Raw genomic sequence first — 144179 nt, 5'->3', positions numbered from 1 at the left:
AATTACTGTCACGTGTTAAATAATGCTATCCATATAAGGTAGTGTACCCGACCTGTGTAAGTAGCTGCAAAACTGTAGCTCTCCGGGAAAAAAATATTGACAGACCGGAGAGTGATTAAACTCTTCATGCAATTTACTACTGATATCGCCTCTTTATGGGATGGTGTAAAAGTAGTCCCGGACATATGTCCCGCGATGTCCCAATTTTCTATTTCGCGTCTAACTTATTTTCCAGTTACTTTTTTCAAAAACCGTTAATCAGATAACAAATGGCATCTTAATTTAAGACGATGGTATTCTTTCTGCTTCTTAAAAAACACAAATAAGTTAAAAATCGCCAATTTTCCTTCGTCCAAAGTGTAAATGTAGTCCCGAGAAATCAACAATGTTTTTTGATTTCCGGTTTTTGTTTTGCCTTTGTATATACATTAAATATACATATTTCTGTATGTTTATATACTGTATTTGAATATCAAATATTGTTTTATAATATAAGCATAATAATTAAGTCATTCTCAATCCCTAAGATAATTGTTTACACAATTCTTCGCGGGACATCGCAGTTCACAAGGGTCATACTAAAACACGCCTGCCGACGCCTGTCGGGGAAAACACGCCTGCCGAGAGAAAACCACACGCCTGCCGTTTACCTGATGGATTATTTTAATATTTTCTTTGATATTTTATTTAACTTAACTAAATTAAGTATCATAATAACAAAAAGTTGACTTTATATTGATTATTTAGCAGAAAATTAGCAAATATGTTCAATGTTGTTAAAGCTAGATAACTCTTGCGTAGAATTCATACGCCTGTCGAAGAAATCTAGACGCCTGCTGTTTCTTTCACGGATTATTTTACTTTTTTCTTTGATATTTTATTTCATTTACCTAAATAGATGATAATAGAAATCAGAAGTTGATTTTATATTAATTAATTAACACAAAATAGGTAAAAATCGGGTAAGCTGATAGCTCTTGCGAAGAAATCATACGCCTGCCAAGAAAATGTATACGCCTGCCGTTTATTTGATGGATTATTTTGATTATTTCTTTGATATTTTAGTTTACTTAGCTTAATAAACGATAATAGAAATTAAAACTTGACTTTAAATTCGTTAATTAACACAAAATTAGTAAAAATCGGTAAAATAGATAACTCTTACGCAGAATGCATACGCCTGCTGAGAAAATCTATACGCCTGCCGTTTATCTGATAGATAATTTTTATTTCTTGGATATTTTATGTTTCCTAAATAAATACATGATCAAAGAAATAAAAGGTTATTTTGTATTCGCTGTTTAATGAAAAATATTACTAAAAATGGTCTAAGTCTGTAAAGAAGACAAAGAGTTCTTACCCTGCTTACGCCTGCCGAGACACTGAGTTGTACGCCTGCTGATTTAATCATTTATCCATGTCTTTTATTTTTATTTCTTGAAAAACTTCAGCTTTTTACATAGTTATCGTTATACTGTATTAGCGTTTTCATACCCTTATTCTTTTGTTGCAATTAATTAAAGATATATTACAAACTCGAATCAGGGACATATGTACTCAGTGTTATATACATGTACATGACTTTTGTATGTCTCTGCTCGAATTTTATGATTAAAGATTGTCTCTAGTTTTTCGAAGAACCCTTAAAATATGCATGTATTTTACGTATAATCAAAATATTTTATGTTTTACATTCATTCGATCTAAAAGTGGTGTCTGAAATGAGAAGAAAAGTATACTGATGTGAATATATATAATTAATGCACTGTTATACTAAGTTCAGAAATACGTATGGAGTCAATCGGTAAATACTGTGTTGGGTGAACATGTAAATACAAAATTCAAGACATGCAGCGTAATGGAAATTAATATTTACACCAACTCAGATGCAATTCGACAATTTCATTTCTTTAGAGAAGTGGACTGGCATAATCTTTATCCGTGTATGAGGGCTATATAATGTATTTCTTAAACAAACAGGCTAGCGTACTTAAATTGTGTAAGCATTCCAGATTTTATAAATATTTATGCTCCTAAATTATTAATTCTAGTAAATGCATATGGGGAAAGGTTAGACTTTTTAAGCAAAGTGCATTTACATTTTCGTACACAATTAGTTCTGTACAATGTTTGTAACTGTTTGCATCTTGAAAAACTTTTTCATCTCAAGACTTTCACTGCCTAGTTCACCAAACTATATCTTAATCTCTAGATTCTGAAACTGTATCGCTGCGTTTTTAGAATCAAATATTACACAGGACATTCATAAGCCTGTAGCAAAATTTTACATTGCATGATATCAGTGTAGCAGATAATTATTCCATTCAAGGGAAAGAGGGGCGGGGGGGGGGGGTGTATCAGTTTGAATATTTAAAAAAAACCCGGCTTTTTCTGTTCGTAGAAGAAAAAAAGCAGACTTATAGAGCATGCAATCACCAAATCAAAGCGAACTTTGTAGGTTGATTCAATATTCAATACAAGCAATATACCGGTATAATTATTGCAGCTACATGTTCAGTATATGCTTTATTTTGAGCTTATCATTCAGTATTAAGTTCGTTTAATTTTTCCAAGCTGATGAAAATGTGACCGGCTTAAAATTTTACGATTTATGGTCTCAGTTTTTTTTGGAGAAAAAAGGAACCCTGGTTTAATGATTAACGTTGTAAAGTGATTCAAATCATGTCAATATTCTTGGTTATAAGCCTGGACTGTCTCGTAAATAATAATAAATGATATTTTCCCCTACAAAATAAGTTTTGTTTTTCTGTACATATTTTATAAGCTTCTCGAAGATATATAGTAACACCGATGTTTCAATGTTTACGGTTATAAATGGACTATACACGTTTTATGAAGAGACGTAAGTCTGGCCAATTAAAAACTGATGGCTTATTAATCAGAAATAGTTTTTTTTTTATTAAGTGCTTGTACATGATATATACATATATAAGGATAAAATGGTATTATTTTTTAATTTCATATAGATACATAAAAAATACAAATAAAAGAGACAGAAACCATGATATGGCGACCTAGCTTGCTCTATCAATTGGAATAATTAAAGTGGACTCAAGGTTTTAATAATACTTTTGGGTTAATAATTAGTTGTAAGTTCAAAGGCTATACATAGTATCTTCAGACATACTTAGGTAGATCGACTCCTTCATAACTATTTTTCTCAGTCACCTAAAAAACAAATGAAAGAGAGAGAGAGAGAGAGAGAGAGAGAGAGAGAGAGAGAGAGAGAGAGAGAGAGAGAGTGTGTGGGGGGGGGGGGGGGCTTGTGTACAAGGTGTGTGCTTCACGGTCGTCTTCCAATATACAGATAGGTAAGGTCTATTGTTTCTTAAGAGACAAAAAACCGTTCAATTCACACAGAATACACAAGAAACTAACACGTGTATGTATACACGTGTATCGGTGGAGCAACGATCACTAGATATCTTTGGACATGTAGCCCCAACCCCGATTCGCCCAAAATATTATAGCAAAGAACATAATGAGTAAATTATTTTGTTATTAGCACATGATTTGTAATAAAATGAGATAAAAATACATTAATCTGTATGTGCATGTTCTGATTGTGGTCCCTTTTTTTATTTACAAAACTGTGAGTGTAACCGTTTGAGGGATAGTGAATGGTATTGTAAGCCGTATGGTATGATTATATACATTGAAGAATCAATAATTACGAATGCATGCATTATTCTTTTTTTTTTATCAAAACCTCCACGACCTACGATTAACTATAGTCAGTATGGTTGATTAATATAAAAATTGTCGGGAAGATATTTTACGTTCATTAAGTTCAAAGACAGCCGTTCTGCATAGAATATTGCGTTCATTTTTTGACTCAGAAAATTTTTACTCATGAAATAAATTAAAACCGAAAAAAACCCACCACGTTCAGATGTCGAACATTTGGATTGTGAAAGTCTTACGCTTACCGATTCAATGCAGTTTTCTCCATATTTTTATTGAAATTTTTTCTATTGAAAAATACATGTACTAGAAAAGTTGAACGCAGGTGCAACTACATTTATTAGTATTTATTTTTTCTGGATATTTGAATTGTTTCCGTTAATGAAGAGAGAAAGAAAGAGAGGGCAGTGGATGGAAAAGACGGAGAGAGGAGAAAGAGAGAGGAAGTGAAAGAAGGAGAGGAGACAAAGATAGAGGGAGAGAGATAGAGATGCAAGAAAACAGCTTAATTTCTTGCTTTAACACGCAAACAACTATATACACGTATGTACACGCCACGTTCCTAAAGCCCTCTCCTTTCTCATAAGGGTTTCCATATATAGCAGTGGCGTCGGAAGCAAATTGAAAAGTGGGGGGGGGGGGGCTTAACTAATCCTCTGAAATCTTGACAATGAAGGAAAAAAAACCCCCCAAAAACCGAATTCCCTAAATCATGAAAATCCTAAACCGTGGGTGGGGGGTGCTATAGTTCCCCCCCAAAAATTCTTACCTACCAAATTTTTACAAATCTTGAAATTCCTAATCCGTGCAAGGGGGGGGGGGGGGGGGCTATTAGGCCTGTGACTCCAACATCTCAATATTTCAATATTTCCCTCTTTTCATTGTAAATTTCGCAAAAATTATCTTTCTTGCGAGAAAAAGGGGGGGGGCTGAACCCTCTATGATGCTATGTGCCCATTGGTTAGGTCTAACTTTGCAAAAAAAAGTGGGGGGGGGGGGAGGGGGGGCTCAGCCCCCCTAGCCCCCCCCCCCCCCCCCCGGTTCCGATGCCTATGTATAGGAAACCACTGGTATCATGATTTCTGTTGGTTTACATTTTTAAAACACGATTTTTTATCCAGTATTTAGAAAAACTTTAAAACAGGATTGGTCTATAGACCATAAGATCGTGGAACAGTATTATAGATCGACCCTTGTGATCAGTAAGCTGTCGTAGATTAGGATATTGCAATATCAATGATCTTGCTAACAATAACAACGTTAGTATAACTCATTAACGTCCATCAGTCACCATTCATTAATTTTTTTGGGGAAGATCTAAGAATTTTTCTTTGGCTTTGTAAATGATTTACACTCATTCTTTTCATGAGTTGATCTATACGGGGGGAGGTGGGTAGAGTTAACCCCCCCCCCCCCCCCCCCGGTAAAACTCAAATTTCTTACGAAAGTGGGGGTGATGGAGTCCCCACCTCCCTTGGAAAATATTTTTTTTTTACATACTAGTAAAATCACCAAAAATTTGCCTCGACACCCCCCCCCCCCCGGACAAACCTAAATACTACCCCCTGAAAAAAATATACTGGATGCACACGTTTCGTGTTATGTTTTAATATCATTGAAGTCTAATTGTTATGTCTTTCTTTGTTTACTTGGTAAAGTTAAATGAATATGAAATATTGTTTGAAAATACAAGATTATCAATTTTTGCGTTAGGCGAAAAGTTATGATATTGATTAATAGTATCCCTGTTTACAACACAGAAAGTCTTATTTAATTCTTATTCTATGATCATGTACACAGTTGACTGAAGAAAAAATTAATGAAAAAATCATATCATGCAATAATATAGGTATTCGACAAGCGTAAAAGCGTACACATGTATATTCCTTAGGCGTTTCGTATCTATAGACGTGTTGATAAATCTTACCCTGTATTTCTATCATAAAAAGCTTCAGTGACAGGCGTAATAATCAAAATATTAAATTCTGATAGAAAACAAAACTTTGTCAAACTTAAAAGGGATGACATACATATTATATCATACTCGTATCACCCGACTTCATATAATATGATGAATCAATAGCAGCAATAAGTAAAGTTCTGAACATGATTATAAGGCAAAATGTTAAGTCTATATATAGCAATCTTAAGTAATTCATAAATTAGTTTATACAAATAAAAATGACATAAATAAAATGGCAACCGTGCATATTAAATCGACAGTCGTAAGATTTCTACATAAGAGTTTTCCCTTTATTTTTAAGCCGTTCGCAATTTTTTTCCTTTCATCTATGCTTGCTTTTAAGTACAGTAAAATAAAATACTAACGTTAGAAAAATATTAAATCATCTTCAGGTAAACGGCAGGCGTATGGATTCCGAGTATATTACCCATGGTTTTTTCTCATGTTGTGTTAATTAAAAATGTGGTAATTTTTTAATTAATCTGATCATTTATCAAGTTAGAAAACATAAAATATAAATAAAAAAATTTAATATCATCCACCAAGGTAAGCGGCAGGCGTGTACTCTTCTCGGCGGGCGTATGCATTCTGCGTAAGAGTTATCTACTTTCCCGATTTTCACTAATTTTGTGTTAATTAACGACTTTAAAGTCAAGTTTTTATTTCTATTCTCGTTTATTAAGCTAAGTTAACTAAAAAATCATAGAAATAATTACAATAATCCATCAAATAAACGGCAGGCGTATACATTTTCTTGGCAGGCGTATGATTTCTTCGTAAGAGCTATCAGCTTACCCGATTTTTACTTATTTTGTGTTAATTAATTAATATAAAATCAACTTTTGATTTCTATTATCATCTATTTAGTTAAAAAAAATAAAATATCAAAGAAAAAAGTAGAACAATCCATCAAATAAACGGCAGGCGTCTAGATTTCCTCGACAGGCGTATGAATTCTACGTAAGAGTTATCTATCTTTACCAACATTGTACATTTTTGCTAATTTTGTGCTAAATAGTCAATATAAAGTCAACTTTTTGTTATGATGATACTTAATTTAGTTAAGTTAAATAAAATATCAAAGAAAATATTAAAATAATCCATCAGGTAAACGGCAGGCGTGTGGTTTTCTCTCGGCAGGCGTGTTTTCCCCGGCAGGCGTCGGCAGGCGTGTTTTAGTATGACTCCATAATAATTGATATTGCTCTGTAAATAAAAAAAACATTGACAAGTGCCCTGTTTTTGCATCAATATTTTTAGCAACTGAAATGAATACAATTTACATTTTTGATGATAAAAATGAAAGAATTCTTGATAAAGACCAATTTTTACTCAGAACCAAACATTTTTTGTTACTGAGACAAATTAACATGCCTTTATACAGACCTATACTCCTAAAGAGAAGTGATAAAGGAATTGAGTGAATTCATACCCAAACTCACTCGTACCCAAACAGACTGATCGTACCCAAAACTCTGTGGTCCTCTAAACATTTGATTATACTAGCTGTTATTTTACAATTTACTTCACTAGTCACCGAACTCTTACCCACGATAAACATATATTGTCATTATTTTGCACCTAATCCTTTGTGTTTTTAGATCCTCCACCTGTGTACTTTTTAATTTTCTGCTTATATTTTTATAAAGATTCCGGTGTGCCTCAGCAGCCTCTTAATAATAAAAGAGATGAGGAAATTATCAACAGCATTAGCAGCCTTATATTGTTCATAACAGGTACATGTAGTTGAAGTTTTCATTAGAAGTTACAATTTCTACTGATATGTATTAACAAGCTATGATATGGTTTGACATATATATCACAATTGTCAATTGATGAGAAATTCAGAATCTATTTTTGAAAAATATTTTGCTATGTTATATATTCTTATAAATACATTTATTCTTATTTACATGCATGTATATATATTTACGAACAAAAAGTTCAATAATTTCAATGTTGACCGGTCTACTAGTATAACATGGAAATTATTTGACTGCTACATCACAGCTAATTATTCTTGTCCAAACTTGGCAGACGGAAAATAGCCGAAGTTGTAGGTGCAAAAAGAGCTGTCAGTTGATATACAAAAGATGGCGTCACAGGCTTGTAATGCATACAGCTTAAGTGAAGGGTATAACAAAACTAGACTGGGACTTGGACAACATATGAATTGTTGGACCTGAAGGTGACAATGTTGGCCTATGGCTTCAGGCCACGGGCGACAATTTCACCCTCAGGTCCAACAATTCATATGTTGCCCTCATACTTTCATTAATATACAAAACTTGACTGGATATGAGTCATACCCAGTCAATAACTGTATATTAATGAAAGTATATACAGTACTTTGTTGCACAAACATTATAACCTTTTAATATAACAATATGGTTAAGTGTATTATAGATGAATGATATTTAATTTCAGGGAGTCCCCCAGTGAATGCAAACCATGTATATTGTTTTATGCAGTATGTGTATAATTTTCTCCATCCCTTCCCTACATTGAGGAATAACACAGGGGGAACACTCCCCACTCCATTTTTAGGTCAACCCATTGCAGAAAGTCTCCAAGGTTTGTTTCAATTATTTTTAAAAAATGTTTTTCAAGATTTAACCGGCTTGTGTAAAGGCTTGTAACTTAGAAAATAATTGAATTATGATTCTGATATCAATAAATGTTAATGATATTTTTATGTAGTATACAGTGTCTAAAAGTTTAGTGTATTCATATATTTACAAAGACCATTACCAGTGATTTAGCAAGAATAAAATTTGCAACACAATGTGAGTGTCTATAAACATGTTTTTGGGTACATACAGTCAAATATTTAAAGATACATGTCATTTGTAATGGAAGAAATTAAAATACCTATGTATAGTGAACAAATTTTAATCGGACAATTGATTTACAAAATAATTACCGGTTAATTAGTTCATTCAATCAGCAACTTGTCATTTTCTTTACATATATGATTTGAAAACCCTAAAATGTAATCCTGGTACCTATGTAAAATACAACTTTTTACCATGTTTATCTTAAAATTAAAGCCCTATAATGTCTAAGAGAAATAGCTGTGAATTGTTAATTTTAAGAACCATCATTGGAAGTTAAATTTCAGATATGTGTATGCTCCTTTCATTTACTTAATCTTGATCTTAAACATTTATTTGATAGTTGATGTTTTTTAGCATAAACTATTGTAATGTAATTTGTATTAAAAATCATGTAAACTTAAAGTTGTGCTTAAAAAATTTTAAGGAAAAAAAAATTGGATATCCTGCTATTTACCTTTTACAATGCTTTACCATGCTTTTTAGTAAGTGCAAGTTTGCTTTTTCAGGTTGGGAAGATGTTCCTCATCAGGATTTGAATTTTGTCCAAAATGTATTCCAATTCATTCCAGCAGATGACCAAAAACTTGCTTATGATCATTTCTTCCAAAAACTTGGTAAGTACACATAGTTTAATGTAAGATGTTTTTGGCAAGCAAAGAATGAAATTGTTTTAAAAAAGGGAGTACAACGGAAGTTACTCCATACTTTTAAGCCCTTTAATTCTAAATCAGGTCAGGGGAAGCAATGAAAAAAGAATGAAATCTGTTCATTCCTAAATGCTGAAATCCTAAATTGGGTTGGATGGGGGAGGGGAGGAGTTTCCACTTCTACCGGTAGTTCTCTTCCTTGTGGAACATATGGCTGATACAGTCGTTCTCCATATTACTTTGTTTTCGGTCATTCTTTTTGCTCCATTTCAGGTCTTTCCAATACTTTCCAGATCTTTCATTTATTCTTGTTATCTCCAGCTGTGCAGTGGTCACCCTTGTTTTCTGTGACCTTGTGGTTTTCTGTCTAATGCCTCTCTGGTGATACTGTTTTGGGGTTTTCTCCATGTTTGGCCATGCAGTCATTTGCCATACTAAATAAAGTATATTCAAGTTTGTTCAAATCATAATCCCTGGGTTAGGGTGGGGCCACAATTGGGAGGCAGATTTTTTACAGTGGGATATGAAGGGGAAAGTTTAAAAAAATCTTCATTCTTTATTAGGGGCTAAATGTTAAAAAATATGCTAAAAAATATGCTAAATTGTTCAGATATTTTCATATTTGATTTATTAAAGCTGTTTGAATCAGTGTGATGTAAATTTAATATTATTGCTCAGGTGAGCAAAGAGACCCATGAGCCTCTTGTTCTGTTCAAATTTCATTTACTATGTTGGGCTTCCTGATGTCTTTTATCTGGTAGAACATTATGGCAATGTCATCAGCAAAGTCTGTCTCCGGTCAGTCTTCTAATCTTCTGACTATTTTCTACTGTAAAGTCTCGGTATTTCCCTTGGCTTGTCTAATACCTGCTTTAATTGTGATCCAGTCTATCACTATTAGTAAGAGGGTGGGCAAGGGTTACATAAAGCAGCCTTGTTTCACTCCAGTCTTTAATTACCTGAAAGGGGTCGGTGAGGTATGTTTCGATCATGTCACTATCATTTGTACCTAGAATTCTTCATATAATGTATTGATTATATAATTAACTTACTATCTTAGATGGTACGACTGTAAAAGAAGTTTTTTTATGCTGTTGGCAAAGTACGCGTGGGTATTAAATACATGGATGCATGGTTTATTACTCGCAAATTTAGATTTTTGTAACCACATGCACAGCTAGGGTTATAAAGCTTAATTATCGCATTTTAAACTTACCACGTAACTTGTCCGCAAATTTCTGGGGGAGCAGTGTCAGATCTTGAATACCCCCTTTAACGTTTCCAGATCTGTGCAAGTGTACATGTAATTTCAATCTTGCATCATGCAAATTCTGGAACATATACTCATTAATGTCTTTTATACAGGTCGAGACCACTATATTTTGTGACGTCGGCATAAATTTGCATACTAAATTAGGCATCTGTTTACTTTTATCGACAAACCAATCAGGTGAATGAGTTGCAAGGCATTGTGGGTTACTACAAGTTTCAGTGTATACAAAGCGTATTGAAAATATATACCATTTTGAATTGTTCTTTGGAAACTCATTTTGAATGATTTTTCAGAATTTATGAAATTAATATGGACAATTATGTCTGAACTTCAATTTCTTTGCTCACATTTAAAAAATATTGCATATGAGGACTTATATCAACCTATTTAAATACCCCATTGTCAATGTTCAAAAGAGAGGTACGTCCTATAGAATTAGAAGCAGCGAGTACCGTTTTTTCACGTGATATATCCCATATTTAAGACAACATTATTAGAATGCGCGTTGATATTTTCTTTAGGGACATTCATCAGAATGCTTAACGGACAAAATACTATATGCTGCACAGCTTGCGCCTCTGCGTTTGTATATTTGTGCATTTCTACTACCGTGGCTATTCACGTATGTTAAAAATGTACAGTTACCTGTATCTATTTCTAGTGCACAATGATAAAGTCACCAATACACAACTGTGCAGTTTTTTCTTATCAAAACCTGCTTGTACTTGTATGCGTATGTTTGTCAGTCGTTTGATACTGATCATTTTTGAAGCAACAATTGATCAACTAAAACAACAGTATTTTTCAATGTAAGCATGGAACAAAGTTACTGGTACGTAATCTTTCCTTTTTTACCTCTAAAGTAAAAATCAAGATGTACAAACATTCCGGCAAGCAATTAAATATTGTGAATAAAACAGACAAAAACTACGTGCGTCTGTTGAATCGTAAACAAGTTGTAGACCGTCATGCATTGCAACTCATTCACTGGATTGGAGAATCTGTTTGACGAAAATACTGTCACGTGTTAAATAATGCTATCCATATAAGGTAGTGTACCCGACCTGTTATATGTAAATTTAAACATACTGGTACATGTAATGCCAAGTTCATACATTTTTGAGAGAAGAAAGTACTTACTTCAATATTATGTTGTTTACTGTTAACATTATGGTGTTTATCAATTTTAAATTAGGTTTGCGAGTTGATTTGAATTAGAAATTGCACCAAAGTTACAGATATTATTTTGTTTACTATTTGATGTTGAAACATTTATAAATGTGTTTGCCCATCCTGTTTTTTTACTATTAAAAATGCATATGATATCAATCTGCCATTTGAATGACAATATTAAACATTGTGAGTTACACTCAATATGTTTGAAAATATTTTAAACTTTGTTTTCAAGGAATTGTCCTTAAATACAATCTAATGTGGCACTATCATTTATCTTTGACAATGCCTTTAATGACAAAAACAAGAAATATAAACCTTTACTATCAGAATTGAACTTATCATTTATTTAATTTTATCTGTCTCCAAAGCTATATATTTTATTGTGTATTTAAAATGTCATATGGACTTAATTGTCTCAGCTGAAATAAATTAAATACTTGAATCCTCTTTTTTAATGGTAACTACCAAATTACCAGTATGTGAAATAAATTATTGAGGGGAAGTCAGTTGTAACATGATATATTTACTTTAATGAAAATCTGACTTATCTTCCTGGGGCTACAAACCATACCTAAATTAGGATGCATATTTTTACTGTATAAATAATTATACACATATACTAGATTAACTTAAAGTAACTATACACCAAATTTATGCAAGCTTATATAAATAATGATAGCATTGCTACAACAATGTGTGAAATCTTTTGCTTTTTTTTCAGGTCGTGCCCCCAGAGTGCTGGAATTCTCCCGGTTTCTTTTGATCTTTCAAGGTAATCACCTGACAGACTCTTCACGCAAGACATTAGGTACTTTACAGCCTTCTAGTCAAATTTATAGCACTGTAATCCAACTGCATCTTCATTTTATATCTCTAATGGCACAAAATTAACTGGGTAGATAGGATAGGAGATTACATAGAAATACATGTTTTAATTGTTACTATACTCAAAGAAAAAAAGAGAGGGCTAATTGAGCAATCTAGACACAATACAACATGTAATGAAGACAAATTTGTTAGACATTTGAAGCCAATTCATGCACTCCAACTTGTATCAGTTTTGGTAACTCACCAGAAACAAAAGTCCAGAAAACTTTGATTAATTGTTGGGTTTTATTTACATAAATTTGCAGGGCAGCTATTCCTAGAAAATGAAGAATTCAGAGACACACTTGATCGTCATCTGAAAACTTTGGAACTGTTCGAACAAATGCTGAGTTCGAAGGAGACCATGATTCAGGTGCTAGGTCAATGCAACAATGAAAACATGAAAGAAGTGGATAATTTGCAGAGTCAGAAGAGAAACCTGGAGAGTATCATAACCAACGTCCAACATCAGAAAGCAGATCTACAGCTTAAATTCAATTCTCTGAAGAGAAAACATGATCAACATCTTGCTGAGCTGGAGGATGAAAGAACGGATAAGCAACAGTTACAGGCAGACAAACAGGCCCTCATACATACTATCACTGCACATGAGCATAACATAGACAGACTGACAGATACAGTCAAAGACCTTGGACAGAGGCTCCACAGAGAGAGCAAGGATAAGTCTGCCATTTTGAAAGAGTTGTTGGAAAAATCAAAATTGGTTTCTGAGTTAGAGGAAGATAGGGAAATATTTATGATGGAAAATGAAGCTCAGGCCAAGTATTTTTTAGAGTTGAAAGAAGAAAAGATCAAACTTCAGAAAGAAAATGTGGAGCTAAAAGAAGCGATTGAGATTAGCAAAATCATATTGGCAGAACAATATGACAAGCTAATGAAAAAAGTTGCGGATTTAGAAAGTGAAAACTCTGATTTGGAAAATAAGACAGAGCAGCAATCTGTTAAAATCTTAGATCTGGAAAGTAAGAACACAGATCTGGAGAGTAAGAACACAGATCTGGAGAGAAAGACAGAAGAGCAGTCGGTCACAATCTCAGATCTGGAGAGTAAGAACTCAGATCTGGAGAGTAAGACAGAACAACAGTCTACTACTATCACTGCTATTCAGCAACAAAACCAAAGGCAGCAATATTTTATTCTCTTCTTGGCAGCTCTTATCTTTGCAATGGTCTGTTTACAATTCCTCTTTCAAGGAAACAATCTCCATTCCACATCATAGCATGCTATGTCAAAAACAAAGACTTTATTCATTTGTAAATAGACAAAGTTATACTCTATGCAAATTATTGAACATGTACATTTTCATTGTCTTACATTCACTCTTTGAATCCTCTACCTTCTAGACCTTTGACTTCCATTCATTCATTCAGAAATATTTGCAAACCGTCACAAACTTTTGTATATTTTTTTCTACTAAAGAATTTATAATTTTGTAAAAACATGTATCCTACATATGAACCAACACTATGTATATTTTGACAATCAGTCTATTGTGTATCATCAGTGCTATGTTGTGTGTGCTACTGGGTTGTAAACAGATCTAATGTTAATTGTAAATATTGAATATTTGTACATAGGATATTATGTATATGTATACTGTATACTCACAGCTATAGAACTACTTATGATTCTTTGCTGGTCACATAAGTTACCAAAATTTAGAGTTGGTAGATACATGTGTATTTCGATGTTCTTTATAGTACTATGAAGATTATTGGAAAATGTTGGAAGTTGAAAAAATTAAGAGACAGTATCAGAAAATGAAATATTTGTGAGAAATGGCATATTTGTGTTATTTATTGGTCAGTATATTTAAGTATGTTACATGCAAGTTTTATCTATAATATTTAGTTACTACAAATCTTAAAACCAAGTACAGTAAATGTACTTTAGTGCTATTTGTATAGGTAAATAATGAGTTTAGATTGATAATTTTTAAAGAGTGCTTTTTTTTGTACTTTAATGAAATCTGTGCTTTTACAACTTTTAGTCAAATTTTAACATATAACCTTACTATAACAGTATTTAATTATTTTTTATGCGATTTTATATCTGAGGATATGTAGGATGATATCATATTTAGTTGATTGATTTTTCTTTTGCTGCATGATACATGTAATTGTAATTAAAAGTGCTAATTTTTAATTTAAATGTATGAAGGGAAATAAATGCACTCATGACATTTCAAACTCAAAGCTAACCTTTCCTCAATGGTCATTAAACTCTGACGAGCTCACTTTTGATCTCAGTCTCACTTTTCCATTGGCCCCCTTAACTATACTAGTTCTCAAATTTTATTTTGACGCACAGTCTTTAAATACTTTCTAGTATGTTTTTTAAAAATTGTTAATGATAGCTACATGAATGCAGATCATATTGTTAATGAATTTCATTATCTCATTTATGTTGTTTAAGGATGGCAAACCATAGCAATAATTGAATAATAATCATGTAAATAGACCCATGCTTGTATACTTTTTAACCTTTATTGTGTAGTATTTGAATATGTAGTATATGTACATGAATATATAGCTTTTAAAATATTAACTATTTTTTTTATTTATCAAATAGGTTTACACAGATATGAATTGAAAATATCCATATATTCTATGACTGTCCATTTTGATGTGTTCTTTTCATATTTTTGTCTCATTTTGAAGTTTTCTGAATAATGTGGGTACATAAAATGTGTTCAGTAAATTAATCCATATGTGTACATGTACTTACATCAGTATCATACACGTAACATTGCATCATTATAACAAATTACATCTGTCAAAGAAAAAACCAAAGCAGCAGGGGTATTTTGCAAGTTATTTGACTTCATTGCTTTTGCATGTATTGCTCCTGTAACAAGAATTGATCATGAACATCCTATAGAAAATTGTGTCACACATGTTTGTACCCACCTGTTACCATAGGGAATTGTGTCAACATTCATATCTTATTTTTCTTGAATATATTGAAATTTATGAAGACAATTTCTGGTAAATAAATTTTAAAGCATCTAAAATGAGGCTTTTCTTCATTTCTCAAAGTCTGCTTCATAAGACTGAGTTGAGATATGCGTGTTTATTGAAATTTCTCTGTGTAAGGCTCAAATCACAATATTTTCAAAAAGCAGTTAGTTGCAATTTAATGATGTAATGCATTGATGCATTAATCTTTTTTTAATAACATAGAACTTTGAAATGTAAGCTGTATTATTCATTTAATCTTTATTTTTCCCTTACGGAGATTTCATGCAATAAGTCACAGTACATAAAGAAAATCAGTCAGTCGTATAATAATAGGATATAATGATGAAGACAACGTATGTACATAGATAATGAGGAATACATGTATATTGTTACATGTGCTCCAAGAATGACAGAGCTCTATTATAGCACGCTGATGCACTGCATACAAAATTTGCTTATGGGAAAACGCTGTTTATGTGGCAAAATACACCTATATTCTTAGAATTTGCATTTAATTAATAAAGTATATAAATATGTATAATAATGAACGAAACATTCTATTTTTTAATTGAGAAATAATTCATTTTAAAAAAAAAAACGGGGTTTTTATTCATTGATTAATTTGTCAACAAATGAAACATATTTAAAAACCGGTACGATTAAGTATAAATAATAATCATCAGAAATTATCTTTAAGTTAATGATAAAAAGAAACCATTGTTACATACAAGTAGTATTAATACGTTGATAAAATTGTCAACATGTTAACAGCTTTAATGAATAAGGAATCATTTTTTGAGTATTATAAACTGATCAAATACGGTCGGGGATGATCAAACCCAATAACGCCCGAAGGGCCTTATAAAATGATTCCATCACGCCTGGTGTAAATTAGAATAATGACCAGAGGTCATTTTTCGGCGTAGAATAATGAGCATTACCCACCCACCCCCCCCCCCTCCCCCGGTCATTATTCTACGTAGAAAAAAGACCCTTTTACCTGAAGAATAAGTGCCATTTTCATAAAAATGAGCACACTCTCCATGAAGCGACTAAATATCAATAAAATAATAATTTTGTTATCAATAAAGAGAGTAAAGGTCATTTTTGTGTTAAGATTTTACAAGGTTGATCGAGAGCTTCAACAGAATTCAGCCACTGTAGGGAGACCAGGGGCCACCTTAAGTGGAATAACCATTAGGAGACCAGAGGTAATCTTTGGTCCTAAAATTCTATTAGAAATTAAACAAATAGTTTCATAGATCAAAATATTCTTGCTCTGGTTCAAATGTGGAATGAGTTACTTAGCTGAATGCACAGCGCCGTTGACAATTAAGTTTGTGTACGAGCTCATTAATCAATAGAAGAGTTTGATGGTGGACTCGAAATTAAAGTTCCCAAACGCAATGTGCCATTTTTTAAAAGTTGTGAATTTTATTTTAACAATCTTTCACCTTAATACTACCAAACTTCATGCGCACGCCGAGTTTAAAATCGGGACGGGTTATACACAGATGTTTTACAAATTAAATAGGTGTTTCATTGGCTTCCATTCTACTTGTGGCATGACTGCTGTTCGTCTCTAAAGGAATTTTGTACAAAGAAAATAAAAACAAGTCTGAATTTGCCTTCTCGTTCGTTGGCTCTTTAGTTGATTAAACTGAATTTAAATTTCAAACAATGCATTATTAGCACAATCTATAATAGATTATACAATTTGGAAGACTTATACATCATATAATATGTACAATCTTATCGATTGAAGATCCAAGTTAATGTTCATGTTTTCCGGCTTAGTTGGAATCAGGCTTGGGGTGAATTACATTGTAAAATAATGCATTACATTACATTACTTTATTAATTATGGCATTAAATTACCATTACCATTACTAAATTTTCTTGAAGTAATGCATCACATTACCATTACATGAGTAAAGTAATGCATTACCATTACTTTGTGAAAAGTCAATAAGTTTAAAAAAAGTAATTTAAAAACTTAATAAAGAGTTTTTGTAAATATTTCATAAATAAAACATGCATAAAATATGTACAGGTTCATGTTCACTATCAGGTTCAAATTAGTGACTTATACAAGATTGATGTTGCACTTGTAGTTCTCAAATAAGGTTGGTCCCGTGACATTTACACGCTAATGGCGGAGTTGTCAATCTCTGTTACATGTATTTATGTCTCTGATTTTCGGAATATAATTTTTAATGAAAGGAACGGTTGTATCGTAATTCGTGTAGGTGATGCACGAGTTTACACAAAAAAGTAGTAAGTGGCGAACGGATTTATTTTTACCTATAAAGTTTGCATGAATCGCAAATGAAGAAAATCGTGTCAGATAAGTCGGTCTTAAAAATTAAAATGGCGACCGTGACAAATCTTTTAATTGTCAAAGTTCTTGGAATCTTATTGTAAACAGAAATATTTCTAACGTCAGGTGCTTGTGTTTGTTATCGGTATACAAATGTTCCCTTTGTTTGTTAATTCAGCAGTTTTAGAGTTTTCGGGGTTTTCATAAAACTTTTATTACGGATACCGTCCGACTTGTGGATTTTCCCATGGATCACAAAATTGAATAAATCTAATGATTAAAATTATATCCTTTGATATAGTTGTTTGATATTCCCGGTTAGTAGTAATTTCTAAAAAAATTTCTTTGGGGTCTTATTTTACATAGAATACCGTTGTGTCAATTTTCTACAATTATGAAGGCCGTGATTGAGTAAAATTTAGACAAAGTGTTAGACAATTGCAAAAAAGCCGAATTAACATAGATTGTAACAACTAATTCAAACTCATAAATTTTGGAAGCATATTCGAGGAAATCCAGGACAATTACAAATTCAAACTTTCAAGACCCCGTCTTTCAGTACTCTCAGTACTTTGGTTGAAGATGGAGATTAACTAGAAGTTAGCCAATGTAGTGAGACCAGGGTTAACCTTAAATGGAATATCAATTAGAAGACCAGAGGTCACCTTACGTCCTAAATCAATGTCGATACAATTTGGTTTATTTATAATACGGAAATAATGTGTCACTTTATTTCATTATTCAATATGGAAATAAGCCAGAAGCCATCCACTGTAGGGAGACGATGGGTCACCTGAAGTGGAGTCAATATTGAAGTCAATAAGGAGACCAGAGGTCAACTCAGGTCCTAAATCAATGGAGTAATAAAGAATCTGGGCGCACAAGATAGTGATTTTGCAGGAACCATCGACACGAACTAATTGGGATTTATATATATATATATATATATATATATATATATATATATATATATATATATATATATATATATATATATATATATATATATATATATATATATATATATCCTCGAAATGCTACGTACAAGTTTGAACAAAAATTGATTACTGAAACTATATTATGTTGAGAGTTTTTAAAAATATACATACATTTGCAAGAAATGCAATTGAAATCGATGAAAGGGAAAATTTTCAACATAACTTCATTCACACATTATCATTTGTCCCTCGTAAAAAAAACCAGATTTCCAACGGAGATTCACAATGGGGAACGTTGTCATCATTTCTCCGTTCAGAAGTCACTAAGAATACCTCGCACAATTTTTCAACGTTATCATCCGGGTTTAATAATGGCTGATGCAACGCAAAATCCTTCTGGATATTGCAAAGGCTGATGTTATAGCAGAATTTCAATAGGAATTCAAAATATTTGACATTGAAATGAAATACACTTTGTGGAAAAAAGGAAAATGATTTCAGGTATACTTTTGTATCTTGCTTAAAGCCTGTGAGTATTGCAAAGTTTTGATGAAGAATTTAGAAATTCCGTGCTCATTATGGTACAATACTTAATTTGACAATTCAGGATAGACATATATGGCAAAATCCTATCAAAAAAACATAATATGAATTGCAGACACAACCTATTGTATGCTTTGGTATTGTTTTATTGCGTATCTTATCAATGTAGTTAATGTACAGTTCAGAGGCGGATCAAGCAATTTGGAGGGGGGGGGTTTAAATTGATGATAATCAATACGTGCAAAATTCATTATTTGTCAATAAACAAGGCCTTTTGAACGTATTTGATTAACAGTTATCTCGTCAATATCTACATGTATTTCATACCTATTTTAATATCAGAGTGCACTGCATTTATTAAGCGTTTTGGGTTAGGTAAAGAAGATTTGCACAATTTCTAGCCTTAGAAAAAAAAAACCAAGTCTTCAGCAATGAGAACGTGCGTCTGTGCTTAATAGAAAGAAACACTAAAAAGCAAAAAACAAAATGATCCAGACTCATTACGACAGGCTATTATAAATATGAATTTTTTTGGTATTTTTTTTATGTCTTTGATGTTTAAATTCTGAACTATTTATCGATTTTGATTTCTATCGATTGCCTTCTTAGATAAAGGTCTAAATGATAGGATATGACAAAAAATGGGGATACTTTATCTGCTGAATAGATTGTACATGTGTAATACAATGGTACAAGCAATAGTCGTCCCAGGGAACTTGATGTGTCCTCTGTAATGGGTGCGCAACATCACCTGGCACTAGTACAGATGCGATCATATTCAAGAAAGTTTTAAAAAGTTGTTCATTTACATAATGGTTTACATATAAACCCTTTACACTGTATTTTTGTAATGTAATTTCCGATTCTTGGAAACAAAACCAAAAAAAAGGCTTCGTTTGTTCAGGTATTTAGGTAGCTAGCATTCCGGGAAAATAGCATAACCCGCATAAGAAATTCATTTATTTGAGATAATTATAGTTAATATAATTAATTTATAGTATAAATGGGAAACATTGCCTTTAAATAGGCATTACAAGTTTTCCAAAAAAATCATATGTCCCAGAGAAATGGATGGGGGGGGGGGGGTTCTGACCCCCGGAACCCCCCCTCTGGATCCGCCAATGCAGTTTGAATACTGGAACATGGTGCATGTTAAAAAAGTACTTATTTTACATGCATGTTTGATATATTGTTTAAAACCTGAAAATGTTGAACACGACCCTGGCATGTATTTTCGTATTAGCCAGCTACATGTAGGACAAAAATAGTGTCTAGTTATGCTTAAAACTGGATTCTAAATATTACATGTAAAACATATTGTGCTATTGTGTACATGTATACATGTATTATAAGTTACTGTGCTTTGAAATCTTTGATGTAGATCTACCAGAATTCTTAATGTGATTACGTACAGGCATTAGTGTACGGTTAGTATACCAACTGTACCAGTTTTGACAGCTGTCACTTAAACAAGTTTATAAAATACAAAACGGGCAATGCTTAGTGTGATCGAGAGACCATTTGGTTAAAACCAGTTTTATATGGAGTGGGTGTAGCAAAAAAAGTCACCAACATTCACATGAGAATGTTAAGAGTTCTGATAATCGACAAACAAGTATATTTTTATACACTTTAGGTACCAATTTCCATTTATGTGTAAAACGACTAAAACTTATGATCTTCTAGGGCTAATTTGTGTTGCTATCAAGCAACAGTTTTTTGTTGCTTAGCAAGATACAATAAATTTAAAAAGCCCATGAAAATAAAAGTTGCTTAAGTTTATATATTGCATACACTGTATTTTAATCTGAAGTATTACAATTGTTTTGGCAACAGAAAAAAGAAAATGGTGTAAAACTTAAGAAAGATGATTCAGCATTTTACATGTATAAGAACTATGTACATGTATATTTTGTGGTCCTGTTGTATTAAATCACTTCATACATTCTTTTTTGGGGGGAAATATTTTTAGTGTGTTATATCATTGGTCACAATATAGAATTGCAACATTGATTACTGATATTATTGGGAGTTGATTTTAATCAACTCTCCTATGCACTTACTCGGGCAAAGCGAAAGTGAAACTGTTTGGACCTAAGCACAAATCAATACCGCTGACAACACTTAGTTCTTGAAAATAATCGATAAATTCGATGCTATGTATTTTGAAGCATTGTTTTTCAAGAAAACTTATTTATTAATACCATGGAAATAATAAGATTTTAAATTGTTCAAACAGTTTAGATATTTTTTTAAAGTCGTATGTATTCCTACGCTAAAGTTCAATGTAGTATCGTTCAACCAGACACATGGCTGTCTCCGTCAAGGTAGTCCATCCATAACTAAGGCAAATCTAACAATTTTGATTGATCTATACTACATCAAATACGTATTTTAAAGCTATTATGAAGCTACCGTTGTGAAGATTTAAAAAAAGGTTCTAGTGAGCTAAATGGACACATTTAGATAATATAATGATAGAAGCCCTCAGACCCTTGTAATTAATATTAAGAAAATTCCTCTACTCAACGCGTGTGTTTTTAAGTTCGTGTGATCAAAATCAAGGGGGATATAAACATTCAAAATGAGCCCTTAAACCCTTAACAACGTTTTTGAAATAATCATTTATTATATTCAGTTAGTGTTTATTATCTATTTAAGTTTTACTATAGTCAGGTACTCTTCCCACATTTGCTCTAAAAAAAAGTATATTTATGATCACAAATACAACATTACAACAAATGTTTAGAATATCGATGTATATTTATTACACGTACATGTTCGTAGAAGAAAACAAAACTAACGTGAAATGTTTTTTAAGGTGTAATATACCTCCGCTATTAATTTTTTTTAAAATTCGTTTTGATTTTTATTAAAGTCAATACCCCAAGATTCTTATGAAATGAAGTTAAAGAGATTAAGCGCTGCTAGATTTCTCCAAAATTGACAATATGTGTAACCATGATATGAAGAAAATTAGACAATTTTTTAGCTTTAATACCGATAAATCGGAAGAGTACTGTCCTTTGTTTTATATATTCTAAACATCATTGGTACTTGAAGATTACCAATTTGTTTTTATTTTTTCTCAATCAAGCATCGCTAATTAATAATCAACGAAAATTCCTAAAAAAAATCCGGATATCATCTGAATTTTTTTGATTTTACAATCTTGCGCATGCGCATTACATTTACGCTTAATCACAGGAGTCTCTTTATTTATGTTTCCACAATATCACATTTGCATAAACTCGGAGACGATAAAACAAATGCGTGTAAATTTTCATTGGAATTTTTTTTTCTGTTCATCAAAGAAAATACGGGAGATGACTCTAACTCTAAGTTTCGAATGTCAACATGGTGTGTAAAAAACGATGTTGAAGAAATGTTGAATTCTGCAATTATACAATTAAACTTTTCGAAGAAAGGTATTTACAGCTTCAGAATGGTTTGTTATGAACAATTTGACTGTTATTTCTCCAAAATCGTTTGGAGCGATTCTGCAATGGTCTGCTACATTACGGGTATATGGGGAAGGGGGGGGGGCATTTTAACTGTGGTGAGGGCTTTCCCCCAGACACAGTTACATTATTCCAACTTAGCAGAGTGTAGTGAAATTAATAGTATTATTGTAGGCTTAAAGCTTGGTTATGCAAATGTCAACAATATACGGCGTGTCGATGTATTCATTTCGTAAATGTCCGATATCATATGCTATGTCAACCCGTGCAAGCACGGGTCAAAATCTAGTAATATTTATTTATATACAGTCAAATCACCTAACAAAACAAAGTGAAGCGCTGCTTTTTTAGTTCAGAAGTATGGAATCCGGATAGGGCCATGTAGTTCACTATCGCACCATCGCCGTATGAGTAGATAGTGCGATGGTGCGATAGTGCGATGACGATGATGCGATAGTGCAATATTTTGCCAAAAAATGACTATGTTCAAAAGCTGGTATTTTTTTCATAAATTATCAAAAATCAAAATACTAGCAATATGCACACCTCTAATATAAGTACAATTGATTTGCAAAAGAACAACTTCTTATCTTGAGAACTGTAGGAGGAGTTATCCGTACAATGTGGGTACCCTACATGTATATGCAATATTTTGCCAAAAAATTACTATGTTCAAAAGCTGGTATTTTTCATAAATTATCAGAAATCAAAATCCTAGCAATATTCACACCTTTGATATATGTACAATTGATCTGCAAAAGAACAACTTCCTATGTTGAAAACTGTAAGAGGAGTTATCCGTACAATGAGGGTACCCTATATGCAATATTTTTCCAAAAAATCAACAAGTTCAAAAGCCTCGTATTTTTTTCATAAATTATCGGAAATCAAAATCCTAGCAATATGCACACCTCTGATATATGAACAATTGATCTGCAAAAGAACAACTTCCTACGCAGCACAGTTAAGGCTGTCAATAAACTCCGTTCAGACAAAAAGTACGGGAAATGTGCATTATGACATCACAGTATATTACAAACCTCGAAAGTACTTATTAATCTATTTATTAGTAAAATTAACTTATACTAATCTTTTAATTAAAAACAACAAATGCTATTACTTACAATTTTGATGTCCGTAATATCGTAAACACTGAAAAATAAGCGAGATGTCGTTCTCGCTGTACTACAAAATATGACGTCATATGCTTCAAAATGACGCATTAAGTTAAATCATTGAAGGCTATCGTGCAGTTTTATAGCGAAGAAAAATAAATGTCATACATTAACGGAAAAGTATAAATGAATATTTTGTTTAAAATTATTATTAGTAGAATGCTACTTATATAGTCTTATTTTCATTTTGTTAAAAGTATGCATCGTATAAAGAAGCCACCTCGGTTTTGTATAAAATATCGTATATCTAAAATCTGAGTACCTAAATAAATCACTTAATTGCAAGGGCATACACTTACCTGATCCCGACAAACTTTTACATGTAAATTTGAAATATGCTATGTAACTTAAAAACTTCTACGATCCTTGTAAAATCTTACAAATTAATTATTTTTTAATGAAATTAACCCTGTGACCTTCAAAATTATTCAACATATGCATTATAAATTACGGTTTCTACAAATAAATACTCTTATCTTAAAAAGTTCGCACCGTTTTTCAAAATCTACGATATAACATTAAGTTATTTCATAATTCAGTTGTGAAATTTGACATGATTATGCCCTTGCAATATTGAATTTTTTAAATGACCTCAAAACCACAAATACATCTGCTTGTACCATGCGACTGCCATATCACGTGACCAATATGAACATAAAATATTGTACTGTTATATATATATTTTAGAAATATATTGCATTTGAGTGACTGTTATTGATTTTAAAAAGGACATGCCAGTTTAACTTAAGTATACGTGTTTTCATCACAAAAATTTGCCCATATTTTTATTGACCGCCTTAACTGTACTGCGTATCTTGAAAACTCCGTGAAATAGTATTTTGTTAGGGACTGGGTTATGTTTCTCCTTGACTGGGTTATGTTTCTCCGTGACTGGGTTATGTTTCTCTGTGACTTGGTTGAATTAATTTATCAGGGACTGGATTATGTTATATAGTGACTGGGTTTTGTTATAGAGGGACTGGGTTATGTTTCTCAGAGACCGGGCCTCAGGATCATGAAGCCTTTTAAGACTTAAGTCAGAATTTCAATAATTCATAAAAATACAATTTATCGTAGAAAAACGCTTAAATTTGTAAATATCACCGTAATATTGAGACACATTATAATAGTAGTATTCCATTTTTACAAAATTTTCAATTAAATCACAATAAGATAATGTTCAAATTTTAACTTCAGTCTAAAAATGCTTCATGATCCTGAAGCCGGGTATGTTTTTCAGGGACCAGTTTGTTTCTCAGAAACCGGTATATGTTATACAAGGATCGGGTTATGTTTCTCAGTGACCAGATTATGTTTCTCCAAGACCAAGTTATGTTACATAGTGACCGTGTTATGTTTCTCAGAAACCTGTATATGTTATACAAGGACCAGGTTATGTTTCTCCGTGACTGGGTTATGTTATACAGGGACTGGGTTATGTTATATAATGACTGAGTTTTGTTTCACAGTGACCAGGTTTTGTTTCTCAGGGACTGGGTTATGTTTCTCCATGCCTCGGTTATGTTGTACATAGACTGGTTTATGTTCAGTGACATTGTTATTTTTTCTCTGTAATGAAATTACATTGTGAGTGACCTGGCTCCGTCATCACCAACTTTCCACAAGTCAATACTCAGCCTCAAATCGGAGGTTTAACCTCAAGTTTATGCACTTTTCTTTAAAGGATTTGAGTTGAGGAATGAATTGAGGGATTTGAAAATGTTGGTGACTGTTTTGTCACGTAAGAACGCCCTGGTCCGGTCTTGCACAGGATGTCTAACCTCTTACATTAACAACTCCCAGGAAGATTGTCAATGTGTATGTGTATTTGGTAAATATATAGTTATCAATAATAACACTATATATTAAGCTTATGACACTTATCGGCTTCCATAGAAATAAAAGTTTGCAGCATAACACTTGGAGATAAAGTTAACCACAAATATTAGCTCAAATCCATCAGAAAACATTCAAAATAACTTGTAAAATTATCAATATAAAGTTTATAGCAAATAATTCACAGAAAGTTGTTAAAATCAAAACAAGCATATGTTTACATTTGTTGCAGACGACAACACTCCAATATGAAAACTTCAATAATTACACATACACATAAAGCTGATTATGTCTACTGTAAAAGCTATAAGTATGTGGAAATCATCTTTTTACAGAATAATAAACAAGTTTTAAATCATTACTTACTCTGTGTTAGGATAAACTTTACAAAAATTACAGAGCGCGGTGTTCAACCGCATAAACAAATGGCGTGCTTCGTATGACAATTTTTACCGAAAAAACACAATTAAAAGAGTTCCAAAATGAAAAAACAATAATTAAAGAAAGATAACTCTAACAATGGACAGAACAGTGACAGTCGAGCCAGGTTGTGAAATTAGTGTCTTAGGAACAGTGATGTAGGTGATAATATTTATAGAATGCATTTTAAAAGTATTGCACACTTTCATCTTCCCTGGCTTTAATTTGACGCTTTTTTCTGTTGTTTTTATTGTCTCTGTCACACCCCTGGTGACATTCTAATACTTTTTTCCCCATTATGATGAAAGGGATGGCATCATAATTAATGTGGGGTTCAGCGTTTGGTTGAGAATCTAAAATTCTGATGTGGGATTTCTTAATCTTTACCACATCTATTGTCAAGTTATGAAAACAGAAAAAGATGAAATTTTGGAAAAAGTTCTTCTTATTTTGTGAGGGTGGTAACGAAGCCAGAGAATAATGTTGATCTCACTTCAAAGAGGTCTTTCCAAGTGTCACTACCAACACAACAAAACAATTATATGACTCATATCAAAAATTTGACTAATATGGTCAAAATCATTAAGTCTAAGGTACTAATTCTTCACTACGTTTATCATATTATGGTGCTAAAGATATTTTTGAAAATGATCTTATAGAGAAAAATGTAAAAATTTTATCAAGATTTTGACAATTTTTCCATGTCAGTTCATGCATGTCCAATCATTATCTTTAGCAAGGTAATCTGATGAAAATAGTGCATCTGCTTAAAAATAGCATACATGTAAATCAGACTGCTTAACCGGATCTATAATAAGTTAGATTGTTTTTAGAAGGTTAATGATTAAAATTCATTCACGATACGATCTTGTTATGTAGCACATTCATGTATTCAATAATTATAACAATACCTTGTGTCTTATTAACTATACTCTTTCCCGAGTTTTTGCTTCCACCCCTTTTCGATTGGTATTTCGATAATGATACATATCTTTGTGCTCAAACTACGTTCATCCACTAGTATGAAAAATGTCCAGATTATCTGTTTTGAAACGCCTCCTCTACCGCTTAAGGCTTCAATACACATCCCAAAATAAAAAGTCTACGGGGATTTTGCATTGCATCGGCCATTATAAAGCCCGGATGATAACGTTGAAAAATTGTGCGAGGTTTCCCGAGTAAGCATTTCCCATTATAAATCTCCGTAAGAAATTTGTTTTCGTTTCTGTAAACTTTAATGGATGAAAAAGGATAATTTGTCAATGAAGATACATGTATCTTGGATATTTCCCATTTCGTCAGTTTCCACTGTACTTCTTTCACAAATCATCAAAAAGTGATGGAAGCAATAACTTGGACATACTATAGTTAGATTGTTCTATGTTTAATAACCCCAACTTTTACCAATACATGGAATAAATATAGTCTGGTTCCCGCCCCCGCCACTGCGTTTTCACTTCGTTTTGGGGTCGGGTAAAGGCCGACGCCATTTTAAAATGGCGACCTCCAGAACTGGAAAGAGGTAGGAATTTACACTGAAGAAATAAATCGAGAATATCTTCTTATAAATATAAAAAATAATTCGAACAACGCATACCTATGGCACGCCAAATTCACAAAAATGAGCTAAACATAGTTTTACAGTCGATAAACTAGGTTTATCAGCTGTTAACTATAGTTTACGGATCCTAAACTATAGTTAACGATTCGTTAACTATAGTTTACATCTGTGAAACTATATTTCACGAATGTAAACTATAGTTTACGAATGATAATCCATAGTTTATCTATTTGTAAAAAAACGTTAACAATAGATTTTGCTGATAAATATAGATTCACATTTGTTAATTATAATTTACATTCGTAAACTATAGTTAAGAGTTGTTAATTATAATTTCACAATTCGTGAAACTACATTTATCAGACAAATTCACAAAAATGAGCTAAACATAGTTTCACAGTCGATAAACTAGGTTTATCGACTGTTAACTATAGTTTACAAAAACTATATGGTTAACGACGTTCATCTATATTTCACGTCTGTAAATTATAGTTAACGCGATAATCTATGTTTCATATCTGTAAACTATAGTTAACACTGAAAACAATCATTTGCGATTGTTAAACATTGGAGTCTATCATGTTTTGACGCAGATTATGCATATTAGAATACAACAAAAGTAGGCATGCTATAATTATATGGTTGTTTAGATAATTTATTGTAGAAGAAAATGGTACTAAACACTTTTGCATTGCATTTCGTATAAAAGCGAAAACGACTGCAACACACGGGAGGGAGTGGTTTACCTCATTCGGAGTTAGATACCTTGTGTTATTATTATACTATAGGGTAAATTTTTTTCTCAGAAACAAGTGCCTGTGGCATAAGATGGTGCATGCAGTTGCCTTGGGTGTTGAGACTCGATTCATTCACTTATATTCGTCCTCTGTTTAGCCGCGGATATTCCAAAAGTAAACACTCCATTGACAATCATTCTTTTACCTTGTGCACAGCCTTATTCCCTTATTTCATTCATTTTACCATCTTGGCAGCATCGAATGTGAAAATTGGCGGCTACCTATTGATCGACCAATCAGCGCGCGCGTAGCTTAACATTCTTCAATCTTCACGATTCAACATCAAGCGGTTTTGACACTCCAATCTAAGTTAACTGATATTTGAACGTAGGAAAAAGGAATATAGCATTACAAAAGAACACGTAATACGAGGGGTCTGGAGGTGGGGGGGGGGCATTTTGCCTTTTATGTAATGAAACATCATGCGATTAAAGTTGATCTTATTTTCGTAATAATAGAAATATTTATTGAGACTATCTTAAAATTAAACTTAAATCCGAAAATATTAATTAGATTTATTTTTTCTCTATACAAATATACAAAATCATAACAGCAATTCATTATAAAGTTGTGCTGAATGTGTATAAAATTGTATAAGTCTTATTTCTGGTAAAGCTTTGGCAAGCTCAGGAAGTAAACAAAACATAGAAAAAAGTAGAACTTTTTGTGGTAAACATCTGGCAAATTTTTTGGAGTTTGCCTAAAGTTTGCCACTACTGGCGAAGAAGCTGCAAACATAATTGTGTGTCTGGTAAACTTCTGGCAAAATAAAAGAGGTTTACCAGAAGTTTGCTACTACTGGCAAAGACCGGCAAACAAGTTCTAAAGTTTTCTGGTAAACTAATCAGTTTGCCAAAAATTTGCCGCTAACAATTCATTTTGGTAAGGGTATAGAACACTCGCCGTGTTTTGGTCACTTTCAGTGTACACATTGATGTCATATAAATGTGTTTGTGATTACACATATTGAAACAATATCAGATCAGTTTTGTTTTTTCTCCTTTATTTAATAATGTGTTCATAGAGAGGAAATTTTTTTTACTTTCCATACAGATGTTATGGCTTTTCTGTCTTTGTTATTTTGACCATTTTTTTCCTAAATAAATGAGAGTGCTTGTGTTTTCAATGTTTTTCAATAAATAATTTTTAAGTCCAGAGCTCCGTATTTTTTCCGGAGGAAAAATTTTCTAAGTTTAGATCTCCGTATTATTTCCGGAGGAAAATTTTTCTAAGTTCAGAGCTCCGTATTTTTTCCAGATGAAAAATATACTAAGTCCAATTCTCCATATTATTTCCGTATATTTTCCAGATCATTTACGGATTTTTTTCTGCATTTCCGTATTATTTAATTTTCTCCGTATTTTCTCTGCATTTTTTCCGTATTTAAAATGAGGAAAAAATGCGGAATCATGCGGAAATCTGCAGATCTGAGGTGCGGGTATGCAGTTCCACAGTGTACCTGGAAGGTTTAATTCCAAAGCATTCGTTTATTTACAGTAGCCTAATGGCAGTAAGGTTCCACGAGTTGTCTATACTACAGTAAACTTTATCCATTGTTTTAATGGATGAGCATGTTCATGAAAAGGTGTGTATTAAATTTTAAAAAAGGAAGATTATGATGTTATAATTTCTTTATTAGGTTAGGTTCACTGTCAAACAAAATCTAGAGTAGTAATTGGTTTACAGCAGCCTACATTCTGTTTAATAGGTATCTTTAAATGTAAAAGGCATTGTTTGTAGTATAAATGGAAGAACATGAAAAAGTATGGCTTTGCGCAATTAGTGCCATGTCTCTTGGGATGTATGTTGTATTTACTGCTGCATTTCAGTGATATGGTAATGTTGTCACCTGTTTACTTCAAAGTAATTTGGTACAATGAAGGAGTCAAAATCAATTTGATTACCAGTATTTGAAACAAACTCTACGGAAGAGTTGGTAAGGAAATACATAGTTGAATAGTAAATTTACAATATCTATCTGACATGTTGTAATATGGTAGTAAAAATCAATTTTTTTAATGTAAATGAGTTTATCGATGACCATTCAAATATAGTTTCAAGATATACTGCTGGGTACTAGTATATCAATTAAATATCACTAAACAAATTTAGAACACTATAATCACTCTTTGCAGACATGCTCCATAGTGTAAAATTCATGCAGTATTTAGTCATTACATCATCTTTAATTCTTTCAAGGATTTATAAAAATGAATCGCATGGTTTTTTTTTTTAAATTTACTCTTATATTTCATATTAGGTATTTGACCATCTTCAGGTTCTTGGAGTTACAACTTCATATGCAGGAGCTCTTTCTGTCATGGAAGATATAGGGAACCACCACATGAATGAAGTTGTCAAAGGGATCCAAAGCTACAATACTTTCAAAATTATTGGTGATAACTGTACACGTAATATTATAGTAGGAGTAAAACACGAGCGAAGTAAACGACATGGCACAATGTTTAATTGGTTTGCATCGGCCATTATCATGCAGACATAGTCATTTGATGATCTGCCAGATACCCCACAAGGGGATCCTCAATATCTGACAATGACAGCTTTTCTTCCAACAGCTGAAGATGAGAGAAGAATTAAGAATGATTATAGATTTCTCATTTCTCAGGTTGCAAGAGACTTTTAACCAACTTGAAATTTCTATTTGAAAATCTTCCATCCCACACTCTCGGAGAATACAACCAAGAACTAAGTAAACAAAATCTTGTTGTCCCACTCCAAGTGTTGCCACTTAATGAGCAGAAGAATGCAGATATGGTGCAAATACTGGACCATTATAAAGATAAAGTCAGTGAGATTTATGAAGCTGCTGTAGAACCCATAGCTCAAATACCAATAGGAGGTGACCAGTTGACTAAGAGAAAGATTTTCAGGGGCCAAAAGTTTGAGGGCTGGATGTCTGACAGATAAAGGTCGCTACAGCCACTTATACTCCATCACTTTTGAACTTTGGCACACTGCAATGCATTTTCTTTTGTTGATCTTTAATACACTTCATAATGAGAAGTCTTTTGACAAAGGCACAATGAATGCAGCCAGAATCAAGCTCTCCAGGAAAACTGTTAAGAAGGACCATGACAAGGACTTTTTCATCAGTTTCTCCGAGCGTACATAGTAGAGGCTTTGTGTAATTTCTTTGGCCTAGACACTTTGGATGGAGAGCCAACAAAAAATATACCAAATGGTGTTCCTGCTGAAGAAATAGAAAAATGGGTTCAAGATAAAATGGACAAATTTATTGATGAGTATGTGTGGGCCAGGGATTCTGATGCCAGCACTGTTACTACTCAGGAGCATGAAGAGATTGTTTCCACACCATTACAACTGAAATTGCCCAATGGATCAACAGTTGTTATATTTGTCCAGCAAAAATAGAAGAAGGTGCAGAAAATTGTATTTGACAGAGTGAAGCACTATGGACATACAGTTCTCCAATTAGGCTTACTTTGACTGGAATTTCTTGATATTATCAAGGTACCGGACAGAGATAGATTGATGAGTTAGACAACTTTCAAGTACATGATGCAGGTATTTAAAGCACACAACAGCCGCAGCAAATATGCATTGGAGATGTTGAGATTTTTATGCCACCAGCAATCATCCTACAGCTTACAAACTGCACACAAGGCAGTGTATGGGTTATTTGTAAATACTGCTGGGAAAGTAGATTCCCATATACCAACAGACTAAGAGATGGAGCATCTCATCAGGAGAATTAAGAAGCTTTTTAAGGCAACGGGGCCAAATAACCTGGAAGAATCAGTTGTGAAAAAATCACGAGCATTGGCAGGTCAAGCTCAGATTGATTGCGGCTCAGTATGATAATTAAATGCAGTGGTGTTCTTGTCAGAGCAAACAAGCACAAAAAGAAGTCTGCCCATGAGGATGAACTGAAACTTCTTGGTGAAATGAAAGAAGCTGCTCCATTTACCAGCCAGATTGGCAGAAGTTATGATCAGTTTTCCACCATAATGGCACCGACACACCGTACATTAAATGAAGAGGGCTACATAGCCTGGATAAATTGTCACAAGACAAAAATGCAGTTTGAATCTGGAAAATGAATTCAAGTTGTAATTTTAGCAGTTCAATTTACGCTTTAACATGTATGTGTTTGATTACATACAAGAGTTGACATTTATATGTACATGTACCTTCATGTTACAAATTTAAATTTAAATAGCAAGCAAACAATGTAATATTTTGCTTTTTCCCTCAATAAAGTCATAGGAAAATGTACCTTCTTTGTGATTAAGGGAACATAGACTTGTTAAGAAATCAATAACATTTTTTACTTTCAGTTCTGTTTATGGGTGAGCTCTAATCTTTGAAGATTTTTTGTTATATTCCTTGCTTTCTTAAGTACATATATTGAGTAGAATTTGTTGAAATTTGGTAGAATAGCAGATTTCACTTGTTATGATTATTTTCTTTAATCAATCTAAACCGTAAATATGGTACGTACATTTATATGTTGTTTCAGTTTGGACCAAACTTAGAGACGATAAAATCATTTAACCTTTTTATTAGAAGCGAATCATACATTTAGATGATAAGTTTTATAATATAGACAATACGTGACTTTTAATAGCATGAATTGATTGAGCAATGTTTTCTGGTTGCTTGAAATACTTTGAAAGTTGTTCAACTGTTTCAACATATTCAAATGTATCAGTGATGATATGAAAAACATATGCTAATTCAAATGATTTTGACAATCCCCTGACATGTCACTTATTAACCTATAGGCATTTAAAATGTCGAACAGTTGCTGTCGTTTGGTTAGTGTTGGTATTTTCAAATCATCTCTAGACTTTAAGACTTGTGAACAGGAATTCGAAGTATCACAAACGTTGCAGCAATCCTGGTCTGGAACTGACACCGTAGAATCAAAGTAGGATGAGATAAATGCTCTCCTGCAGGATTTTCTTTCTTTGCAGTATTCTTCCACAGATCTGTCAACATGTCGTTGAGCAAGATCTGTTCCATTATAACAGAGAATTGCTTCTGCTTTTGAGCCATCCCTCCCAGCACGGCCGACTTTTTGTGTGTCAACTGTTAAACCATATAGATAAAGTTTCTGTGTCATGTGTGTTGATTTATAATTTTTTTATGATGTAATAATCACATTTTTATTGCATAAGATTAATCTGAATTTCAATACTGTCTTTGTTATCATTCAGAAGATGATTTATATTACAATATCAAGATCCTTATATTTAATGTATACCTTCAAGTGAACTGGGCGGGCCTGAATGTATGATTCTTTTGATGTGTCTAAGATCACAACCCATTCCTAGTGCAACTGTTGCAAATACTAGTCTAATGGGTGAAACACTTTTGGATAGTGTATTAACTATTGATATGTTAAGCTGAAAATGTTGACTGTTGAGGATATTAATCAATCTAATTTAAAAATTAGATTATATTCTGTAGTATTTTAAAATCTATAACTGTAAACAGGTGTTAATGATGATATACTTGAATGTACATGTATATACATGCATGGAATGAATGATGTGAATATACTTACATCATGTGGCTGCTGGGCATGATAGACTGCACTACTCTTGCATTTGCACAGCTTGATCTGTAGACTGGACCTAAGAGTCTTTTCGCAAGTTTTATTGCATATCCACACCACTGAAGTTTGCAGTAAACCACTGTTAAGAAAAAATCCTCTTCTTCAGAATACAGTTGAAGCAACAGTGGTTTGAACACAAAATTGTAAGCCTCCTGCACTGTATTGCACCCACCTGTAGATGGAATCCTTTCCTTGACAGCGAGTTTTACATTGTCATTTAGTACAGGGGTTGTATTTAATTCCTTGTAGTCCTTCATTCCTAGCAGACTTGCAATTTCTTTTTGTGAATGTTTACTTGCTGTTGCTGTTATTGCAAGCATCTTCATTCCCTTAGGAAGATGAGGCCTTAGCTCACATATAAGTCTAAAGTCAAATCTCTCCCCAGTCCAAAATACAATGGGACTCGTCGACAACCACAAAAACTTTACCAACTGTTTTTCCAATTCTTATTGTATTGGATTTTTTTGGATTGTATTTAATCCGTTATAGTCCTTCATTCCTAGAAGACTTGCAATTTCTTTTTGTGAATGCTTACTTGCTGTTGCTGTTATTGCAAGCATCTTCATTCCCTTATGAAGATGAGGCCTTAGCTCACATATAAGTCTAAAGTCAGATCTCTCCCCAGTCCAAAATACAATGGGACTCGTCGACAACCACAAAAACTTTACCAACTGTTTTTCCAATTCTGCCCAAACTTTCAGCATGAAACAGGATATCCTCTGGGTGTCCAATGAATTGAGTAATACCAGTAAACTTCACAGCTTCAGTTTTTAAAACCTGACAGACATAATGATATATGAACCAAATTTGCTCAATTATTGTTCAATTATAGCATTTAGAGGTGCAATGATAATGACACTATATTTGATATCACAAACAGTCACTTCGAAAAATGTGGAAGTAGCTCAAATAATAGGGATTTGCCATATCCTGTTGGAAGGATTGCAACTGTGTCTTTTTCTTGAATTGCCTTTAAACAGTCAATTTTCTTTGGTTTCAGAAAAAAATATTCCTCATCAAATTGTTTATTAAACATTAGCAAAGCTAGCTTCTGTTTTAAATCATCCTCCATTTCATAAATGAATAAAACCTAAAAAATAATGTAAATATACATATTTAAAGGAAGACATTATGACCTATAGAGTATAGACCAATGTAGACATTGATGAAATATTTCATTTTCATTAGAACATGTATACATACATATAATAAATGGCAATAGTTATACTATGAGTAAAAACACAACTGCACAAAAAAGGCATGGCCCATTGATGAAAGTATCAAACCATCTAATGAAGGTCATAAAGCTAATCAACATTTATTTTAAATGAATCGGACAATACAACCCCTTTTTATCACATTAGATGTGAATTACAATACTGTCAGAACTATGAGTAAAAGCACAACTGCATGAAAAAGGCATGGTTCATTGATGAAAGTATCAAACCATCTAATGAAGGCCATAAAGCTGATCCACATGTATTTTTAATGAATCAGTCATTACAACCCTTTTTTATCACATTAGATATTATGTCTCAAATCCAGTACAGTTTCCCAGTGCGGCAATTCTGTAACCCGGTTACACAAAGAACGAATTAAAAGTTATGATCCTTATGTAGAGTTAAAATAGGACCAGGTATATCTTAGTTAAGATGAATTGTTTAAGAAACACTTGTACAAATTTGTCTAAAACACCAGGGAAGACCATTGTTTAAAAATAATCTCTGAAACAGGGTTACAAGGGTTACGAGGGTAACAGACCCTTGTTTCTATACTAAGCTATGTTCTGAAACAGGTTTACAAGGGTTACGAGGGTAACAGACTCTTGTTTCTATACTAAGCTATGTTCTGAAACAGGTTTACAAGGGTTACGAGGGTTACAGACTCTTGTTTCTATATAAATCTCTGTTCTGAAACAAGGTTACAAGGGTTACGAGGGTAACAGACCCTTGTTTCTACATTGTATATAAATCTCTGTTCTGAAACAGGGTTACAAGGGTTACGAGGGTAACAGACCCTTGTTTCTATACTAAGCTATGTTCTGAAACAGGGTTACGAGGGTAACAGACCCTTGTTTCTTTATAAATCTCTGTTCTGCTACAGGGTTACGAGGGTAACAGACCCTTGTTACCCTCGTAACAAATAAGGCAAAAGTATCGGCATGAGCGATTTGACGTAATCATCAATAGTAGTGCATAAAGGCTATTGCGGGCTGAAAAAAATGTATTACTTACCTTAATCAAAAATGTATTACATGTGAAATGTTTCTGCAGAAGACCTCTGATGTGAATGAAATTTTGTTTTGTAAGAGTGGAGCATGGAGTACTTCCTTTGGAAATCTCGAAGGAAGCTAACATTACTCCTCCTTATCTGCCTCAGGTAAGCTTTTACTCTATCTCTGATTTGATTTGAACATATTTATATTGTACAAAATCACAACTGGGATTGGGCACCCTCTCCTGTAGCTCTATTCTGTGTGGAATTAAGTATTGAATGTTAAGGTTATAATCTGTGTGGTTTAATTTAATGACGTCAAGTTTTTCGTCTTTGTGATTTTATCATATATACATAGGATCTCTTATAATTAGAAATGTTGTATGAGTTTTATCCAACAAGTTGTGTGTTTATTATCCTTAAGCCTTGGCGAGTAGATAGAATATACACAATGAATTGTATAAAATATATATATATACAATCGCAAATCATGAGAGATTCTTTTTATCACGTCATACCACATCTTTTGTTAAACTCCAATCTCTTAGAAACGTCAACTATACTTTATGCAGGTTGAAAAAGTTCTGAACTTAACAAACATCAAAACTTTCATTTTTCAAACATATAATCTTATGAATTATGAATATATAAAAAATATATTATATAAAACAGCATTTTAAAAATGCTTCAGATTTATAACTCAGATTTACTCTTCACTTTTCAACTGTTATATTTTGATACTTAATTCTTCATTCTTTGTCAATCATTCAACTTAAACCTACAGTATGTTTAATTATGACGTCATGTTGGGTAAGAATACAAATAAAAAATTTGTTACATGCATGAGTGTTATCCAGAACATATTGAGCTGAACATGTGATAAACATTATTAGTGTTGTTAGTGTATGTTAATAAAAAAGAGAAAAAAATGGGCTTGGGTGCATTTTAAGTTTATGTGAATGATATTCAATTTCAAGTTTTTGATGTGAATTTTTAGGACCTTCTCCAGAGAAGATGAAAATGAAAAAAATTAACAGTTAGTTCTGACGAGGAATAAAACACTGAAACATTATCTCCAGTAGGTTCCTCCATATCAGGAGATATGTGCTGCATTACCTATCCAAAAATCCATTAAGCTATTACTAACATCATATTTAGAATAGAAGTGGACATAGGAATGAGGCAGCAATGGAGTTGTGCACTTGCTAAAGTCGCTACCATCCTCTACAAGTCATGCATGTTCATCTATGGTTGATTTCTACCACCCTTCCATATATAAGACTGGAATTCACAGTTACCTTTCACTGTGTTAAACATAATATTATCTTTCTACGCAATGCAGTATACCTCAAGTCATCGCTAATTATCGATCTTCATCCCTCATGGTCAACTCGGCATACATATGGCTATTTCAGTTGAAAGTCTTTTACATTTGTATTCTAATGCATGTTCAAATTTGTAAATTAAATATTAATTAATGACAGACATGTTTGTGTTTTGATATTTTAAACATAGGTAATCAAAGATTACAAAACTCTCTGAGACAAGGTATTATCAACATGACCAATATGATAACATTATATGCAAATTATAGTTAATGATCAATATCATGATATAGTACAAGTAAAGCTAATGTCTTAATATCTTATACATTGTGATATAATTTATACATGTATCACTATCTTCGTTCAAATCATGTAAATATCACATACAATCACAAGATATGGTAAAAAAATTATACAATATGATGTTTTATCACATGTTTATCCCAATATACGGTGGATATCACTCATGGGATAAATTTTTGATATTCCACTGTGTGTTCTTACGCCATGTGACGTCATAGTTAATCATTACGTAGGTTTAGACGGCTGATTGACGTAGAATGAAAAAGTAAATAATTAATTCAGTTGAGGGGTGTTGAGATGTAAATTTGAAACATATAATGTTGTTTCAGTTATTTTTCATGAATTCATAAAAAAATGTTCGAAAATGAAATGTCTGTTTGTTAAAATTCAAGGAACTTTTTTTTCCATGCGTAACGTTGTTGACGTGTTGTAAATAATGTGTTGTGTGGCTCACAATTACAATTTTTACAGAAAAAGTTAACAAAATACTTGGTAAAACATGTGATAAAAAGAATCTCTCATGATTTACGATGGTATATGATTTTTATCCAACTCGTTGTGTGTTTTCTATCCCCTCGCCAAGGCTCGGGGATAGAAAACACACAACTCGTTGGATAAAAATCATATACCATCGCAAATCATGAGAGATCCTATATGTATCATATGATATGAGAGAATATTGTATAAAATGATATGATTCAATGTTTTATAATTTGATTCAACTGTGTATCATATGATGCAATACTATAGTATTGTATGATATTATACAGTACTGTAACCATATTACTTTTGGCTGTATATTCTATTTAGCGTTTTTGGCATAATGCGCTTTCACTAAATCAAGTACAATGCCATGCATGCACATATGTATAGGAATAGTCATATTCTGACAGGAATACACTATTTCAAATCCACGCCAACTTTTTCAAAACCTATTTTCCACCAAATATCGTATGATACATTATGTATTGTATGATTTTTATCATATCATGATGCAAGATTGGCTCAATTTAAAGTGGATCTCTTGTTAAAATATAAGGTAATTGAGTATTTATTTATTCTTTAAAAATCTTCCTCTTTAATTCTTTTTAACGAGGCCGGGTCTAATTAGTTCTGCCCTAGATTTTTTAATGAAATTTTTTACCTGAATTTCTATTTATATAATTATTATTTTAAGATCAAAAAATAAAACATTTACCACACCGTTTGTTTAGGGGGTCATCTCAAAGTTTGTTAATCTTTAACATAGGACCCTATGGGATTTCGCTTGAAATGTATCAATTTTGCACATTTTTTAAACTTCTGCCCTAGGGATTTCTTTTTCTGTTCTACATATTAAAGTTATTGCTAAAAGGCATCAAATGGCCAAATAAAAAAAACCTTTTACCTCCTGGTTTGTTCCAGGGGTCTTATCAAAGTTGATTTTTGTATGCCGAATTTCCCAGATTTGTCAGATAATGGCTATTTTTTATTTGAGAAAGGTGGAAAAGGTGATCTTTATAGTATTATTAAAGCATTCAGACATATTTAAGTAATAAAAAAATATATAACATTACATATTAAGGGTCATTAATATAAAATACATGGTTACTGTCTTGAAATATATGAATTAAGCTATATTTAGGCGGGTTAAGAAAACGTGACAGAGGGTTAGGTCTGCTGAACCCTCTTCAGGTTTTCGACCCGAGCCCAAATATAGCTTATAGTTCGAGACAGTTATGATTATTCCACAATATAACATTAATTTTACGCATTAAACGAGCCATTTTCAACAAATTTCGCTGAATATCTGCAGTTGAAACTATCACGCCATGGCGTCAACCAAGCAAAAAGATGACGTCACAATACAAATCAAACGCTGCGCGAAAGCGTGCGTACTCGTTCTGTACTCGGCCTCGTTAAAACTTTGTGCATTGGATTGGATGGGCAGGGAGGTCTATACCAAAATTGTATTTATGACCCCTGATAAGGGCTAGAGGCTCTTATTTAGGGTGGGCCATTTTGGTCATATAGTTTAACTCTTTAAAAATCTTTCTTCCATTACCGAGTACATGTATAAAAACTAGCAGGCATACGTGTACATTACTGCGATGAACAGATATAATTCATCTGGAATTTTGAAATTCATGACCACCGAGTCAAGGGTACTGGTGTTGTTTGAGGGGGGAGCCTTATCATATATTGTCATATATTGAACATTAACATCTAATAGTGCACTTTTAAGTACAGGTTAGGATGTAAATGGAGGCCTATAACACAATTTATAAAACTCATTATCCCAAGTGTAATACGTCACCGCGAAAGTGATGACGTCATCTTTCTCAGAGCTGCACCAAGGAGGAAGACGTATTGAGAAGCGGCAAGGTAATATATTTTCTTATATTAGACAGTAGAGCTGTCTGTTGCCGATGAGGGCATTGCCGATGAGGGTTTATATATGGCCAGTGGGTCTATAGTTAAATATCAATCGCTGAGGATTGATTTTTGAGTGAAATTTTAAAATGATGCGGCGTCGATGAGGACGACCGCATGGCATGGCTGGTACTGGAGGTACCATGAGGGCCAGATATACATAATCAGCGAGGTGGTAATAGATTGTTTACCGCCAATGAAGGTCTTGTTAGATTAATTTTGGTGATGTGATTAAATGGTATAATTTTATTGAGACTGTCGATGGATGATTGCACTGATTTAACATGGATTTTATGAAGGTCGTAAATCGCAGATAAAACGTATGCGACGAGAGATTGGATAATTTGAGAAAAAAAAATGTATTGTTAAGAGTAAATAATAACATGCATACATGTGATGTTAATTAAATGAATCTTTTTGATTTTTAATTTTGTATAAAATGACGCAAATTAATTAATATCATGTGGACCCTAGAAATTATGTCAGCAAAAAATTCAATGACCCTGCCCCTGGGGGGTGGGGTAGAGAAAACGTCATTATTTCATACAATTTATGAAAATGGTGAGAACCTTTGTCCAAAATAGCACGGTCTTGTTCTAATCTAACTAACATGAGTGATACATCTCAGCTGTTTTCCGCTTTCGTACCAATATTTCTCAATTTTGGACATAAATTGAGCATTTCTTACTGTAACACAAGGGCCTAAACAACCGATTTTATTTGAAATTCACACCCCGTAGAAGATTTTGTTGTTTACGACGATGAATACTACATCGTATTTGATCTGCTGAAAATTTTCCGGGCAGTTTAGACGGTCCGATCTATTATAAATGGGTCATTGTTTTGAGGCAGTAGAACATTTCAGAGGAAATGTGGGCTAATTTTGTATGCATCATTTAAAACAAAATAAGCGTGCTGCTGGCTACAAAACCCCATTGTTTGTCATTTTCCGTCTAAACACGCTGATTTAATACCTAAAACACAGGTAAAACAATTTTTAACATAGCAAACCCGTTTTCCTGCAGGTTGCACTACAGTATTAAATTTTACTATATATTCTTACCAAAATTGCACAACTTTAGATACAGATTAAAAATTCAAAACGAACTTCTGGAAAAAATCCTCTTGACATCTTTTTAAACAACGCTTCATTTACAATTTCCTAGCAAAATACACACGTGCATCCAGCAAGGCGTGAGACTTTGTTTACCTCGAAGTTACACATGTGCTTGAAAATCAAGCCCGGGCCTTTTCACCCCCCTCCGGAAACAACACGCATCAAAAATTCAAATGACCTCGCATTATTACAAAAATGGGATAGTTAGACCTCTTACACATTGTTTTTCAGCTCATAAAAAAAATCAGCTCCTGTCGCGTGCGGAAACGCCCCGAATTCAAGGGAAAATTCGGGAATTATTTTGGCTCAGTCATGTTTTGACGTGAACCTTCAGTGAAATACTGTTATGACACCTGCATAGATGGTGTTACCTACTGTTTTAAAAAGAAAACATTCCCTGAAAGGAAAACAATTATTACCAGTTATCAGAAAGTTGAGGGATATTCAAGATGCGCATGGCATTAAACAGTTAGCTAGGACTTCTTCTGCAAGGCGTACCGAAAATATGTCTAATGAGGATGTATTGAAGGCTGTTGAGGATTTAACTGGAGAAAACGGGATTGAGTTACTGGAACTGGCAGGTATTATTATAATTCACAATATAACAAAGTTCTGTCATGAATGAAGGAATGATATGTATGATATTACAGTGTAAATCTTTAATTTATAAGTATAGAAGTTTAAGAACAAGTGATGCCATTTTATTGAATTAAATTAATTTAAAATAATAGGGAAGGACCCAAATGATGAGGATTTTGCAAAGTTACTACTCCATGTCTGCATATTACATGCTAATGAAAAAGGACAACCAGAAGGACAGGATTTGCAGGATCCAGAATTAGGTCACTCGTCAGCAACGACTGCAGATCAAGAGCAACCTGGCCTACATGTACCTCTAATTCAAGGAAGGCAACAGACAAAGACCAGGTACTCTTAGTTAACGGATGAGTTTTTTCATCAAAGAGTGATTAATTATGAGTGATATGTAATTATGAGTAATTAATTATGTATTGTTAAATTATGCTAATATATTGATTTCTAACCTATTATTTGCATTGATAGGGATTAATTATTTTGAATAAATGGTTAAACAATATTCACTTCAACCAGGTACAGTATTACTACTTATTATGATGTTAATCATTATCAAATGATTTATAATGCATTTTAGGATTCAAATGGGGGAAAACGTAGGAAGCTACAAGATTCAACAACTGAAGTCAAAGACAAGGATGGTACACAGATTCAGCAGGTGAAGGACAAGATTAAAGTTCTCTGTACCCAGTCCCAGCCCAGTGAAGCACTGATTTTATTAAGTTTAGATGAATTATCTAGGTTAGCTAGAAAAGTGAACCATGAGGACATGGATGTGTATGAAGAACTGTATAGACAATGTAGTAGGATGCAGGGCAAGATTAACATGGGAAATTTATGTTTAACGGTTCTTGGGGGAAAAGGTGCAGGTACAGTGACTAAGGCCATAAATAAATGTTTAAAGGAGAGTGGGACCTCTGAAGTTAAGAGGGATACTACTTCCTGTAAAGAGGATATTCAGCCACCAAAACAGGAATCAGTTTTAGCAAATTTGTACCCACCAATGCCCATGTATTCAATGGGATTTCCTCAGCCTTATTCATATGCACATCAATATGGAGGGGGATACATGTATAGGTCAGTCAGACCTCAGGGTCAAGGGAGGCCTTATAGGAAACAGAGTATGGGCAGGGGTACATGCTTATTTTGTGAATCATCAAGCCACTATGTAAGAGATTGTGAACTTATGAAACAAGCGAAGAGAAAGTAGAGAATTTCCAGTGGAAAGTATGGGTTATTAGTCAGGTAGACTATAGGGGTCTCTAAAGTTTAGTGCCTTCAACATTACAATGTTAGGAATTATTTGGTTGTGAATTTCCCACATTTCTTTTAAATCATTGTGAAGATTTTATTCTCAACATTTTGTATGATTTTGAGATTTATAAACACAGTTTTTCATCATTTTGTGTTTATTTGTCCTTTTACATGGACGAAAAAAAAAAAAATGGAATGCCTGACCTTGTAACCTGAAGACAACTAAGTCTTAGTCGATTTATTCACGTAGGTTACAAGTGAGGGAGTTCCATCACCCATATGTCTCCCATGTTGGACTCTTGATAGTTTAACCATAACTTTATATTTACAGGAAAATAAATATTATAGAATACCAGAATGGGAGAGAGGACTTGATTTTGATCCAACTCCTGTAGAACTAAGACAGAATTCATCATGGGTGACATTGGGAGGTGGGACTCCCTCATTTGTAACCAAACATCCTTCAGCTGAGTCTGTCCTTCAAGGGGTTGATTTTGACATTAAAAATTTACCTTTGCGTGACCCAAAATTATATAAGTCAGGTCAGATACATCATAATATGGATCATTGGAATGAAGTTTTGAATAAGGGAGTAGTAGATGAAGATATTCAGTTTAGAATAAGTAGGTGGCTTACACAAGGTGTAGATGTTAAGGAATTCTTTTCACATTTCAAAGGAAACTTTAAAGGTCGTTCTTATGACAGTGATGAACCTTCAAGCATTTTCTTAGAAAATAGTATTAGTTGTAGGGATCACAAGGAGTTTGTAGGCCAGATTTTATATGAGAAAATAAGGTCAGGAGCCATAAGAGTTCTGGGGAAGATTGGTGAATGTGACATGCCTAGGGTTGTGATGCCTTTGTTAGTAGAGCCATCTAAACCACGGTTATGTTTGGATGGAAGGTACTTAAATTTGTGGATAAAAGATTCTCTGTTTCGTCTTGAAACTTTAAATGATGTTCATAGGTTGATAGATTCAGAGGCATGGATGGCAACATGTGATGAAAAGTCAGGCTATGAACACATTGCTTTGTCCGAGAATTCACAGACTTACTTTGGGATTGAATTTGGTGGATTTATCATGGTTTACACAGTTTTGCCTTTTGGATGGAAGGCCTCACCATATGTTTATCAAACTGTTGGAATGACAATTACATCTTATCTTAAAAAATTGAATGTAATAACAATTCAGTATATTGATGACCGTTTGATGATAGCTAACCCATCAGAGGACACTACTGACTTGGAAGCAAAAGAACATTGTTTTAGGGTGATATATGCTCTACTTCAAATTTTAACCCGTTTAGGTTACACAATATCACTTGAAAAATCATGCCTGGAACCCCAACAATGTGTACGGTTCCTTGGATTTTTGGTGGATTCAGTAAAGTTAGCTTATATCTTGCCAGAGGATAAAAAGTTAAAGTTTAGAGAGTTAAGAGAGTCACTTTTGGCAGGCAGGGAGGTTTCTATTCGAACTTTGCAGCGTTTTGCAGGCAAGTGTGTTTCGATGGGTCTTGCAATTCCAGGAGCTAAATCGTACTGCAGGGAAGTTAATAATGCAATTTCATGTGGAGTTAAAAATTCAAAACATATTGTCATAGGTGATGAATTGCGGGAAGAGTTGAAATACTGGCGTTTCTTGGACTCGTGGAAGGGTTACGCAAAGTGGAGGTCAGAGAGGCATAAGCAAGTTAATATTTCAACGGATGCTTCCGGCTACAAGTATGGGGCAGTAGTTTGTTTTCAAGGGGAAAAGGTTGAACTTGGAGATTTTTGGGAGACAAACGACAGTAGACCTATTCATTTGAAGGAAGCTGAGGCAGTCCTTCAGGTCTTGAAGTCAATAGAGGAAGTAATTAGAGACTCAAGGGTTGACTTACTGGTAGATAATGTTGCTGTTCTGAGTGTTTGGAACAATCAAGGAGGACAGGATAGATCTTTGAACAACATAACAAAACAGATATTTCAGTTGGTGACTTCTTGTAATTGTGATCTGCACATGCAATATGTATCCTCAGATTTGAATGAGGCAGATTCACCTTCACGTAGTCTTAGTTACAGTGATGCATGTTTGAATATTGGTTCATGGCAGTGTGTTGAAAGGCAATTTGGACCTCATTCAATGGACCTCATGGCTATTGATTCTAATGTGATGAAATCTTCAGGAGGTACAGCACTACCACATTTTACCCCATATCCTACCCCATATTCATCTGGTGTAAATTTGTTTGCTCAGGATTTGTCAGTGGTGGTTAATGCATATGTTTATCCCCCTTTTGCCCTTATACATCCGGTACTCTTATTTTTAAAGGAACAGAAAGTTGGTCTGTGCACCTGTGTCCTGCCATTGATCAAGCCTGTACGGTGTACCTGTTTGGTGGCCTCTTGTTCAAAAGCATGTAATCCAAAGTTTAGAGTTGGGGGCCCGGGGAGATAAGGCAGTAATAAGGGTTCCTTCTAGAAAAGGTTTCATTACTGATAATAAGGGTCTGAGATGGCTACTAGTTGCATTCAGGCTATTGTTTACCTAAGCTGTTTGTTTTTCATTTTTGTAGGGAGAAAGCTTGGATCTGGTTAAGATTGACAAGAGGATTAAGGAATTGAATGACAAATCTTCATCATCTTTATCCAAGAGAAAAGATACTTTGAAAAATTCTCTGAATTTCTTTCTTCCACTATTGAGGAAAGATTGCACAATATCTAATTGTACCCCTGATGATCTAAAGCATTTTCTGGTATGGAAGGATGATTTTGGTAAAACACCAGTTCATAAAATAAATTGTACATTTTTGGGTACTAAAGAATTAGGAAGTTGTGAATGCCCAAGACGATTAGCAGCTGGGACAGTATCGGTCATGGTACAAAATTTGTCGGAGATCTTTTACGAAAGTGGTCGTGGTAAATTCTGGGATGAGAGAAGTGATGCAGGTAACCCTGCAGCGGCACATTGCATCAGACAGTATGTGAAACTCATTCAAGAGGAACAAGCGGCAGCACATGTAGTTCCTAAGCAGGCAAAGCCAATTTTTCTGGGTAAAATAAAAAGAATTGCCTCGTATATAGATAATGAATTGGGTAGGGTTGATATTTCATTGAAGGAAAGATATGTGCTCCTTAGAGATCAGGCTTGGATGAAATTACAGTTCTTTGGGGGAAATAGGGCAAATGACTTGGCAATGCTTGTAGGACAGGAGGTAAAGAGATTGGATGACAATTCTGGTTTAGTAATAAAACAGACATTTGGGAAAACTTTAAGAGGAAATAAACATAAATGTCATGTTTTTGTTATTACGAAATGCAGAGACAAGACTGTTTGTCCAGTAATTGGTTTGCACATGTGCACATATGTTCAAGGTTGTAAAAGAATGGGTGTGGATCTTGCAAATGGTTTTCTTTTTCGAGTTGTTTTAGAGAATGGTAGAGTCATAGGTGATAGAGTGACATATTCAGTAATGTATGAAAGACTAATTCGGTATCTTACCTTGTTAGGAATATATGAGGGTGAGACTCCTCATAGTTTTCGAGCCGGGTGTGCAGTGACTCTGGCCTTATCTGGTTCAGTTACAAATGTAAGACAAATGATGAACCATGTGGGATGGTATGGAGAGGGAACAGCAGAATATTATAGTAGATTGCAAGCTTTAGTAGAATCTGATTATATCGCAGGTAGATTAGCAGACAGTGCAGGTCAATGTGATTTTGTGGAAGATCAGTTCCAACAATATGGGGATTTTAATATTTTACAGAAAGCTTTTCATTAACGATAAGGCCTTTAGAATGTCGATAAAATTTAGGGAATAAGAAAGATCCTTTAATTATCATCTACATCATATTAGGATTTTGTAGGACTGTTTGTTTTGTAAATAGCAGTGACGGTTAATTTGTTGTTAACTAACATTTTGTAGATATGTAACAGCTGTATAACTTATGACAGTGATAAGTTTAAAGAATGTCAAATCTAAAATTTGAAAATAATAAATATAATGTTTTTTAAACAATAAAATTTATCCCATTTGAATAACTTGTGTTTTTTATCTTTAAGTTCAGGTGTATGTTAGAACAGACTGTTTGTAACTCAACATATTTTGTTTAGATTAATTTTATGATGATGAGTATTGGGAGGAGTGAAGGCACTTATGTTACAATGGTGATGGTCTAGGGAATGATAATGACTACATTTCCCAATACTTGAGAAGAACTAGAGCAGGAACGTATACACTTGGGATAGGTATATATACCAAGTGTAATACGTCACCGCGAAAGTGATGACGTCATCTTTCTCAGAGCTGTACCAATGGTACTGAATATTGAGGATGAGCACGGTAGATGGCATTGGTGGTTCAGCTTATCCATGATTTTACCCCACCCACTCCACCCTTGTATATGTTCTTGTTCTCGGTTCATGATAAATGACTACATTTCCCAATACTTGAGAAGAACTAGAGCAGGAACGTATACACTTGGGATAGGTATAGATTCTTTGGTCACAATTCTTGTAGATATCTTTTTTTTCTGGGGGAGGAGGAGTGCCTTTCCTATTTTAACAAGTTTGAATTTTCCTGACCCACCTCTAGATACATGTATACTACATGTAATTCACAGTATCACAACTATATCAATTCTCTATCAAATGCCTTTTGATTAATCCTCAACAGGGTTGCATTTATGCACAGGTAACAATTAAATAAGGCCAAAATTGGGCTCTTGTTTGAAATATATACAGGTACATGTATTCTAAAATCTAAGTATTTGGGACTTGAGACATATATACTTGACAGATAAAATAATTTGCATGCATAATAGATAATAAAATTGTTTAAACACACACTATCATTGCAATAAGCAAAGAAATTAACAAATACACATACCTAAGCAAGGACACACTGTGAATGTTAAATTTCTTGACTTCTCTCTTTGCCTTCCTCTTGGACAATGAAAATGAGCTAGGCAAGAATTACCCAGAATGCTATTCTTTCTATGACATCACAAAATACTAACCAAAAACTTAAATGTACTTTTGATAATAAAGATATGTTATAAATATAAATCTGACTTAGCCTAGTGGTATAAGTCACAAGCCAACATACCAAAGGCACCTGGTTCAATCCCCCAAAACCACAGACAAATTTCTTTTTATATAAACGTTCAATAAATATCAAAACAAAATAATTATTCAAATTCCACCCTCTTACATATGTAAATAACAATACATAAACACTTTCTTCACTTTGTTACAATGCAGTTAAACATTTTGATAAAATTTTATTCTTACACGTCCTTGTGTAGCATATGGTGTAGAAACACTCATTAGACCTATGCGATTTACTATTTGGGCCAAAAAAAAAATTATTCCTGTCTCCTGTCGCCCGACCGACCCTATCTTTTACCCTCCGACCCTAAACGTTTTTTTGTGATCATGATGGTGATCGCTTACTTCGCCAGAATTTCCTCAGAAAGAGAAGTGAAAGTGTCCGGTCTTCTAAATTCACAATCGTGTAAACTGACCTCACTGGCAAAATAATGATAGTAAACTAATATACAGACATTTTTACTGCATAAATTAAAAAACTTTGTAGTTATAGTATAACTTGCACCTATCTTATTTTCAGGGGTTATAAATACGGGTGATGCAACAACATACTGTGCATTGGAAATTACAAAAACAATGTTTATTACTTTGAATCCTGATATAACAGTTAGTTAATAACCTGTTATAAGTTAATAACTGCTGCAATAAATGTTAAAATTATCATAAAACTGCTGTCTATATTATCTTGAAAATTAAACAGATCCTCTACATAATAACGTATGGTAGTAAGTGGGTCAAAGGGTTAGACTAATACCCCAAATACATGGATTTGATATTGATATTAAGTATAAATACATTCATACACATGCAAATTAAATATTGCAAATAATATTAGTTTTTATTTTTAATTTTTGTTTAAAAATCGATTTTTTTTCGTTGCAGGTTGTTTTCTATACATTACATGCATCAATAATACAAAGACCTTTGGAAATTTTGAATCATCATTAACATACTGTGCACTGTGAACATACTTTTTTCTCGTTATAACACACATCCTTGAAGTTTTTGAAAATAAAATTTTTTTTAAAAATAAAATTTTTTTCCTACCTACCTACCCTAATTTTTTTGGTCAGGTGACAGGAAACAGGAATATTTTTTTTTTTGGCCTTGTTGACAGACATTACTTTCACTTTGAGAGTATGTGACGTCACAGTAAAGGTCACATGATGTGCATGGCTCTAAAAATCGATTTTTTTTCGTTGCAGGTTGTTTTCTATACATTACATGCATCAATAATACAAAGACCTTTGGAAATTTTGAATCATCATTAACATACTGTGCACTGTGAACATACTTTTTTCTCGTTATAACACACATCCTTGAAGTTTTTGAAAATAAATTTTTTTTTAAAAATAAAATTTTTTTCCTACCTACCTACCCTAATTTTTTTGGTCAGGTGACAGGAAACAGGAATATTTTTTTTTTTTTTTGGCCTTGTTGACAGACATTACTTTCACTTTGAGAGTATGTGACGTCACAGTAAAGGTCACATGATGTGCATGGCTCTAAATATCATTCTATATTTGGATTTCCCGCCTCATGTCACAGAAAATACAATATTGGACACGGTTGTTCAAACACATTACGCAAGTTCCGAGATACCTGCTCTCTAGTAAGGGAGGTACATTTAATACCGTTGAGTGCGCGTCGGTGGGTACAAATATCCAAGGACGCTTCGAATGAAAATGGCGGAATCGAGTGTTGTCAGTGATGTTAAAAACATGCTCAAACCAGGGTTGGCAAAAAAACGGGAAATACTCATATTTCCCAGGACGGTGGGAAATACTGGTAATTCCCGGGAATTACTGGTATTTCCTGGGAAATACTGGGAAATAAAGTACAACTACATATTATATAGTACTTCATACTTAGACATTAGTCTTAATCAAATCTGTAGGGATGTAGACAATAGTACACCTTGTCAGCTTTTTGACATTTTATAGATGTTCTTTGATTTTAACAAGTTTTGACTGCCCAGTAATGCATTGGTTATCTTCTTATGAATACTCCAAACATGGTTCATTCATTGACAACATTGTTATTTTGTTTTTAAGAATAGTCAGGTATAGGTGAATCTATACAGTTATCATAAACATGATATCAAAAGTTCCATTTTCTGGTTATTTGGTGAATGTGAAAATGGTGCAAGAAAATTGTGAAAAATAAAGTGTGACTGTGTCACTACCTCAGTACCCAGATAGCATGCATATGTTGGGACAACGTTGGCCCAATGTAACACACTTTGTTGGCCCAACGTTGGCAAGATAACATTGGCGCAATGTATAAGTGCACTGTGGCCCTTTGTTGGCCCATCATGTTGGGCCTACGTTGGTCCAACATGTTAGACCAACGAAGGGCCGATGAGCAAATTTACATTGGCCCAACGTAGCCCGCCAACATTGGTCCAACTTAGTTAACAACTGAGGGTCAACGTTGGCCCAACGTAAATATTACGAGGAAAATTACATTGGCCCAACGTCCTCTGTCAACGTTGGTCCATCCTAGTAAACAGGTGAGGGCTAACGTAGTGACAACGATCAAACTTCCAATGGCTAAACGTAGCATGTCGGCACTTATTCAATGTAATCCCAATTTAAATTCAACACTCATGTCCCAATTAATTCCTGTTGCTTTTTGGCTATTAAGATGCAGGAGTTCAAATATTCTATGCAACGAAAACATTGTATACAGATTTTATTCTTTCTTAGTAAAAATTTACAATACATTTAAACACTTTTTAGAATTAAAAAGAATCGCTAGCATATTTCTTTGTCTATGTAAATTCCTTAGTAACAATCGAACTGTAGGGTCTGATCACTGTCCGGGTCACTGGCTTCAGTGGCTTGGGTTACCTCCTTGCTTTTTTTCTTTCTTCCCTTTTTTCCCTTCACCTTCACGGTCTTTGAAAAACGGAACCTGTCCTAATTCCCTATCTCTACATCTGTTGCAGAGGCACACAGTCTGTTTTTTTCTTACTGCGGCTGAAAATGTATTTTAGTTGTTATTTTTATTGTGCAATATGAATCAACGTAATCTGTTATACTGTAAAGGAATGTATAATATGATTATGAATACTTCTATATTGTTTTAATTTAACTCACTGACAATTCAAACATTATATAATTAATATAAAGAAACATTGCACAAGCATTCGATTTCTTGAAAGAAAATCATTACTTACATAAGTTAATATAATAATTTATCATGTACTTACTTTTTGTAGCATATATATCCCAAATCTTCTAATGTATAATTTGTACAGTAGAAAAAGCACTATTTACTATAGGTGTACACGCACAACAACGGTTGCAATATATTTGAAATAAAAAGTGGCAGTTTTGACCATCCTGGTTATATCAGATGACCGATCTCCAAGGAAACTGGCCAGACCCATGCTGTGAGAAGCACTGACCCAGATACTTGGGCAGTAAAGGAGCTCCGTCTGCCTCTTAATTTCGACACTTTAAGATTCGTTATGCAATAGGCGCTCCAGCTACACATGTACATACAGCTCATCAGATTTATATAAACAATAAACATCCCTCAACAGAGCAACAATGGCCAATATCTATGACCCAACAGTTTTAAATAACTAAGCCCAATACAATTTACAATCCTCCACTAAATTTCTCTAAAAATAAAAAAATTCATTGTCGGGTTTAAAATCTAACAACGAACCAACGTTGGGCCAATGTTTGACAGTTTAAAACTTTTTATATCAATAACATATATTAACTATTTTTCATCCCAAATTACTGAGATCTATATGCATACAATGTATCATATGTTTTGTATTCCAAAGTAAGAGAAATAGATTAAACTCAACTAGTTATACATACAAACTTTTTAATCAACATTTTCATGTGTTCAAACATAATTAAGACACTATAAATTCCTTATAATTGCAATCAAAATTAACAGAGCAAATCACTTATTTACCAACCTATACCTTAAATTTTTGTGGTTGTGTTTATGTTATCTGTTTGTTTGTTTTAACTCTGTCATAATTCGTAGCATGTAAAAATAATGACCCAATGTTGGCCCAACTGCGCATTACCAACAATTAAATGAGATCACATGTTTTACCTACGTTGGCCCACCCATGGCCCAACAATGTTACGCCAACAAACACTTAGTTGGAATTCATAGCATATTTAGATGTTGGCCCAACGTTGGGCCAACTGCGCATCACCAACAAATATAGATCATATGTTTTACTTTTGTTGGCCCAATGTTGGCTCAACATTGTTACACCAGCAAACACTTAGTCGAAATTCATGGCATGGTAAGATGTTGGCCCAACGTTGGGCCAACTGTGCATTACCAACAAATAGAGATCACATGTTTTACTTATGTTGGCCCAACGTTGGCCCGACGTTTTCATGCCAACAAAGCAATCAATGTGCTATGAAAGATGTGTTATAATGTTGGCCCAACGTTGGGCCAACATTGTGTGCCCAACGCCAACCATCGACCATCGGTACAACCAATTACCAACGTTGGCCCAACGTAGTCATGCTATCTGGGTATGCAACACACCTAAGAAGAAGCCACTCATAGTATATATCTCCCCTAAACTTCACAAAGTGAAAAGCCATACTTCGTATGGTGTATGACTGACAGCAATGGCACCATCAAATCAGATGGATGTGAATGTACAGCGTAAGTTTCTATTATCATAGTTTTCTAATTTTTATGATCAATCAGCTTTTATAAAAATTAGGTTTTATTCTTTCAAACTTGCATTGTTTATCAGTATATATTCCTGGTACATTATGTATGTTTATTTATTCAGTAATCACTTTGGGAAGGGCCCTCAAGGGGTATTTACACATTTCAAATGTAGGGCTTACAATGTTTACATATAATGGGCTATTACATCGTCGGAACCCACGGGTTTTCTATCCGTTTCATATATATTCAAGCTGTGATTTATCAATGATTCAATTTTTAATCTGAAAAATTGTATTACTCTATGAATTAAAATTACATTTATATGATATATAAATATTTAATTACTATTAGTAAGATATGTTATGCACTGGGAATCATTTAATGAGACTGAACTGACCATGGGTAATCACTTAGGTAAAAACCATGCAGCCCTGTATATCAATCTGGTCTCATATATATTAATTCTTAAATTTTAAGGTTACCCCGCTCTCTGTTTTAGGGATGACGGTGGTTGTAAACACGTGGTAGCTCTCCTGTTTAGCTTAGTTGAGTGGAGTGAGAGGCATACCGACAGGAACACAGCAACATGTACAGATGTCCAGTGTTTGTGGGACAAGCCGAGAAGAGAGTCAAAGCCCAAAAAACTTGATGATATTAGTAAATCTGACATTAATAGGGTCTATCCTTACACACATATCTATCATCCTATTCATGAGGAAAATGTTACAGATGATGATTTTGAAATGGACATTTTTGAGCTTGTTAAGAATTATGATACACAAATCATAGAAGTTTTAGACAAAGATTGTACAAATAATAATAATGTTAATGAACCTCAACCTGTACCATTACTTGCTTTATCATATAGACAAAGTAAATGTAGTATGCCATTTGTCAAATTTATGCAAGAAAGTATAGATAAGTCAGCTTGTATGGAGATTGACACTTTAACTGAGGGTCAGAGTGAAAATGTGAACTGGTTTAAGTATAGAGTAGGCAGAGTTACTGCATCAATTGTGCATGATGTTGTTAAATATAAAGGAGACAATGTCTACAACTCTATTGTTAAAAAGATTTTAACTGAAAAGTTAGATGTCTCAAGTCCTGCAATTTTATATGGGAGAGAAAGAGAGTCATTAGCACGAGAATTGTATGATACTCAATGTAAAACTGATCACTGTAAACACAATGTAAAAATTCCAGGTCTTTTGGTAAATCCAAAATATCCATAATATATTGCTGCAAGTCCCGATGGTGTTGTTACTTGTGATTGTTGTCGGAAAACTTTATTAGAAATCAAATGTCCATATAAATACAGATATTGCACTGTAGATCAAATTTGTAGAGAAAATTATCACATTTTTCTAGATTCAAATAATGAAATGAGGCTTAAGCACACCTCTCCATGGTATTATCAGATTCAGTGTCAGTTAGCTGTTGCAGATTTATTGTATTGTGATTTTGTGATGTACTTAGAGGGTGTAGCAGCTTGTAAACACAAAATTCATGTTGAAAGGATTGAGTTCAATGCACAGTTCTGGGCAGAATGTTTGAAAAGTATTAATTCATTTTATGAAAAATTTGTTGTCCCAAGACTGTTGTCTGAATAAATATTTACACAAAATGATACTGCACATTTTCTTGATTCAGCTACAATGTTCTGTGAATCAATATTAGAGCATGTACGTAAACTGTTATGTAAATCATTTTATGCATGTACTGTACATGCATAAAATGTACAGTACATGCAAGTATCGTAATAAGCATGTATTTTTCAGTTTTTCCTAATGCTTCCTTTTTATGATTTCATCATCTCCATGATTCAAAATTGTTAAAAAGAATACTAAATTCTCTTGTTTGAATCTTTATTAATGTACCGTATTTTCCCGACGACTCGTCGATGCGGACGACTCGTCGAATTGCCCATTTTTAGCCAAAATTTTAACAAAATCCTACAATACGTCGTTCTCAGACCATACGTCGATCTTATCACTTCAAAATGGCCTATAAAACTGCAGTAACATTATCAGTGTATGATGCCACGATGTCACCGATATTGCTACCAATTATTATTAATGATTAACATTTAAACAATTACGCTTTATACTTATGCATCAAATTTTCAAATACCGGCAACTTCTACAAAGTCGCTTGCATTTTAAACAATTCCCGATATCGTGTGTTATGCAAAACTAAACTTACTTTGTCAGAAATATTTTATTCCCAAGCATTAAAATAAGTATCCACTCTGACTATCGCCAGTGTATTCGCCATTACGTAACCAGCCACCTGTTGACTCGGCGCGTGGTCAATGTTTGTTTAACAATTTCCGGTGTCATAGGCATGCACCTGTCTCGTGTCGGACTTCAAAGGGGGATCTCAAGTGCAGAAAGCTTAGCAATTACTATGATTTGATGAAATTTGTTTACTTTGTATCCAGTAATACAGTTATACACGCTATTGTTTTACATAGACACTGTTAGAAATAGATCGATCATTTGTACGACTTGATAATGACGATATACGACATACATACGTTTCCTAAAAAAATTATCTAACAATAATCAAAGAATTGGACAATAATTAATCAATGAACTATGATCACTCTTATAACGGTACTCTTTATATACACAGGGAATGAAATTGCCGTAAAGATCTCAGCCTTAGGGCAAGATTATTAACACAACCGGTGTCAGCCTATTGTATAAACAGTAGTATTGATAATTGCCGATTACGTATTTTAAGATTGAATTTGACCATTAAATATTTCTGATTTATACTTTCCACGAACAACTCTTTACAAATAAAATAATTAAATTTAAAAAAACATCCCCCGGACCTACTGCAATATTTTCTTCCATTCAAACTTGGTTTCAATTTTACTGCGCAATGTTATCTTCCTACTAGTGATACATAGAACCATGTGACGATGTGTTTATAAAAACGGAAGGGTAAAACTTTAAATTGATTAAGGACAATGTAACATTTTTTAGTAACTGTTGTTATTATTATGTATTTAAGTGTTGACAGATGAGTGAAAATGATAATTATTAAAGATGAACAGTGAATTCAACAACGTAATTTTCAATCACACAGCCAACTCAAGATGATTAAAACCAAGATTTTTAATGCTATTTTTAAAAAATTTCTGACATCGAGCCTACGACAAGTCGAACAAGACGATAAGTCGGGTGCTCTGCTTCAGAGGAAAAAAATACCGACTAATCGTCGGAAAAATACGGTATACAATTTTTAAATCTCCTTGGAACATGTATACATATAATTACAATAATGTGACTTGATTGTGTCAATCAGCAAGTCTAACTAATGGGAAAAATACTTAATATATTGCACTAATATCATTTATAAAATTTTGAAAATGAACAACATTTTAGTATGTATAAATATATATAACACAATCATGCGCGGATCCAGAAAATTTTTCCAGGGGGGGTCCGAAGGATAATTGTGTTTGCCAGGGGGGTCCGAGGCATATTTTCGCGATAATTTTACTATGTAAATTTAATAAATTTTCATTTTCCGGGGGGGTCGGGACCCCCCCGACCCCCCATCTAGATCCGCGCATGACAATTGTTTCAATATACATATGTGTGTGCAAAAATTATTGCTAGATATTTCATGCATATTATGGATGGTTTGTAGACTTAGGGGACATGACTTAATTATTTGTAAATGGCGCATATGAATTAATGAAATCAGTGTGTAGCATGTGCAAAAACAATTTTAATACAGTCACAAGGTAGTAAGACTTCTAATTGTCTTCATCCTTTTTTTTACATTGATGAAGATTAATTGTATTTTCAAAATTATGCATATGATGACATATCATAAATTTTTTCCAAAAAAATATATATACTGTAATATTAAACTGAAAAATGCTTTTCATTACACAAATAAATGCATGAAATCATAAACAATGATGTTGTTGAATTCATTTTTCTTACTAGTTTTGGCATCAGATTACACAGAAAGACACCAACTTTTACCATTTGATTAACAACTGGTTTCAGATGCCATGGTATATTATTACCCAAAAGCTTGAACAGTTTCAAACGTTGAATTGCTCGCTCAACATGTATGCGCACCTTTACAATGTTTCTAGTTTGCTTTATTTCATTAACATTTAATCTTTTTTTCTTGTCCCATGTACATTTTCTTGTAAATGGCGGAATATTCAGAGTGGCTTTCCTTTTTGTTAACAAATCTCTAATAGTAAACCCCCTATCAGCCATGACATCATCTCCCTCCTCAATGAACTCAAGAAAATTTGAATGTTCAGTAAGAAACCTGTCGGAAACATTTCCACCATAAACAATGGAGACAAAAATAAATGTACCTGATGGAGAAATTCCAAGTAAACATTTTCCAGTGTTTTTTGACTTGTATGTTCTGTACGTTTCAGACTGAGCAGATGGGGATCTTGGTCTTTGAAAAAAAAATTCAGTGCAATCAATTATTACTCTAGTTTTAGGATAGGTATTTCTAAAAGATTTTGGCATGTACTTTTTAACCTGTAGTTTACTTGGCCATTTTATTAACTTTCCAAAGCAAGTAGCAAGAAATGTTATCCAGGTAACAAAAATTTGTGAAACACGTGAATTTGAAATTCCAAATATATCAGACAAAAGAAATCCAACTAAGCCTAATCTAAATCGAACTAGTGTAAGTATAAATTCATGAAATAAGGTTAATTTACGTGAAGGTCCTGGTTTGTTTTTTAAACCTTGCTGATAATTTTTTTCATTTGCACTATTGGGACCATTCCAATATATCAAATTTGAACATTTTGAATAAATAATATTGAATAAGCCAAACAATAATGCTATAGATGGAATTCCCGTATATTGTCGGACAGATGCATCAGAACTTGTAACCTTCTCTACAAAGACCTCTCTAAAAAATGAGTCTTTGTCGTTCACACATCTTTCCATATATTCCATTTGAACGAATGAAATGTCTGTCTGGCATTCAGAGGAAATGGTGATAGGCTCATTATTTCCAGTATCACAATAGGGGTGATCTCTTGGAGGCATCCACCGTTCTGTATCACTCAGCATCTGAATACCGGTACTCTCGACTGAATCTGTACAAGTACATGTAATATTTAGTGTGTATATATTCTTTAAATGAAATACAGAGGTGCAAAGTATTGATCGATCACTGTATGTACAGCAAAACTCGTTTATAACGAATTTTAAGGGATCATAGAAAAAACTTCGTTATAGCCGTAATTCGCTATACGTTTAATACGAATTCGTAAAACATATTATAGCGAATTCGTTATAAAATAATTAAGGGTTATTCCGGCTAACTGTTTTCTAAACTATCGTAAGTTATAAAATTAGTATTACCGTCATTTACAAAAAATGTTAATATAACCATTTCATTTCAATTTTCTAAAAAATTCCGTATACTTTTTGAATTTGAGTATTTTATATATGCATCTTAAAATTGCATGTTTCTTCAATGAAATCTGAAATGGAAAAAATTCGTTATAGAAATGATAAAATACGTTAAAATTTTGCCAGTGGGGGTCTTAAAATTACTTCGTTGTAGCCGTAAATTCGTTATAGCCGTGTTCGTTATATACATCAATTTTCTATAGGTTTATATAGGAAATCTGCCGGGACATGAATAATAATTCGTTATAGCCGTAAATTCGCTATATCCGTGTTCGTTATATTCGAGTTTTGCTGTATATGCATTTGTGTATATGTTTTGTATGTAAATACATGTACTGGTTTATTGTACATAATACATGAATATATCTACTAACCTGTTGGACTAGGTTCTGTTAACGGAGCTTCCACCTCACCAACCAAATATGGAACATTGTCATCTTCATACAGATTGGTAAAAGCAGCACATTCTCCATTATTTTGATTGGAGGGAATATCAACATTACTGTTGACGCTTGTTGAGTTTGTTGTGGATCTGTTAAAGGAGCAAGATAATTGTTAATCCCTTACAAAATAATACATAGTATTTAGTCATACACAACTAATGTAGTGGTCAGTTAATGTATTGTTTTTAAAAAGTATCTAATATTTGAGAGTGTAAGGATTCATTATTATAAATCATTAAGGTCTTCCGTTTCCAACGGAAGACCTTGTACTGATTCTGTTGGAAATTCTTCATTATTATTTTTCTTCTTCTTTTTCTTCTAGACGTTTCTTTAAACTGTAATATCTCGCTTGTTTGTCATTAGATTTTATTCAAATTTTCAGGGTTTATTGGAAATGACAATAGCTTACTATATCACAAAATATTTTGCAATCGCTACTTCCGGTTTTGAGTTATTCCCCTTTGAATATTTTTTTAGTGGGTCTCGTGTACCTGCAAAGGCTCCGAGTTGATCCGTAGCAAGTAGTTTTAATTTACAATCTTTAAAGTAGACATCTTGAACGTTGTCCTCCTAGTTTTACATGTTTGATTAACCCACGTTTACTTCTTAAAAAATTACATCGAAATTTATGTTTCAAAAAATGTTAAATTTTGCTTATATCTTTGCTCAATAACTTTTTAGTTGTAAATTTTTTCAAAACACATAAAGAACAAAAGTTTTGCAGAATATTAAGAGCTTTTATTTGATACCATAAAAAAGGGGCTAGCCCCTAAAATGAGGGGTCTAGATTCCTTAAAAGTCTTTGCTTCATAACTCTAAAACGGTAAATTTTTCGATATCGGCGTCGCTGCAAAAAATGTTGTTTGTGACCTAATTGATCTGATAAAACTGTTTTTGTGTTCGGGTATTGCATAATATGAGGGTAAAAAGTAATACGTGTTGACCAGTACTCGCCGCAATTTGGCCAAGTTAACGAAACTCTCCCTCGCCCGCGGCCGAGAAAATCGGTCACCATGGTCGCGGCTGGGCTACCTAGCGGCCAGCGGTTATCTAATACACGAGAGTGCGTCTCTCATGTATGAGTTTATTTAGCCGCAAACTCAAGAATTGTTTTAGTTTTGATTACACATAAAAGTTTATGGACTAAACGATTAGGTGTCAATTAAGAAATCGTTCAGTTAATTAATAAAAGCAATGTCATTCTCAATCTAAAGCAATATGTGACATATATCAATTGTGGGTTTCAAGTTTAAAATAAAGAAATTCTATTTGATAGAATATGGTCATTATACTGCAAACTTCTCAAATCTTCCTGGGCTCTGAGCTGTGCGTGTCTGTGCGTTGTACCTTTACGTAATCTATCCTTCGTCCACGGCCGAGGTGATCAGCCACGGCTGCACTAGCTAGCGATAAGCGGTTATCTAATACATAAGATTCGCACACCGCGGCGCACACTTGATGAATATGAACGTGTTTGAGTTTATATAGCCGTAAATACAAGAACTGTTTTATTTATGTTATAAAAGTTTGTCCATCTTGTATTCATTTTATTAAAAATTTGAGTGTAAGTGAATATCAATGAACGATATTATTCCAAATCGGAAACATCGTCAGACATAAATTAATGGTTGGTTTGTATATACAAAAATTTTTAACCCCCCCCCCCACACACACACACAAATATTAAATGATGATCATCCCTCGCACTTGGCCGAGGAGATCCAGAGCGAGTGGACAATGATCCGCGGTCGGCTCGTGTTATTCTACATGTACCTTATCACGCGTTCATGTTTCATATTTTGCACGGACAGAACTATATTTTATTATGTTTTCAACTATTATAGGTTTAAGGGGAAAAGATAAATTTATTTTACTTGTACAGTTGATTAAGCATTGATTTAATTATACGATAGCGTACAAGGTAGTTTAAAAATCAAATCAAATCAAATTATAATCAAAGTCCCATGTTACATGTTTGCGGTAGGTGCTAGCACGATAAAAGAATGTCCTGAATTGTCCTGAATTGAGGCATTTGATGATTATTTTAAAGAATATTCACATGAGTTTTAAACAAATTAAGATTAGATTCTATCGGCCACATATTAATCACTCTGTAGTTTTTTCTACATGGTTGTACGTTTGCTGCGCCCCCCCCCCTCCTCCCGCCCCGCTGACAAGTGCTCGCGCTGGATTTTTTTTAAGTTGGCGAAAAGATATCCAGATCTGTCGAAAATCATTTTTGGTGACTTCTCCTTATGTGTAACATTTTCTCCTCAACGTGTATCGTTTTCCCACTCGTTTGTTTATTCGGTCAGTCTGTGTTAATTCAATCGCCACGTGCGACCGAAAATCTTGTGTCGCTTCTCAGAACATATGTAATTGAGTAACAGTTGGAAGGATAAACAATAAGACTATTGTTCGAAGTCAATCATCTTCACATTGAAGATGTGAAATCGTAACCTGAGAATGTGGCTAATAAATTAACCTGTTAAACACGCTAAACTTCTATAGTTATGAACAGAATAATTCATAATGTATTATAATTAAAAGTTTGAAGTCAAAGGAAATTTTGTTCTTGGGAAATACGACTACATTATGCAATGCAGTCGATCGCCATAGAATTCATCAAAGTACTGCAAGTGTCGACAGATTTCCTATTTCTTTGAAAGACCATGATAATTCACTTGACTTGCAGACTATAATATAGCGACATATCTGCCTCCCAAAAATATATGCGCTTCTCAAAGTTACACTTAAGTAAGGTAGATGTGCGTTATTGGGGATTTTATTTATTGCTAATTGTATGAAAATTGATAAAAAAAACTTTAAATTGAAGTTGTGTATCATGAGGTTGTAATGCAACTTAATTTACTTACAAGGTTAGCTACAGCCAGTGGAATACTAATTTTAGCTGAACAATGAATATCTGATGTACATACAATGTATGACTGCACATACGGATTACGGACCGTGGGCAGACGATACCCATGAAAGTCCTTTAATACATCAATGCGCAGTTTGATCTAAAAACCAACCAGTTTCATAACTTCTTCGAATTTCTCTAACACGGACTGTCTAATTCCTTCCCAGAATTCCAATTTACGCAAGCGCAATTGAAGTTTTTTTTCAATCTAATTAGTCAACCCACTGACATAAAAATAAGGATCTTTCATATGATTACATTGTCGAGAAAAGTAATATTCATTTCTGTAAATAAGGTTATTTAATTCACGTTACATAGCGGTGTCTCTATGAAACAGCACCATCTGGTGTAAAATTTTGATGCTCGCTTTTGCATAAATTCTCCCGCTTATCTTTTTTTTTTTAGCTGATTATATAATATTTTGAATGTCCAAGTCTACTCGTATCATTAAATAATATCAGATGACACACATTTCCCTGTAGAAAAGTTCAGAAAAGCCATCAATTTTGACTTAATACTAAATTTTGTCAGCACGTAATAATTCTAAACTTGCACATAGTCTTCAGAAATTTAGAAAGATTTAAATAAAGAAGTTATCCCATAGAAAAGGTTACGTGTTTTGTAGGCGGGTTCGGTTTTTAAAAAAAATACAATTCCTGACATGAATCATGAGTACATACTGTTTATAACAATGCTTGCTACCCTTTGAAAATTTAACTCGCCATTAGACATCTCATTATTTGAAGAATTTTTGAAACGATTACACAAACTGTGTTCGACAAATAGTTTTTCTTAAACATTTTCTTCCTTTCTTTTTATATAGAGGCTTTCAATCACAACACGTTTTTATAACAAAAGCAGAACTGAAAGTTTAGTCCTTATAATCGTTTGACACCATATCACATATATTTTCAACCCGCAGCAACAACGGAAGACCTACTCGTGGCTTTGCCACGAGCTCTGCTCTAGTTATCATTATGTTTTATCATAATATGAATTATGCAACATGGACTTAAAGCCAACGAATGGTGCCTTAACTGTTTGATGTTGGGGGGGGGGTCATGATTGATAAAACGACATATATAACATGGGCATAATAATAATTACCTTAGTGCACATGTTTTATAATTGTTGTAGGGGAAAAGTGTTGGTACAGTTTCACCTTGGGCAAAATGACGGGAACATATTCTCGTATACTTAGTTGTTTTCCAACTAACTTCTCGGCGAATCAGCCGCAAACATCGTAAATATTCTCGTCTGTTTTTACGCCTATCAGGTAAAGAACTGAACGTAACATCTCTCATCCAAGGATATTTATCTAACTGCTGTAATTTTCGTTTCGAAGCCGTACATTCTGGCACACAACAGCTAAAATACGGCATGTTGTTATGTGCAGACGATGTCGAGGGTATTTGTACCCACCGTAGCTAATATTAGCCATCAGTCAGTCTGGTACCCGCCCATACGCAAGTTCCAAGTTAGTCTGGTACCCGCCCAGACTAACTTGGAACTTGCGTATTAGCCAATGAGGGCTCACCCCGGGGGCGGGTACCAGACTAACTTGGAATTGCGTATTAGCCAATGAGGGCTCACTTAACAATGGAGGGTAGTTAACAGCCAATCAAATCGAGGTTCATATCAAGAATACGTCGGTAAACAAAATGTAGACACAGGACGTTTCGTGATTTTGTCTCGATGTTGTCGCCAAAAAAAAAAAAAAGAATAGGAGCCTAAATGAAATAATGGCAGCAACAGTTCGTAAGTTATTATTATTTCGTTTGGTGAATGCACTGAATTATTCATTTAGAGATCGATGTATTTTATCGTTTTACCGTGTACTAAGAATCACCAAAAATCTAACGTTACCCACTGTCAATTTTATGATTTCTATTGCAAGAACGTAGCATCGTTTTTGAAAGGGGGTACAGACTCATCCAAAAACTCTTGACAAGCAAACAAAAAATCAATCTAAAACCGGGGGGGGGGGTATACTTTATACTTAACGAGGCCGGGTCTAATTTTTTCTGCCCTAGATTTTTTAATGAAATTTTTTACATGAATTTCTACTGATATTATTATTTTAAGATAAAAAAATAAAACATTTACCACACCGTTTGTTTAGGGGGTCATCTCAAAGTTTGTTAATTTTTAACATAGGACCCTATGGGATTTTGCTTGAAATGTATCAATTTTGCACATTTTTTACATTTTTTTAAAACTTCTGCCCTAGGGATTTCTTTTTCTGTTCTACATATTAAAGTTATTGCTAAAAGGCATCAAATGGTCAAATAAAAAACCCCTTTTACCTCCTGGTTTGTTCCAGGGATCTTATCAAAGTTGTTTTTTTGTATACCCAATTTCCCAGTTTGTCAGATAATGGCTATTTTTTATTTGACAAAAGCGGAAATGGTTATCTTTATAGTATTATTAAAACATTCAGACATATTTAAGTAATATATAAATATATAACATCACATATTAAGGGTCATTAATATAAAATACATGGTTTCTGTCTTGAAATATATGAATTAAGCTATATTTAGGCGGGTTAAGAAAACGTGAAAGGGCTAGGCTTTCTGAACCCTCTTCACGTTTTCGACCCGAGCCCAAATATAGCTTATACTTCGAGACATTTATGTTTATTCCACAATATAAAATCAATTTTACGCATCAAACGAGCTATTTTCAACAAATTTTGCTGAATATCTGCAGTTGAAACTATCACGCCATGGCGTCAACAACGCAAAAAGATGAGGTCACAATAACAATGAAACGCTGCGCGAAAGCGTGCGTACTCGTTCTGTACTCGGCCTCGTTAATTCATTTTTTTGTATGTAAATTTAAGAAAATCTTTGCTGCGAACCCCCCCCCCCCCCCCCCCCCCCCGATGCTACGTGCCTGTGTTGTGAGCTGTCACAAGTGTCAATTGTCTGAAATTTGACTTTGAGGAATTTCAATTTTTCATAAGCACATGTAAGTCAAAAAATCTATTAAACAGCCAGTGATTGACTGGAAATACTATAAGAGGCAAAGTTGCAGTGTGAGTTGACCAAACAGGTCCTGTTGACATCTTGGCAAGGAGCACTAACCTTATAATTATCAAGGTTATTTCTAACTCAAGGCCATCAAATATCAGTATATCTGAATTAATACACAGAACCAGGTAAAAATTACCAACACAAAAAATGATATTCTCTTTTGAGAAGTGGACAGGCATAGCCTACATCCACTTCTCTTCGCAAGCCCTCATATTTTGATTCTGGAAAACGTGTAAATGTCAGAACCAAAGACGGTTTACGCTTCGACCCATGTTTCGACTCCAGTTTCCCTGAAGTTTCGTAACAGACCTACTATGTTTACATTTTAAACATTATTGCATCCATATATCACAAAAAAATCATCACTAACCCGCTGTCAAATCATTTTCGAAACTTCTACATCCCGGGTTTAAATTTTGTGTATCACATTGTTTATCTAGGTCAGCGCAGATTAAATGTTTGTGTTTTGGATAAAATTGGAATCCTATCAAAGACAATAACGTCGAAAACGTTACTTGATCAACTAATCTTACAATGTTCAAACCAATACTGAGTCACAAAATTACAAAGTTGTATTTCTTCCCTTTTTAAGCATCTCTAATTGTGACAAATTTTGCTCTACAACTGTTTTTAAACATTAAAACGTATTTTTGTTTAATATAGCATACAAGAAAGATGAAAATAAAGGGTTTTATTGTTTTATGTGACATGATTATTTATTTGATCGTATGAATTTTGTCAATTTGTCTTAGATTGTAAAACCATTCTTTACACCTCTTTAAATTAAAATAAAAACACCTTTAATCTAAAGTCAACAATCAGAACAATATTTTCCGTTTTTTCCGACTCTAAATTTTCTATATTTTAAACCTCCTATAGCGAGCGATCACATAATTTAAACCCGGAATGCAGAAGTTGAGAAAATGATTTTACAGCGGGTTCTGACATTTACACGTTTTTCAGAATCATAATATGAGGGCTTGCGAAGAGAAGTGGATGTAGGCTATGCCTGTCCACTTTTCAAAAGAGAATAAAAAAATGACACTCACTAATTTGTAAAATCAATTTATAAGGAGGCTGAATACTCAACAAATTACCCATCTGTAGAAACATCTACCTTAAAATTTTAATTAACCCCTCACAGCTAGTAATTGCGGTACTGCTTTTTTGCAGGGCATAATGACTTAATTGTGTGAAATATGATGTAAACATCAATTATTTCATTTACGTCATTTAATTAATCTACCTTCTAAAATTTTGGCAAAGTAATATATCAATTTGCCCTGCAAGAGAGCAGTACCCAGTTATTGTGAAGGGGTCTATTATGACTTTTAACTATCAACTTAATACTATATTATTGAAATATTCATTGAAGAAAATGTCCAAATGTTTTAGGTTAAAAAAAATTCCAATGACTTTTTACAGATCTTCGTCTCAAGGAGATTAATTTTTATGTAAAAATGGCCACAACCATCCAGCCCTCTTTTAACACCATATTGCCACCTTATCCATAGACCCCTTCACAGTAACTGTGGAACTGCTCTTTTGCAGGGCAAAATGACATCATTTGGTGAATTATCTACATTACTAAAATCCGACAAAGTCTATCAATTTGCCCTGCAAGAGAGCAGTACCACAGTTATCGTGAAGGGATCTATTTAAGGAATAAGAAATCATTCTTTGAGTATTAAGCCGAAGGGGTTTATGATAGATTTGATCATGCCCTGACCAAAATTATCACCTCATAGCATTCAAAGGATGATTCCGAATTACTTATATAATTTTCAGCAGTTTTATGATTAAAGGATTAGAATATTATTATTAAGAATGCAAACCCCACTTGTGCCCCAACAATACATCATTTAAATTTATTGGACTGTATAGTACAAAATCAAGTGTAATCCAAAAGACTCTGGAAAATGTAAACATATTGTTTCTTAAATTTAGATCTTACTTTTTTATTCCCTTCTTATATTTCTATTTAGATTCCAGTGTGCCTCAGCAGCCTCTTGATAATAAAAGAGATGAGGAATTTATCAACAGCATTATCAGCCTTATTTTAATCATAACAGGTATTTATAGCTACCTGTGCAGGTTTCATCATATTTTACAATTTTTATCGATATTGAACAAGTTATATTATTAGTTAATTAAGATGGTTTGAAATATCCTAATTTCTGAGAAATTTTATTTTATTAGAATTAGTAACCCTTATATAAAAATATAATGCTTTACAATTCAGTATGGTACTTTATTGCAAAATTATTAAATTACTTTTTTAACTTACAGTATGGTTAAGTACATGATTGATGAATGATATTTAATTTCAGGGAACCCCCCAGTAGATGCAAGCCATGTATATCGCTTTAAGATGTATGTGTATGATTTTCTTCACCCCTTTCCGAAATTGAGAAATAACACAGGAGGAACAGTCCCTACCCCAAATTCATGTGAACCCATTGCAGAAAGTCTCCATGGTTTGTTCCATTTAAAGGGCCAATTAACTTTCAGCTCATCTGAACTGACAGTTTAAGCAAGCTTTTTTGATCACATGTTGTCTGTTGTGCCTCTGTCCATTCGCATGAAATATTTTACTTTTTGTCAGTCGTTGTTGTTGTCGGTGTCATAAACTTTTCACAATTTAATCATCTTCCTCTCCAGAACCACTGGATTAATTTCAACCAAACTTCTTGCAAAGCATTGTTAGTTGAAAGGGATTCAAGTTTGTAAAAATGAAGAGCCACAGCTTCTTTCATAGGGGAGATAATTAATAAATACTGAATATTTAATTACAGCAAAACTCGAATATTACGAACACGGATATAGCGAATTTACGGCTATAACGAATTATTAATCATGTCCCGACAATTTTCTTATATAAACCTATAGAAAATTGATGTATATAACGAACATGGCTATAACGAATTTACGGCTATAACGAAGTAATTTTAAGACCCCCGCTGGCAAAATTTTAACGTATTTTATCATTTTTATAACGAATTTTTTCCATTTCAAATTTCATTGAAGAAACATGCAATTTTAAGATGCATATATGAAATACTCAAATTCAAATAGTATACGGAATTTTTTTTTAAATTAAAATGAAATGGTTATATTGACATTTTTTGTAAATGACGGTAATACTAATTTTATAACTTGTGATAGTTTAGAAAACTCTTAGCCGGAAAAACCCTTAATTATTTTATAACGAATTCGCTATAATATTTTTTACGAATTCGTTATAAACGTATAGCGAATTACGGCTATAACGAAGTTTTTTCTATGGTCCCTTGAAATTCGTTATAAACGAGTTTTACTGTATATATTTTTTTAAAATCTTCTCTAAACCCATTTGCCAGTAAAGCTTAGACTGATGTGTCAGCACCCCCGGTTTAGAATGGGTTTGAATTTTTACATAGGAAAATATAGAGAAAAAATCTCAAAAAATCTTCTAAAAAACAAATTGGGCAGAAAAAGCTGTAACTTGTGTGGAAGCATCCTCAGGTAGTATACACTGTAGATTCCAGTCTGTTCAAATCGTGATCCCCGGGGTAGAGTGGGGCCACAATAAGGAGTCAAATTTTTACATAGGAATATAAAGAGAAAAATCTTTAAATATCTTCTTCTCAAATAATGATTGGCCAAAAAAGCTACAACTTGTTTGAAAGCATCCTCATGTATAAGTACAGATTTAAGTTCGTTCAAACCATGATCCCTGGGGTAAGATAGGGTTACAAAGGACTATATATGTTTTGAGCCTTAAATGGCCCCCTTAAATGAACATCGTCATTTTTACTGTAATTTTTTGTTTTGTTTGTACAGATATACATTTGTAGTTTTTTCATAATTTTAAATTTTGATTTAAATGTCCACAATTAAAATATATAACATCATAAAGTTTACCTTTTCCCGCCATTTTCGCAATTTTAGCACAAAACGGCTTGTTTTGAAGCAGTTTTTCTTTTAAAGGAAACATTGAGCGACTGCTTGAACAAACAAAATATTTTCACCAAAGATGTATCTCTCCAGTACTTATAAGAGACAAAAAGTTCGTTCTTGTTCAAAGAGTCGCTCTATATTTCCCCATTCGAAAGAAGATGAGAAAAATGTTAACTTTTTACTGATTTTGATTGAACTATGAAAATAGCGTCACTTCTGACATCATATACTTCCAGTGAGTGCATATAAATCAAATAAATATGTGAAAAACATATTTTATGTTGACTCTTTTATAAAATAACACAACAAATTAATGTATATGATTCACTTTAAAAATAGCGAATTATGAGGGCCAAATTTGACTAATATCGTATATATAGCTCTTTAGGTTTGAATTTTTACTTTAAAAAAATTGGGAAAAAATCACTTAAAAAATCTTCTCTAACATGTTAAATCCAATGAGGTAACCAGAAAAAGCTTTAACTTGTACGGAAGCATCCTATGGTTGTGTAGATTAACATACATGTAGTTGTCAATTAACATATATTTTGTTCCCTATTAGTACATGTACATGCAGTTGTTTATGAGTACATTTTATCTTCATGATATTGGTACATGTATCAATGGAAGAATTCCAAAAAGAGTAGCAAACATGCATGTGAATATGCCAAATTATGTACAAAACAGTTAAGTTACTTCCTTCAATCAACAATTGTTTTTAGCTCACCTGAGCCAAAGGCTCAAGTGAGCTTTTCTGATCACAATTTGTCCGTTGTCTGTCGTTGTCGTTGTCGTCGTCGTCGTTGTTGTAAACTTTTCACATATTCATCTTCTTCTCAAAAACCACTGGGCAGATTTCAACCAAATTTGGCACAAAGCACCACTAGGTAAAGGGAATTCAAAGTTGTTGAAATGAAGGGCCACGCCCTCTTTTAAGGGGAGATAATTGAGAATTATTGAAAATTTGTTGGTATTTTTCAAAAATCTTCTTCTCAAAAACTATTTGGCCTGAAAAGCTTAAACTTGTATGGAGGCATCCTCAGGTAGTGTAGATTCAAGTTTGTTCAAATCATGGTCCCCGGGGGTAGGGTGGGGCCACAATTTGGGGATCAAGTTTTACATAGGAATATATAGAGAAAATCTTTAAAAATCTTCTTCTCAAAAACTATTAGGCCAGAAATGCTCAAATAAAAGTGGAAGCAACCTCAGGTAGTTTAGATTCAAGTTAGTACAAATCATAGTCCCCGGTGGTATGGTGGGGCCACAATGGGGGAATGGATTTTTACATAGGAATATATAGAGAAAATCTTTAAAAATCTTCCTCTCAAAAACTATTAGGCCAGAAAAGCTCAAATTTAAATTGAAGCATCCTCAGGTAGTGTATATTCAAGTTTGTTCAAATCATGGTCCCCGGGGGTAGGGTAGGGCAACAATAAGGGGATCAAGTTTTACATAGGAATATATAGAGAAAATCTTTAAAAATCTTCTTCTCTTAAACTTTTAGGCCAAAAAAGCTCAAATTAAAGTGGGAGCATCCTCAGGTAGTTTAGATTCAATTTTGTTCAAATCATGGTCCCCGGGGGTAGGGTTGGGGCCACAATTGGGGGATCAAGTTTTACATAGGAGTATATAGAGAAAATCTTTAAAAATCTTCTTCTCAAAAACTATTCGGCCAGAAAAGCTCAAATTTAAATGGAAGCATCCTCAGGTAGTGTAGATTCAAGTTAGTTCAAATCATAATCCCTTGGGGTAGGGTGGGGCCACAATGGGGGGATCAAGTTTTACATAGGAATATATAGAGAAAATCTTTAAAAATCTTCTTCTCAAAAACTATTAATAGGCCAGAAAAGCTCAAATTAAAATGGGAGCATCCTCATATAGTGTAGATTCAAGTTTGTTCAAATCACGGTCCCCGGGGGTAGGGTGGGGCCACAATAGGGGGATCAAGTTTTATATAGGAATATATAGAGAAAATCTTTAAAAATCTTCTTCTCAAAAACTATTAGGCCAGAAATGCTCAAATAAAAGTGGAAGCAACCTCAGGTAGTTTAGATTCAAGTTAGTACAAATCATAGTCCCCGGTGGTATGGTGGGGCCACAATGGGGGAATGGATTTTTACATAGGAATATATAGAGAAAATCTTTAAAAATCTTCCTCTCAAAAACTATTAGGCCAGAAAAGCTCAAATTTAAATTGAAGCATCCTCAGGTAGTGTATATTCAAGTTTGTTCAAATCATGGTCCCCGGGGGTAGGGTAGGGCAACAATAAGGGGATCAAGTTTTACATAGGAATATATAGAGAAAATCTTTAAAAATCTTCTTCTCTTAAACTTTTAGGCCAAAAAAGCTCAAATTAAAGTGGGAGCATCCTCAGGTAGTTTAGATTCAATTTTGTTCAAATCATGGTCCCCGGGGGTAGGGTTGGGGCCACAATTGGGGGATCAAGTTTTACATAGGAGTATATAGAGAAAATCTTTAAAAATCTTCTTCTCAAAAACTATTCGGCCAGAAAAGCTCAAATTTAAATGGAAGCATCCTCAGGTAGTGTAGATTCAAGTTAGTTCAAATCATAATCCCTTGGGGTAGGGTGGGGCCACAATGGGGGGATCAAGTTTTACATAGGAATATATAGAGAAAATCTTTAAAAATCTTCTTCTCAAAAACTATTAATAGGCCAGAAAAGCTCAAATTAAAATGGGAGCATCCTCATATAGTGTAGATTCAAGTTTGTTCAAATCACGGTCCCCGGGGGTAGGGTGGGGCCACAATAGGGGGATCAAGTTTTATATAGGAATATATATAGAGAGAAAATCTTTAAAAATCTTCTTCTCAAAAACTTTAAGGCCAGAAAAGCTCAAATTAAAATGGAAGCATCCTCAGGTAGTGTAGATTCAAGTTAGTTCAAATCATAACCCCTGGGGGTAGGGTGTGGCCACAATTGGGGGATCAAGTTTTATACAGGAATATATAGAGAAAATCTTAAAAAAAATTTTTTTAAAACCCATTTGGCCAAGAAAGCTCAAGATTCAAGTTTGTTCAAATCATGGTTCCTGGGGGTAGGGTGGGGCCACAATGGGGGGGGGGGATCAAGTTTTACATAGGAATATATAGAGAAAATCTTTAAAAATCTTCTTCTCAAAAACTATTGATAGGCCAGAAAAGCTCAAATTAAAATGGGAGCATCCTCATATAGTGTAGATTCAAGTTTGTTCAAATCACGGTCCCCGGGGGTAGGGTGGGGCCACAATAGGGGGATCAAGTTTTATATAGGAATATATATAGAGAGAAAATCTTTAAAAATCTTTTTCTCAAAAACTTTTAGGCCAGAAAAGCTCAAATTAAAATGGAAGCATCCTCAGGTAGTGTAGATTCAAGTTAGTTCAAATCATAACCCCTGGGGGTAGGGTGTGGCCACAATTGGGGGATCAAGTTTTATACAGGAATATATAGAGAAAATCTTTAAAAAAAATTCTTTTAAAACCCATTTGGCAAGAAAGCTCAAGATTCAAGTTTGTTCAAATCATGGTTCCTGGGGGTAGGGTGGGGCCACAATGGGGGGGGGGGGGATCAAGTTTTACATAGGAATATATAGAGAAAATCTTTAAAAATCTTCTTCTCAAAAACTATTCGGCCAGAAAAGCTCAAATTTAAATGGAAGCATCCTCAGGTAGTGTAGATTCAAGTTAGTTCAAATCATAATCCCTTGGGGTAGGGTGGGGCCACAATGGGGGGATCAAGTTTTACATAGGAATATATAGAGAAAATCTTTAAAAATCTTCTTCTCAAAAACTATTAATAGGCCAGAAAAGCTCAAATTAAAATGGGAGCATCCTCATATAGTGTAGATTCAAGTTTGTTCAAATCACGGTCCCCGGGGGTAGGGTGGGGCCACAATAGGGGGATCAAGTTTTATAAAGGAATATATATAGAGAGAAAATCTTTAAAAATCTTCTTCTCAAAAACTTTTAGGCCAGAAAAGCTCAAATTAAAATGGAAGCATCCTCAGGTAGTGTAGATTCAAGTTAGTTCAAATCATAACCCCTGGGGGTAGGGTGTGGCCACAATTGGGGGATCAAGTTTTATACAGGAATATATAGAGAAAATCTTAAAAAAAATTCTTTTAAAACCCATTTGGCCAAGAAAGCTCAAGATTCAAGTTTGTTCAAATCATGGTTCCTGGGGGTAGGGTGGGGCCACAATGGGGGGGGGGGGGGGATCAAGTTTTACATAGGAATATATAGAGAAAATCTTTAAAAATCTTCTTCTCAAAAACTATTAATAGGCCAGAAAAGCTCAAATTAAAATGGGAGCATCCTCATATAGTGTAGATTCAAGTTTGTTCAAATCACGGTCCCCGGGGGTAGGGTGGGGCCACAATAGGGGGATCAAGTTTTATATAGGAATATATATAGAGAGAAAATCTTTAAAAATCTTTTTCTCAAAAACTTTTAGGCCAGAAAAGCTCAAATTAAAATGGAAGCATCCTCAGGTAGTGTAGATTCAAGTTAGTTCAAATCATAACCCCTGGGGGTAGGGTGTGGCCACAATTGGGGGATCAAGTTTTATACAGGAATATATAGAGAAAATCTTTAAAAAAAATTCTTTTAAAACCCATTTGGCAAGAAAGCTCAAGATTCAAGTTTGTTCAAATCATGGTTCCTGGGGGTAGGGTGGGGCCACAAGGGGGGGGGGGGATCAAGTTTTACATAGGAATATATAGAGAAAATCTTTAAAAATCTTCTTCTCAAAAACTATTGATAGGCCAGAAAAGCTCAAATTAAAATTGGAGCACCCTCATATAGTGTAGATTCAAGTTTGTTCAAATCACGGTCCCCGGGGGTAGGGTGGGGCCACAATAGGGGGATCAAGTTTTATATAGGAATATATATAGAGAGAAAATCTTTAAAAATCTTCTTCTCAAAAACTTTTAGGCCAGAAAAGCTCAAATTAAAATGGAAGCATCCTAAGGTAGTGTAGATTCAAGTTAGTTCAAATCATAATCCCTGGGGGTAGGGTGTGGCCACAATTGGGGGATCAAGTTTTATACAGGAATATATAGAGAAAATCTTTAAAAAAAATTCTTTTAAAACCCATTTGGCCAAGAAAGCTCAAGATTCAAGTTTGTTCAAATCATGGTTCCTGGGGGTAGGGTGGGGCCACAATGGGGGGGATCAAGTTTTACATAGGAATATATAGAGAAAATCTTTAAAAATCTTCTTCTCAAAAACTTTTAAGCCAGGAAAGCTCAAATTTGAGTGGAAGCATCCACAGATAGTGTAGATTCAAGTTTGTTCAAATCATGGTCCCCGGGGGTAAGCTTGGGCCACAATTGGGGGATAAATTTTTATACAGGAATGTATAGAGAAAATCTTTTTAAAAAATTCTTTTAAAACCCATTTGGCCAAGAAAGCTCAAATTGGAGTGTAACTATCCTTAGATAATGTAGATTCAAGTTTGTTCAAATCATGGTCCCTGGGGGTAGGGCGGGGCCCCAATAGGGGGATACATTTTTATATATAAAGAAAATCTTTAAAAATCTTCTTCTCAAAACTATTTGGCCAGGAAAGCCTAAATTTGAGTGGAAGCACCCCCAGATCGTATAGATTCAAGTTTGTTTAAATACCGGTAATAGTCCAGGGGTAGGGTGAGGCCTCAATAGGGGATGAATTTTTACAGTTTACATAGGAATATATAGAGAAAATCTTTAAAAATCTTCTTTTTAAAGACTATTTGGCCAGAAAAGCTTAAACTTGTGTAGAGGCATCATCGGGTAGTGGAAATTCAAGTTTGCAAAATCACAGTCCCTAGTGGTAGGGTGGGGCCGTGATGGCGGTTTGAATTTTTACATAGGAATATATAGAGAAAATCTTTAAAAATATTCTGGGAAAGTTTTCGGTCTAAAACTCAGTTCTTAGTGTGAAAGCACAGGTTATGCAGATTTAAGTTTGATGAAACCATGATTCCCTAGAGAAATCAAAGTACTGAGAGTAATGGAAGACGGGGTCTTGAAAGTTTGAATTTGTAATTGTCCTGGATTTCCTTGAATATGCTTCCAAAATTTATGAGTTTGAATTAGTTGTTACAATCTATGTTAATTCGGCTTTTTTGCAATTGTCTGATACTTTGTCTAAATTTTTCTCAATCCCGGCCTTCATAATTGTAGAAAATTGACACAATGGTATATTATGTAAAATAAGACCCCAAGGAAAAATTTTAAAAATTACTACTAACCGGGAAAATCAAACAACTATATCAAAGTAGATAAATTTAATTATTAGATTTATTTAATTTTGTGATCCTAGGGAAAATCCACAAGTCGGACAGTATCCTTAATAAAAGTTTTATGAAAACCCCGAAAACTCTAAAACTGCTGAATTAACAAACTTTAAGTGAACATTTGTATACCGATAACAAACACAGGCACCTGACGTTAGAAATATTTTTTTACAATAAGATTCCAAGAACTTTGAAAATATAAAGATTTGTCACGGTCGCCATTTTGATTTTTAAGACTGGCTTATCTGACACGATTTTCTTCATTTGCGATTCATGCAAAATTAATAGGTAAAAATAAATCCGTTCGCCACTTACTACTTTTTGTGTAAACTCGTGCATCACTCACACGAATTACGATGCAACCGTTCCTTTCATTAAAAATCATACTCCGAAAATCAGAGACATAAATAACAGAGATTGTCAACTCCGCCATTAGCGTGTAAATGTTACGGGACCAACCTTACTTTGAGAGTTACAAGTGCAACAGCAATCTTGTATAAGTCATTAAATTTGAACCTGATAGTGAACATGAACATAACCAGTAAATATTTTAAGCATGTTTTATTTATGAAATATTTACAAAACCTCTTTATTTAGTTTTCAAATTACTTTTTTAAAACTTATTGACTTTTCATAAAGTAATGGTAATGCATTACTTTACTCATGTAATGATAATGTAATGCATTACTTCAAGAAAGTTAAGTAATGGTAATGGTAACTTAATGTCCTAATTCATGAAGTAATGGTAATGTAATGCATTATTTTACAATGTAATTCACCCCAAGCCTGATTCCAACTAAGCCGAAAAACATGAACATTAACATTAAACTTGGTTCTTCAATCGATGAGATTGTATATATTATATGATGTATAAGTCTTCCAAAATGTATAATCTATTATAGATTTTGCTTACAATTCATTGTTTAAAATTCAAATTCAGTTTAATCAACTAAAGAGCCAACGAACGAGAAGGCAAATTCAGACTTGTTTTTATTTTCTTTGTACAAAATTCCTTTCGAGACAAACAGCAGTAGACTGGAAGCCAATGAAACACCTATTTAATTTGTAAAACATCTGTGTATAACCTGTCCCGATTTTAACTTCGGCATGCGCATGAAGTTTGGTAGTATAAAGGTGAAAGATTGTCAAAATAAAATTCACAACTTTTCAAAAATGGCACATTGCGTTTGGGAACTTTAATCTCGATTCCACCAGCAACCTTTTCTATTGATTAATGAGCTCATACACCAACTGAATCGTCAACGGCGCTGTGTATTCAGTTACGTAACTCATTCCACATTTGAACCCGAGCAAGAATATTTTGATCAATAAAACTATTTGTTTATTTTCTAAATAGAATTTTGTTTATACACAGAGGACTTAAAAAGATTTAATGCATGTTTTTATGATACATATTTACTTGAATGCATGAAAACTTTCTGCACTATTTTCTTACGGGTAGACTCAATTCATGTGTTCTACACGTGCCCTCCAGGTTTGAGACTTCGGCTGACAGTAAACCAATAGACGGGGTCACGTCTAAAAAGGGGCCACGAAATGGGGGGGGGGGAGGTATATAGGAATAGAGAAAAATCTTATTACAGGTACAACAAAAGGGGCTTGGTATTTACCAAAAAAAAAAGAAGTGGATAATTTTTTTTTTAGCAAGATCTACTGTACTTAGTTGTCAAGATATTTTAATACTGTAATGCTAATTTGGTCAGAATTAAGGCAAGGGTTGCTCAGGTGAGTGATGTGGCCCCTTGGCCTCTTGTTTGTTTATTCAATCAACAATTTGTTTTATGTTCATTCAATCAACAAATTATTGTGTAATTTGTTGAAAATCAAAGTAATATGTGTTATCAGATTCATTTAATTATCCCTGGAAAAAAAATATATATAGGTATCCTGCCATTTAACTTAATGGGGATATCATGCTAAGTAATAAGTGCAAAGTTATTATTTTTTAGGTTGGGAAGATGTTCTTCCTGAAGATGATGTTCAAGCTGTATTCCAGTATTTCCCAGAAGATGACCAAAAGCTTGCTTGTGATCATTTCTTCAGAAAACTTTGTAAGTAGTTTTAAATATCCAAAGGTTTTGACAAGCAAAAAAATCAAATGATTTTTAAAAAGTGGGTACAAATTACAATGTACTGTCAACTCCTAATCTGTATACATGTATAATCTTAATCCTAGCTATGTTTAAGAAGCTATAAAACTTGCCTATTCCCAAAATCTGAAATCCCAAGTGTTGGGGCAAGGATTATGACAGGTGAGGTGGAGGGGGGGGGGGGGGTTGGTTATAATACATGTAGTTTATTTTCAGCAAATTCCTCAAAACATGCACCCCTTACCTCTTTACCAGTACATGTATATGCATGCAATTGCAATCTTGCACAGGTTCTGAAACACATCCATTTTTTTTCTCTTTCATGGATGTGAAATGTACTGGTATTACCTTATACAATTTGAGAGAAGAAAGTACTAATAAAAATAATATATTATTTGTTGTTAATTATAAAGGTATTGTTAAGTGTCAATTTAATGTGATGTTTGCTGGTTGCGCATTGATTAGGAAACTGCACTACACACACATGTAACATGCATTAATTACTGAAAATGTATTACATTTAGTGTGTATGATATTTGGCGGAAATAAAATTTTCAACAAGTTGGCGTAGATTTGAATTGCAGATTTTTCCCAATGAAAGATTTGATTTAGCATATTTTTAAAAATTTTGCTTATGTTAAATTAAAGATCCGCTCCTCTTAATATGTACACAAAAACAAGAGCCAAGAGTTCATACTCAGATGAGTACTAATTGTAAAACAATATAAACATTGGCTCATGTAGGTTTTTAAACCAGAAGTCACACAAATCATTTCAAAACAATCATGCTGCAAAGTTGGCTTAAAAAGTAAACGAAGCGCCGCAGCCTCTCACGGTCTACCAGATCCACGGATAGCCAAATCTCAGATGATTCACAAATAATAGTTGTAGCCAGTTCGGAAATTTTCACTCCAAGTTCTTTTGCTAAATGAAAAGGGAAATGTACAACTCGTACGACAGCGCCCATCGTTTTGATGAAATTTTTTATATACCGGTACATTGTCATCCAAATGGCAGATTGATATCATAAAGATCATGATATCAATCTGCCATTTGGATGACAATGTACCGGTATATAAAAAATTTCATCAAAATGTGTACATTATAAATGTGGCAAAGAACTATATGGTATTGGTCATACTTGGCCCCCATAATTTGCCATTTTTTAAGTGTTTCAGGTACATGAAATTGTTTTATTCAAGAAAAGTTGATATAACATTATTTTTTTTTATTTTTAGCTCACCTGAGCTGAAAGCTCAAGTGAGCTATTCTGATCACATTTTGTCTGTCGTCCGTCTGTCTGTTCTTCCACAGTATTCCAAGTGGGGTCATTTGTGAGTATTTTTGGTGTTTGTGGGGTTATAATTGCTTGCGGGGTTAACCTCACAAGATATTTGTTTTTACGTGTACAGAATACCTTCAGGGGTTCAAAAAATCAAGTATGACATTTAACCCCATAAGCAGTTTGTCTTAGTGTAAATCGTCTTTGACACCACGTTGTCCGCGGACAAGATCATTAGAAATCTCTCGGACAATGTGGCGGGGTTTATACGTCATACGCATGCGCAGTTAGCCCTATACAGATGCGCAGTAACCTCAGAAGAGACCCGTCATTGCAGAAGGACGGATGTGGAGTTGAGCCAGGTAAGTTATCTTTTACTAATTTTTATGATGTAACACATCCTTAGTACATAAAATTCTTGAATAGCTTGTACATTTAACGACTTTGAATTACGGGGAGCACACGCTTGTTCACCGACATTTGTTGTGGTTTGCAAAAACATCTCGAAAGTCATGTCTTCTGTTCGAGTACGCGGGGAATCAATTTTGTGATTAGCATCATTTATATTTTATCGCTATCAGTTGTAACGGCTCTCCTGACAAATATTTTGGCGTGGGGAATCGCTCCCATCCCCAATTTTTTGACCCAAGAGCAATAGTTCTATGCCTGTTCAACAGAGCGGGTGCTCGCGAGCGCTCTCCAAAATTCCCTATACCCGCAACACAAATTTTGGCGAGCGCTCGCGGGCGCTCTCTCTGCTGAACACGCCTGAACATTTCAGGGACTTCTTCTTTTTTCTATATTAGCAAATATGTAATTTTCTTACAAAAGTTTAAAAATAAACTACACATCTGAAATATTCGCTAATTTCGCCAGTGGCGAATCTTCTTCAAAATTGGAGTAAAGAAATCTAAATGTGGCGAAAATTAATTTTTGGTGACTTCTAAAGTTTAATGTGTTTCTCATTCCCACCCGTTTGTTTTACTTTATTCGGTTAGTCTGTGTTAATTCAATCACCACGTGCAACTGGAAATCTCGCATCGCTTCAGTGCACACAGCTCTGACCATAGATTAGCCCCAGGCTATTTATGGCTTCAGACCATCAATTGTTATGTAACACTGGGAAGGGTGCTCTCACTGAACTTGCTAAACTTCTTTAGTTATGAACAGAATAAAATATGCATCATAAAATTTTAAGTAAAAAATCTTAAATAATATTTGTTCCCATGTTTAGAAGTTGCAATGCAGCTGGTTGCCATAGAAATCATCAGGGTACTGCAAGTGATGACAGTTTTCTTATTTAGAACTTGGAACATACTTCACTTACAGACATCAACATATTTGGTTTCCAAAAATATATTTTTATTCTCAAAGTCACACCAAAATGGGATAAACATGGGCAGTTCTTCAAAGGATTTTATTTATTGTAAAAAACACATTTGATAATTTTTTTTTATTGAAGCTGTGTAGTATGAGGTTGTATGCAACTTATTGACATAAAACCCAGCAGAATATTTCATTTTTACGTCTGGCTTGTCAAAATGAGGACTTGTAAATGTGCAGCGTGTTTATTCTAAATTAGTCTAGAACAGAAGAATTATTGTCTTTGTGGATTTCACTCCATCTTCTTATCTAGTATGTGTATGAATCCATAATGGCATTTTTGTTTTTGTTTCTTGATATGAAAAGTGTTTTGGTTTTTATTTTATCTCAAACTTAGAACTGTAGAAATTTAGTATCTTAACTTTTCAAAAGCTAATTCATACCATACTTCTTGGAAATCATTTAGTGATACAAATGAGGAGAGTGCATATACAGTACATACCAAAAAATTGGTCAATACATGCATATTTAAAAAGTTCAAAATATTAATATCTTAAACATATAGGTCTGCATAAACATATACATGCACATGTATATGTGATATGATAGAAATAATTATAAAACATGGGTCGTTCTAAAGTGACGAAAAGGATTTTTGGTACAGTGGGAGCCCTGTCACGGCAGGACGCAAAAATTCATGGGAAAAGAATATTTGTCCCATATTTTGAATTATATGCTATAAACCACTATTTTCATTTGAAACAGGTTGGTAAAAAAATAGAATCACTGCATTTATATTTACCCCCTCCCCCAATAAATATTTCCCTTTTTCAAAATTCACCAATATTAATCCTAATTTCTACAATAATTATCTCACTACATTGTTTGTTACAATGTTACAAATTAAGTCGGCAGTCAAAAGTATACGGGGGAAAACATTGCATAGTACAGATTGACCAAGGAAGTAAGTCAATTTTATATCAAATTCACAGGTGTCATGTGCAATGGAGCGTAATTACCTAATCATATGTCGTCTACTGTGGGTCAAATTCACAAGATAATCAAGCCACATTGTGTATACAAGCAGTAATTAGAATTTCTTAGTGAATTAATCCAAGTGGTGAAAAACTCCAAACTGTGCGTTTATAGCTATATGGTAAATTTTGGTAGTTTATTTTGTCATTGTCGATGTTATTTAACATTGAGCAATGAAAACGCACGATTGCACTTGAAAGTCTTTTCCTGAACAGTTAGGAAGATGTAAGAGGTACACTTTGTCAAAACCTCCTGTTAGGCTGACTAGAAACCAGCTGGGGTTTGCTGAAGTAACACAAGATTACGACAAATATAATCCATGACTTGGGGCTTGAGTTGAAGACACATGTAAAGCTTTATTACCTTCATGAAACATTTACTGGAATTTTGTAGGCACTGCTGTTTATTCTCTGAGAATCAGTCTCAAAGCAAGGACCCCCTGTTTGTTTACATGATTTTGTTTTTTACCATTTGTATTTTTATAATACCCGTAAATGGCCAATCAGAACGTTAAGAAAAGTACAAACGTTTAGAAAAGTACAAACTGGTAGCACAGAACGACATACAGACATGATTGACAGGAAAATCACAATTTTTTTTAGAAATTATAGGCTCGGTAGAATATTTTGGTAAATCGGGGGGAGGGGGGGGGGGTATGTTTTCAACACTTCAGGTGCCTGTGTATATGGCACGGAACCTTACTTTATGTAAAAGCAATGGGGTTACCCGACAAGTCTCTTTTTCACTATGTATATTGTATAAGGGCAAACTTCTGGGGTTACAGAACACCCCACAATTCCTATAGGGACATGCTAATAGGGTTTTACAAGTTTAACATTCCATGATGTCTTATTGGACAAATTTATGGGGTTAGGAAAACCCAACAGATCATCATGATCATATAAGGACAACAGGAAGTACATATTTAAATTGTTTTGCAACTTCCAATTCAAATGAAAATGGAGGTTTGGTTCTTTGTGCTGCTGTTCTCACTACTTTTCTTGATTTTTATTTCACTTTTATTGGGCATTGTCTTGATGTTTGTGATGTTTAGAAGATGGTCAGCACTTTTCCGTCTTTGGACTCATGATCTCCAGTGAACAACATGATTGATGATTTGATGTATGAAGTATACATTAAAGATCAGGAGAACTTGAGGTTCATTTTCATTGTTTTTCTAGAATTGAATATAAAATGTAAACTTTTAACAAAAATACACAGTGACTCGATTGTATTTGGATTTGGAACTTTTTCACTGGAAGTTGCAGAGACAATCACACATCTTTTAATAAAACTAAAAGTTCCATTTGAATGTGAATAGGTAAGTATATGCATATATTTGGATTATGTAATGGTTACTATACTCCTAGTTTAATAATGTTCCTTACATTATATATCAATTTGTGAACTTCTACAGTGGGATCTTAAGATAAAAGACTATAGCACATAGTGCACTAAAACTTGAACCCAAAGCTCACATTGTATAGACAGAGAAGTAACCTCACAAAGCTTGTCCTAATTTTTTGCTCATGTAGAGGATGTTTGTCAGCCATAGTTCTACATGATACAGAAAAAAAGAACATGGAATTTCCTACTGCTTTTATTGGATTTGATTCGAATGAGGCATTTGTAAATGTGTGCTTATATTGCTCCGACTTTGATCTTGATGTCTTGGAAATCTTTATCAATGGCGCCAATTTTTTGTGCTTCTTTAATATTGAAGATTTTGATGCATGCTGTTTTTACTGTCAGTTGAATTCATTCAGTGTTGAAAAATATGTTCTCATTTGAACTAATACCTACAAAAGGTAAGCTTGTTTCATGAGTGTTTGTATTACATCTATTTGGAAATGCAAAAAAAAAAATTTAAGTTTTTGGTGGTCAAGTGTAAATGATATATATGTATTAGAGAAATACACATGTACCTAGAAGTATTTTGGTTTGAATCTCTACACAAATTATAATAATTGGGCAGTGAGTTGGTGCTTTCATGAGACCCTTATCATGAACAGAGGACTAACTTCAAACTTATGCTATATGATGTATATATGTATACGGTCAAGTAACCTCACAGTGTTAAACCCCATAATGTGTAGACAGACAAGCGTAACCTTGCAATGATAAACCTATAATGTGTGAACAGACAAGTAGCTTCACAGTGTTAAACCCCATAATCTGTAGACAGACAAGTAACCTCAAAGTGTTAAATCCATAATGTGTCTATGGACAAGAAACCTCAAAGTGTTAAACCCCACAATGTTAAACCACAATGGCCATAATGCATAAACAGACAAGTAACCTCACAGTGTTAAATCCATAATGTGTATATGGACAAGAAACCTTGCAGTGTTAAACCCCACAATGTGTATATAAACAAGTAACCCCACAATGTTAATTAAACCCCATAATGCATAAACAGACAAGAAACCTCACAGTGTAAAATCCATAATGTGTATATGGACAAGAAACCTTGCAGTATTAAACCCCACAATGTGTATATAAACAAGTAACCTCACAATGTTAATTAAACCCCATAATGCATAAACAGACAAGTAACCTCGCAGTGTTAAATCCATAATGTATGTACAGACAAGTAACCTTAGTTATATTTTTAACTGGTTGGGCTATCTCCCTAAGTAGAAAAATAAGAAGTCTGGGACTTAATATGAAAATTACTATTTATAAGTTACCCTTGTTTAGGTTTTTATGTCAAATTGATTCAAATATTCTAGGTAAATTACTCAAGTTACAGTTTAATTTATTGAATATTTTTTCTTCCAGAAATGACAAAAAGAAAAAGACCAGTTAAAAGTAATGGACATGAAGAAGAAAAAATAGGAAGGATTGTGTGGGCCCAGGTAAAAGGTGTCCCCAGAACAATGATGTGGCCTGTAAGGCTTGAAGGGGTGGAGAATGGAGGCAAATATACAGTGTTTTGCAATGCTGACCAAGCTATGTAAGTTTACTGCCATATCTATCCAGTTTTATGTTGATTAGCTCACCAGAGCCAAAGAATAGCAAAATAGCATGAAGGGATTTAAAGTTGATTCATACCATCTCCCCCTGGTGTCAGAGAGGGTCCACAATTAGAGGCAGTGGTCCAATTTTACATAGAAATAATATATAGGAAAAAATCCTCTGAAGAGTATGTGGCTATAATTTTTAAAATAATATGGAAGCAGTTAGTATGAGAGGTTTCAGGTTTGTTTAGACCATGACCATTACCCCCCTCCCCCCCAGGAGGTTTTGATGGGACCAAAATGTGGGGAAGGGTCAAAATTTGATAAAGTCTTACCAGCATATTAGAAACATCTGGAGAACAAGGGTACAATTGTCAAACTAATATTTAAGACACAAGCTAATATATTGACGATTCAAGTTTCTTTACACAATTACCCTCGAGTCAGAAAGGGGCCACAATTGGGGTTCAAATTTAAATGCATAGAAATTATAGGAAAAAAATTGAGTAATTTTAAATCAGTTATTTGTTAAACATGTTAAATAACTATGCAAGTAAGATTGTATCTAGAAAAGTTCTTTATAATCTTCCATGACCCTTAAAGATGAACATTGCTCGTAAATAGGCACTGGCACACAGGGACCTGGTATATAAACCCTTCAATTTCGTTACACCCGATTGCACACCTGAGACTTGTGGCCGACGTGTGGTATTACTTCCGTGGTCTTTGGATTTTATGCATTTATTTCTTATTCATGTGCATATTCTGTTTGTAAATAATGCATTGACCAATTTATTTGGTGTTAGTATTCTCATGGATTGGAAAAAAAGTGTGTAAAATTTGATAATTTAATCGCGACTGAGTAACACGGCGTGGTAGGATGTACGTCCACACAGGTGAGACCTCTACAGCAAAGTACTTTGAACTGTTTAGAGGTCTGTATCTTGTATAGCGGTTGTACGGACAACAGTGATGAAAGGGAAATATGGCGGACAGTGCCTATTTACGAGCGGTGTTCAGCTTTAATGATCAGACAGGGAATCCATAGATTTTAACCTAGATAAATATAGCGTGTGTAGGGCATGATGATATGGAAATGAGCTAGTTTTCAAAATTTTAAAGTTGTTTCCCCAGCGTGAGGGGTATGAAAAATGGACACGATGAGGACTCAAAGTTTTTCATCAAATTATATAGACAAATGTTACGCTTTAGAATAGGAAGGCTATAATTTTTAAGATTGTTTCTCAGGTAAGCAATGAGGCCCATGGCTTTTTTTTTTTTTTTTTTTTTTATTATACAGAGCATCAAACACCAAAAAGTATCTGTTTTGCATAGTGTATAGTTAATTTTTTTTTCAATCAGAGGTTGAACTTCCATGTTTCATTTTACAGTTTGACTGCAACAAAAGTGGAATCATTTTCAGAAATAAAAAAATGGCAGGAGAAAGGCATACGTAATAAATGTGTTTTGAATTTCAGTTCATTTGAATGATGACGAAGGTTGGACACAAAACTCAAGTTTTTTAGTTAAAAAATTATTGGTTCTCTAAATTGCCTGTTGGAAATTTTCTTCCATTAGGTGCCCTCAAACTTTAATTTTTCTTCAAAAGTTCGACAGTTTTGGTACAAAATCATGCTACAGCTAAGTAAAAAAAAAAAAGCAAAACCATGTCTGCTGCATAAATGTTGAATTTTTTGGCCTGAGAAACTAAAGATTAAATTTTTTTTTAAGCCTACATCATTATGGAGAAAAATGCCTCTACAAATGTTTGAAATTTTTGGTTCTATGGTCTAGAGGTTGTTAATTTGGTCAAAATGAATATTGTTGTGTCATTAATTTTCATTGGCAACAATGCTATATCTCTCTTTTAGGCCAACCTAAGAAAGTTGCAGTGGTAACTAATTCTGCATTATTTTATCTATGATAGCTCTGACTAAAGGACTAAAGTTTTGTGTCGATCCTTTATAGATGTTTATACAATGTGTGTGCATTTAAATCAATGTGATTTCAGCATATTGCGTATAGAATATTCACTATATGGAGAGGGGAATCGGAAATATTCTTAGACCGTTTACTTTTGACTTGTCATTTGTTGAATGCACTTTTGTAAACACTGCTGCTTTAGATAAACACTTATTTAGTATTAAGTTGTAAGCTTACAAAGCACAGTTTAATTGTGAATGTAAATTCAACGAACATGAAGCACCAGGATTTGGTTGCAAGGATCAACAGTAATTAATCTAAATTTCTGATTCACACTCTTCATATAGTGATAGAGGTACCTTTGACTTCATATCGAGTATAATTGATTGATAGGCCCACATTTCTAAACGCTGCAGTCCACATTCACTTTTTTTAAATATGAGAGTTCCAAGAAATATTTTCAGGAAGGTTCTACAATAGAACTATAAAAATGTGAAAAATTGTACTTGCTGTTGTGAATGGTTAAAATTTTAAAAGTGGTGAGAAATTGACATAGGGTCTTCTGTAACATGTATTGGATACAAATGCAGTTATTGTGGTACATTGAATTGGGCCCTGAGAGTCATCCCCATCCTATTTTTGGAAGGGGGGGGGGGGGTACTTTGTATCGGGCATTTCAGTAATATTAATCACTTCTGCTATAATTTATCTCAAAACGAAGAATTTTCTCCTCTGTCATGGAACTTTTCCCAATGTGTAAAGCTCAAAAAACAAGTAAATAAATAAGATATAAATTAACGCTAATTCTTGTTATTCTCAGACTATTATAAAACTTATGATTGATTGATCCCTATAGTGGATTATTGCTGATGTACAATTGCTTAAATGCACTTGCAATGTAAAGGTGCACATTTCTTTATATATATATAATTTATAAGATGGTTTGGGATTTATTGTTTATTCTTTTACTTTGTTCTTATAGGTACATGTACTAGATTCCAGAGTTGTTGGATAAGCTCAATCATGATCTGAGTCTCATTTTTCTCCAATATGTTCCTTTTATGTACTTGGATCGAAATTTAATTCATCTAACTCTGGATTTACAAATCATCAGTTGGACTGACAAGGTCCTTAAATTCTGTTAATAAAAACGAGGACAGTCCTTGAGAAATTTGACTACTCTGGAATAAAAAAAAAACCTTGAGCCAAGCCATGTCTCTTGCTTTTTGAATGTTCAGGATCTTGAATTGTTATTTTTAAAGCCAAAATATGGCTAAAATATTGTTGATGCTGTGTAAAACAGCACAATCTGCAAATTGCATGTCAGAAATAGTTGGATAAGCATGAATTTTCATTTCACTGTAAAGATTAGTAAATTGATATGGTTGTAATAACTCTATCAATATATTATCTTTCTCAATATATTATATATTATACATATATTTTTCAGAGGTGCTCAAGAAGAGAAAACACACTTTGGAAAGTTTTCTTGATGATGTAACTTGGGCTACATCAACAGATTGCTTCAGCTCATCAGCAGTTGGTTCTCCAACCACCTGCGATACATCTGCAGGTGATTTACAGTTTTTTGGTGTTTTTTTTAGCTACCTCTAAATTTAATCGTCAGATATGACAAGTATGTTTTGTAATACTTATGAGGTTTTTACATGTATATTTTAATTTCCGTTGTAGTGGTCATTGAAAGTGTTTTTGATGACATGAGTTGGGCGACACCATCTGGCCGTTCAGAAACAGTAGTTACTCCAGGATCTATTGCATGCACTATGGTTGCCCACTCTCCCAAGTCGGATGTAGGTCAGATGACAAAGACCCCGTGTGATACATCTGCAGGTGATTTACTGTTATTTTTAATTCTGAATTTAATTGACAGATATGACAAGTATGTCTTGTAATCCTGATGAAGTGTTTATGTTACATAAATATTTTCATTTCCATTATAGAGGTCATTGAAAGTTCTCTTGATGACATGAGAAGGACAACATCTGGTTCAGAAACGGTAGTTACTCCAGGAACTATGACATGCATTGCAGTTACCCACCCTCCCAGGTCAGATGTAGATCAATTGGCAGCAACCACGTGTGATACATCTGCAGGTAATTTTTTTTTTTTTGGTTACCTTTGAATATAATTGTCAGATATGACAAGTATGTATTAAAAAACTGATGTTGTTCTTACATGTATACTTTCATTTTTGTTGTAGTGGTCATTGAAAGTGTTTTTGATGACATGAGTTGGGCGACACCATCTGGCCGTTCAGAAACAGTAGTTACTCCAGGATCTATTGCATGCACTATGGTTGCCCACTCTCCCAAGTCGGATGTAGGTCAGATGACAAAGACCCCGTGTGATACATCGACAGGTGATTTACTGTTATTTTAATTCTGAATTTCAATTGACAGATATGACAAGTATGTCTTGTAATCCTGATGAAGTGTTTACATAAATATTTTCATTTCCATTATAGAGGTCATTGAAAGTTCTCTTGATGACATGAGAAGGACAACATCTGGTTCAGAAACGGTAGTTACTCCAGGAACTATGACATGCATTGCAGTTACCCACCCTCCCAGGTCAGATGTAGATCAATTGGCAGCAACCACGTGTGATACATCTGCAGGTAATTTATTTTTTTTGGTTACCTTTGAATATAATTGTCAGATATGACAAGTATGTATTAAAAAACTGATGTTGTTCTTACATGTATACTTTCATTTCTGTTGTAGTGGTCATTGAAAGTGTTTTTGATGACATGAGTTGGGCGACACCATCTGGCCGTTCAGAAACAGTAGTTACTCCAGGATCTATTGCATGCACTATGGTTGCCCACTCTCCCAAGTCGGATGTAGGTCAGATGACAAAGACCCCGTGTGATACATCGACAGGTGATTTACTGTTATTTTTAATTCTGAATTTAATTGACAGATATGACAAGTATGTCTTGTAATCCTGATGAAGTGTTTACATAAATATTTTCATTTCCATTATAGAGGTCATTGAAAGTTCTCTTGATGACATGAGAAGGACAACATCTGGTTCAGAAACAGTAGTTACTCCAGGAACTATGACATGCATTGCAGTTACCCACCCTCCCAGGTCAGATGTAGATCAATTGGCAGCAACCACGTGTGATACATCTGCAGGTAATTTTTTTTTTTTTGGTTACCTTTGAATATAATTGTCAGATATGACAAGTATGTATTAAAAAACTGATGTTGTTCTTACATGTATACTTTCATTTCTGTTGTAGTGGTCATTGAAAGTGTTTTTGATGACATGAGTTGGGCGACACCATCTGGCCGTTCAGAAACGGTAGTTACTCCAGGATCTATTGAATGCACTATGGTTGCCCACTCTCCCAAGACAGATGTAGGTCAGATAACAAAGACCCCGTGTGATACATCTTCAGGTGATTTACTGTTATTTTAATTCTGAATTTCAATTGACAGATATGACAAGTATATCTTGTAATCCTGATGAAGTGTTTACATAAATATTTTCATTTCCATTATAGAGGTCATTGAAAGTTCTCTTGATGACATAAGAAGGACAACATCATCTGGTTCAGAAACGGTAGTTACTCCAGGAACTATGACATGCATTGCAGTTACCCACCCTCCCAGGTCAGATGTAGATCGATTGGCAGCAACCACGTGTGATAAATCTGCAGGTAATTTTTTTTTTTTTTGGTTACCTTTGAATATAATTGTCAGATATGACAAGTATGTATTAAAAAACTGATGTTGTTCTTACATGTATACTTTCATTTCTGTTGTAGTGGTCATTGAAAGTGTTTTTGATGACATGAGTTGGGCGACACCATCTGGCCGTTCAGAAACAGTAGTTACTCCAGGATCTATTGCATGCACTATGGTTGCCCACTCTCCAAAGTCAGATGTAGGTCCGATGAAAACGACCATGTGTGATACATCTGATGCTGAATTTTTAAATGACCTGTTGGATTTTTCTTCTGGTAGTGAATATATTCCTGAAGATGATGAATTGGATGAAAGTGACCCAGAAGCCAGTGAATTTTCACCAATAGAGAAAAAAAGAAAACCCCTGCAATACTCTGAAGGAAAAACTGGGGGAAAAAACCAATGCCAGAAAGAAAGAATCTTAAAAGAACTAGCTGAAAATGATGAAGTAATTAGTGATAGCAATAGTGATATATCAGTGGAGTATCCAGATTTCAGTGCGCTAAATAAGCCATCTTTGCTTCCAGTGCCATTGTTAAATGATGAATTTTCAAGTGCTGATGATTCAGATGTCCCTTTAGAGGATCAAAATATAGATCCTGAGACTGTTGCTTATGATGAAAAGTTTCCAAAGATATATGTTAAACTGGTACGGAAAAGCCAAACAACCAAATTAGGCAAAAAGAAGAAGACTGAAAGAGTGTATGATTCACACTATCCTTGTATTTTCTGTGGCAAGATGCAAACCAATTTTTCGCATCATTTAATGAGTTCTCTTCACATGAATGAAGCAGAAGTACAGGCTATCCCAAAGGTCAACTCCACAATGACGAAAGAAGAAAAGCAAAAAACTGTAAAAGAAAGAAAGACCAAATTTGAACTGCTGCGCCTTCGTGGTATTCACAAACACAACACTAATGTGATAAGTGAAGGGAAAGGTGAAATAATCCTTGCCAGGAGAAGTACAGAGAGGGAGTTTGATCTTAATGCTGTAGGTCCTTGTCCAAGGTGTTTTGCTTGGCATCAATTGAAAAACCTTAAGAGACATCAAAAGTTATGCCCAAAGTATGATGCTGATGAATCATATTCAAGCCAAACCAGTCTCAATATACAGAGTAAAACGTTAGTGGGACGAATTTCGGACCAGGCTTCAAAATTTGTTGTGACAGAAGTTTTCACTATCATGCAGCCTGACCATGTATCTCAATAGGCCCAAACGGACCCACTTATCATAAGCCTTGGTAATCAGTTGATGGACCGTAACAGAGGAAACCGTGTAATGAGGAAATATTATACCAGCCAGGGTATGAGACTGTCTGCAAAACTCCTAATTGCTCTGAAGGAAACAACAGGACATGATGAGGATCTTAATTATTTCCTCCAACCTTCTCAATTTGTAAATGTGGCAGAAGCTGCTCTAAAATGTTCAAACCAAGACAGCATCGATGAAGAAGATCTTTCGTCACCAAGCAATGCTATTAAATTAGGGTATGATATAAAATCATTAGCAAGTTCAAAACTAGCCAGTGCTATCATACATGCTGATGTAAAGAGGCAAAAAGAGGCAGAAAATTTTCTGCAATTAATGAAAATGCAGTGGACTGTGAAAGTAACGAAGCTAGCAAGAATGGTTTTACAAGAAAGACAGTATAATAAGCCCAAGTCATTGCCGACACCCGAAGACATTAAGAAAATAACAGAATTTATGAAAACGGAGATCTGCAACCTTGATCTTACTGACATTTCATATGCTAACTACAAAAAAGTTGCTGTGTTGACTTTGGCCAGGATCACACTGTACAATAGAAGAAGGTGCCATGAGGTTCAGGCAATAAGGTATGTATATCAAAACAGTACATAGTACATAAATTTTGGGGTCCAAATATGATAATGTTTTGTTGACTGACCTTTACACAAAATCTAAACAGTAAAATATGTTAAAGTGTATTTTGTTCTGTGCAAATTGTGCAGGGAGGTTGGTTTTAGAAATAAGAGGAGAATCCATTCATAAAAGTATGAATTTAAAGGCATAGCTGCTTGCTGCATTTTAGATGTTGATATGCAATGTTTCTTTAATCAGATTGAAGGCTTACAATCAGAGAAAAACTGGTCAAGACGATGTTCAGGCACAATTGATGAAAGAGCTGACTTCATTCGAAGCACACCTTTTAATGACTCAGGAAGTTGTTGAGATACGAGGAAAGGTTTGTAAATGATAATTATCTCCATTAGGAAATGCACTTAAAGATGATATTTTCGTATTTTGTCTATCCCGATAAAAATAGAATATAAATACCAAAAAGATGCCTATGTACAGCGATGACATCAACCATGTTTGTTGCAATTCTTTTGGCCACCCAGTGTAGAACAATAAGTCAATGATTTAAGTCCATGAGTTTCTATTTTAGGTTGGAAGATGTGTTCCAGTTATTTTACCTCTGGAAACGCGCCAGGCTTTAAGTTTTATTGCAAGCAAGATAGTCCGAAAGGCATGTTCCATTCCAGTTGAATCTCCATACCTTTTTGGTAGCAAAAGTAAGTGCAGAGTGTGTATGTTTATAAATCAGTTATACATAAAATGGGGGATTCAGATAATTCATAGCTTGACTGCCTGTGGACAGTAAATTATGCTATCCCCCTCCACTGAATTCAATAATTCGTGAAATAATCCTTTACCTTATTAGAATAAATTAATTGCAGCAAATTTTCTGCAATTTAATTCAAAACTGCATGTTTTGCAGATATTTAATAGGAGTAGCAAACTATAAGCTGCCAAAAGATTTCCAGAAACTCTTTATTTTTGCAGTTTTCTGTCGGGACTGGTAAATATCTAGCTAACAAATTTTAAGTTGCCATAAGACGACCAAAAACAGTTCTTATCCTTTTCATACAATAGCAGAAACAAACATAGCCAAAGGTTTGCCAGATATTGTTCTTGACAATTTCATGCTGGCTGGACAGCATTAAATTGAAAGATTTAAATATTATAAATAGGTTACCAGTTATGCAATTTTTGGCAATAAGCTAAAAAATAATCTTAAATGGCTAGATGTATTTTATTTCTCCATTGATTTTTATTGCAGCTGGAGGTGTATTTAGGGCGTATGATGCCATATCAACTGTTGCTCAAGAGGCTGGGCTGTCAAGTCCAAGCCTTATTCGTACAAGTAATATGAGGAAATATATGGCCACCATGGTTCAGGTAAAAATCAATATCCTTTCTATACTCTTTGACCTGTGGTTGGTTGGACAAATTGTTATTTTATAAACAGTATTACCATGTTATGTTTTACACTACAAGTACATACTTTTATGAACAGGCTCTTGATACCAGTGAAGCTGAGAGGAGTTGGATCATACAACACCTAGGGCATAATATGGATGTGCATTTACACCATTACAGACAAACATCTGATGTACTAGAAAGAACAGAAGTAGCAAAGATTTTGTTGATTCAAGATTTTGGAATAGTGCCCCATTATGTGGGAAGAAAACTTTCCGATATTCAGTTGGATGGTAAGTTATTTTGATTTTGATTTTGATGTCATAGCATGCACCAGACAGAACGCGTCAGATGTAATTATAGCTACAAATTGGAAAGTCATTTTTAGACTTCATTAGACAATACACAAATTTTTTAGGGTGTTTTGATTAGTTCTTTTGCAAAGCAAGTCCAATCCTACCTTCACACACTTTGACTTGGTGTTAATTCCTAAACGAAATAGATTTCATTTGGCTGCATACTTTTCTGCACCCCATTTTAGCTAGCATTATTAATTTGCATTTTCAAAGATTTTGAAATTAAGAGAAATACAAAATTTAGTTAATTTCAGCTGTTACTACCTTTTTACAAACAATATTTTTATGATGATCCAAATGAATATAAGACACTATTGGATCAAACTGGTATGTACTGTATCATTCTTGTGTAATGGAATGTTACGTAGATTTACGTACACGATTTACACTTGCACAAATCTTGAATTTTCAAAACATTTTCAGATATCATTTCAACTGGTGAAAGTACATCTGATGTGGGTTCTCAAGTAAAGCCAGCATTTGAACAGCAGCAAGATGATGACAGCGTTATTCCAGAGTACAATGGGAATCCCATGAATAGTGATGATGAAGATGGATGTAAGTTTAGATACACTATATACATGTATATGATTCATTATACTCAGCATGGATATCATTATATGGATCATGGTATACAAGTAATAATAAATGTGGTTAAAAAGGAATCAGTAAATGACCATCTTAAAAAATTTTTAATGATAAACAGTATGTGCAAGGGTTTATACACTTTTCATCAATGTAAAACAACTTATTTTTTACTTTTATTTTATGACAGTTTCAAAACCAAAGAAGACAGAAAGAAAGCGGTGGAGCAAGGAAGAGGAGGACGAACTGAAAAAACTATTCAAAGCTAATTTTGAAAAAGACTATTGTCCCAAACAATTGGAGATAGAAAAAATAATGAAAAAGAGCAGGGAAAAGGGGGGGCTTATCCACTTACGTCCAAGGGACAATATCAAAAAGAAAGTTAGTGGGATGTTGGTCAAAATGAGGAAGAAAAAAGATGGTTGAGGTGTTGCAGTTGTGTTTTCAACTTCTTAGGGTTTCGAAATAGGTCACTGATGTTTTTAAGCGTTACGATTCTGGCTGATATTGTAAATGGCTATAACTTTCTTAGTAGATGAGATTTAGAATTTACGGTAGATATATTTAATGTATCCCTACAATATGATTGTATCAGTAATGAATGAAAGGACATCCATGCACGTGTGCTGCATTCTGATTGGCTAATACTTAAATGGTTGTAACTCTTTTACTTTTCAATGAAATACTTCGAAATTTAAGACATGGGTATATTTTGTGAGGCACTGTAAGAAGATATATGTGAGAAATCTAGGAAACGTGCTGAAATCTGATTGGCTGTTGATGTATATGGCTATAACTTTCTTAGTTTTCAATGAAATAAAACAAAATTCCGTGTGTAGGTAGATATTATGAGTCCCTATATTATGGCATCATCACAAATGAATATGATGACATGCATGCTCATGTGCAGAGTTCTGATTGGTCAATATTTCGATTGCTGTAACTGAGGTCTATTCAACAGAAGATGAATGGGGCACTGAAGGGAGTATGGGGAGCGTTTGGGAAACAACTGTAACGGGGACTGTTACAATTATTGGTAGTACTTGTTTATCTTGGGGTTTTTTTTTTTATTTAAGATGAGTTATCTTACAATTTTTTTTAGTGCCTATTTTTATTTTTAATTTTGGGTTGAAAAGGGGAAACCCATCCAGGTATGTTTAAATGGAACAGCTCTGACTATTGAGTGACTTAACTAATATCCCTGATCTGTTTGTTTTTCAAAGACTTTAAAGATTAATGATTGTGTATTTCAAATTATTGAGGTACAAATATTGTGTCGATAAGTTTCGATATAAATTGATTAAGACACTCATGGTGTGGTTTTCTGGTAAAAATATGAAATTTGTTATGATTGGATGCTTATGAATTGATGCAAAGGTTTACATTCTTAAAATTTACTTCCTGCCATGTGAAGACATCAGGAATCTAAATGTCCACATTTTAAAAAAAAAAATGTTTTCTGCATATCAATTCCTTTTAAGTGGACATATAGTATCATACATTAATTTTTGTCACAAATGTGTAACTTGCATGGAAAGGCAGAATTAAAAGCGATTTATATTAACACAAAAAAACTAAGCTTGTGTTGTCCCTAATTGTTACAAATGCATAACACAATATGTCCCTCAGTTACTTGGCCATGGTTTTTTTTATATAGCTCATTATTTTTTTTCCATTTATCTGTATGACGTTTACATTGAATATGAGGTTAATAATTTAATAGATTTTTTTTAACATTTCCAAAAATTGAGCTTTTTCAGGTTTGTTAAAATTGAATGCAAAAAGTTGTGGTATGCTTAATAACATCTGATGGATGAATATCAGGAAAAATGTTTTAATTGATTATCTGCAATAGATATCATACATTTTGAAAATGTAGTTGACTTTAATTTCTTTTTTAAGAAACGCTTGTCAAGGTATTATAATCTAATATGTGTATTGATTAAATGCAAGGAGCATTGAAATGGTAGAAAACTTGTGTATATTATTTTTTCAAAATTGAAAGTGTGAAACTGAAATTTCAAGTTAAAATATATTTTTCTTTTTAATTTAGGATAATTGTTATTGTGTTTTTTAATTACATGTATTAAATTTTGTAAATCAAATAGGAACAGCCACTGACATACATTATTGATCAAATTCTTTGAATATATAAAGGTTGGGGAGGTTGCATTGTTTTACCATGACTAAATAGCTGACAAAGCATATACACCTTATTTTTTCCCAATATTGTGTTTTGTGGTCTTTTACAGCATATACTGATACTTTTGATTTTTTAACGGAGATACTTATTATGGTACACTGCTTCCATTTATTGTAATGAACTCCAAGAATTCTTCTTTTTTCTTTCAAATTAGAAAAACTTGTCATTCAGAATAAAAGTGTCAGGTAATTATTAGCGGTGTTGTTGTTTTTTTTTTCATGTATGTTTGTTGCAGGGCAACAGTCCTTAATGAACATGTGCATCATTAAAAAAAGGGAAATTTTAAGTTTACTTTCATTGGATTTTCTTTTTCTTGCACAGATGCATTGGAACATACATAATTCAGTCATAAATAGACTACCTGTGGTAAAATCGCAGTATTGCAATATAAGAAACTCATGCTCTCATTGTTAATTTCTGATATTATAGTACTGATAGAATTTTCTGGATTGAAAATAATATCTTATTGAAGTCATTTTTCTGTATATGATATATTAATTTTTTGCACGGTAAGATGCCTGAAACGTGGTAGAGGGTGTTTTTTGGGGGGTGGGGATAATGCTACAGGAGAAGAAATGGTTTTAACTGGGTTAGAACAGCTGATGCTGTTTCATCAATAAGAGGAATATGCAAAACGGTAATCAAGATATTTGTAACTTAGTTAATGATATGATTGAAACATGGTTAGAGACAAATTATCCTAGTGCATTTATTCATTTGTATGCACACTTGGCAGCAATTATATCCCCCCTCCCCGAGATTGGCAAGAACATTAATGATATTATACACTGTAAGCTATTAATGGTGAGGCTGATTCAGGGATTCCAACAGTTTTCGTTCCATTCTTGTCTATTACTTTGAATTGTGAAGGTTAACCTCATTATGTGTTTGAACATAACCCCACAAGAAAAAATTGCACAAGGTAGCACCTGTGTGTAACTTTTCCAAGAACCCCATCTTACTCCTCCTGTATGAATTCTGAAGGTGAACCTCGTAATGTAGATTTGTACTTACACATGACCCCACATGAAAAAATTTGCACAAGGTATCGCCTGTGTGTACGTCTGTCTATCTGTCTGTCCGTCCGTCTGTCTGTCTGTCTGTAAACTTTTCACATTTTCAACATCTTCTCAAGAACCACTGGGCCAATTTCAACTAAACTTGGCACAAAGCATCCTTAGCCTAAGGGGATTCAAAGTTGTGAAAATCAAGGACCACGCCCTTTTGCAAAGGGAGAAAATTAGCAATTTATGAAAATTTTCGAGAAATTTTCAAAAATCTTCTTCTCATGAACCATAAGACCAGGAAAGCTGAAACTTGTGTGGAAGCATCCTCAGGTAGTGTAAATTCAAAATTGTGAAAATCATGACCCCCGGGGGTAGGGTGGCGCCACAATGGGGGGTCGAATTTTAACATATGAATATATAGAGTATATCTTTAAAAATCTTCTTCTCAGAAACTAATCGGCCAGGAAAGCTGACACTTGTATGAAAGCATCATCAGGTAGTGTAAATTCAAAATTGTGAAAATCATGATCCACGGGGGTAGGGTGGGGCCACAATGGGGGGTCGAATTTTAACATATGAATATATAGAGTATATCTTTAAAAATCTTCTTCTCAGAAACTAATCAGCCAGGAAAGCTGAAACTTGTGTGGAAGCATCCTCAGGTAGTGTAGATACTAAATTGTGAAAATCATGACCCCAGGGGGTAGGGTGGCGCCACAATGGGGGGTCGAATTTTAACATATGAATATATAGAGTATATCTTTAAAAATCTTCTTCTCAGAAACTAATCGGCCAGGAAAGCTGACACTTGTATGAAAGCATCATCAGGTAGTGTAAATTCAAAATTGTGAAAATCATGATCCACGGGGGTAGGGTGGCGCCACAATGGGGGGTCGAATTTTAACATATGAATATATAGAGTATATCTTTAAAAATCTTCTTCTCAGAAACTAATCAGCCAGGAAAGCTGAAACTTGTGTGGAAGCATCCTCAGGTAGTGTAGATACTAAATTGTGAAAATCATGACCCCCGGGGGTAGGGTGGCGCCACAATGGGGGGTCGAATTTTAACATATGAATATATAGAGTATATCTTTAAAAATCTTCTTCTCAAAAACTGATCGGCCAGGAAAGCTGACACTTGTATGAAAGCATCATCAGGTAGTGTAAATTCAAAATTGTGAAAATCATGATCCCTGGGGGTAGGGTGGCGCCACAATGGGGGGTCGAATTTTAACATATGAATATATAGAGTATATCTTTAAAAATCTTCTTCTCAGAAAATAATCGGCCAGGAAAGCTGACACTTGTGTGAAAGCATCCTCAGGTAGTGTAGATTCAAAGTCGTGAAAATCATGACCCCAGGGGGTAGGGTGGGGCCACAATGGGGGGTCGAAGTTTTACATATGAATATATAGAGTAAATCTTTAAAAATCTTCTTCTCAGACACTAATCAGCCAGGAAAGCTGAAACTTGTGTGGAAGCATCCTCAGGTAGTGTAGATTCAAAGTTGTGAAAATCATGATCCCTGGGGGTAGGGTGGGGCCACAATGGGGGGTCGAAGTTTTACATAGGAATATATAGAGTAAATCTTTAAAAATCTTCTTCTCAGAAACTAATCAGCCAGGAAAGCTGAAACTTGTGTGGAAGCATCATCAGAGTTTGATGTAGCTAAATATCCCATATATAAACAATTGTAAAGGATCTTTTGAGAACTGCTATACTCAACATGTGATATGACTATAAAATTGAAGCAGGCAGCTATTTTTTCATTAGAATCTTTTTGTATTACTGTATTGAGTTATTGCCCTTGATTTATTGATTCTTGATTATTTTAATTAATGCATCCACTGTTATCCAATTATTGTGATAATTATTTTTATACAATAATTAATATTCAATGTATATAAGTTGTTCTGCATAAGTATTTTTGGGTTAGGACGGATTAGTTTGTTTATTTTTGATTTCCAATTTTTAGATACTATGAATTATTTTAGGCCGGCACATATATAGCGACAGTGTCTACTGAGTTACATTGAGTGACTGTTTGGGGTTAAACTTGAACAGGTTGGGATAGATTGGGTGTGTGGACATCCATGCTCTGTCTAATTATTTACACAGTCTGCTATTGCAGAGCGTATGTCATAGACTTTATTTTTGTTGAAATTGATCCCAAACTTGATTCCTGTTACTTGTTTAATAGTTTATTACAATTAGAACAACACAAAATAAATTACTGAAGTCAATTGTAACATGATATAAATCCTGACGTATATCTGATAAAGGTTAGGTAGTGTTGTGTTACAGTGAAAATCTAAGTTATCACCCTGTAGCTATAAACCATACCGTAAGATTCATAACTGTAAAAATGATCATTATAGATTCACATGATACAGCATGGAAAAATATCCAAGCTTACTATGATAAAATTGCTACAACAAGTTAATTAACTTCTGTTTTTGTTACAGGCCGTCATCCCAGAGTGCTGGAATTCTCTCGGTTTCTTTTAAACTTTCAAGGTAATCAGCTGACCGAATCTTCACGCAAGACATTAGGTACTTTACTGTCATGTAGACAAATTTACAGCACTAGCTGTTAACCAATTTGTTCTTCTGATAGCAGTATTAAAAAATGGCCTGTGATTGATTGAAAAATTGCAAATGAATTCAATTATAGAATTAATAGATGCTTGTATTAAATTAAAGCTAAACTTATTTGAAAATATCCATAATTAAATGAAAGTACTAATATTTACATGTACATTAAATAGTTTTGAAATCTTCAGTAAATTAAGAGAGCTTAACTGATAAATTGAGTATTGGGGATTTCATGTATATTGATATACATATATTAATAACGAAAGCTCATTTTCGTAGGTAAAAAAAAGTATTTTTTCGCATTTAAAGGCATAACTTTTGCAAATAAATGTGACACTAGTGCGAATAACTGAGGAAAATTTGCAAATAAACATGAAAAATTTGCAAATAAATTCGTAACTCTCGCAAATAACCGCGAATCAACGCGTAAGTTTTGCAAATAAACTTGGATATATTTTTTGCAAATTAAACGGGGAAACTATCGTATAGTTTCGCAAATAAAAGCGTAAGTTCCATGAATAAACGCAAAAAATGCATCATACTTGGAATGCAATTAATCTAAATATTGTCATTTCATGCAAGAACTCTTATGAAGAACAATGATTGAAAACAAACACATTTTATTTTATGATAAATTCTTATTATTCATTATTATTATATTATCTGTGTTCCATTGATTTATGAAGACAAAATTATCTCTTTTACATATTGATATTAACAAATCTGATAAAACTTCATAACACTTTTAGATGTTAGAGGTTCCAAGTAGATAATGAGTTAGAGCATCATTTTTTTTGTTCGCCGACCCTATGTTCAAACAGGCTTTAATTGATTTCTTTCCTTTAAAGGGGCATGGTCACGATTTTGGTCAAATTTTATTTTTCTGTTTTTAACCGGGTTTTCCAAAGGAAAAATCTGGTTATTAAAATGGTGAAAATGGCGGGCGGGTGGGCGGGCGGCTGCCAAAAGGGTACCCTCATTGTACGGATAACTCCTCTTACAGTTTTCAAGATAGGAAGTTGTTCTTTTGCAGATCAATTTTAAATATATCAGAGGTGTGCATATATGCTAGGATTTTGATTTCCGATAATTTATGAAAAAAATGCCAGCTTTTGAACTTAGTCTTTTTAAAGCTGGTTTGTCTATCTTATTCAGTTCCTAACGATAACACATTTATTTTAGGTCTTAAACTGGAATTTTTACTTCGACATTCGAAATGTAAACAAACACTATGTTTACATTTCGAAAAATTGTAAGCACTGTAACTCGCTTATAACTCATCAAAATCGAAAAAATAATTTTTGACCAAAATCGTGACCATGCCCCTTTAAAATTAATATAAATCAACCGTCGGAAATCCTTAAAATCTTAGGACTGATTTTCAAATGACATATGTGATAATTTAAAGGAGGAATTTACGTCTCCTAGATTTAAACAATAGCTTTAAAAAATGTATTGATTGAACTTATTTCAATTCACAGCTTGACTCATGTTTCTGATATTTAACTAAACGTTAATCTATGTCGCTGCAATATAACATATATCATAACATTTTGAACAATGATATCCTTTCAATTCTATAATGATATTGGATAACAATTTTAATTCGAATTAAAATTGTTATCATACCAATATGATGATGCCTAATTTTCTGTATTACAGCACCCTTGAGAATGTGAGAAGCGCAATGCATTATGTCCTTTGAAAATAAGTAGGAAGATATCAAAGATTTCCTACGTCTGAATTTATATCAATTTGTGTGAAGTTTAATCTGATTCATTCACATCTTTATATAATAAGATTATTTTGTTTTATTTAAGATTAAGGTGTTGTGATGTATTTTTTATATAAATAAACAATAAAACCAAGTGTAATTATAAAGATAGTTTCTTTTCAACAATCCACCTAACAGCATAGTGCAGTGGGTTAGAGGGTTTACACGAATCTATACAGTAATTCATGAGTTCGAATCCCGCTTGAGGTTTTACAATTTTTACCTCTCCAAATATTTTTAAAAGCTATTTTTTTGGTTAAATATTTTGAAATTTGAAAATTCTAAACCAGTGAAAGTATTTCTGAATCAATTATAATGTACTTTCATCCACATTAATATCGACAGATGTCCCATACCACCTAAATATGTTTGTTTTCAGCCATTGTTCTTAATTGGGGTTTTTGTATGAAATAAAAATATTTATATTCAAGTTTCGCGTTTATTCGCGAAATTGAAATTTTTGTTTTATGTCTCAAAAATTATGCGTTATGTTGCGAAAGTTACGCGTTAAATAACGAAAGTTACGGTAACGCGATATATTTTGAAAGTTACGCGTTTTATCGTGAATAATTCTACAAAAATGAGCTTAATGGGCTTTCATAATTAATGGTTACTGTACTACCAGGTAGAAAAGGGAGGGGTAACTGAGCAACATAGACACAAAACATGAAATTGAGAAAAACTTGTAAGACATTTGGGGCTCAACCATGCAGTTGAATAGAATGCACTCCAATTTTCATCAGTTTTGGTAGCTCACCTGATACAAAAGTCCAGAAAACATTGATTCATTGTTTCGTTTACATAATATTGCAGGGCAGTTATTCCTAGAAAATGAAGACTTAGGAAAAACACGTGATAGTCTTCTGAAAACTATGGAACTGTTCGAACAAATGCTGAGTTCGAAGGACACCATGATTCAGGCACTAGGACAAAGCAACGATCAAAGCAAGAAAGACCTAGATAATTTGCAGAATCAATGGATAAACCTGGAGAGAATCGTACGAAGCCTTCAACATCAGAAAGAAGATCTACAGTTTGAATACAATGTTCTGAAAAGGAAACATGATCAGTGTCCTTCTGAGGTGCAAGATGAAAGAAAAGATAAACAGGTGTTCAAGCACATGTGTGAACAGTTACAGGCAGACAAACTTGCACTTCAGAACTCAGTCACCTCACAATCAGACACAATTACACAGATGCAGGTCACTATTCATGAACATGAGCATGACTTAATAGACAGACTGACTGACAAAGTATCAGATCTTCAGCAGAAAATGCAAAGGCAGCAATATTTTTTCATTTTGGCAGCTCTAATTTTTGCAATTGGCTGTTTACTATTCTTATTTCAAGGAAAAAATATTCCTTCCACATCATAGCACATTACACAGAAAAGGACTTTTATCATTCATTTGTAAATAGACAAATATACACTCTATGCAGAACATTGTACATGTTTTAAATTATTGTACCATTATGATACCATTATATTTACGCATTACATTCATAAACTCTATGACTTTCTTCATTTACCCATTCATTTCTTCTGAGACATACATAAACATTTGTAAACCATCAAAAACTTTAATAAAAATTTTCACTGAACACTTACATTTGTAGATAACTACATATAAACAAATTATATTTTGACAATCTGCCTATCGTGATCACCAGTGTGCTTATTTTGTTTGAACTGTTATGTTGTAAATAGATCTAATATGTGTGTGGTTAATATTAAATGTTTCTACATATATTTTTAATGTACTTGTATACTGTATACTTGCACTTATGTATAGAACTACTTGTGTTTCTTTGCTGGTCACATACTTTATCCAAAATCAGAGTACTTTGACTTTGGGATTTTCTATGTCCATCATAGAACACTTCACTTTAGAATAAAAAAGCAATAATTGACAAAACAATACTTAATGTTGTACATGACCACATTTTTGACTTTCCTTAACCTTCTGTACCTCAATCGTCTTATCAGAAACCTTAAGAATTTGACAAATTGTCACAAACCTGATTTATTTTTTCTACAATTTACTTATATATTGTATTTGTATTAACAAACACTGTACTGTAAATAATGAAATGTATGTTGTGCTTTGCTGATATGAACATTGCTGTATTGTGTGTTGATGAGGTTGTATGAAAGATTTTAATGTTAATGATTTGCATGTATATTTATACAGTCAAACTTTGTTATCTCGAACTACATGGGACTGTTAATAAACTTCAAGATATCTGTAATGTTATGAACTGCTTCATTGTATCTCAACAGCCAATTCGTTTCCGTTTCTTTATTAATCAAATGTAGGAAAAGATTGACTACAATAAAAGGTAAAATTACGAAACTTACTATGATGTACACGTATAAATCTGACAGAAATTTCCATTATGATAATAATAATAATGCCTGACCAGATGAGATAATATACAATAAACAAGCAATGTACGAAAATATTAGAGTAGAAAATTTAGACTTGACCGAGGTTCCATACCCATATTGAAACTTGTTTAAACGACAAAAATACACTATGGGGGGAAACGCAAAAAGTTATTACTGTGTATAACAACAATGCAAATGGTAATTACCGTGATTATTCTCTGATACATCTATTATTATTCAACAAACAGTTCAAAACTTCACTACGCCGTAGTCTACAGTTCTTACAAGTATGGCGGCCTTGCATCACATAACGAAAATAATATACCCGGACGAAATTGGGGAAAATGAAAAACCTGTTCTGATAAATTTGGAAAATAAATTTGGAAACCATAAAATCAATTTTATATACCGGCCCCTAAAATATGGTCCTACCTAGAGCATATTTTACAATTTTGCATACAAAACAACTTAGTCTTTCTCATCTGACTCCAACACGAGACAAACTTTGGCTATTGGGCGCGTAAGAATACTGGACACAGTTTTCACTTTGACAACACGCACGATACCATGTACATCCTTCTGAACCTCCAGAACTCGACCAAGATTCCAATGATTCCTCGGTCCATTTTCGACAATGAGAACCAAGTCACCTTCTTTAGCATTGCGACCTTGCTTCAGCCACGTCTGTCTACTCTGAAGGAGAGGTAGGTACTCCTTAATCCATCTGCGCCAAAAAATGTCTGCAAGGTACTGGATCTGTCGCCATCTACGGCGTACATAGTTGTCTCTTTGTGAAAAAGTTCCAGGTGGTAATGTTTCTCCGGATTTGAGAAGTAGCAAATGGTTTGGTGTTAGAACACTCAGATCACTTGGATTATCTGATGTAGGCGTCAAAGGTCTTCCATTGAGAATAGCTTCAACTTCACAGAACAACGTTGCGAGTCCTTCATCGTCGAGATGGATAGTTTGTTCATGTAGAACAGAAAATAGCACCTTTCTAACAGATCTGATGAGCCGCTCCCAGACACCTCCAAAATGTGACGCTGATGGTGGATTGAATGTCCAATCTATCCCTGACTGCAGTAAGTGAGAATGAATCTGGTTTATGTTCCATGTTTTGAGAGCTTCTTTTAGTTCTTTCTCAGCACCCACAAGGTTTGTACCATTGTCCGACCTGATAAATTTTGGTTTTCCTCTCCGTGCAATGAATCGGCGAATAGCATCAATACATGAATCTGTATCCAAGGAGAATGAAACTTCAAGATGAATTGCTCGGGTGTTAAGACAAGTGAATATCACACCATAGCGTTTTACCATACTCCTTCCTCTCTTCAACTCAAATGGTCCAAAGTAGTCCATGCCTACATAAGTAAAAGGCGGATCATCTGTTTTAAGCCTTTCAGCGGGTAAATTAGCCATCTTCTGCTGCATTGGAGGAGACTGGTATCTTCTGCATATAACACATTTCGAGATAAGCGATTTCAATAGAGAAGAAACACCAGGAATCCAAAACTTCTCTCGAATCACAGCTAAAGTGGAATTCTTGCCCAGATGTCCTGTAAATCTGTGGGCATCTAACACAATCAACTTTGCCAGTCTGGAATTTTTTGGGACAATCATTTGATGCTTTGCAGTAAAAGGTACGTTTAGCTTTTCTAGTCTTCCTCCCACCTTTAAGACTCCTTCGTGTAGAAACGGATCTAATCTGGAAAGCTGCGAAGACCTTTTGACATGTCCGTGTTTGGCTACAAGATCTTTCAATTCGCTAGCATAATATCGCCTCTGCTCATATGCAATAAGTTCTCTTTCTGCTCTATCAAGGATGTCAGCATTGAGGTATGGAATGTTCTTTACTAATCTAGGCTTCTTTAATCTATCTTTACTCCCCATGTTTTCATTCTGCGTGATCTTTTCTTTGGGAATCCCAGAGTTCATCATTTTCTCATGTCTTTCTCTCTTCTGAATGACTGTTTTCCGCAGGTTATCCTTGGCTGTTAGGAACCATCCAACAGCAACTTTCATTCTTTTCCAGTCTGAGAAATGTTCCAGAATTCTTTCAACACCCTCTACTGGAGATTGTATGAGAGCAGTGTTGGCACATTTTTTCACTTCCACATCATTCGTCGCCAGAGTGGTATCAATTTCATGTTCCGCAGGCCAGGTAGATTCTTGTTTCCAGAGAAATTCGGGTCCACGGAACCAACGCTGATTATCGATAAATTTAACAACTGACGAAACCCCTCTAGATGCACAGTCAGCTGGGTTCTCTTTTGTGTTGACATAATGCCATTGGTCAAAGTTTGTAGCGGCATGAATGATGGCAAGCCTGTTCGCAACAAAGGTTTGGAATCGAGTCTTTGTGTTAGCTATATAACGAAGCACTGACATACTGTCAGTCCAGAAGTGTATCTTTTCTGTAGGATAGTCTAGTTGGTCATCAACTAATTTGCTTAACTTCACAGCTATAGTAGCAGCTGCAAGCTCCATCCTCGGGATTGTCATCGACTTAAGTGGTGCGACTCTTGATTTTCCCATCACAAATGAACAATGTACTATCTTATTCTCATCAGTAATTCGCAGATATATGACAACTCCCATACCAAGTTCACTCGCGTCTGCAAAACAATGTAACTGGTATGACGCCAAGTGTCCAAAATTCTTTGGTTTGTAACATCTTTCAATCCTTACATCTTCTAATTGTTTAACTTGTGTAAGCCAGCTGTTCCAGTTTCTCAACACAGTTTCGTCGATTTTCTCGTCCCATCCTATGCCATTTCTACACAGCTGTTGCAGCAAAGATTTAGCTGTCATAACAAATGGTGATGCAATGCCGAGAGGATCGTATATGGAACTCGTCACAGATAGAATTCCTCGTCTTGTCGTTGGTTGGTCCTTTATTCCTAGTTGAAATCCCAAGGAATCATTCTCAACAAACCAATACACCCCCAGGGCACGCTCTATCAATGTTTCACCATTTAGACTCAACTTCTTGATGTCATCAGCTCTATCATCTTCTGGAACTGACTTTAAAACCTCTGCACAGTTACTAATCCACTTTGTTAAACGAAATCCTCCCTTTTTACAGAGGTCTATCAAGTCCTTAATAAGAGATATGGCTTCCTCTTCAGTGTCAACTGATGCTAAGCAGTCGTCAACATACATGTTTCTCATTATGACATTTTGTACACATTGATCATATTTTTCTCCATATTCTTTGACGGTCTTTTGCAATGCATAATTACAGCATGCCGGTGAAGAAGTAGCCCCAAAAATGTGCACTTTCATCCTGTAATGATTAGGTTCAGCATCCAGATTTCCATCTTTCCACCAAAGGAATCGCATGCAATCTCTATCCTTCTCTGGTACGATAACTTGATGGAACATGGCCTCTATGTCACCTTGTACTGCGATACGTTCCTGTCGAAATCTCAAAAGTACACCCAAGAGGCTATTGGTTAGGTCAGGTCCTTGTAGTAATTGACTATTTAGAGACACACCCATAAAAACTGCTGAACAATCAAAAACTACTCTTATCTTTCCTGGCTTCTTTTCATGGTATACACCGTGATGAGGAAGATACCATACTCGCCCGTCATCCCTCTTTAGCTGCATCTCAGGAACTGCTTCTGCGAAACCCTTTTCAAACAGTTTGTTCATAAAGCTGATATAATCATTTCTAAATTGGGGATTTTTCAACATCTTCTTCTTCAAACTTTCAAGTCGTTGCTGTCCTTGAATCATATTATTTGGTAGATTCACAGAATTCTCTCTGAATGGTAGTCCTATGGAATAATGACTATTTTCTTGACTGATAGATCCTTCTACCTGACTCAGAAACTTCTTATCTTCCACTGAATGTTCTCTTTTGTCTTCTATAGCACGTTCTGGAAAATCAGAGTTTATTGATGCCTTAACTAATTCTTCTAGTTTCATGTCACATTCACAATATTGTTCAATTGTCACTCTGTTCACATCACATGTTCTAGTTTCTCCATCCCTGAGTACGTTCCATACGATCCATCCTAACCGCGTCTTAGTAGCGTGAGGGGAACCGCTAGGACCAGTTACCACATCATATGGAGCGAAAGCATCTGGAACATTGCTACCTAAGAGGAGGCCAATCTCAGCATTAACATCTGTAAGTGTAACATGCGATAAATGGGGCCATCTTGATATTTCCTTCTTAGTTGGGATATGGTCATGGTTGACCGGCATCTTGTCTTTAGTGTAGACTTTAGGAAGATCAATGAATTCTGTCATGCTCATGTCGCTGATCTGCAGACCCTTAACTGAGTGAGATGACAGTTGGTAGGCTTCTCCCATTGTGTTCAAAGTGATGTTACATCTCTTGCCACTTGCTCCGAGTTGCCGCATTAGGTTTTCAGTGCAAAAGGAGACACTACTGCCCGAGTCGAAAAATGCATATGTTACAACACTATGGCTTTTGTCCTTCAATTTTATTCTTACCGGGATTATAGCCATGGCACATGTTTGATCACCGGCCCCAGTATCACAACAAGCACTAATACTTGAATTCTCTGCAAAGCAATTAGCAGCAGACTGCTTTATTTTCGGAACTGCTAGTGAAGAGTCACCAGCCTCACTTTTGTGATTTGACGCGTTTACTGAGGATTTCGTTGGATCATGAAGAATTGTAGGGTGAAAACGTCCGCATAATGAACACCTCAGTCTGTTTCTACACTTCATACTCATGTGTCCTTTCTTCAAGCATCCATAACACAGTCCTTTACTCTTCATAAAGCTGTATCTTTCCTGGAGACTTATCCCTATGAATTTCTTGCAGTCACTGAGTAGATGAGAAGAATTTTCGCAATAAACACATTTCACGTTTAAGTCTGTTGGTTTAGATGTGTCATTTATAATGTCCGTTGACAGTACAACTTTCTTCTGTGGTTTATAATTGCTCTGTCGAGATTCGTTAACTGATATGTTTCCATAGGTTGGATCGTTGGATTTTTTAGCTTCATTTTTTATGAAAGTCACAAAGTCTGAAAATGCCACTCTTTTCTTTGCATCCCTTTTCTTCAAGACGACGCTTCTCCATTTGTCATGCATGTATATTGGTAATTTCAACATTAATCTTTTCATGTTTTCCTGATAGTCTAAAACTTTGATGCTATCCATACTCTCTGCAGCATTTTGACATTCTACCAAGAATAAGGAAAACTCATCCAACATCTTTGAGTCTTTCACTTGAGGCCATTCGAGAGCTTTCTTAATAAAGGTTGTGACGATTAGTTCATCGTCGCCGTACCTTTCTTCAAGTTGGTTCATTGCTGCTTTGTATGCCCTCTTGCCGTCCATATGGCTGAAGCCGGATACGACGCGACCTGCCTCCCCATGTGTCATTTGTTCCAGATAGTTCATTCGTTCATCATCGTCTTTAGTGTTTATAACTACTTTAGCATGGAACTGTCTAATAAATCTTCTATATTCCAGTGGGTCTCCGCCGAACCTTTTTATTTCTGGTAAGGGTCTTCTCAAATAGTTAACAACATCTTGTAGCGCATCTTGTTGCTTTGTTTCCTTATCAGTGCTGTGGGATCTTGGAACAAAGGCGTTGGCATTTGGATCCAAAGAGCATGATATCTGTGACCCGATTTCTTGTTGAAACTTAGGCGTTCGTGGCGAAGGTTTTGGAATTAATTGTCTAGGACAACCAACACTATCTTCCTTATTCTCAATAAAATCAAACCGATTTAAAGACTGTTCTTCAGGAATATTTTCATATTTTTGTAGCACTTCACTTTTAGCGTGTGATACTGCAATACCTGTGTCGATATCCAGCTCCTCTTCATCTAGTTTCAGTTGCAGCTTAGCCATCTCGAGTTGCTTTTTTCTCCTCAGGACAGATTTACGAGCTTCTAATTCTGCTAACTTTGTTTCTTCTTTAATTCTTTGTGAAGAAATGTTTGATGCATTGGAAGTGAATGATGTCGCATGACTTTTAACTTTAATGATCTTGCTCTTTGTCTCTTCCATGCGAGAAAAGTAATCTTCAACTTCCTTCTTAAAGTTAATCAGGAATATATCATAGTCATAGTGATCTGCAAACATTTCACTCTTTTCCCTTTCATCTATTTGCGTTGCTAGTTCATCAAAATAATTGAGGAAACGTTCATATGTATTCAACCATGCACTGTATTGTTTTCTCACATCTTCAGTGTCACTTTTATTTTCGAACATCAAGGTCTTTATTTGTGAACCTAATGTTTTCAACTTTCTAAACGTGCTATAATATTGTTCTAATTTATATGACTTTCCACGTTCTGTAAATTTTCTGTTTCTTGAGGGTCGTGATTCTCCAACATCAAGTGCTGTGGCATCTGCCAATGGCTTCTGGCCATCTTCTTCTAACTCCTTGGCTGCCATGTCGGGAGTATTCACGTCAATGATGTAATGTTATGAACTGCTTCATTGTATCTCAACAGCCAATTCGTTTCCGTTTCTTTATTAATCAAATGTAGGAAAAGATTGACTACAATAAAAGGTAAAATTACGAAACTTACTATGATGTACACGTATAAATCTGACAGAAATTTCCATTATGATAATAATAATAATGCCTGACCAGATGAGATAATATACAATAAACAAGCAATGTACGAAAATATTAGAGTAGAAAATTTAGACTTGACCGAGGTTCCATACCCATATTGAAACTTGTTTAAACGACAAAAATACACTATGGGGGGAAACGCAAAAAGTTATTACTGTGTATAACAACAATGCAAATGGTAATTACCGTGATTATTCTCTGATACATCTATTATTATTCAACAAACAGTTCAAAACTTCACTACGCCGTAGTCTACAGTTCTTACAAGTATGGCGGCCTTGCATCACATAACGAAAATAATATACCCGGACGAAATTGGGGAAAATGAAAAACCTGTTCTGATAAATTTGGAAAATAAATTTGGAAACCATAAAATCAATTTTATAATATCTGAGTATTCGAGATATTGAGGGTAAAATACTTAAAAATATATATGTATTTTTAGGGGGAAAAGTTTGAAACTTACAAATTACTTCGACATATCCATTGTTTATGAGATATTAGTGTTCGAGACATCGAAGTTAAACTGTATACTAGTTCATAGAATGATATTTATATACTATAGTCTGTCCCAAGATATTTATGCAGCACATTTGGACGATTTTTAATAAAAATACACTTACCTGTGAAAGAAGAGCAATTGAAATAGTTGAAAGGGATATTTTCCATGATAATTTCATTGACACATTATCATCTTTCACTCAGAAAAATTCACAGGAACGAAAACAGATTCCTTACGGAGATTTATAATGGGGAATGTTTACATCTTTTCTCCATTCGGAATACACTCGGAATACATCGCGCAATATTTCAACGTTATCATCCGGGCTTGCTGCAATACAAAATCTCCGTAGACATCACATTTTTTAGCATTGTATTGAAACCTGATAAGCTAACAGGGGCGTTTTGACTGAGAAATCTTGGAAATTTTTCATACTTTTGAATGAACATCGTTTGAATCCCGAGGTATTTATAAATATCAAGCAATTAAGCCAAATGTGAATCCAAAATATCTTGGGACAGAGTATAGTAGTCACATCTATTGTATAGAACTATGGATGAGGTTGTGAAAGATTTTTATGTTTATGATTTGTATGTATATATACATAGAATAATATTTATAATATATACTGGCATCTATTGTATAGAACTACTTTTTTTGTTTCATTTCAGTTACAATGATTGCACAGTATTTAATTGATTAGTTGCACGTCTCACATTGCTGTCTATAACTTCATCTCAGACGAGATTTGGAAAAACTGACCATGTGACATTGTGCAGCATTATTTGTTTTCGTAGTTTACATGTAGTTAAAAGGAAATGTGTACTAAATGAAATGAATCTATGAATAAATGGCATGTGTGTTTTTAGGTCAGTAAATTTTTTATTTTCTTCTTATTTAAGGGTAATTGAATTTCATTTTTAATTTAAATTACATGTATTAACAAAATTCATAAAGCTGTTTGTACATGTATGTATACTAATTGAGTTTTGTAGTGATCTTTTTTTCAATGATGAATTAATATTTGTCTTTTAATGTAACAAGCTTTTTTATATTTTGAAGTAATTTTTTTTAAATTAGTTACTGTAAATAAGAGATACCGGTACTTATTATTAACTTAATTGATTTTGATATTTAATGGATTTGGGGTTTGATTTTTCTTTTGTTGTCATTTTTACTTCATAGTGCTTGTAGTGACATATGAAAATGGAGATTTATTTTTGTTAATCAATTTTTATTCATATATAGCTTGTTTTATGTTTGTTGGTATTCAGTCAATACCACAGGGGCCAAGCCTGTCTTAACATTAATTTCAATTTAACCATATTGAAATTAATGTTAAAATAGGCTTGGCCCCTGTGGTCAATACTGCAGCTGATTGTGTGTATAGAGATTATTCGGTATACCGGTGCATGTTCTTTGATCATTTTTAAGCTATGTTGTTGTCCTATATGTTTTGATATTTATAAATATTTAAGCTTGAATCATAATTGCTTGGATTTGTCCCATATTACTACACTGTTAAATTTTTATGTCACCTTAGTCACTCAGGTGACCTATTGCAATTGGTTTTCTCTGTCGTCATCCTTCGTCTTGCATCGTATGTTAACCATTGAACATTTTTAACTTCTTAAAAACTACATGGCCAATTTTTTCAAATTAAGTATGATGCATCTTTTGGGTAAGGGAAACATAAATGTAAATTTCATGACTCCTGCCCTATTAAGACTATAATTTGACCATTTTCCAAAAATCTTCTCTACTCCCAAACATCTATAAGAAGAACTGAATTCATTGTTATGTAGACCAGGAAGCCCTCTACCAAAACTGTAAATTCCATTGTCCCCACGAGTGGGGATTTTGGCTTTAAGGCAGAGTCAATTTTTTAATTTTACTAAAAAGGTAAACACTTAATAAATAAATTGAAAGTTTCAACTGTATTCTTAAAATATGAACAAGATTTATTTGATAGTATTTTCTATTTAAACAGGCAAAAATGGTAAATTAATATAGTGTAAATGCATACAATGTTTAAAAATCTTCTCTTCTCCCACGCATCTGTAAGAAAAACTGAATTCAAAATTACCGGTATGTAGACCAGGAAACCCTCTACCAAAATTGTAAATTTCATGTCCCTTGGGAAAGAGGTTTTGACTCGAGGGTGGAGCCAAAATGGTCATATAGTGTTAATGCATATAAGGGGGGGGGGGGTGCTGGTGCTGTATGTTTTATTTAAAATTTTTAATATTTAAATATTCTTCTCTTGAATTTTAATGAAATAAACAAGTACCTATTTAGAAAAGAGAAGAAAGCTGTTTACCAAAGTTAAAGATATGATGAAATCCTTTATTTTAAATAGAACATGTATACTAGCCATCTTTGGTTTATCTATGAAGACATATTCACGTGAAAGCTATCTTGAAAGTTAACAAATATGGGAAAATTTCTTCTTACCAGAGTCTTGCATGTTTTTCAATATTTGGTCATGCATTCTATTATCTTTAAGTTTTTCACCAAGATTATGAGTTTCATAGTCCTAATTGGTGCAAGATTTTAGGGGGGGGCATAATGAGAATTCTTGACAGGTCTGTGTATGGGTTATGGTACTCAGGTGACTGTTCGGGCCTGTTGATCTCTTGTTACTGAATACACCAAAAATCCATCCTCTCAACTGTCAATTTTGATATCCCTCTATTTTTTTTTGATTGATTATGTTTTTGGATGTTTACAAATTGATTTGTCTACCAAATGAAATGTGTTCAGTATAACTGAAATCCACAAAAGACAGTTTCATTCATTTATCTGTATTTTACATCATTGTACTTGACTATATCATGACATTCAAATTATAAGGAAAATGGGGATAATTCTTTTATTATGAAGTATACATATGATTAAAAGCATGAATTTTAATTTTGTTCAAGCAGCAGCAAATATGTTCTCATATTTTAAAACCAAAGTGCAATTACATTTAGAAGTTGAATACCAAACAAATATCAGGTATACATTTGTTAGCCTCTTGATCATTCCTGTTAAGGTTTTATCAAAAGCAAATCTTGCAAATAAAATCTTGTTTTCATTATAACTTATGCAAAAATGATTTGTTATCATTAAACTCATAAATACAAAACAATTATTTGTTGTCTTTTATCACTGAGGAAGACTTGGTAGTCTCTCATAGATATCATGCCTATCTAAATTATAATTCTAACAAACGTCACAAATTATCGGTAAATGTTTTCGTGATTTGGTCATGAAAAATGTTTACGGTACATGTATTGGTTTTATTATAAAATTTGAAGACTGAAAGTTTATAGGGGGGGGCACTTTAGCGTAGCAAGAAAACGGGCTACGATGGAGATTGCAAAAGATAAATGATAAATTCAAAATCAACCTTATCACTACATGTGTACACTTTGGGTCGTCTGGTCCAGGATCCGTCTTCGCAGGTAAACATGAACTGGTTTTTGTTCAACAAGTACTGCAAAAGGAGTTAACGCGAAATGCTAGTAACGCAAAACTTTAAAAGCGCGAGTTAACGCAAAACTTTCATATGAATACAGAGCTTAGAGTTAGAAGGAATATCGTATCTCTCATACTGTCTTTTATGTCTTTTTTCCCCTAAAAAAAATATAGGTATAGTACGTAAAAAGCATGGTGAATCTTCAAACCTTAATTGTTACTGATTTTTAAACGAAATACATCCTATGTATCATAAATCAGAGAAATGCTAGTAACGCAAAACTTTAAAAGCGCGAGTTAACGCAAAACTCTCATATGAATACAGAGCTTAGAGTTAGAAGGAATATCGTATCTCTCATACTGTCTTTATGTCTTTTTTCCCCTAAAAAAATATACGTATAGTACGTAAAAAGCATGGTGAATCTTCAAACCTCAATTGTTACTGATTTTTAAACGAAATACATCCTATTATATGTATCATAAATCAGAGAACGAGCATTGAAAAATAAACACGCAAATTATTGCATAGGTAGTTTAGTATCTACCAGTATTTGTGAATCCTATGTATTTCTACATACGATGTATTAACAAAGTCGTATCATGCGATTTATAATTCATGAATTAAAAGATTTATTGTTATTTTGGTTGAACTAGTGAACAGGTGAACGTGTAGATGTTATCTAATTTGTATTTTTCAATTTGACACGCCATAAAATGAAGAAAAAAAAATTGAGGATTTTTGTCGTAAATTTTGATTTGTCATCTTGACAGAGAAGATGCAGGTGCTTGTTGATCACCTCGATCTATAGTATGATAATTTTTTATGTTAATTAATTCCGATATACTGGCGCTTTCCTCGCTTTTTGACGATTTTAATATTTCATTAATTTGCCATGAACATAAATAAAAATTTCCTAAAAAAAATAAATATCAAAATCGTTAAAAAAAGTCAGGGAGACGTTAGATATTTTGGCCGGCTATATAAAGAGGATGTGATAGAAGAGCTGCATGTGATGGTGGTAGAACAAATTCATTCAAGAAACGCTAAGGTACATGTAAACACATTCTTATTAAATCCAACCCTTCTCCTAGCTTCTTAATTCTGATGGTCGAGTTATAGTCAGTATTAGGAGCTAGTGGAAGGGTTGAAGGTTTGATTTTAAAGGGACTTTGACACAATATGAAATCAAAAATTTTAGTTTTATTTTTTTGTGTATAAAATGGTTTACTGGTGCATTTTAAATGATTGACCAAAATATTGATTGTTAAAGTCAAAATACAAGAGAGATACAGAGGTAAGAATTGATTGTTATGTAAACAAAGCTCGAGTCTTATAGTTGTTTACAAAAAATGTCATGTAGAGAATTACCATTTCTTAGACAAAATGACATGTAAAAACATTTTAAACTTGTTCAGTATCTTCATAAATACTATTATAAACAAAAGAAAGATCCATTTGATTGAAACCTACGCAAATACAACACATAAGTAAAAATGACAATATTCGAGCTTTGTTTACAAAACAAAGAATTATGAACTCTGTATCTTGCTTATAACTTGATATTTGACTTTGAAATTTTGACATAGCATTATAAACTTCTATATTTATCAATAAAAACTTTGAAACTTAAAAAATAAAATTTGAAAAGTTTATCTCAAATCGTGTCCAAGTCCCTTTAATAATGCTCTGTTGGACATAAAGATAATTAAAATCGGGATCGAGGTTCAACAACGGTCTTGTTTACAATCAACGTGAGAAGTTGACAGTTGCCGAGTTGGATAACTTGTTAACGAGCGTATTTCATCATACAACGGAAGCATAAAGGTTACATTTTTTTAATAAAAAAAAATATATATATTGCATACTTTGTCATATATCCCAAATTGAGATATTTGATTAATAAATGTGTGACTGGTACTTGTGTGTGTGTGTGTGTGGGGGGGGGGGGGGGGGGGGGGGGGGGGGGAGGGGGGTTGGAGGAGTAAATTGAATCAAATAAATCTATACATGCTAATGCTTACTATGGACTGGTACTCTTGATTTTTACGAATGATTTTTTTGGGCAATATTTGATCGGAAGAGGTGTTAAATATCCATCATGATTACATAATTATAATTTATATTGTGTCTTAGATGTCTTTGGAACCAGATGACGAAAGTGACAGTCCAGGTTGTGATGTGGCTGCCATGTTGGAACTACAGGTGTCCGAGGTGGAGATGCTGACCAGCATGTTCCCTGATAAAACCGAGTTCTCCCTGGACGATCCCACCGCAGTGAAGAACATCCAGTCCTTCCTTGATGGTCATATAAAGTACGAGTATCTCCACAAAAGGATAGGGTTCTCTCTACGTGTCAATCCAGAGGGATCTCAGGTGTGTTCTCAACAGTGTTTTATCTCTTATGAAAAATTCACTGTTCATCTAGGGGACTAGTTTTAAAACTTATTAAAAATTGAATGAAGGTTTCAAATGTTATGTACCTAGGACTTGATATATTGATAATTTTATTGAAATACAACGAATTATTAGTAACGGGTATTATTGTAACCATTTTTGTTGTTCATGTAAACAGTATTCATGTAACTAAGAGGGCTGTATACTTAAACTTGCATCTTTCCAGATGTCGGTGGAATTGGTATGTACCTTTCCTCATGAGTACCCACATGCTGCTCCCAATGTATTCACTCGATGTTCAGACATGAGTAAAGAAAACCACAGAAAACTCAACGAAGACTTGCACGAGTTCATTCAGAGTTTGGACCGCGGAGAAATATGCATGTTCTCAGTGATTGAGTGGATTCAGAGCAATATCGACAATTACGTTCAACCCGTGGAGGTGGATGATTCCACTTCAGAAAAAGAGGTGCAATACGATACAATATTATCAAGACTGTGGATTTATAGTCATCATATCTTCAGCAAATTCAAGAGAAGGGACATCATAGACTGGGCAGAAGAACTGAAATTAACCGGATTTAGCCTACCTGGGAAGCCAGGTGTGATCTGTGTGGAGGGGTACAGTCGGAACGTGGACGATTACTGGCATCGACTACGCGGGATGAACTGGAAGAGGATCGTCATAAAAGAGAAAGAGGAGACAGACATTGGGGATGATGACATTGACAAACACAGAAAGTTTTCCAACTTTGAGGAAAAGGTGTTCAATGTCCGTGGTGGCAAGGGGAGGGAGTATCACATGGACTTTGGACAGTTACACTCGTATCTAGAGGAACATCAGAGTGGGCATTTATTTAGCATTTACTTTGGGGTCGATGGTAAAAGTAGCTGATGTACCGGGTACATGGATATTTATATAGTCTATATGTTTTGAAGTACATGTATGAATAAATTATGATCATTAGAATTCATTTCATTTTATTAAATGAATTAAGACTCATACACTATTTTAATTTTTCGTTCATCAAAGAAAACATGGAAATTAACCAGAAATACTGTATATGCTCTGTATTGAAATTATCTTCAGTCACATAAAATTGAACTTGAACAATTTAATCCATTGTTCATTTTGCTTAGATTTTTCAATAGGAAATACCTCCTCAAAAACAATATATTTATATTACATATCATATACGGTACATGTATTTATTAGCTAATTTAAATGGTATAAATATACAAAAATAACAAAAATAGATAAACAGGTACTCCTGTGTAATAGTACAACAAAGCAGCACTGGATGGAATCAAAATCACTGAGAACCCCATTCATAAGTTATATCAGTGTTGTATATAGTCCACTAGATATTCCACAATACATGTACATGGTAATCTCCATTTAAAACGGACACAGTTTTCTGTGAGGTTATTTTTAGAGATTACAATAAATATCTTGTATGTCAGTGGTGATATCACAGGTTGGCATTGGCAGTAATTGGCACTGAATGTGATAAGGGCCTATCTCTGAACTGGATGTCTGGATCTATTTCTTGTCATGATGCGTTGACAGACTTCACAGAGTGGTGGCTGGAGGCAAGGTCGCTCACTAGTAAAGCATCTGGATTCCTGCTACATAAAAAGAAAGAAAATTCCACATATAAATTACTGTGGCAATACAGCACTGAAAATATGTCTCTATTTATCAGATACAATGTAGTTCTCATCCCCCCCCCCCCCCCCAAAAAAAAAGAAAACTGTACATGTAAAAACATTGACCGGGTAGTTCATATGTAATTGGTGGTTTATTTATATTGAATTTTATCTTTTATACTTTGTCTAAAGATGACATTCTTACATAAAATGCATACTTATATGAAAGCTATGAAGAGTAGAGAATTCATAATCCCTTATTAGAGTACCGGTATTACTGACAAAATAAGGACTTACTTTATAGAGCTTTCCATTGTGCTTCTCTGCAATTCTTGCATCAAGCTTCTCTTTTCATTTGCCATTTGTCTCTCTCTGACAGACTGTCGCGCTAACTATTGAAAGATAAAAACATTTTGTTTACATGTATAGAATATAAAATTATTTGTTTTACATGTGAGATTGGTTTCAGGCACTGCTACATTGTTTTAAAATCTGCCTGGTTGATTAAAATTTAAAAAGCTATTGTTAAACTTAACTTTTTACCCCCCCCCCCCCACTCTCAAAAAAATCCAATTGAGTTATTCACTATTTTAGAACTTGCATCAAAAATTGAAAGTTACTTCTAAATACCTACCAGTCATATTATATTTAAAAATTATTGAATTTAAAAACTTATGATTATTTCTATTTGCCTTCTCTACCATAACTTTACAGACTGACATATATATACATAACTAACCTGTTTTGAAGCTTCTGCTGCTCTGGCTTCAGAGTCGCGCATACGCTCCTCTATCCTGTATATATTTTTAGCATAATCTGTAATCATCCTCTCAGCCTGAAATGATTAAAACAGATTCATAAGTTAGGAGAAAACTATCTTTAAGGGAGATAACAGTGTAACTGCATCAAGTTGTGCCTACCTCCAGGGTCTTGGTTTGACTTTCCCGTAGGAGAGACGTTAGTTCATCATTCCTCTTCTTCAGGTGACTGACCTCGGATCTCAGATCGTTTATTTTGCACTCGAACTTCTCTGTAATGGACTGACACTCTTCTTTCCATCTGAGAAAAACAAAGAAATTAAAAAATATCCCAAATGCAAAATGGATTGATCGATGTATTTTAATATCTTCAAATAAAAATACCTACCGGTACATCAGTGTGCAAGTATATTAATGCTTCTCACATACATGTATCGTACATGTTTTTCATCCTTGCATAAATGTACACAAAGGATCTCTCAGCTAGGTTAGACATAAATGTTAACTCTTCAACCAGGTAAACAATATTTTAAAACATAAATTGCATGAAAGTCAACAGAGAAATATTGTGTCCAGTTTGTTTTATTGTTACAAACCTGGCACTCATCCTCTGCTGGCCCTGCAGCAGGTTCCTGAGTTCTCCAATGGTTTTCCTGCTGGCTTCATCAGAGCACTGCAGCCTGACCTCATAGTCCTGTATCTTCTGCTGCATGTCATTCTCCAGGATGGCCATCTGTATTGGATTTTGACAGATGAGATCAATACATATACTGCATCCATATAGTAGTGATGATTGAGGTAAGTACATCCAATACTGCACCAACACAACTTGATTGAGCAGCTGGGGGGGGGGGGGGGGTGTGTAAACCCAACTGAATGTTTTCATTGCGATGTACCAGTATAATGAAAAATAAAATCTAGGAAGTTCCCTTCCTTTTGTCACCCAACTATTACTGATTAACAAAATTCCATTAATACCTCTTTCTGGTATTTCCTCTGTGCAGTCTCTTTGTCCTTCTCTGCTAACCCCACTCTCTTCTTCATCTCATCCACATCATTTTGAAGTTTTATCCTGTCTTCATTCAAATGCTCAAAATCAACGTCCATTGCTGCTTTTCTTTGCTTGAGTTCTGCCAATTCTTTTTCAAGCTTTGATTTTACTTGTTCTTGGCTAAATTATAAAATAAAACATAAAATTTAGATTATAGCATCTTGTCATTCTCAATAATTTATATACCTGTTTTTGAATCAATATAATCAGGAATCAAAACGTCAGTGACCTACTTCATTTCCTCTCTTCTGAGTGAACTAGTCAGGTTATCGACTTTGACTAGGAGTTCATCCCGCATTCTCTCAGCCTGTATAGCTCTTCTGTTGATGTCCTCATAAGCCCCCTTGTCTTTGACTGCTTGAGCATAGCCTTCCTTTATAACCTGTACAACACAAAGAGTATCGATATCAATTTTCAAAATCCTCTCTTAAGGTACCTCACTACACCCAGACTTATACTTTTTAAGACACTTCATCACAAGATGGCGATTTAAATATTTTGTTAAACTGTTTATATCGTTCCATTCGTTTGTATATCGTCGTAGCTCAGTGGTTAAAGTATTGGGCTTCTGAATGGCAGATCATGAGTTCAAATCCGCCTGGAGCTTTTGTTTATGTTTAGTGAATTAAATTTTCGAAAATGTATTTTTTCGTCCAAAATTGCACACTTTTTTGCCTATTAGACTTAAATACTTCTTATCCATTATGATATCTATCACAATCAAGTAATTTTCTGCTGATTTGAGAAAATATTTCACGGTGTAGGCTGCATATATACCTCTCCCTGCAATGTTCATCAATTTATTACTAATCATAAACAAAAAATCCTACCTTCTCTAACTCAGCTTCAACATTACGCTTGTCTCGTAGAGCCCGCTTTATCTGTTCTTCTTTCTCTGCATTGTCCTAAAACATAACCCAAGTCACATGAGAAAATTAAGTGAAATTGCATGTTATTTTAAAATTCTTAATGTACCTACTTTAAATTCAGTGGGATGAGTTACTTCCCTTGATATATACAGCATAAACTCTTTATGATAAATTGATCTTTTAAATCTATATATACATTTTAAAAAATTCAAATTCTAAGAGTGACATAGCCTATCTTCAAACTAAATGCTGTTCAGTTTATCTTAATTCATTGCACAATGATCAAATAATCATTGACTCGTACCATTTCCAGTGTGTGCAGTTCCACCGTCAGTTTTGAAATTCTCTCATTGCACTGTTTTCTGACACTGTCCACCTACAAATGATACATATATAGGTTATTCTGTAACAACTGTCGGGTAGATTTACCAGGGACTTGTTTAATTAGTACAGCACTGAAATAAATGATACATACCTCTTGTCTTGTTCTGACCCCAGCATCATTGATCAGTTTATTCAGAGCCTCTTGTAGTTTCTCTATCTCCTCTTCTTTTTGTTTAACCTCCATTTCAGCCTGTTAAGTTAAATCAAGTTTGGAAAAAATTATTTCACTAAGTCTTTTATGGACAGAATATACAAAAGATTATATAAATGTACTTGTAATGCCATACTGTTTTTTTTTCAACATACAAGCCTAGAATTTTAATTCTATCAAAATGTGAAACAAGGATCTCAAAAAGCAATTCAAAACAGGAAAGAAGTTGAGAAATATATGGGACTGAAATTCATTCATATTATGTAGCAGTAATTCAATTTCGCTTTACATCAGTTATTAACTTATTATATGATGAGAAATGAAAAATATGTAAAATTGACAAATGACAGTGGTCAAATGATCACCATACACATGAATGTGGTTGCTCCATCTTTGGAAACCCATCACTTATATATATAGTCTTGCTTGCTGACCTTGGACCAACTCAATGAACTTTTCATGTTTTCATAAATACCATTATTAATGCATCAATATTAGAACAAAACTCTTCAGCTTTTTCGGGTAATAAAAATAAAGGACATGTTATGAAAACATGTGGCTGCAGGTCTGTAGCTCCCGATCTGAAAAAACTCAGATCATCGACCTGGGAGATACAGTGCCTCCCATAGCAAAACATCTATGGCGCACAAAAAATTGCATTAGTTTTGGTTTGATTATGGGAGGCACTGTAGCTCCCAAGTCATTCATGCGAATTTTTTCAAACCGGGAGCTACAGACCTGCAGCTTGAAAACATGCAGTTGTTTACAGATGCATGCACAGGCAGAAGTGGTATTGGTAAAATATAGTTTGTGAGAGTATGAAAAAGTGGTTTGAAATAAAAATTATTAATGGGGAATAAAAAATTTCAGCGAGTTGGTCGAAACCAGTATTAATTTAAAAGCTTATGTAAGACTGGTCATGGGTTTCCAACAGTGGTGACTGCTCTAACCTGGTCTTTCTCTATTACTGAATTCTCCACCATCTGTACAGCATCCCTGACCTGAGCCACATAATCAAACTCTTTCTTCTCTAACTCATCCCTTAAATGATAATGACAAATTTTTAAGGTGAAAAAAAGACACTCCTAAACATGATCATACGATTACATTCCACATATTCAAATACAGAACACGTATTTGTAAAAGGTTTATGAACCAAAAAACATGTAGTACATGTACATGTATTTTACAACTTACCCCCGTTTTTTCAGCTCTGTAACTCTGACTTCCAATGCAATCTTCTCTGCCTTGACATTGTCCAACTCTTTCAATGCGGATGACAACCTGCAAGCAAACAGAAGTAGGCATTTTGTGAAAACATGATTATAACCAAAGTCAGAAACCCAACCATTTAACAGTCAAAACTTATAACCTAATTATTCTATTCATAAATTCTTTTTATTAAGTAACCCCCCCCCCAAATGTCTCATCTAAGTAAAACAAACAGTGGCTAAACAAAATGAACTAGATGTTGTTCTATGCTACTTACTTCTGTGAGGTGTCATCCATTATTTTCTTCAGTTCCCCTACTCTGGAATCTGACATTCCTTCCTTGAAGATGACATCGGCTATTTCTTGGTCCTGCATTGAGAGTCAAAAATTCCTTAAATTTATCTCTAAACTTAATTAATACATCTAGATCAAATGCAATTAAATCCATGTACCGGTAAATATGAGATTCCTTTATCACAGGTTAATATTAATGGGATTATGATCAGTAATCTGTTATTGGATTAATGCAAGAGGTTTAAGAGTCAGTGTCCTATGCAAATATTTGGAGTATTTATATATGCTTGCACCTAATTTTTAAAGTGGATGCTCACATTTAAAGACATTTAAGCATTCAGCGAACATTGCTATATAAACTGCCATAGCTTGGCTGGCATATTCACTGATACATATTGCTGCATCAGGGTCCATACGCAGAGCAGTTGCTATTCACAATGCTGTAATCACTGTAGTATTGTCCACTACATTTGTTTGTATTTTAGTTTTGATTTACTTTTTTAAAACCTTTGACAAGAGCAACTGCATTTATAGAGTTATGAACACAACTCAGTCTGGTGGTTGCAAGGAAGATAGAGCAATTGGCATGAAAACAATACAAGATAGAGTAATGTTGCAATTGGTATGCAATCATTACAAGAAATACAAACAGCTAGAATTTCTTTAAGAAGGAACTATAAGTACCTTCCATATAAGTTGCTGCTCAATATCTTTGTTGGATCTCTTTAGCTCTCTGACCTCTGTGTTAGCCATGTCCAGTTGGTCTCGAGTGGACCTGTCAAAAAAATTAATTATCTCAAAATCATGATATCTCATACACACAGTTCAAAATAATAAAATATTCATGTACATGATGTATGGCAAAGTACGTTCCATTACTTACCGCAAGTCATTCTGTAATGCTTCGATTTCTTTATTTAACACTGTGACTGTCTCATAGTATTCCGACTGCATCTGTAAACGAAGATATCATTTGAAGATTCTATTATTCGTGGATAATGTAAAATACTGTGGATTCTAAACTAAATGCAAAAAATTATAATCAGCTTAAAATCAAGAAAAGCACACATTGCTGATTTAAAAAAAATCCTTTTATTTTCCTGACACATATAACAGACACATGTGCATATACCTGGTGGGCCTGTTGTTCAACAACCCTCCACTGGTGACTGTCCTTTTCATTCTATTATTAAAAAAATTTTAAATATCAATTTCAGTCATATTTAATATCATACACTGCTTATCAGTAAATGCACATACAGTATAATCACAAATACAATATCTAGATCAATGAAAAGTCAAATGACAAACATATATCAATAAAAATCACTTTTTTCTTTAAATTGAGTTCCAGATTAGGTAAATTTCTTTATACATTATCAAACTTGTGTTAGCCTGTACCTGTAGTTCTCTCTGAAGGCGATCAATTTCCTGGTCTGCTTCCTGCCATCTATCCAAGGCAGCATCTTTCTCCTGAAAAACAAAGAAAAGTAAATGAAAGTGTAAGTTTTGTAGCTCTTTGATTTGCATGCTTACATACTACATTATCTACACTAAAGCAGATAGAACATAATACATGTGTAACTACTAAGAACCATTTGGCAAGATTTAATTCATCTCATTGTCACCAATATTTCTCATCCTGAACCATTCTTCTAATGTTTATAACATTTGCTTAAAATTACAATGTATCCATATTCACTCGGTTGCAAAAAAATGGTTTCTGCGAAACATTTTATGTTACAATAAGGTTATTTGCTTGGGCAGTCCATATTGTTGCTGCAAGACAGTGTTTGGGTCTATTTCTATTTGTTTTACTTAGTCACTTCTTATACCTGTAACGCACTCTCTGCCTGCATTTGCAGATTCTGGAGGATTTGCTCCTGGTCGTTAGAGGGAGAGAACTCTCCATCGCTCGCTCCTCCTAACTGGTTCTCAACAGTTTTCCTTAAATCTTGGACTAGCTTATTATTCTCTGAGATCAATCTTTCAAATTCTGGTTTTAAGCGAGCCAGTTCATCCTAAGAAAGAATAATGCTAGCTCAAGTAAAACAGCTAATCATAAGGATTAAAACAACATTAGAGAAATATTTATCTATGTATAACTTTATGATATTACATGTAAAGGATATGTTTTAACTCAAAGTTTACTGATAATTGCAAAAAAACAATATTCCACACTAAAACAACAACTAAAAGATATAAAATGAATACTCATTCAACTTTAAAAAAACTTGAACATAAATATTTTGCAAGGGCAAAACCTTTAAAATATCTCTCTCTTCTTCCAGTTGTTGAATCTGTTGATCATATTCTTCTATGAGTGGAGACAAGACACTGTAATAAAACAAATTCAAGTTTCAAGCACTTATTTAGTAACAGAAAGAAAATTGGCATTCTTTACCATTGACAGAGCAATTACTGACACTCGTGAACAAAAGAACAAGCAACAAATTTTTGTCTACCAGTAAGTTGATGAAATAAATGCTATAAAACACTACAATGTTTTACAATTTCAGAAGCATGCATTGAAGTAAGATGCAATGAATGTAGTACCTTTTGTCTGTTAACCATGGTGCAGGGGGACCTGGTTGATCAAGAGGTGTCTGAAGTAGAAAAACGTTTTCTAATTACCAGCACTCAATTCATATATCAAATTTTATACAATATGCAAACTGAGTCAAAACTCATTAACTCAAACTAAAGGAGTGAAAACTGTGGGGTATCCAAGGAAAAATTGATTTCTAAGAATACTAATGCCTTGAAGATTAAATAGTTGGAATGTCCAAATAAGTTCAACAATATCCATGATATCTGAGATATTGTGTTGAAGAAATCAAAACATACATGTAATATACAGCTACTGATAGTTTGATATATTGTCTATTATGAAAAATGTTCAAAATTGTTCACATACATATAGTGTTCCTGCAAAGTTCTGTATCAATCTAATTAATTTAAAAGTATAACAACATATATATGGATAATGTTTCAGCTTGTTACCTCTTCTTCATCCTTGAGCTCTTGATTTCTGTATTTGGCCAACTGTATAGTGAGTCTTTTTACTACAAAGCAATATGATATTGGTAACAAAAATGAATAATGAACTTTAAAAACTAAATAATCGTTTATAAGGTGATTGTTTTTTCTGAAAACCATGTTGACATTTTTTTCTTTTGGTGGTTAAATTAATGCCTGCATGGTATAGCTATTTTACATACTAAATGGGACTCTTTTTTTGTTCATCTTGGATCACATTTTTCTGATGAAAAAGCTCATTATATTTAATATCACCTGGGCAAGTACTCTGACATGTTTTCTTTATAATAAAACAATCGATCGTTTAAAAAGTTATAATGTGTGTTGATTTTTATGCTTGAATCTATGAAAAAGATCAAAATAACATGCATCCACAAAGTCACATACTATAAAAAAGTGTTTCTGTCTTAAAAAAGATAAGGTTTTATTCAATGTATGATAATTTGACATGGCCTTATTCCCCGAACTGTTCATTTTCTATTCATATCAAGTGGGTAAGTGTAAAACAATTGCAGCCTGATTTTATTAAATAAATTTCAGAAAATATGTTGTATAAATACATTTGGACAGAGTTTAGGCTTACTATTATCATTGGTACACTGAACCAGTGAACTACCTCTATGTGAATTAATGTATACAACTTAAAACAAAGATATAGTAACGCGCATATGTAATTCAATAAAATGCATGAAAAGTATACAAAATACAACTCTAAAATCAGTGCGCTTTATTATGTTTCATTTGGATATTTAAAAAAAATGAATGAAAAGATACCACAGATTCACACAAAATTATTTGTTCAGACACGCTCAAATGTAACCCGCGTTCATCGTTTAACTCCTTACCCTGGTCATTCAAAAATTCGATCTGTTGGTCATCCATTGCAGTTATTCTCCTAGAGTGCAAAACGAACTATCTAACCCCAAAATTAAATGTCAATAAAATATTTTCTTATTTTCGTGTTTCGAAAATTCCGTCCAAGTCGCCATATTTGTAAACAAACAGTACAGCAGTGAATATATAAATAGAAAAAAATCCTTTTTATGAATATGAATAAATAATTCATTACAAAATATATTTGCTAAAAATAAATTTATTATTCTGAATTAATGAAAGAAGATTTCAAAATTGTGTTTACAAAAGGATGCAGGCGAATTTTCTCCGACACATGGAAGTCACATGATTTGACAAGATGGAGGAGGTGGATAAAATTATTATTGTTTCCCTTCGAACAATCGGCTGGTAACTGATATATTCAATTAATTTGAAAAATATGTCGCGATATTCAATATTCTTTAATGTTTATGTTTTTAAGATTTGAAAATTTCGCCACTTGAAAAGCAAAGGACCGGTTCAGTGGCCTTGAGATTTTGGGGGTGTTAAAATTACTGCAAACTGCTTACTCTACAGCTCTTGAAGTTTTTCACTGTATAATAAGTCTTTCACAACAGAGTGAGAAATTTAAAAAATGAAAATGATAAAGTTTTAATCCAAATGATGTATTTTTATGTTACATTAATAACATGTATTATGTCTATCTAAAACCTGTAAAAAATAAAAGAATTCTGATGTAAATAAATGTATTGTGCACATCTTACTGTCATAATGCAAATTACTGTTGTCTATGATATATTTCAACCAACGTAGACTGTGTGAGCGAATTGCATTAATTCTTTTAAGAATATTACAAAGGGTTTCATCATAATTTTCCTCCAGCTAGCTAGCTGTCACAAGAAATGTACAATATATTTATATTTTCTTCATTAAATTTTTTTTTCTAGATGAAATAAATCTCCAGTTAAGATTTAATGTTGTGTTTGTTTTGTTACCAGTGCATTTCAGTATCCCTTTTATTACCATTTACTCTCTCTATTCATAATTGAAATATCTGTAATTTTTTACATCTATTTTAGTGATATTGAAGATGAAATAGCCAGCCTGAAGGAGTTCTCCACTGAATTAATTGTGTCCTCTGCTGTACAATGTATTAAAACAATCCTAAAGCAAGATGTGGACTTGCCAAACACCCTACCTGGTGGCATGTCTGCCAGATTCCGCATGGGAACAGGGCTTGCAAACTACATACAGGTAATCAGGTTCTGTCTAGAACTTTAATTGATATTACAGAGTATGATCAGGATACTGTTACAGCTAGGCATTTAGACTTGCACACTTCAAGCTTTTAGTTTATATTTGTATATCTACAAATATATATGTATTGTATATACTTCACAAAAACTGTAGTGTAATCATTAAAATTGTTTTATTTAATGAATAAAATTAAAATGAAAACTTGGCAATACAAACTATATGCGAAGGACAAGTAATGAGCCAAAATAAAAAGTTCAATTTTCTCTGATTTACATTGAAAGTTGTTTGAATTTACAGGAACTGGGATACAAGGGAGAAATTGGCTACCAGACATTTTTGTACTCCAGTGAGTCTGAGATTAGGAAAGTGTTTATGTTTTTGGTGGACAGACTGCCCAAGGATACAGTAGAGACAACAGAGGAACCCATGGGTGGGTCATTGCAGTTCATAAAATATTTGGCATATAGATCTATACATTATCTCTTATTTTTTTGTTCATGAATTTAATCTTTTTAATTATTAAACATTTGATATATCTATATCAGTAAAGTATAAAAGTTATCAGAATATTCATGTATAAACATAAATACACATTTATTTTCTCCCTCGTTTCATTCCTCCGAAAATATAAATATTTTCTTGACTACGGTAATTTATTGAAAAACAAAACAGATTTTTTTGAGGATTGGTGCGTTTATTACAAATCGCATTTAATATCCATTCAGCATACAAATAAAAGACAACACATAAATATTAGTTAATCTTAAAAAACATATTTGGGTCAGTGTGAGTAGGGAAAACCAAAGACACGACCTGTACTGCTTTGTAACAAACATCGCATTAATCAAATATTCCCTGGTAAATCTATTTATACTGAGCGCGGAAGCGCTCATGCATGAAATAACCAGTCTTGAAGTAAACCAGGTAATACGAAAACTATCAGAAATTAACAAAATTAAAAACGTAAAGAAATAAATTGATTATTTGATTTTTTTTTTTAAAAGTGTAAGCTACTGTACCTGTTTTATCCATTTAATTTTCTGCCTTTTCTACACACATGTAAAATTTTGTGTTCTGTTAAATAGGTTCTTCCGCTTTGCTACAGAGAGCCATAGCATCCACAGTATTACGGCAGATGAACTCGCCGTGGATTTCTCCCAATCTCAAAAAAGATTCTATCACATGGAGGGGCAAACCTCCAATGTGGCAGAGAGAGGTAAGAGAAACTAGAACATATTAAATGAATTATATAGAGTATGAAATATACATATACATGTACTAGGGTTTATGTATCTAATATAACTGCCATGTCTATAATATAAATTTTAAAAGTATCGGTAAGTTAATAATATTAATGATATTATTTTGTGTTTATGAGGAAGCATCAATTGATATCTGATGAAATATTAAATATTTCAGGGTTCCTGTGCTATGTGTAACTACCATGCCTCCAAGATGAAGTTCCCAAGTGGGACAGGAGATCTTACAAAAAAAGTGCCAAAAGGTACTGAAATGATACTCAGACTGTCCCTATATTAAAAAAATGCTAACTATCCTTATTAACTGTATATGTCATCAGCTGTACATGTACTGGTATGAAATGCGATGAATTCTTATACGTTTTACTTTTGAAATTCTATTGAGGCTGTCTCTATGCTCAAAATATTGTCTAGCACTCTTACATATTTCATGCTGAATTTATATTAAAAAAAAATAGTTGTGTTATATTTCATGATTATTTTAATTACAGAGCTTAAATCTTACTACTGTGAATGTCTTCCATATATAACAAATCAAACAAGAAATCACAAAGATACAGCGCCTTCAATACTAGAAGAAATAGCAAGTGAAATATCTGCCCAACTTGAGTGGGAAAATGAATGGAATAGCCAGGGACTAGCATCTAGACTATCTGAACAGGTATATCCATATAAACTGTATAGAATTTTAGTCATGATTAAAAGCTGTAATTGTCTTGTATCCCTTGCAAGTGCATAGTGTTTCTCAATCTTATCTTGCAACCCAGTAATTAAACTGTGCAAAATTATTTGTATGTTTTATGCTGAATTCTTAAATTTTACTGTTAAAATGTAGAACTGAGATGTCCTGAGAATTCAATCACTAGTAAAAATGCTCTCAGTTGGCTTATATTTTTATAATGTTTATCACAGGAATACAAAGCCAAAAAGAGACAGAGAATACAAAAACGACTAGCTGAAACTCTTCGCCAGGATTTCAAGAGGAGCCAAGAAGCTTCTTCCTCTCGGTCTGCTCAAGATCTACAGCAAGTGTTGGACAAGATGGGGAGTCGAACATCTGCCGGCAAAACCAAGGGGTCAAGGTTCACTCACACCGAGCAGCTTGTGTTTGCCAAGGTTGGTTGAGTGATTTTGTCTTTTGATAAGACTTTAATGGGGATACAAATGAACTTCATTTTGACAGCAATGTAAAGACAGCTTTTTCTTATTTACATTAACTTGTTCTGAACTTTTTGTGATGTAGGATGAGGTGGTATCACAGACTGGAACTGAGGCAGAAAAACCTCACACAGAAGAGGTAAGCAAGAATCATGTGACTGATAAAAAAGTCATTAAGTTTTTGGTAAACATAATTTTTACCATATGCCTTAGACATATAAGCATGTTATTCAATTTCTTTTGAACAGGAGCTTCAGAAAAAGAGAGAAGAAGAGGTGCTAGGTTTAAAGGAAGAACTAGAGAGCTTAAGCTCAAAACTCGATCAACTAGATTTAGAAGTAAAGAAATACAGTGCTGGTGTGAAACAGATGGAGGAGGAGATAACCACACAGACCAGACAGAACATAGAGAAGGAGGAGAACTATAAAGTCAAAAAGAGGACGCTGGATCTCCTACCCGATGCTGAGAATAATATCGCAAAACTACAGGTAGATTATTAATAAGAAGTTAGCGCTTTATAATGCATGATGGCTACAGTGGAGTATACTTCCTTTTTGTTAAAGAATAGACTGCTATTGATAATTGCAGTTTATACTGTAATCATATACAATTACATGTTAACATGCACCCAAATATGAATGTAACAATTCATTTTAACTCCTTAATTAAATGATCTATATGTACATGTAGTCATGTTTGATATTATAAGTATGTGTACATACTTTGTACATGTACATTTATGTGTTACAGGTATCTTGGTTGATTGAAACATAGCACTTAAAAACTCATACATGTGTAAAATTATACCAAGGTTACACTTGAAATTGACCAGTGTTTATTATCTGTATACCGGTATTTCTTTTCTTCTTTAGGGAATAGTAGATTCTAGTGCCCAGAAGTTAGTGACCCTGGCCAACCAATGGGAGAAACACAGAGTGCCTCTCATAGAGCAATACAGGGAACTGAAAGAGCTCAACTCTAAGAAGGAGGTCAGTGTTTTGAAAACCTTAATGATCAAAGGGATGATACTTGTAGAGCTGGGATCCAGTACTTGAATTTTGGAAGATGTTAACTGTAACGCAGTGTCTTTAATATTTGTAGTCAGAGGCAGAAAAGAAATTGGAAGAAATAAAGGTATTCCGACAGAAAATGAAGGAAGTAGCTGATGATGCAAGAAGTAAGGAGGAAATGCTCAAACACTTAGTAAGTGCTTTATTATACACGTACATGTTTATACAGGGCTATTTTTATCATGCTTTATTTTTTTCCAGTTTTAGAAACACCTGGTATTAATCAAGAACTTATCATTTCAAAACTGAAAACCACAGCAGGTTGTATTTTAAAAATGACTCAATGGTGTAAACGAAAAACTGGGCCTTGTCATTTTTCAATTCAAGTACCAATACTGGATGAATCAATTTTATACAGTTGTAAATGAGAGCTTTTCTTTGTATAGAATGCTGAGTATAACAGCATGAATAAGGATGAGAAAAGATCTGGGTATACCAAGAGGATGATGGAGATCATGTCCAGCATCAAGAAGCAGAGGGCTGGAATAGACAAGGTAGGGGGCAGGTCTGTGTATAGGGCAGACAGCTCTGTATCTGAAAACTTAAGGTGATATGGGACACCTCCATGTTGTGACATACATGTATTTATCAAAATAAACAATAAAATAAAGTATAATTTTATTAAAATAGTTTCTTTCCAAAAATTGTTATCTAACAGTGTAGCCAGTGGGTTACAGAGTCTGAGATTACGACGGACCTGTAAGTAATGAGTTTGAATCTCGCTGGGTTTTTTTGAATTTTCACCTTTCCAAAAAATTTTTAAAACATATTTTTTTAATTGGTTAGATAATGTGAAATTTAAAAATTCTAAACCGGTGAAAGCATTTTAACTATAATGTTCTTTAATACACATTAATTTTGACAGGTGTCCCATACAACCTTAAGGAACTATACAATCAAACAGAACTTTATTCTGGCAAGCACATTGTGAACATACTTGTTGGTATGCTGTGTTAGGTACTACTGTATAACTATAAATAAATTGAAGCTCAGTATGAACTTTAATCTGCTCTGTAGGTTCTTACAGATACCAAATCAATACAGAAAGAAATTAACAGCCTGTCTGGGAAATTAGACAGGACATTCACAGTCACAGATGAACTTATCTTCAGAGTAAGTAGTCTTTACACTATGTACCTCAGATACTATGTATGAATGGTAATGAACGAGACATGTTCGAGGAATATAATAATCTTCAAATATAAATGTAGAGAAACATTGTCAAAATCTTCATATTAAAAGGGAAATCTGTCACAAAGATTGTAAAAGGTTGCAATTTCAGTTACTGGTATCATTCTTATGTTCATATTAATAATTTTTGAGGTTTCATTACAGTAACTATGTTATACATGGCTATGGCAATTATGCCTGTACTACATGTATGTTGACCTATGTCTTTTTATTTCATTGTGGTCTACATTGAATTTCTTATTGTCCAACTTGTTCTGTAGGTGCCTTATTATATTATTACATCATTATTTCTTATAGGATGCAAAGAGAGATGAATCGGTGAAGAAAGCTTATAGATACTTGGCAGCATTGCATGAGGTTTGTGTCAGAGTGGTATTTAGTTACCGTACATGCAGAATTTTTTTTCAGAATAAAATTTTGCTGACAACAAACATATAACAACATTTTAACATATCATTTGTAATGTAGATAACTTACTAATGAAAGATAGAATGTTATTTGATTTGAAATGTTTTTAATCCTTGAGAAACTAAATAAATTACACATTTTTAAATTCAGTTGTATATACATTTACTTGTATTTATTGATAAATAAATAGATGTTTAAACATCAATTCATGAGCAAATGTACTCCTTATTTTTACTCATGGTTCATGATTATGAAACACCAGATTTGGTTTATTCATGTTGTAGAGCTGTGAACAGCTTGTTCAGACTGTAGCAGACACAGGGGTGATCATGAGAGAAATCAGAGAACTAGAAGATCAGGTAATTTATTTTGTTGATTTGAATGGAAATTTATATACAAATACATGCAATTGAATAACGTATGACATGCAGTATATACTGAGAAGGCAGAAATTTTGGCAGGGAATAAAATTTACTTTTTTTTCTAACGTTTATCAATGAAATTATTAAATCACAAAATATTTTTCTTTATGTATTTTTATGTATTGTGACTTTTGAAACAATGAAATTAAATCACCATCAATAAGCTCAATGAAATATTGCAGAACTATTTATATGAGAAAAAAAACTACAATGTGCAAATGCTTGTTCTCTCTCTCTCTCTCTCTCTCTCTCTCTCCCAACATACCAGTATCCCATAACAGGAATCTATCACCCTGCCACTCTGAGAATTATCTCCCTTGGTGTAAGAGCAAATTCTAGTATTCTTTTCTTGAACATCTTATCTAAGTGTTATGCCAATATGATTTACGTTTTTCAGATTGAAAATGAAAGCAAGAACAAAGTATTATCCAACCTGGAAAAGATAACATCAGACTACCAGCAAATGAAGAAAGAAAACCAGTCCATGGTAGAGAAAATAAAGCACAAATCCTGATGTTGAACACTTTGATGTTAACTGAAAAAAAAAATCCTTCATGTTGACACTTTACCATTTTATGCATGCTGCCTGCATACACCATTAACTATATTTCTGTGATAGAACTGATGTCAAAATGATTGGATATGAAAGTTTACATTCCAGCATAACCAAATGTGTCTGGCTTGTTTTCAGTATGTTTGATTCACATGTGAAGATTGCTTTTTTACACGATTTTTCACATTAAGTAAGTTGTAATTGAACAGCGGTATGATGCAAGTATGTTATAATTGGTGGCATTTTCCATTGATTGAAAGTATCAGTACTTATTTTAAATGAGGCTAGGAGGTCAATTACTGTAAGGTTTCATAGATACCTCTTTATACCAAGAACAAATTTATTTTTGGATGATTAACTCAGGAATAAAATGTTCTTATATGCTATTACCGGTAGCTGGTTATAAATGATTGTAAATTACTTATTAAATTGTTTTTGCATAAAGCTTAAAAAGTATTAACTTGCTGAAGAATTTTTTACAAATTGTAAATTATGGTTAAATTCCTTTTCACACAAGAACATTCTCACCATGTATATACCAGGTAATTTTTCATTCAATGTATTAAGAGTGAAGTACATGCTTCGCTTCTGGTAAAATGAATTTTTTGTTTAATATAATTTACAAAGTTATGCAAACTGATTGCTTTTTTTTTCCATTAAGGAGAATTTCTTGATTTCCACACAATACACAACTAATGCTTAATTTTATACATCATACAGTGACACGTGAATTATTGATTTACATGGAATGCATAAATACAGGTGCCATGTACATGTAGTTTTTTTTCCTTTGATTCAGGGAGGGGGAATGAAAATGTTTTTTCTTATAACTTAGAAACAAAGCTTTTTTTCCTTCAAATATTATCACATGTAACACTTGCTGAACTTGAGAACAGACCACCAAATTCTGGTGTCTGATTTCCAAGTTTAAGAATGCAAAGCAGTTTTATTTTTCTTCCCATTTGATACAATTTCATCTTATCTCATCAAACCTCAGTATGATAGTAATAGTTTTGGTCTGTTTGGTTTTTTTTGTTATATCATTAAAATAAGTTATGCTTGTATTTGGAATAAAAGCTAAAGGATTTCAAGATTGACATACAACTTGTGCAATATTTAAAATTATATAGTACCATTATATATATAACCAAAGCATTACGTTAGTTATATATACGTGATAAAACTTTTATCAATAAATTGCTTGAAATATGAACATACATTATTATATTTTTATACACCCCCCCCCCCCCCCCCCCCCTTCGAAGAGGAAATGGCATATTGCTTTGCTGCTGTCTGACGGTCGGTCCATCATCAGTTTTCATTCATTTTCTTCGCAGAGGTTGCACCTTCTGTATTGAAATTTGGTGTATTGAATTGTACTGTATTGAATATTTACATCATACGAATATCTAGGTCAAGTTCGATTTTGGGTACGATCGAGGAATTTTTGATAGAGTTATGCCCCTTGCAATGCAGTTTTTGTAATTTTAACATAAATAATTCAAGCATCGTCGGCAAAACGAATTTTGCATTTGGTATGCATTGTAATAGTACTCGATGCATGCCAAAAAATTGAATCCAATGTGCACTGTGCCCAGGAGTGAACTTCAGTGGAAGCATACATGTACTCGCTGATAATAAATCTCAGACAGCTACAGGTGAATTGTCGGGATAATCCTTTTATCTTTTACATCATATTAACGATACTCAACAATCTAATTTTATATCAATTTAATGTAAGAAGCAAAGATTTGTTTAAGGGTCTGGCCACGCATAGTCACCAATTTTTATTATATTTCATTCATGGACACGCCTATAGGTGTTAAACGCAAGTAGGTGTTCTGAATCCACTGCCGTTTCTCAAACGTTGGAGAAGCTCACAGTAGGCTGTATCACAAGGGACCCTCTCCCCCCCCCCCCCCCCCCCCCATATTCACCCCTCTTCCCGAGATATTTTTCATGACTTATTTCTTAAAGCATACTGGAATTTAAAAATTGCTAATGCATACTACATGTATAAAAATATGTATTAAAAATATACACTACTGGTATATAAAAAGAGACGCATTTTTTTTTTTTTACTATAGTGGCGTATTTATATATATTTTTTGCATGGCTTATTTCACATTAATATTGTGAATTATACTAGTGTCACTGGCGTCGGAAGCAAATTGAAAGGGGGGGGGGGGGCTAGACTAATCTTCAGAAATATTGAGAAAAAGTAATTCCCAAAATCATGGAAATCCTAATCCGTGGGGGGGGGGGGGGGGGGGGGGGGGTTAACCTATACTTCCAAAAAAAACCAAACAAATTTACTTACCCAAATATTTTTTTTCCAAAATCATGAAATTCCTAATCCGTGGGGGGGGGGGGGGGGGGGGGGGGGGGGGGGGGGGGGGGCTAGTTTGCTTCTGAATACAACTTCTTAATCTTTCAAGGTATATTAAGGGACAATAACCTTTCCTGCGAGAAAAAGTTGGGGGCTGAACCCTCTATCATGCTATGTTTCTAATGGTTAGGTATAACTTTGCAAAAAAAGTGGGGGGGGGGGGGGGGGCTAAGCCCCCCCTAGCCCCCCCCCCCCCGGTTCCGACGCCTATGAGTGTAGTATACATCAACGTATGTTTTGAGAAATAAATCACGAAAAAATAAATCAGGAAGCCCTAATTATAAATTAGTTTCATACTTTATGGAAAGGGGGGGGGGGTCTCGTCCTCAAAAACCTGTGGGCCGTGTAGCGTGGATTCAGCACATCTAATTTTAATTAGATTGGATACTCAACGATGACATAAATTTACGATCCACAAATTTCAAGAAAGTTTATATAATATTCTTTTTAAAACATGTTAAATATTCATCGTGCATACATATCCGTGTATCGTATCTTTAAAGATATATCTTATATGTAACTAAGGATATTTGCGTTTTTAAGATTAAGTGAAATACTTTTTTTGCTTTATTAGCTCTTAAATTAAAATCTACATGCTACATGCATTGATCGACTTTTGATTTGCCTGTTATACAAAAATCCGGAAATATCTTGTTCAACGAATGGACTAGATATTATGCTACTTCCTGCTATTTCAAGTTAAATGCGCGGGCATGTTTAGACTTCCTTAGTTACGTAATAGTATTGCTAGAGAGAAGCTGCGTTTTCGTGACTCCCAAAGATTGATAGTTTGTAAATACTATCAATCTTCGCAATCGCCCATCGATTCGTCGGAAGTGTCGGGTACTCGTGTGTGGTTATATACATCGTTCAATTGGAACAGTCTATCAACTGTAAATTTATTTTTATTCTTTAATTAACCTCAGAAATTTGAAAGGCCGTATTGGATAATCTTAAAATTCATCGTGTCCAAAGATGAAGGACACTATGATTGTGACAAGTGAAGTCCTGCCAAAGCGTGACCCGATTGTAGTAAATCGGGACGTTTGGTACAGCTTCATGAGCAAAGAGGATGCCGACCCTCAGGCCTGCTGGCTGGAGAGGAAGCGGCAAGAGAGGATGAAAGTAAGTTTTTGCTTTTAAAATATAAAAGTAATGATTTTGTTTACATTTGTTATTAATCTATTTTTTTATTGTTTGAAATATATTCATTGTATTTAAGGCTGAAAAAGCTGCCTTGGGAGCTTCTACATCTAGAGTTTCTACATCTACAACTTCCTCCTCTGGGTCTGTGGTTTTGGACTCCATGAAATTCAGAAATATTCAGCAGAAAGGTAGGGGTATTTGTATTTTACTTTGTATATATTTATTGGATCCTGTTAGCATTTACTTGGCTCACCATAAAAAAAGTTTGCTTGCCTTCTCTGAACAAATGACAGAAGGTTTGTAAGCTTCAATCCAAAATATTTTTTTATCAAACCTTTTTTTTTTCTTTTTGTTACTAAAAATACAATTATTAAAGGAAATCTATTTTCTATAAGATTAAAATAGTCAACTATTAATCTGTTTAATGCAGCATTGATTAAATAGAAACAACTTCCAACACTGAGTTCAGGAGATTAATTAAATTAATTGAAAGTTAGTGGGGGTATGCTATTAAAGGAATGACTTTAAGATCATATTAAGATATTTAGAAATTTATTTTAATAATTCTCAATTTTTAAAACATTTTGAAACTTTGTTATGAAGGTATCATTTATTTGAAGAATGTATTTATACAATTATAGTGGACAGAAACCAAAACCAGACTCCTTCTCCACCAAGTTCAGTTTCTCCACCAAGTTTGGTTTCTCCCCCAAGTTCAGTTTCATCAACTGCATTAGATGATGAGGTTCCCAGAAACCTTAAAGCTGCCTCAGATGATGAAGTCCCCAGAAACCTTAGAAAATCATCTCCAATGGCTGAAAATGAAACAAATGGTGCACCACTCTCAGGCCATATACAGGCTTCAAAAACCAAACACTATGCCAATATCGGCCAATATTTGAATGAAATCTATAACAGAGAACAGATATGTGACATTTCATTCAAACTGGGCAGCATCATTTACCCGGTGCATAAGGTGGTCCTTGCTAGTCAGAGTCCTTTGTTTGAGAAGTTGTTTAACAGCAAGGACTTTACTCAGCCACCTATCAGACCTAGGCAAATTAGGGTTACTGGTGTTTCAGAGAGTTCTTTGAAGGCATTCCTAAATGGCATTTATTCTGGCAATATCAATCACATGAAGCCTGATTGTCTGCATGAGGTACTTGATCTCTCACGGATGTTTGAAGTGCAGCAAATCACACAGATGTGTTTGCAGAAAATCTCCTCTCTTGGTCACCATGACATGCTGAAACTATTGCAAAAGATGAGGAGTCGTAAAGATGTTCAACTTTGTGACATTCTAATGGATGTGATAGCTAAAAATTTTATGGAGATTAGGAACAGTTCCTCTTTTTACGATTTGGATGTGGACACAGTCTGCATGATTTTGTCCAATGATAGGCTCAATGTGAGTTCAGAGATGGACATATTTGAGAGCGCCGTAAGTTGGCTTCACCATCTTGGGGATCGAATGAAGAATCTGGAGAAAGTAATGGATACGGTTAGGTTCTCGCACCTATCAAGCCAGCAATTGATGAAATGCTTCATAAAATGTCCATCCCTTAAGCAGAGCCCCTATTGTGTTGGCTTGATCACTATGGCTAACTGGTAAGTACATGTACTCTTCAATATTACCTTACTTTTTATATATGAAAAAGATAAATCATATAGGTTCATAGCTTGAAATTAAACAATAAACACAATAATAAACATAAGTAATAAGGCATATACATACATATTACCAGTCTGTTATGTAAAACATGCATATTAAAGGATCTACTCTATTTTATTGTGAAATAAAAAAAATGACAGTGTTATAAAGAATATGTGAATTCAATGCATCTTTTATACCTTGGTGCAGGGTTCAAACCTCCATCAGACTCAACCAGCAAGACCCTCTGAATCTGGAGATTCAAGAACCTCGGAGCCTTGCCAACAGTGGAGGGAGTGTTGAGCAATATCTAAAGGTGCATGAATAGTTATGTTTTTTTATAACATGAGTACAGTGTACCAAATTGTTTTTCCTTTTACATTAATTTTAATGCAGTGTTTTTTAAAATTAATTTATACAGTATTATTATAGGCAGGTTAATTACCTGTATAGTTAATTTTACTTCCACACTAAAAGATGATGCTTCTATAAATAATAACCGGCTGAATTGACAGCATTATCAGGTTTGCTCCATGTGCAGCAAATCATGCTTAGATAGATTGATCATCGGTCTGTATATAAAGTATTGTCAAAGGTAAGTACATGCAGTATTGTTAAAAACTCGCCTCAAAACTGGAATGAATTAATGGAATGACTGTATTGATTATAAACCACCTTGAAATTCATTTGTTTACCCTTTCTTGACTTGCAATATTCTTGAACTTAGGAAGGAAAATTCAGTTTTATTTTCAAAGTTGCATGCATGCATGAGAATTAACATGATTAATATGATGCCAAGAATTTTATTAGATTATACCTACATGAATTACATTCTTATTTATTAAGGTAGTTGACTTATTGAGAGAACAAAAACTTCTCTGTGAGATGGCTTAAAATCATAAATATATTTGATATATATCATTTCCTTTTTAATGTTTCAATTTTTCATTCAACATTTCAATGTGCATTGTAAACATAAGCTATTTCAACATTTTAATGTTATATTCCATTCTAATCTTTATTTCTGTTCTTCTGACCTATTCCTTTTCTGTCTTCCTTCTTTCTGTTGCCCGTATAGACACACTGTAGCTCTGAGTTCAAGGAACCCGATGTCACTTATGACATTGTTCTAATGACGGAAGATGCTATCGAGGATTTTAATCGTCATGCCTGTTCCCGAAGTCAAAGCTGGTCCACCATTTCTGCACCTTGTATCAAGCAATACAAGGAATCAAAATGTAATATTTTATTGTCAACATACCATCAAAAAGTTAAAAAAAATTGATGATAAAATGATATAAAAAGGAGGATAAAACCGTAAAAAGTATATAATTCCAGGCTCATCATGAGAAAATTGACAATGTACAAGTAGACGTAGCATGGTGTGACTTTCAGTATAGTTATCATTTTCAGTAAAACTCATTTACATGTTTAAAGACCTCTTGGGATAAAGGAGTTTTATTTCTTGATGAGTACATATTAGTAGAACAGAGTTTAACAAATGATGGGTAAAATATTACAATTTCATTCATAAATCCCATCTAAACCTATTATTCTATTACGGTAATTATCAAAATTCCTTGTAAGCGAGTTTTACTGTAGGTTTTTACCTTGGTAACAATTAATGTACTATTTAGGTATAGCTTAGATAACCATCTTATTTGTACATAACCACTTTTTAATCATTTCATCTTTATGTCACCTTTATTCACTTGATGTAGTTGGCAAAAAGGCATTGATAGTTTGATACTTTCAAATTTAAGTTGATCAAGGTTTAAACTAACAAACCTAATTATCAAAGTGCATGAATGCTTCTAATTTTTAGACACTTTAAATATTTAAATTTGAAATTCATTTAGAAGATGTTATAATTACGGTCTGTCCCAGGGACAGAGTATTAAAAAACTTCTCTACAAATTATTTCATTATCAATTTGGAAATTGATGTTGAAACATATATATATATAATCATGCATGCAGTTAGGTATTCAGATAGGTATTGAAACAGAGCTAGGGATGTCACTTGCTTCCTAATTATGTACATATGACGACCAGAGTTTATTATTTTGTAATAATTGAACTTGCTTAAAAGTAAAACAGCTTATTATATTATCGTAAATTACATTTTTACCTAGGGTCTATGATGAATGACAAAGAAAAAGAGAATGACATTGAAGTTCTTGCATGGCTGGCTGGAAAGCCAGCTAGTGGCTTTAACAATCATCCCAACCCAACTGGACTACAAAGCATGGATTGTATGATGGGGAGGAAACCAAAGCAAAAACATGTTTCCATAGTGGAGGGAAAAAGCAATGACAAACATGCCAAAAAGAAAAGGAGTAAAAGAGATCGAATGCAGGACCAGCTGCCCCTCTCTGATGGTGGCAGAGAGGATTCCAGAAAAGAGATGGTGTGGGGAGGAGACCAGTGGTACATGGTTGGTAAGGAGATACAGTTCTACCTCATGATATAGAATGCCAGTAACTCTTAATACCACGGACATCTGGAAGTAAATTGGAAGTTCTCTTCTGATTTTAGTGTTTCTTTTTTAAACTTCTGTGTACATGTGTCTCTACTGACTGTGGATATGACCTTTTCTTTGATTATCAGTTCAAAATATTAGATAATGAAGCTTGACTTAGGCTGATGTAATGCTTTTAGTTCTTCATGTCACCAAAATTCTAGACTGAAAGACATATTTTCTTTCTTTACTGTGTCTTACTTTTTTTTAATCTTGACCACATCTTTTAAACTTTAAAATGGAAACTAAATGTCTTTTTAATTAAAGAAAAAAGTCAGTGTTAGAGGTCTATCAGGATTGAAGTAATAGATAGATCAAGGTGGTCGAATTTCCACGGGACTTTTAAAGGGATTGGAGCGAAAGCATGTCACAAAATCAGCAAAAACTGCAATTGACCAAATTAATTTTTATTTTGAAGAAAATTTTAATATATATATTTGTCAAATCAAATCATGTTAAAATCAATGCAAGATGATCTGATAATGCAATTTTTGTAGGTGGAGCCAGGTACAAAGATTCGGAGTGTCCCTCCCCCACCAATAAAGTATTGGTGTACTCATACGAGACCAAGGAGTGGAGACCAGTGGCTCCATTGAATGTTGCGAGGATGGAGCATTCCCTGTGTGAAGTAGATGGCTATATATTTGCTATTGGTGGAATAGGTGAAGGCAATCGGTATGTACCAGTATGTCTTCACAATTATCGGGACAAAACGAGAAATATTGATTAAAATTAATCAAAAGAAAATTGGGTGATAACTTTTAGAATTATTTTCAAATATTTTTCATCAACTTAGCTTGCTTTCATCGGTGGAGTGTTATAATCCTAGAACCAATTGTTGGTTCTATGTGAAGGCACTCCCGGAGCCCAGGGCTGCTGCCTCTACCTCGGCTGAGGGGGGCAATGTTTGTCTGAAAGGGGGATACAGTCAAATGAATCATGGGCAGCCCTCCAGTTTTTACTATGAGAACAAAGTTGAATTGTTTTACAACATGGAAACCAATAAGTAAGTAAAGAAGTCATATTAATTTAGCTAGGTCATCATAGCTTTTCTTGCCTGATAAGACTTGTCAGCCTTAATTGTCAATGAATTTTAGTAAATTATGTAAGTAACATGAGAACTTTTTCATATTTTTCTTCCTTTTTGCATTTATTTTAAGGTTTAATTGTGATCAAATCCTATTTATCATTTATTCACTGGATTAGTTATACTAAACAGTATTAATTTGTAATTTATAAATGTAAATTATGATTTAAAGTAATCTTTTCATATCGTTTTGTTTTCAGGTGGTTAAGAAAATACTGAGGCCCAACCATCAAACAGAAATCTATTCTGGAGTTGTTTTTTTTAAGGACAATTTTAAAATCAAAACTTGGTCAAATTTAAATCTTCATTGTCTGTACTTTTTTAGAAGTGGATATTTTATGTATAATGGGGCAAGAGTAATTAAATTGTATGCAACTGTTGGTATTCAGGGTTTTTTTTTTTTTTTATTTTACTTTGAATTTATTTGATGTTTGCATGTAATGATTATAAAAATACCTGGTCTTGAAATAGAGCCCGCATTGTGTGGGCTTAAGTGCTATGGCAAGATGGCCAATACTTGTACTCTTATAAGTCAATATACCTTACTTTTAAAAAATATTCGATTGTGATTGTTTTGTTTCTGTTTTTCAAGAAAATTGAATAACATTTTTTAATTACTATTTAAATCAATCTCAAATAATTTTAATGGAATGAAATTATAAACAACATGCAGTGATTTCAAAGCCTTTTTTATTAAACCTTGCTTTAGGGTCCAAGTTCCTCTGAATCTGAATCAGGCTTCCAAACACAGGAACATTGATCTCAATCACGAACCAGATGTTCAACAATATCTCGGTATATCTTTCAATTAAATGTACATGAATACTCTTCAAGATACTTCAATAATTAATTCTGTGTCTTTCAAAAACATTGCAAAAATTGATCTCCTGCTGGGAAAGAAGCTACATGCATATGTTTCAGTTCAAGTTTATTTTAGAATGAGATTCTGGAATTTGAATGTGAAAAATGTACATGTAACTAAATATAAAATGATATATTTGGAACTATGGAAAAGGGTCTAAGTGATTTTAAGTAATTGATTTTTAGTGAATAAATGAAGGCCAATATTATTATCAAGCTAGTCATAGCAATTGATTAATTTGTAATATGATGATTGAATTTCATTTTGAATTAACTTTTTATTCAAAACGTGTACGTATTCAACATTACCATGAACATATTTAACATACAATTACACGCGCGCGCAGATAGACCCTGCTGTGAGCGATATCAGAAGAAACCTATTTGTATAACTGGCTATACTTTTGTCGAGT

The 144179-nt window shown here is 33.8% G+C and overlaps 9 protein-coding genes and 3 pseudogenes across 9 annotated transcripts; 8 read left to right on the top strand and 4 right to left on the bottom strand.

Annotated features, from left to right (window-relative positions):
* Window positions 1–7323: 7323 nt before the first annotated feature.
* On the top strand, window positions 7324–15493 carry LOC128192822 (interaptin-like). Its single transcript, XM_052865808.1, has 5 exons — window positions 7324–7404; window positions 8096–8242; window positions 9012–9119; window positions 12323–12373; window positions 12735–15493. The coding sequence occupies exons 2-5, from the start codon at window positions 8134–8136 to the stop codon at window positions 13706–13708; spliced, it is 1242 nt and encodes a 413-aa protein (XP_052721768.1). The 5' UTR covers window positions 7324–7404; window positions 8096–8133; the 3' UTR covers window positions 13709–15493.
* Window positions 15494–33077: 17584 nt separating this feature from the next.
* LOC128192821 (uncharacterized) lies at window positions 33078–35138 on the bottom strand (annotated as a pseudogene).
* Window positions 35139–41266: 6128 nt separating this feature from the next.
* On the top strand, window positions 41267–43456 carry LOC128192824 (uncharacterized; annotated as a pseudogene).
* A 2452-nt stretch (window positions 43457–45908) lies between these two features.
* Window positions 45909–47322, top strand: LOC128192826 (uncharacterized). Its single transcript, XM_052865811.1, has one exon. It carries the CDS (start codon window positions 46180–46182, stop codon window positions 47083–47085), a length of 906 nt encoding a protein of 301 aa, XP_052721771.1. The 5' UTR covers window positions 45909–46179; the 3' UTR covers window positions 47086–47322.
* A 5671-nt stretch (window positions 47323–52993) lies between these two features.
* LOC128192827 (uncharacterized) lies at window positions 52994–54966 on the top strand. Its single transcript, XM_052865812.1, has 2 exons — window positions 52994–53075; window positions 53587–54966. Exons 1-2 carry the CDS (start codon window positions 53026–53028, stop codon window positions 54317–54319), a joined length of 783 nt encoding a protein of 260 aa, XP_052721772.1. The 5' UTR covers window positions 52994–53025; the 3' UTR covers window positions 54320–54966.
* Window positions 54967–56334: 1368 nt separating this feature from the next.
* Window positions 56335–63258, bottom strand: LOC128192819 (uncharacterized). The gene is made up of 3 exons (XM_052865805.1): window positions 62984–63258; window positions 58885–59042; window positions 56335–58191 (listed from the first exon to the last, which is right to left on the bottom strand). The coding sequence occupies exons 1-3, from the start codon at window positions 63256–63258 to the stop codon at window positions 56972–56974; spliced, it is 1653 nt and encodes a 550-aa protein (XP_052721765.1). The 3' UTR covers window positions 56335–56971.
* A 17183-nt stretch (window positions 63259–80441) lies between these two features.
* LOC128191347 (uncharacterized) lies at window positions 80442–96040 on the top strand (annotated as a pseudogene).
* Window positions 96041–104081: 8041 nt separating this feature from the next.
* Window positions 104082–110006, bottom strand: LOC128191346 (uncharacterized). The gene has a single exon (XM_052863418.1). The coding sequence runs from the start codon at window positions 110004–110006 to the stop codon at window positions 104082–104084; it is 5925 nt and encodes a 1974-aa protein (XP_052719378.1).
* Window positions 110007–115860: 5854 nt separating this feature from the next.
* LOC128192825 (RWD domain-containing protein 2B-like) lies at window positions 115861–117672 on the top strand. The gene is made up of 3 exons (XM_052865810.1): window positions 115861–115982; window positions 116292–116531; window positions 116779–117672. The coding sequence occupies exons 2-3, from the start codon at window positions 116292–116294 to the stop codon at window positions 117445–117447; spliced, it is 909 nt and encodes a 302-aa protein (XP_052721770.1). The 5' UTR covers window positions 115861–115982; the 3' UTR covers window positions 117448–117672.
* A 140-nt stretch (window positions 117673–117812) lies between these two features.
* Window positions 117813–126960, bottom strand: LOC128192818 (sodium channel and clathrin linker 1-like). The gene is made up of 22 exons (XM_052865803.1): window positions 126806–126960; window positions 125925–125986; window positions 125478–125527; window positions 125186–125258; window positions 124757–124942; window positions 124323–124394; window positions 124054–124104; window positions 123805–123875; window positions 123606–123696; window positions 122905–122996; window positions 122613–122699; window positions 122366–122456; window positions 121356–121454; window positions 121185–121256; window positions 120842–120916; window positions 120245–120393; window positions 119939–120131; window positions 119557–119693; window positions 119123–119261; window positions 118942–119037; window positions 118500–118594; window positions 117813–118181 (listed from the first exon to the last, which is right to left on the bottom strand). The coding sequence occupies exons 1-22, from the start codon at window positions 126840–126842 to the stop codon at window positions 118106–118108; spliced, it is 2094 nt and encodes a 697-aa protein (XP_052721763.1). The 5' UTR covers window positions 126843–126960; the 3' UTR covers window positions 117813–118105.
* A 154-nt stretch (window positions 126961–127114) lies between these two features.
* On the top strand, window positions 127115–135325 carry LOC128156669 (coiled-coil domain-containing protein 22 homolog). Its single transcript, XM_052818896.1, has 16 exons — window positions 127115–127202; window positions 127874–128048; window positions 128349–128481; window positions 129137–129267; window positions 129471–129555; window positions 129802–129971; window positions 130223–130426; window positions 130554–130607; window positions 130717–130956; window positions 131341–131457; window positions 131570–131671; window positions 131925–132032; window positions 132556–132651; window positions 133027–133086; window positions 133422–133496; window positions 133957–135325. Exons 1-16 carry the CDS (start codon window positions 127153–127155, stop codon window positions 134071–134073), a joined length of 1917 nt encoding a protein of 638 aa, XP_052674856.1. The 5' UTR covers window positions 127115–127152; the 3' UTR covers window positions 134074–135325.
* A 1832-nt stretch (window positions 135326–137157) lies between these two features.
* LOC128191586 (kelch-like protein 3) lies at window positions 137158–143621 on the top strand. The gene is made up of 9 exons (XM_052863720.1): window positions 137158–137626; window positions 137724–137835; window positions 138289–139255; window positions 139509–139614; window positions 140377–140536; window positions 141433–141738; window positions 142316–142493; window positions 142615–142824; window positions 143106–143621. Exons 1-9 carry the CDS (start codon window positions 137477–137479, stop codon window positions 143122–143124), a joined length of 2208 nt encoding a protein of 735 aa, XP_052719680.1. The 5' UTR covers window positions 137158–137476; the 3' UTR covers window positions 143125–143621.
* The last annotated feature ends 558 nt before the right edge of the window (window positions 143622–144179 follow it).

Source organism: Crassostrea angulata, chromosome 7 (assembly GCF_025612915.1).
Source record: "Crassostrea angulata isolate pt1a10 chromosome 7, ASM2561291v2, whole genome shotgun sequence".
Taxonomy (NCBI): domain Eukaryota; kingdom Metazoa; phylum Mollusca; class Bivalvia; order Ostreida; family Ostreidae; genus Magallana; species Magallana angulata.
The sequence above is the reverse complement of the archived record's forward strand: the minus strand, read 5'-3'. Positions and strand labels throughout refer to the sequence as shown.

Bases quoted from the DNA above. Each gene is read 5' to 3' on its own strand.
- LOC128191586 (XM_052863720.1), top strand. From the start codon at position 137,477: ATGAAGGACACTATGATTGTGACAAGTGAAGTCCTGCCAAAGCGTGAC. The intron at 139,256-139,508 runs GTAAGTACATGT...ACCTTGGTGCAG, and splicing joins TTGATCACTATGGCTAACTG to GGTTCAAACCTCCATCAGAC. The intron at 142,494-142,614 runs GTATGTACCAGT...TCATCAACTTAG, and splicing joins GGAATAGGTGAAGGCAATCG to CTTGCTTTCATCGGTGGAGT.
- LOC128156669 (XM_052818896.1), top strand. From the start codon at position 127,153: ATGGAGGAGGTGGATAAAATTATTATTGTTTCCCTTCGAACAATCGGC. The intron at 129,268-129,470 runs GTAAGAGAAACT...TAAATATTTCAG, and splicing joins CTCCAATGTGGCAGAGAGAG to GGTTCCTGTGCTATGTGTAA. The intron at 132,033-132,555 runs GTAGGGGGCAGG...TCTGCTCTGTAG, and splicing joins AGAGGGCTGGAATAGACAAG to GTTCTTACAGATACCAAATC.
- LOC128192819 (XM_052865805.1), bottom strand. From the start codon at position 63,258: ATGCCGTATTTTAGCTGTTGTGTGCCAGAATGTACGGCTTCGAAACGA. The intron at 59,043-62,983 runs GTAATTATTATT...CTCCTTTAACAG, and splicing joins TATAAAACATGTGCACTAAG to ATCCACAACAAACTCAACAA. The intron at 58,192-58,884 runs GTTAGTAGATAT...GTACTTGTACAG, and splicing joins AACAGAACCTAGTCCAACAG to ATTCAGTCGAGAGTACCGGT.
- LOC128192825 (XM_052865810.1), top strand. From the start codon at position 116,292: ATGTCTTTGGAACCAGATGACGAAAGTGACAGTCCAGGTTGTGATGTG. The intron at 116,532-116,778 runs GTGTGTTCTCAA...GCATCTTTCCAG, and splicing joins TCAATCCAGAGGGATCTCAG to ATGTCGGTGGAATTGGTATG.
- LOC128191346 (XM_052863418.1), bottom strand. From the start codon at position 110,006: ATGGCAGCCAAGGAGTTAGAAGAAGATGGCCAGAAGCCATTGGCAGAT.
- LOC128192827 (XM_052865812.1), top strand. From the start codon at position 53,026: ATGACTGACAGCAATGGCACCATCAAATCAGATGGATGTGAATGTACA. The intron at 53,076-53,586 runs GTAAGTTTCTAT...TCTCTGTTTTAG, and splicing joins GATGGATGTGAATGTACAGC to GGATGACGGTGGTTGTAAAC.
- LOC128192822 (XM_052865808.1), top strand. From the start codon at position 8,134: ATGCAGTATGTGTATAATTTTCTCCATCCCTTCCCTACATTGAGGAAT. The intron at 8,243-9,011 runs GTTTGTTTCAAT...TTGCTTTTTCAG, and splicing joins CATTGCAGAAAGTCTCCAAG to GTTGGGAAGATGTTCCTCAT. The intron at 9,120-12,322 runs GTAAGTACACAT...CTTTTTTTTCAG, and splicing joins TCATTTCTTCCAAAAACTTG to GTCGTGCCCCCAGAGTGCTG.
- LOC128192826 (XM_052865811.1), top strand. From the start codon at position 46,180: ATGGTACAAAATTTGTCGGAGATCTTTTACGAAAGTGGTCGTGGTAAA.
- LOC128192818 (XM_052865803.1), bottom strand. From the start codon at position 126,842: ATGGATGACCAACAGATCGAATTTTTGAATGACCAGG. The intron at 122,997-123,605 runs GTACTTATAGTT...CTCTCAATGCAG, and splicing joins AGCAGCAACTTATATGGAAG to GACCAAGAAATAGCCGATGT. The intron at 122,700-122,904 runs GTAAGTAGCATA...GTTTGCTTGCAG, and splicing joins ATGGATGACACCTCACAGAA to GTTGTCATCCGCATTGAAAG.